The 144,179-nt window shown below is 41.7% G+C and overlaps 3 protein-coding genes across 13 annotated transcripts; 2 read left to right on the top strand and 1 right to left on the bottom strand.

The window, feature by feature from the left end:
- The first annotated feature begins 6,361 nt into the window (after window positions 1-6,361).
- ALK (ALK receptor tyrosine kinase) lies at window positions 6,362-81,869 on the top strand. Its single transcript, XM_058835742.1, has 25 exons — window positions 6,362-6,620; window positions 6,752-6,883; window positions 14,254-14,385; window positions 15,352-15,452; window positions 25,404-25,573; window positions 36,367-36,461; window positions 37,826-37,969; window positions 50,270-50,432; window positions 54,602-54,752; window positions 57,355-57,486; window positions 58,318-58,462; window positions 59,218-59,400; window positions 60,867-60,965; window positions 61,657-61,809; window positions 62,999-63,097; window positions 64,801-64,987; window positions 67,184-67,274; window positions 68,204-68,268; window positions 69,160-69,289; window positions 74,883-74,980; window positions 76,018-76,110; window positions 77,765-77,866; window positions 79,035-79,169; window positions 79,753-79,843; window positions 81,165-81,869. Exons 1-25 carry the CDS (start codon window positions 6,362-6,364, stop codon window positions 81,867-81,869), a joined length of 3,855 nt encoding a protein of 1,284 aa, XP_058691725.1.
- Window positions 81,870-88,573: 6,704 nt separating this feature from the next.
- Window positions 88,574-120,147, bottom strand: CLIP4 (CAP-Gly domain containing linker protein family member 4). 11 transcript variants are annotated; one of them, XM_058835476.1, is made up of 20 exons: window positions 120,042-120,113; window positions 118,669-118,705; window positions 117,806-117,872; window positions 116,445-116,506; window positions 116,228-116,342; window positions 115,692-115,838; window positions 113,023-113,162; window positions 112,080-112,173; window positions 111,079-111,240; window positions 107,837-107,955; window positions 105,368-105,604; window positions 101,977-102,112; window positions 101,131-101,271; window positions 98,447-98,530; window positions 95,595-95,735; window positions 95,049-95,177; window positions 92,706-92,829; window positions 91,856-91,920; window positions 91,125-91,197; window positions 88,574-90,478 (listed from the first exon to the last, which is right to left on the bottom strand). In XM_058835476.1, exons 6-20 carry the CDS (start codon window positions 115,822-115,824, stop codon window positions 90,157-90,159), a joined length of 2,100 nt encoding a protein of 699 aa, XP_058691459.1. In that variant the 5' UTR covers window positions 115,825-115,838; window positions 116,228-116,342; window positions 116,445-116,506; window positions 117,806-117,872; window positions 118,669-118,705; window positions 120,042-120,113; the 3' UTR covers window positions 88,574-90,156. The 11 variants fall into 11 exon arrangements, with proteins under 11 accessions (XP_058691459.1, XP_058691457.1, XP_058691461.1 ...); XM_058835474.1 differs by lacking the exon at window positions 117,806-117,872 and having other exon boundaries at window positions 120,042-120,146; XM_058835478.1 differs by lacking the exon at window positions 116,228-116,342 and having other exon boundaries at window positions 120,042-120,114.
- A 6,691-nt stretch (window positions 120,148-126,838) lies between these two features.
- PCARE (photoreceptor cilium actin regulator) lies at window positions 126,839-134,784 on the top strand. The gene is made up of 2 exons (XM_058836936.1): window positions 126,839-130,572; window positions 134,655-134,784. Exons 1-2 carry the CDS (start codon window positions 126,839-126,841, stop codon window positions 134,782-134,784), a joined length of 3,864 nt encoding a protein of 1,287 aa, XP_058692919.1.
- The last annotated feature ends 9,395 nt before the right edge of the window (window positions 134,785-144,179 follow it).

Here is a 144,179-nt window from a genome sequence, read left to right on the forward strand (position 1 = left end):
GTCTCAGGAACAATGAAGACCCTCAGCCAACTTTCCTAATTGAAAATTGAGAAAGTGTGAAATCCATCTAACTTTCTCTTTCCACATTCTTATTTCATTACAGTTTTTTAAGGAAGCTATTTTTCTCTGTAAATTCAGGGAAGATGCAACACACCAGCACTATTGTTGGGAAGTCATTCAGTAAAAAGGTAGGAAAAGCAAATAGACCTGGTCAAAAACATTTCTAAGAGAACACAGAGGGCCTGGATAGTCTGAATGCTGCACAACTCTGGAGAGGGTTCTTGGTACTGAAATGTGGCAGTAAGCAAGTGCCAGCTCCTCAGGTGTGCTGAGAGCGCTCTTCTGTGTAAGCAATCCTGCTGGCATTAGGCAGTGCTGAAGGAGCAGATGTTTAAAATTTGTATACTAAACACAGCATCCCTACTCTGAAGCAGCAGAGAGGGAAAGCACATTAGAACTGAGCTGGCTGAATAATTGGCATGAGTGCCTTCCAAACCATAAGTTCCCTCTTACTCTTGAGTTTCCTGCCCAACATTTTATTTTTGTCCTAATTCAAGTGTTTTCAAATTTCTGGGGTTTATGACAGTATTACTCATGTGTTAGAACCTCTAAAGTCAGCTTTCTAACCTAGAATTTTTTTAATCTTTTGTTCTGCAAGAATTTTGGGCATTTTTATTTTCCGGTTAGATACATTTTGAAATGTTGACATTGTCTTTGAGATGAAAATTCTGTCTCTACATTGCTCTAATGAGCAAGTTTTCTCTTCTTGTTGTAGCTCACTGTGGGAATGCTGCACCCTTAGAGTGCAGGGCAAGGGAAGTTATTTGCTGCCCTCTGTCCTGCCTTCATCAAAGGTGTGTTCATTTTATAATGTAAATTATTCAAGCTGCACTGTGAAGACAGAGTAAATAATTTCCTTACAGGTTTTTTTATGCCTGTTATCATAGCATCTTAGTTCCAACAAATGTTAATGAAATGAACATCACAGAGCTCTTGTGATGAGTTTATTCCCATTTATGTTTAGGAAGTGAAGTCAGAAGATAAAAGGCAGTTTATGTAACTGGAAAAATGGGTGAGCTTTCAGGCATTTGCTACAAACATGGGCTGTTTTTTCTGCCTGTAGCAGGCAGTCTAATAAAAAAGAGAACACTTCCTCCTACAAATGCAGCTTCACTTGCAACCTTAGGCAATGACAGTAACAGTAACAATGCTGTTACAAATATTAAAGTCAGAAATTATGAAGTGTTGACCAATTTTGACTGTCTGGTTAGAAACATGGAATCCAGCCTTTTCTTCAAAGCATTTTTTGAGGACAATGTGTTTTCCAAGTATTTTTCTCAGCTGCAACTACTCGGGTTCCTTGCTGATCTGGATACAGGTGTCCTGGGGTGGGTGGCTGGAAAATGAGAGCAGTGTAGCTTGCTGTGAAAGTTGTGATTTATGTGATCTGCCCTGTATCATGTGGAGTTCAATGGCCATTTGCTAAGCATGGCTTCACTCCCCTCAAATATGAACTCACCTTTCATTTCTTTCACTTTCTTTCCTCCTTTATTTCATACCTCCCAAGCTCTCTAATGGCGAAAGTGTGGGTTTTAGTGACTTATATCAATAGCAAATTTACTTTGTCTTGGAATATGGCTATCCTCAGCACAAAGTGAGCCAGCAGCATTTAAATGTCTGTACTGCTGGAGGACTGGAGATAAAGAGTGAGGAAATACGGAGCCATCAGAAATGGCAAGTCATGGAAAAATCAATAATCAGAAACTCCCCCAAATTCTCACTATTCTTTTATAGCTAGACAGCAGATTTTCTGTTTTCACACAACCTTTCACTCCCCCATGCTGTTTTTGTAAATATCTGAGTCAAAGCTTTGGACTCAAGCCAAAGGAGGGGCAGATGAAACTGAGAAGTTAATTACAAATACTTGTGACACATCATCAACAAGTTTGGGCAATCCCAGATTTGTAGTGACATTTAGTGGAGGGATAGTAAGCTGCAGCACTAACCCATTGGAAAATGGTTTTTAAGATATATAATCTAATAGTAGGAAACTTTCTCTGTTTTGAGAGGTAACGCATATGGTTTGATAAACATGGTGGACTTCCATGGGTAGGTATTTTTTGCTACTATTACTGTGTAAAAATGTTCACTCGCGGTGAGACTTCTCCAGGGTCAAGCCGTTCAAGTATAAGCAATTTATTATAAGAGTAGGAAGAGGGGAGACCTGTGTCTGCCACCAGCCTCGGCGTTCACTTGGTCAGGGGGAGGGGAGAGAGAGCGTGGAAAGCAGGGAGGAGAGGTTGGAAAAGGGGAGGGAGGGCGTAAGAGAGCGAGGCTCTTGTTACAATCCATTATATGCTTTCCTATAGTGAATATTTTAATTCTTAGTAACCAATCACCATGAGACACACCCACTAAAAAATTTACATGCAGCCTATGCGCTTCCCTATATTAACATACAGTGTTGCATTTTAGACTCTACAAAGCTTTACAAGTTCTTTCCTTGCTTCTTTACCTTTGGACTTTCTATCAGCAGAAGGACATTGTTTTGTCAGCAGGGATTCTCCTTTAACTGGCTAGGCTATTGTTCTTTGGTCGTATAGTAACCAGTACTCTGTATCTTATGACTCAAAGCAGGCTTTCATTTCTATCTCGATTCTAGGCCTCATGCCTTCAGAATCTTTAATTAAACAATCATATTCACAAGGTTTCCCTGTTTCATCCTCCCCAACATGCTACATATATGCAATTAAAAATGGACATTTTTCACACTATGGGCATATAGGGTCTTGCCTTGAGAACCACTGAAATAAACTCAGCTCTGTACAGTGTCCTCAAGGACAGCCCAGAGAGAAGCTGCTTGCTGGTAAAATGTGACAAGGCTGTACATTTATCCCAGATCTTTGGAATTTTTGCAGAGTACAAATGAGATAATTTTTAAATAGCAACCAAGAGCTGTCTTATTAAACTCTTCTGTTTTAATATGTGCTCAGCAGGAGTGCTTCACCTGACTGTGTTTGTCCCAAAAGCTTTTGGTAGAATTAAAAATTATGGTCTAAGAAGTTGAATGTAGCATGTGAAGGTATAATTATGTTCAGCTTCGTTAAACCCTGCATGATAATTAGCAGTGTAGCCAGCTTGCCAGTTAAGAGATATTTTTGTAGATGCCTCCAAGAATTTCTTCCATCCCACCTGACCAAGTGTGGTAGCAGGAAGGTGAAGTTTCCCATCTTGCAGTGCTCAAACACCACGATCTTTCTGGCCAGGTTCCTCAGAGACAGACTTGCCAGAGCTTCCCAGCACACTGTGATTTTTCTGCTGGTCAGGGGACAGGGAACAAGTGAAGAGGAAACCCAAGTCAGAGAAAATCTGTTGAGAATTGAAATACATCCCCTTGGGTCCCACAGTGCGAGCAGTAAGTTGCTGATCCTGCATAAGCTAAGCCACATGATTTTCCTCTTTCCATCCTGATATATAGAAACCAGGTCCAAAAGCATGGGCTGTAAAGATCCCAGGCTGTCATTTGTGTCCAGGGTCTGGTAGTGGATTTGAACACTGCCAGGACTGGATTGTGTTGAGAAGCAGAACCTGTGAGGTACCAAGTCAGCACTAGTTCCCCAAGGAGTTGTTTCTACCTTCAATTTAGAGCCTGAAATGCCATTTATTTAATGCTCCTGTTTAAATAATGATTTATAAGCCTCCAAGCCAACCGTGGTACAGCTTAATTACTGCTGTAATTTATGGATGCCACTGGCTACATAAACACTGCTGTAAATATAAAGGATGTCTCCCACAAATTTCACTCTGATACTTATTTGATACCATTCATTTTCCTTTCCTAACGTATTTTCTGTGTGTGAGTTGAGGCCACTTCACTCAGCAATCCAGGTCATTCTGGTTCACTTTGCCAGGAGTAATTGAGTCTGGGAACTGAAAAGATCAAACGTCTGTTTTTCTTGCAAAGTATTTTAATTAAAATTTGAGTTTCCTTGAGCTTGGATGCAAACATCTGCATTAAGTGGCCCATTAAAAGGATTATTTGTATTTGGGCTTTTTTTGGTTATCTGTTTGTTTTACTAGTTAATCATCTTCTTTCTCCAATTCATTTTGCCTTTGTGCTCACAGTAAGCAAGCAAACAAGATGGGAATAAATCATGCACTGTAACAGAGCCCAGCCATTCCCCAGGCTGCAGCTTTGCTATTTGTGTTCTCTAACCTATACAAGGAGCACGTATATATTGCTCTAATGCAAATCTGAGCTAATTCAAGCCCCGTCTCCAAAGAGATGAATGAGCATGCAAATCTGCTGCTTTGTTTTGGAGAAATAGCTCCTGGAATTGCCTGATTCCCAGTTGCAACTGACATATTTCAAATACTACAGTCAGCTGGCTTCAGGAGATTTGTGCCCCTAGGCTGCAACAAAAAACACCTGGGAAGACAAGTAGGTTCTCTTGAATGCCTTGGTTCCATTATAATTAGTGTTAATGCAGTTGTGTGCTTGGAAAAGTGAGTGCCTTTAAAAAGTTATAATGAATTGAGTAAACAGAGCAACCCCATTGCCTACAATAACCACTCCTCTGAATCTCTGTGTATCTCTGCAGCTGCTGAAGTAAAACACGGACATTGCTGAAAAGATCACAGATAAACTGAGTGGGACATGAAAGCTGGTGCTGAACACAGGGCTCAAAACCATCTGTGGGATAATTCAGAGAAACAAGAGTACTTCTGAATTTCAGTAGAACTTCAGGATCTCTTAAGAGTGTCATGATGTTGCTAACTCATGGAAGTGCTCTGGGACTATATCTCCTAACTTTTCTTCAGGTGGTACTTTCAACAACACGGCGCTGTTCAGGCTAATTGCACACCCCTAGGAGAAGGGATCACCTACTGAGTTACTGGAGTCCCTTCTTACAGCTTTGTAGTGCCAATTTGCACACTGACCTGAGCCCCAAGTGTCTGGTTTGTGCCACGTGAAGAGCTTTTCACCTCACATAGGGAAGGCTCTCAGCGCTGTTTCTGAGGGTTCATTTTCTGTAGGAAGTTTAGCAAAGCCAAGAGAGATACCATCTCACTGCCTAAACTCCCTCACCAAGGAGCCCACAGAAAATGTCAGCAGCCAGCTCCAAGTTACTTGGTATATTTTTCCTTCAAAGCTTCTTTTCTGTAGTCATGTCTTGACCTGGACTGGAATACAAGAGTGTTGTGCAGCCTATATGTGGCAAGCCAGAATTGCTTTAAGGAAGAGAAAAAAATCGACCTGACAATAACACAGAGCACCCTTTTCAGGATTTGTCATCCTTTATTAATAAAGTTTGGCATGTATTCCCCCCACTCCTGAATGATTTGCACCATAAAATAAGCTGGAAGAGAAATAGTGGTTGTTTTCCTACATGCTTCATTAATTTTTAGTTTTGGCAGGCAATATAAATAAAAATATCAAGTGCACATCTAATTGAATCGCCAGTGATTTCCAACTCCCTGTAGTACCAGAGAACATGATGTAGCTGCACTGTTTAGTGAGCATGGATGACTTAGGCAAACAATGGCTCTCTCTGCCCAGAGGCTTTGGTTTAATCTGGAACATTTACCCATTTAATATGAGACAGGGCAGTTATTGCTGCAATGGGGAATTCGCAGCACAGATCTCTTTGTTCTTCCAGGCTTGTCTTCCAGCAGTGACTGGAAGCAGGTCTTGGCAGATTCAGGAAGGTGTCCTGAACTGCAGGGGACTGCATCCACACTCAGATTTTTGTGGAAGGAGCTCTGGCACTTTTGAAGCTTAGACTCCCCCATACACACTGACTTCAGGATATTACTAAACTAATTGCCTCCTTCAGGCATCTAATCTAGAGCATGGGCCTCTTTAAAAAAAAAAAAAAAAAAATTAAAAAAAGATGGCCTTGTCCTCAGTATCATCACAAAGGACTTGGGATGAGAGAACTCCTACAGTAACGAAAATTATACCTGTTAGGCTACTTGATATCTGACTTCTCAGCTGTCAAGGGAATCAAGTGCCTCCAGAAAAGGATGGTTCTTAGGCAAAATTACTCAGGATCATTTCTGAGTGGATGATACTGACCTCTAATTGTAATGTTTGGTGACCCCATTTCATAATAGATATCTCTTTTGCACATTGCTGCATGTCTTTTGCTGCTTAGCACAGATAAAATGAACTGGTGACTTCTATCTCTTGGTAGTCTGCTGCGGGCTCCCTGACTCAAGGGGGTGCAGGATGCAGCAGCAGGAGTAGGCATGGAAGAGAAAGAAAATTACAAGTAGAGATTGAACTGTTTTCTCTCCTGGAGAAAATATGACAACACAATGCACCCAAAGCAAAGGTAATGCATGTTGCCAGGAGAGCATGATGAAAGCTTATGCTCTTGCTAGGTCCTGTAGCCATGTTACTCCTGAGTTAGACAGAGACTATATTAGCCTTCACACGCAATTAAAAACCTGTGTTCTTGAGAAGTACCACAGCAGGCTGCAGGATTTAAGCCCTCCAGAGGTCAAGGCTGCCTTCCATATTATAGCACCAGAAAGGCCTGGAGAACTGAAATTCTGTATTAGGTGGACCATTAGACATTTGACAAAATTAAATAAGTCAGAAAAACAACTACCAAGTAAGTATTGAATTGAGATTTTACAAGGTGTTCATCCCTTCAGTGTTATGCAGGATGCTATGACCTGTTGGTTGAAAGGAAGGCAGTTTGGTTATCTGAAGTGTTTTTGTTGTTTTTTTCTTATTCTCTAGGATCTGCTTCTCTCTCAAAGATGGCTCTGGAGGGTTCCTTCAGCTGCTGGAATGGAACAGTGATCAGGCTGGGGCAGGCGTGTGACTTCATCCAGGACTGCGCTGAGGGAGAAGATGAGGGAGATATGTGCAGTGAGTAAATCCTAACCCCCAGGCTGTACCGTCCTTTTCCACAAGAATTGATTGGTTTGACTTTAATGTCTGAGACTTTAGCACTAACAGACTCATTTGGTGCTATCAAAAGATCTGTGTCCCCCAAAACAGATGCTGTTTCTCTGGGTGTCTGCCTGGAGTGCACCATTTGATATTTCTGGGCTCACCTCCATAAGTTCTGCAGCAGCTTCTTAACATGCTCTCCGTGCTTCATCACTTTCAGTGTCCTGATCAAAAATGCAAAGGAAGTATAGCCTGAATAGCTAGATGCCTTACAGAATTATGAAATGTGCAGTTGGCTAGAGCCTTTAATCAAAATGCAGTACAGCATGTGGCAGAGGGGGAGAGGAAAGAGAAAACTTCTAAGATGAAAAATGAGTAGAGCCAGTAGCTTGTCTTTGACCAACTCCTGTGTCTTTATAATTCCTCTGGTTTTCTACCCTCTCTTCAGGAGTCAATAGTCCAATAACATACAGCAGAAGATAGATAGCAGCCTGAGTTTTCTAAGAACTTGTTGTGCCTGAGTACTTTCAAAAATGTGCTGTGGAACTCAGATACCTTAGGACCTTCCTTTAACTATCCTGAGGGTGCCTTATCACTTTTTCTGTACCTCTGTAAATTCTGCCTCCAGCATCCTTGTATCTGCCAGCCTACAAATAGGTAGGAGTAGTGGGTTGTCAGCTGTATGGCTGTCTACAGGGCAAACATATCAAGAAAAATAAATATTGAGAGTTCATTATTCAAAGTGTTTGTGCCACAGCTGATATAGCCTGTGGGCTGTTACAATAGAATTGTGTTGATGTGATATGTAAAAAACATGTTTGCTGTTTCTAGCAAGAACTTAACACAAGTAGTGATATATAACTTCTAGCAGATTTCACTTCTTTTTTTGCTAATGAAGAAATAAAATACAGACTTTATTGGTGTGGAGAACATTGGTTTGACCTGGGATCATCTAGGAAACTAGTTAAAAGCTTGAAATTACATGCTTCTCCATCATTTTAGACATTGTTACAATTTGAAATTATATTCTTTAATGACACACTCAGTGGACATTAAATTCACAGGAACAATGTCAGCACTGTGGACTTGCAGCTTCTTAGAACCAATAATGCTTCATATTAGTAACATTAAAACCTTATTTCCATCTAAGACCTTTAAAATAGAACTCTAAAACCTCATAATGGCATTTCTATTGTGTTCTACTCTATAATTAAATAAGGTTGAATGCATTTTCATTTCATTGGAAGTAGAGAAACATTATTTACCCTCAACTGTATGTTCAGACACACTCTGGTGCCTGTGTGCCATAAATGGCTCTGCCCTGTGGGAGTAATCCTGTCTGTGCCAGGGGAAGAGCAGAGTTCACAAGGTGGAGCTGTACTGATGATGGATGCAAACTAAATACCACCATGGGATGGGGCAGGCCTAGAGGAACACGCTTGCCTGTTATTTTCAGATATTGGGTGCACTTGTGGCAGGTTTGTTTTTCATATTCATGTGTCAGGAGGGTGGCTCTGCTTTTGCCCCTTGCTGCCACCCTGTACCCCGTGGCGAGCCCAGTGGAAAAGCAGCCAATGCCTCTCTGGCATATGTTACCCACAAGTCTTGGTTCGGTTGTCTTTTCTCCCTCCATTCATCTGTAGCTGTTTTCACAAGGCAATATGGCACTTGCAGCTGTGCTGGCAAAGGAATGTACTGAGAATGTAAGTGAGAAAATGTAAAAAACAGAAAATATTTAGCCAGCTGTTTAGCAGAGCATGACTCCCAGCTTAAGGAGACCAAATGGCTTGCATTCACCCATAGGTACTGGAAATGAGAGTTCTTACTTCCAGCCAAAAGGTCCAAAAATCACTGTCTTCCACTCAAGTAAAAAAGTATGGCTTGCCTGAGCAAGAGCCCAGGCTGTGGATATTCCTGCTTATCCACCTACAAGCCTGCTCAGTTCTATGGCAGATCCTTCTGCTTTTGCTTCTTTACAGTGCTGAATATTATTGGCATAAGGTTTCTTACACAAAACAGAGAAGTGATCTAATGTTTGAGGTGTCACATATATCTGCATGGCAGCCTAACACAAAACATATGTCATCTTTCAGCATTTTAGTTGTCATTTTACTCCTGAGCAACATGGATATTTTCATCTGCTTTGTGCAAGTGTGGTAAAAAGTGATTCAGATTTATCAACCAGAGAAAAGGGTTTCCCAAATGGTTCTGCTTACACAAAAGAGCTGTCAGAAAAAGATGAGCTATGCTCAAAACTGAGGCGAGAGATTTTAAAAATGCCATTATCAAAGGCTTCTCTCTTTGAGCTTCAAGGAGGTGTTGGAGTTTTTTGCCTTTCACAGTCTTTTAGCTTTACAAGTACTAATTGGTTTTTTTATTATTTAAATTTTTTTCCCTAATAATTTTAATTTTGTTCCTATCTCAGCTGGAAAAGATCTCTCTACAGCCTGCTGTTTGCTAACACCTCTTATTAATGGCCAATGAAACGTCATGGTGCTTGTTCTGCTTTGCAACCAATTAGTCTGTGTAGGAATTGTAAAATCAGAGAGGGATGACCCCCAGAGAAAAGCATGTTGCTGTTTGAGTCATAATCAGATTTTCTTGCAGGAGTAAAAGACAGCTTCAAAGAGGCAGATGCGGGATGAGATGCGAACTGCGCGTGTGTGTTGACCTGGGATCAGACATACGGATTCACCAGCCTGATGGAAGTGCCACACTAGAAATTACTTTGCAGAGCACACATTCAGACACACGTTAATACTTCAGATAGCACTGGTGGTGTGGCTCTGCTAGTAAATTCATGCCTTTCCAGGTACAGGAACTACACGTGCCAGCCACCATGGCAGGCTTTGGCTCTTGGTTTCTGCTGAGTTCATAAATTGAAAGACAGATTCCTCTATAAAAGTACTTTTTAAGATGGTGTAATAGCTAGAGCTGGGTGCCTCCAAAGAGGGACCTTGAACAAAGAGTTGATTATACTCAAACAATCTAAACTTCCCAGCCTTCATGCAACTGTTTGAACCAGTTGTCCCCTATATGAAGCTCTGGGAACTCTTCCCATTCTTCATTGTGTACCTTGCTTGCCTCTAGGTAGGATGTTTCTTATTTCTAAGGTTGCAGCTTCTGTTAATGAATTCCTTATCTTCTGTCTTGAACCAGCTCTAGGGTTTTCTCATATTTGACTGAGTGGAAAGTTCAGCGTATCTGGTGAAAGTTCACAGCTTGTGCCTTAGGCATCAGCAAACTTATCTATTAATACTAAGCAGCAAATTCTATATAAGTAGTTTACCAAATCACTCAACCTATGGATGGAACTTAATGCAGAAAACCCCAACATACTTTCTCTTATTGTAGTAATCACATGTTACATACTTTCTGTGGTACAAGACAGACCTGAAAACTCAAATTATTTACTAACACAGATGGGCAAGGCTCTGTTTTACAGAAAGGTTGAATTTGTTTTAGCAGTTTTGTACTTCTCTTTTTAGTTAACAGTATCTGGGATTTTGGTTCAATAATCTTTCATTGCAGGGCAGCAAGTCAGGGCAAAAGTTAAAACTTTACTGAAAAGGAATACATATAATTCTGGCTAGTCCAAAACTATTACACTTTCTGTGACAAATTCACAAAAAACAATTCATCCTTGGGAAATATTGGTTTATCAGACCAAGCATGCTAGGTAAATAATGGATATATTTTAAAAATATAACATTTTAAATAATGGAGGTGACAGTAGTATATTTATTATTTAGCAACCCAGAAATTATAGGATTCACTTAGGACACAAGTAAACCAGGACTGTTTGTTCTGTGAATTTGAACCCATATTTTCTATTCCCATAAGGATCTTCCAAGCTTGTGGTCTGGAGTTCTGGTCTAGTTCAGGAGAAAATGGTTAACCAAGTCTTTCGTGAGGTTGCACTTCCATATTATATTAATTTTAGCTGGAACAGGAAGTAATGCCCTCTTTATCTTTCAAATAAATCTCATAATCACTGTGTTATAGGGTAATTTGCACTCTGCTTCATTGAATATTTAAGGATGTTAAACACCTTAGCAGGTGAGATTAGAAAGACAAGAGTCTGATTCCTGAAAGGAGGGGCTCAGGCTGTGCTACGTGGCTGGAGGACTGCAGGCACACATCAGTCAAAAGGCAGCTAGAATAGGAACCTATAAAGTTTCATTTTCTGATAACACAGACGAGTGGCCAAAACAGCATTGATAATCAGTTCTATAGGGCCCAGCTGGCTTTCCAGGCAAAAATGTGTGAAGAAATTGTGGGATTCATTTTTATCCAGATACAGCCCAGCAGAGTCTTCCTGCAAGCAAAATGATGAAGCAGCAAACTGTTGCCACGCCATGCTACGCTCTTAAGGTTCCTGTCTTGCATACACTAATCCTTCTCCTTCTTTCTTTATCAAAAGCTGTACTTACAGAAACAAATTCTAACCTCTGGCAGTTTTGAGCTCAGCAAAGCCATCTGCCATTAAAGGATAACTCTGCTGACTATTGAAAAGTATTTTCTCTTTTTATGCTTCATTTCTGGTAGAATTTGGCTGGCCAGTTTTGCTAGCATAGAAGCAATCATTGAAAAAAACTCATGTTTAAGATTCATGTGATTCTTTAAATTGAGTAGCTGAAGTGTTTGGCTTCTGAGATTTCCTCTTAAACTTGATAAAGGTCCATACATACAGAGTAGTCTTTAATGCTTTTGTTCTTTATAATACCAGTTTGGAATTTCACCCAGAAGTTTAAACTGTTGTATCTGGCTGATTTACACCTAGTTTGGAAGCAAGAGATGACTCCATCTGCTTCATAAATTGTTTCAGTTACTAATTCTCTTGCTATTAATGGATGAAAAAACTGAGTTAAAGAAAAAAAAACTTACCTAGGTTTTTCTTGAAAGGTATTTAATTCTGAAGGCTTGAAAATATTTGGTTAAGAACTAGTTTAACATCTGGCAGCTTTTCCCTTCTTCCTTACCCACATAAAAGAACATTTACATTCCCATTTACATTACTCTTACATTCTCAGAGTGCTTCAGTTTTACTGGACTACTCTCTTACCCATCTTTTACGAGTTGTATCTTAATCTTACCAAGGCCTAAATCTTCTGAGGTTCCTGTCACTGGTATTAATATCCAAAAGGGCAGGCTTCAGTAGAAGTAACCCCTGCCCCCTCATTTCCTTGATTTTCCTATAAAGTCAGACCAGCTTCCCCTCATCAGTGCAGTGTCTGTGCTAATGTGAGTTTCAGTCACAAACACATGAAATGGAGAAGAGCAGGTTGGAGAGAAGTGGTAGCCAAAGAGGTCTCTGTGGAGTACCAACACATGGAATCACAGGTGCTGTACATATTCAAGGTAAGAAAGAGCAGCAAAGAAAATGCATCCAGGGCATGAGACATCTGAAAACTCATAAAACATTAATTTGGGAAAAGGGAATGAAATATTCTGTGAAAGTAATAGCTTCTTATTTATGCCTTTACTTGTTCATCGACAGTGAGCTTTTCCTGGCCTTCAGGCAGGGATTGCTACTTAGATGACTCCTCCTGCTGCTCTGGCTTGTTTACATCATCCTAGATAGCAAATGGCCATGACATGAATTCAGTTGGACACCAAGCCAAGCTGTTTCAGTGGGAATTCAGGGCATGTTATAATTTGTCATTTTCTTTGTATCCCAGCCTCAGGCTGCACAATGAAACATAATCAAGTTCTGCAGAGGGGTGAAACACAGGGAAGTAACTCTCTGAGTAACAGCTTCACATTTAAAGATCAGGCTGAATGAATTTAGAGATTTTTAAAAGGGAAAACTTGAAAAAGCTCTAACTTCAGTACGGGTTTTGATTTTTTCATTATAGGTTTAGAAATGCTTGCACAAAATATCACTAAAATGTGGCTCTTGCCTCAATGTCAGGTTCCAGGTCCAAAACTAGCCCTACTAAAAAGCTAGAGATAGAGGATTTTTTTCCTTTCCCTCTGACAAGTGAGTTGTGATTCAGGGTCCCAGAAAATCAAATGTTTGTGGTCTAGATGCTGCAGTTGTGTTCCATGGTTGTTTTCTCTGGGTACACCAAGGACCACATGCCTGTGCCAATGACAGTCAATTGCCTTTTGAGGTGTGTGAGTCAAAGAAGGGGCCCTGTGAGCAGGTATTTTATTGATCTGCAATCTCAGCCAGGGTACTTAAACGTTTTGAATGATCTGGAGCTTGAATAGTGGTGCCTCATTGCCTGACAGACACTTTATAGATATATAATTTCAGGGGGGAAAGAAATTAATAATCACAACAAAATATATGTTCAAGAGCATCCTCTTCTCATAGACGAGCTAATGGAATTACTTGTATCACTTGACCAGAAGATTCTCTTGCTTTAGAAGTTTGTGGTCTATCCTACTGTGTGTAAGTGAAGAAATTTTTATTCTGATTTTATCAAGCAGCTAAAAGTAAAAATAAAATAAAAAACCTGGATATGTGTTTGCACATGAAATTTCATTTTTATCTTACAATTTTAAACAGATTTCATGTATCATCCTCCTCTCTTGGAGTAAAAGGAACAATACTTTGCACCCTTTGTAAGAAGAACTTGCAGTTGTAGGTAGAGCAGTAAATGGAAGGCATGAGATTGCCTTCTTTGAATGAGACTACTATTGCTTTAAAACTGGCAAATTTCAAAGTAAAAAGCTAATGGAGCTCTATTGTTTGGAGCTGGAAACTGAAATCCTGAGCTAGTGACAGAATGAGCAGGCTTCAAAGCCTCAAAGGATGGATTGAAATAAACTATCCTCTTTTCAGCCATTCATCTCATGGAAGAAACTCACAGGTGAAAAAACTGAGGCACAAAAGGATTCAATGCTTTACCTGAGGCCACATCAGTGTTCACAGAGAGATCACATTGCTGAGCTGGGCTGAGTAGAAACCCAGACTTTAAGGCAGAGAATCTTGTAGGGAATTTTTCCCTCTCCAAGATTTCCCTCTGTGGGGCTGCAGAAGCAGTGCTTAGGAAAGTCATCTCCGAGATGTAACCTTGAGCGAGCTGACACTTGCAGAGCTGGGAGCCCAGGTATCTAGGAGACCCATGGTGTGTAGTGAGATGTGTCCTCTCACTCAGGTTTGTCAAAGTGGGTGGGGAGTCACTTAGCCACAGTCTGGGGGTTGTTTCCCCCTGCTCCTCCCTCCCCCTGGTCAGGCACGAACACGATTCTACACGAAAGCCTGAGGAGCTGGGAGTACCCACATGCCCCAGGAAAACCTGGCTGAAATAGTCACTGCAGCTCCTGTGTGAGGCCAGGAGCTGCCTCCTCAGCTCACCTAGCTTCTTCTGTCTGTGTGTCTTTCCCTCTTGCAGGAAAGCTTCCCTCTGGCTTTTACTGTTCCTTTGAAGAAGGGGATTGTGGCTGGATGCCAGGCTCCTCTGCATCCCATCCTTCTCCATGGCGGATTGGCAGCCCGGAACACAACCGTTTCCCTTCCATAGAAGGTGTGTGAGAGTAAACAGTAAGTGTAGAGCATAAACAACAGAGTGCAAAAATGATGCACACGTGGTGAGGAGAGGGAATGAAACACGAGGCAAGTTTTCCTGTGTACTTACATATTCAACCTCCAGTGAAACAAATCCCAAGTTTCTACTCTCAAATGCAATTTTTCCACTCTAAGTGCTTTGAGCAATAGACTGTCCTGCTCCCTTTCTGTCTTGAGGGTACAAAGTGGTACCTCAGTCTCCACCACTGACACCTGATACAGATCTTGACCCCTTCTAAAAAAATTCATACCAAATGTTCATCTGCCTGACCCTCTACCATACTGATCTGTTTTCAGCTTTCTGATTTTCTTATTTACTTTCTCCGTTTCTCTGTACTGCTGCTTTTTTCCCCTGCTCACATCCTAATTTTTCTTCTCTTTGCTTCATGATCCCTTGAGTTGCACTTTTATGTACAACTACTATGTACTTGGTTCTCCTACCTAAATGCTAGTAATTTCTAATCCTTCTCATACAAACAGTTGAAGTTGGTTTTTTTCAGTTCTCTTTTGAGAGAAAACCCACTACTGCCCTTGTTCCTCCTGTTTACAACAAATTATTCAAGAAGCAAAGAGTTATAGCTGTACTTTTGTTTGCATTTGGTCAAGATAAATTATTTTCTTCCAAGTTACTTTTTGTTCATAAAAGATACACTTTATTACTTGCCCCTGCAAGGAGGATAGATTTGAAATCGTGGAGCAACAGAAGATAGTAGTGGGGTAAGGTACACAGATTCCCTAAGTGTGCTTACTGAGTATGCTTGTTAGGTAGGTGAAGCTGCATCCCTAAAAGATGGAAAAAGGCTTCTGCTCCCTGGAGTTCTGCCATGGTAGGAGCCAGCTAACATAGGCTTGGGGCAGGTTTCACAAATCCTGAAACGCAAAGGTGAGTGCTGCAGTTTGACCTTCTTCCTTCTCTTTCATCCAGGTTGTGCACTCCTCCTTAACACCAGCAAGGCACCAGCAGTAGCAAAGACTGTCATGACCAGCATGGCATTTCCAGCTCCTTTGAGGAACTCTCCCTGTGAGGCAAGTCATAACGTTTTCTTTTCTTGTGCAATTTACAGAGCTTTTTCTGTGTGCTTGACTCAGGTTTTCAAATATAGGTAGTAGGTCAGTAGCAAGGCAACCACTACCTCTGATTTTATTTTCTTTAAAATATGCCTATTTATGCCCACTGTGCAGGGGAAAGATATGGTTATCTGTTGGAATGCCACAAAATGTGCTTTGAAAAACCTATCATATCCTGTCCTCATTGCATCACATGATGTGTTACAATCTTCATAATTAGATGTGCATTCTGTAAGAGAAGGGCAGCCAGCCTTACATAAACACAGAGAGGAGGAATCTTACTGTGTGAACAAGCATTATATTTGCAACATTCAAGACAGAACAGGCTTCAGGTCTGCCCCTGAGCCATTCAGAAAAGGCAGTGCATGCTTTCTCTAGCACAGCTGGGATTTGGGCTGGCAGCTCTTCACGCTGCTGCACTTCAAACCTACCAGTCCTCGTGTAGGCCTCCTTCATAGGAGTGCTGAAGTTAGCAGCAGCAGAGAGAAATTAATCCAGCATGGAGCCAGGTTCATATTCAAGGAGAAAAACTATTGATAGTCATAAGACATCACCTTAAGCAAGTGCATCAAGGCTTGCCAGACAACCTTGCTCATGGTTCTCATTTCTGAGTCAGTTGTATTTAACCCTTAAAGTGCACCTTCAGAATGGTGACCTGTCTGCATCTTCTTATTCTGTATCTTCACAGACTGTAGAATTGTTGGTAAGATTTATTTCTAACTTATGGCTTTGAACCACACCTAGTGAGTTAAAGCATTTCACATCTTCATGGTCACTCAGAAATATCACATTAGCTTCTGGATCCTGAAGCAGAGGGATTTAGGAAAACTGATACTAACAAAGTGCAGCTGTTTGTTGGTTGAGCACTGAACAGACTAAAGAATCTGTTCCAGTGATCTTAAAATGCAGAAAGAACAAGAGGGGATGTGCTGGAAAGTTCTCAGGAATGAAACTACACAGAAGAAGGTGTTTGTTTTCCTTAAAGTTTGGTTTGTTTCACTTCTGTTGGATATCTCTGTTCATACAGCAAAGCGCCTCTGGTTTTGCTCTCTTGATATATTCATGTTCTCTCTCTTTGAAATATATTCTACCTTGTTTTTCCTCCCATCTGTGACAAAGGCGTATGCAGGTTCTGAATATTTTAAGACCTTGCTCTGCCATGGACCAGCAAGAGCGAGTGTTTTTCATAATCCACCTGACACAGGAATCACAGTGAATGATTTCCCAATATCTGTGTATTTTTTTCTTGTGTATACAACACTGCAAATAATTAAACTTGCCTTCGGGGGAGAGGCTGCCGTGTATTTCATCTGCTCACATGCCATCCCACCTCCGTCACTCCCCTTGGCACTTAAAAGGCATCCGGACGCATCCAGCGTTGCAGCTGTCGGTAATAAAGAGTGAAGGGGTTTTGGCAAGGGTTTTGTCTCTTGCCTTTTCATATAGTGTAAAAGCTTCTCTTCTCAGTGGGTCCCTGGTGGCTTCAAATTCTATTTTACTGGAACAATCTGTCTGTGCATGGAATAATTTAATTCCACTTCTCAAAACAACAGAAGAGGAGAAAGGAGATATGCCTCCCTATGCACTTATTTTTCCAACAGGTGCCAACAAACTTCCTAATAGTGAAATTATAGTCAGAAAAGAGGTTGTGAAAATACTATAATTCTGTCCTGTATTTATTCACCTTCAACCACTTCTTGATTGAACTGGCTCAAGTTCAGGCACTAAAAGATGAGTTTTCTTTTACCTGTCACTGCTGACAGCTTTACCTGGCATGTCGCAACTGGGACAGATTCTCTGGCAGCTGAAATCCCACAGAAAATACTCAAAATTCATGTTGCAAAGGAATCTCAGAAAGTGTGTGTGTGAATTAGACCCATTTATTCTTCCACCATCAGATCCAGCCATAAATCTGCCCTTCCACTTGTATTTGATCCAGCTCTTATGATCCTTTAGATATCTTCTTGCTCTCCTGAGAGCAACAAGGAGGTCAGCAAACATCCTCAGTTTGATCAGATTAACTCCCCTTTCTTCTCCCCTGCTACCTGGAAGATCTGGGGCACCTGCTGTTCAACCAAGATATTATTTTTTCTGCTTATCCCCTAATTTTCTTTTATCCAGTCATGTTAGACCAATCACACCCACCACAGCAGGAGCTGATACCCTGCTTTTTAGCCTGAGGTGTTCATAGGAATTAATTACTTCAGCCTCAGCATGAGGAATATTACCTGACACAGTGCTGTCTACCAGGCTGGAGGATTCTGGGGGTTGGCCAGGATGTCCATGAAACCAGGATGCAAAGCTGATAAGGAAACAGCCAAGCAGTCCACAATGGGTGCTAGCCACAATGAGTTTCTAATGCTTTAAGCTTGTTTTTCCTTCCTGAGCCTGCCTGTTTAATCTTTCACTGTGGCAGACTGGAAAAGGAGGTGACTGACCAGCCTGGTCCAAAACCTTCTCTGCTGGGGTTCTGGGAAGCTGTTTGCAGTGGTGTTGGTGTTAGCACTTGGAGACACCACAGCATGGATGAGCTTGGCACATGAGCTGTCACTGAGCGTGGGACTGGTGTGACACTCATCTCTGTGCTCGCTGCAGCCTGAGCTCAGTCACCAGGAGCTTGCAGGGCTGCCCTTTCCATGCCCTGTGGGAGGCTCCTTGTTAACTCAGGAAAGGAAACATCAGCCTCACCTACTCTGCACTGCCCCACATGCATCAAAAGATGGGAAAAAGATAAAAATGCACACAGGAGATACTGTAATAAACACAGCCTGTACTTTCCCACACTTTTGGGATTGGCCCTAATGTGCCTTGCACTTTGTGTACAGCTTTGTATTGCACTTCACTCCTATTTGTTTTGAGCAGCCTTACATTTTCGTTTTCTTTGTACTTCAGTGTTTTTGGCAGGTCAGAGTAGTCCGTTTGTGATGCTGCCCTTTATTCTTGGTTCAGTTAGTTTTTCTTTTTTCTTTTGTTGTTTTATTAAATCTTGGCTGGAGTATCCTGGCTTCAAAGAATCTCTCTTGTTTGCAGCCCAGACAGCCTTTGTTATCTTTTTCATGTTGCACTTTCAGTAGAGCCCTTTGCTTATTGACCCCTTTAAGTCTGTGTTTAAAACCCACACTTTATTGAAGAGGGAAGCTGTGGTACTTCTACTAAATCTTGGGTGAGTGCAGGAAGTGGTTCACATAGTCCGTGAAGTGATGCTCCATTACCCTGAAGTAGCCAGAGAGGGGAGATGCAACAAAAAGCTCAGGAAATGCTTCTGGAACCAAACAGTCACAATAATCAAGAGTGAAAACCTTTTAACCCACACGTAAAAGTTCACTGGAAGTAAAGCAGATGTAATTGAGCATAGGAATGCACATGAAGTACAAAGAATTAAGCCAAACAGTGGCCTGATTTAAAGGCAGAGTTTTTAGAGCTTGAGCAGTAAAGCACAGCTTTACTTTCCCTTCTGTCACACCGAGATTCCCCTCCTCTAAGTGGGAATCTGTTGGCATGTGCAAGGCTGACAGGCAAAGAGGAGCATGGGATGGATAGGCATTTCCTCATTTTGAAGAAGAAATCCATATGCATGTCATTAGAAGCTGTACTGGTGTTTGGGAACCTAGGAAACCACATTGCAATTAAATCCAAGGGAAGTGCTGTCATCTCAGACACCACCATGGCAAAACTAATTGCTTTACCACAGTTGATAGCCCCTAGGTGGGCACAGTTTCCAAACTATCATGGTTACCTTCTTCTCAGTACTTCACAAAGAAGTCAGAGAGCTGACAGAAGTGTTGCAGGTGCCCAGGGATTACTCACCTTTGTGTGAAAGCTGGAGACTCAGTTTTGATCCCCCTGTCTAGGCAAAGCAATCCCATCTCCCTCAGTCCAGCATTATTGCTGTACAGGTGCAATCACATGTGCTGATTGGCTTTTCCTTCCTTTTTTTAGAGATGTTTCCTGATGTCTGCATCCTCAGGCCTTGGAGGATGTTGTGGTACCTGTAGGTCATAAGAAACATGCATGTTTGTGGGTTTCATGTCCCATCAAGACATCCAAGAGGCTGGTACAGTTGTACCTGCCTGGGCTGTAGTCTTGCATCTATCCTGCAAGATTTCATTTTGTGGTGGGTTGTTACTACTCCTTCTGCTTGGAATTCACTCCAGAAACATGAGCAGTCTGGAGAACGATTTTTAGAAGGGCTGTGCTTTGCTGAGCTCAAGGGAATCTGTGACAGAATCTCAGTGCCATGCCTGATAAGTGAAAGCCGAGCACGCAGCTCTGGTGTGGGCTGTCATAGAGAAGGAGAGTAACTGCAGAGCTGCTGTTGCCTGCATGGGGGTGAATTTGAAATTAGCCTTAAATGTTATTGCATGCATCTCCACAAAGTAAGGTGGCTCTGCAAGAGGGACTGCTTTGTGATTAGGAGCCAGATTAATTCATTTTCCTGGTAGGCCCTAGGTCAAACTTTTTAAAGGGTATAGTTGTACCGGGAAACAATAAAAACAGATTCTCATGATAGTAAATGTGTTTTGTGCTTTTGGCTGTGTTTAAAATAATGAAAATATTTTTCTGATGCTATTTTGACATTTCAACTAGCTGTTTGTTGAAAGCCACCATTATGTTATGTAAGTTAGTACTAAACTGGGCCAAATTTCTTTAACACCTGAAATTACTTTTTGAATGTAAATGTCCTCTTTCTTGAAAATAAATATAACGTTGATGTAGAACAGTACAGTTGAAGTTTGCATTCTCAGTCAGGTTTACAGATATAAAGATGTTTTCATCCTCTCTGTTTATTAATTCAGTTCTCTTTTCTATGCAGAAGTGCTGCATATTTTCAAGGCATGTAAGTCAATAATATAAATCATTCCTTGAGTGCCTTCTGAGCCCCATGCTTACACCTGCATTGTGTCTCCTTTTCTCCTCTACTCCTTGAGCTTTAAATAACTTAGAAGCATACATGGTAATAACATTGACACTGAAAATTTACGAGCATGAAAAATGCAACACAGATATGCCTCTAGCTCAGCCTTTCATGTGCTTTATTTGACAGAATATTCTTAGCATACTTTTTTATTTTAAACTGTTGTTTTTAAAATTTGTACAGCTTATTCACTGTCATGTGTCTTCTCTTGCTCCCTTTCCCAACTGGCTTGTGTCACAGGATCAGAGGATCTATAGCATCTGAAATCTCTTGAATGCTGGTCATTCCACAGTACTCTGACATCAGAATTCTGAACACTTTCTCTTTTGTTGTTGCTTTTATTTTTCTCTTTGTCCATTTTCTGAAATAAAGAAATAATGTGAGAATAAATAGTGGGAGAATCTGTTCATATAAACATGAGCCTGCCTAGGTATTTTGAAGCTACATAATCAGATCAGTTAATTATAATTCTATAATTTACAAAAGGTTTTTGCTTATACACCTGAGTCCTCATCTAAAGCAGAAGTATCTGCAGACTACAAGAGAGCCTGATCATGCATTGTTGTAGATCTGGCCAAAAACCAGAAACAAGACCTTTTGATCCTCTTTATTATTCATAAGAGTCCAAGTCTGAATTGCTGAACACTACTAATAGATGTCTTTGCTTGTACTGTTGTGTGCAACCATTTCTCATTTCTAGTAAAAAAAATATCATCAGTGTGATAAACTTCACATGTCAAAGGTAGCTCATATTCATGTACAAAGCTTACTGAGACTTGGCAAAAGTGTCTGCAGCTATTGCCTAATTTTTTGCAAATCATATTCCAGCTTGCAGCTTCAGTTTCTCGTCAATAATGAGATGTTTTCCAAGCTTCTTTAATACCTGAGTTACATTTACTGGGTCAGCACATTCACCGCTGAAAACAATTTCTACTGTTTCCCTTCCAGTGAAGACGACCCAAGGAAACAGTAACATTTTTCAGGAGACTAAATGTCTGCATTTCAAGAATCCACTGTTCCTTGTCAGGCAAATTTTGGGGCATCATGGAGGGAAGGAGCAAGGACTTGGGGGCATCACAACTAAGTAATGTGCTGTCTGAGAAGATGAAAACCAGTGTTCTAGAGTTGAGGTGTTGCTGGCCAAGAGAGCCACCAGTGGGATCCAGCTACTGCAGTTCCTTGGGAGCAAAATGCCTGTAGATTCTTCTCTGTCTTCTTAAAAATACTTTACTCCAAGCCCTGTTTGAAGTATGTTTTTATTTTCCAGTTTCTTTTTCACTTGTGTTAAAGACAGCCAACTATCTATTCCTGCCAGGTAGGACCATAATGCTAATAGTCAGCATCATTGCCATGCAGAAAGGGAGGAAAAAGAAACAGCAGCTCTCCAGGGTGTCACTGCAGAATGTTTTATTTATGCTGTTGCAAGTGTGTGTCATTGGTCCTCGGTCAGGCATCTCGGAGATAGTTTATGCTGGAATGTTTCTAGCCATTAAAGTAGATTCAGAGGTGTCAGCAAGTTCAGAAGGTTCTTGGTATTTTATTTCTCTTTTTTTGCAAAAGGAAGTAAAATGGAGGTTTCAGTTCTCAAGTGGTGGTGAAGTTATGCGGCTTGTGCTGGAAAATCTACCTTCCTTGTTTTTCTTCACCTGACAAGCCCTGTTGATATTGATAAGAATTAGTTTTTGGGTTTTTTTTTTCTTTCTGGGATGAATTGAGTCTCCTGTTTGCCAGTTCAGTAACTCCACCAACTCAGAGGCTAAGGGGCTGCTCAGAAGGCATCCTTCCAGATGGTGCTTGCAGTACAGTGTATGTAGCCATCCGACCTGAGTTTTGCCTCAATATGCTGTGTATTTACCATGGGCTCACGCTCCTGTTAATTTTCCCCAGATCAGTTTAGACCATTTCATTTACTGAGTCAGTTGGTTTGCATATGAACAGCTGATCACCAGCTCTGGTGGGTTCTAAAGCCAGAAAGCAAGGTGCCATTGAGCCACTGCCTACCTTCTATGCTTAATTAATTTCTCAGTGATGTTTCTAGCTTCTGAATATTTTACTGCTAGTTTAACACAGAGGGAGATGTTTGATGCATAATGTTGGGGTATTCCACCAACAGCCCAGCTTTAGATTTTTCCAAATGTGCCACTGCTCTGCTTGCAGGGCGCACTGTGTGTGTAGTGCCATCTGCCATCATTGATGCTGTATTCAACCGAATGAATGCCAGCCCCATTCAGAAGTCTTTACTATGGTATCCAGCTCATCATCTGCTCTGGTTCACTTCAGCAGGTGTGAAAAGACCTGGACTGCCCTGCTGTGAGGATTAGAAACCATGGAAATCACAGCCAAAAATGCCCATTTGGACACAGTGCCAGTCGATTCACTCAGAGCCAGTTCATTAGAGTTTGCATATTGCACTTTGCCAATGAGCTGATCTCCCACATCTATTGCCAGCTACTTCTTTCCTTCAAACAGCTGACATGTGTGCAAAGGCATTCATTCCAATTCATCAGTTGCTTCAGCTTTTGCTCTAGTGTTACGTTAACAGCTATCAAAGGCTTGTTCTTCCCTCACTTCTGACCATGTAGATGTTGCCTCTTACTTTCTGGCAGGTCTCCAGAAGAGACAGAAGTCTCAAAGCCTCTGCCTACTGGGAGCTTTACCTCTCAAATTTTAAACTATCAAAATGGCACAGTGAAGTTGTTCCAACTCACCTGTATTAAAAAATGTCACGTAGTGGGTTGCACAGGGAGTTGGCACTTGAGTCCTAAAAGTGGACATGTGGACTCTCAGTAAGAGGTGTTGCTTTCCCTGGTATAGGTGGAAGGTTCTAAATGTCTACTGGCATTCCAAATTTATTTGAACAAATAGTTTAGTCCTGATCAGTTTTCTCTCCAGGGAAATTTCTTTATTGTGTCTGAAAGGTATAAATTTTGACCTAAGTTCACACAAGAAAAGGCCTCACTTTTGTAGGCATTTGAAAATATAGAATTCTTTCAACAATTCTTTCAATTCCAACAAGTTCTTTCATCTTGATTGTCACGTGTTAGGAGTAACCATGCAGACACCAAGTTTGAAAGCATTAGCCTCCTACACCATGAACATTTGTCAGCAGCCTCTCTCACCAGTGCTGGTTCTGGTTGCTGGGTATGAGCTCAGCCCTCCTCAGCTGCCATCATGTTGTGAATCTGAAATAGTTCCTGGCCATCCTGCTCAACTGCTTTTTCTCTATAGTGTCTGGGAGGTGAAAATCCTCACACTTGCTGCTGTGATTTCTGCTTTCTGACTGTGGAAATAGCCATGGGACTCCATGAATCCTTTCCTGGAACTGGGGTAGGAGTGAGCTGGAAATTAGGCTTGACCAGTGTCCAGGCTTGACCAGTGTCCAGACTTGACCAGCTTGTCCCCAGAAGTGCTGTGGGCACCTGTGATGGTTTGCTGAACCACTCAAAATCCTACACATCAATTTTGGATGTATGGCCAAAGTAATGTAACAAAATGGTTTCAAAAACACAAACTGGCATATCTGTTTGTAAATTTATCCTTGGGTTATACAGTACAATTGATTCCAGGCAAATCCAGTAATTTTTGGACTGGAGAGAGAGAAGACCCCCATCTAGATTATTCAGTCTCTGTCAGTTTTGCAGTACAAAGTCACTTTGTTTGTAACTTTGGAGACAGGCAGATGAGCTGTAGTGTTTACCCAAATTCAGTACTGATAATTAATACAATGGATATCCAGAATTTTGTTCCACCCACTCCAAAATTGTGATCATAAACTAGGAATAATAGCAACACTTCTGTCATTTTGATGCCCACATTTGATTTGGCTGCCAGAACAAACTTACACCATGACATAGGAACAGCAAGCAAAATTTATCTGTTTTGTTTTATGCTGAGAAATGGATATGGATGTTCTGTGCTATCAAAGCAAGGAAGTAATGTTATCAGGTGTTCCTTTGTAAAATACAAACTTAATTCTGAGCCTCCTGACTTTGGTGGTGGCTTTGAAGTGCTAAAAAATAGAGTGCTTTATTTAATATGTATGGATACTAGACACTGTGCTGAACACTTTCTTGTGTCCAAAACATCCATCGTTAATGTAGCTTTAATAAACTCATTCCTTCAGCATTCTCATCTCTCTTGGTTATTGAGATGAAACCCAGCTCCTGAATACAATATATGTGGTATTTTACTTATGCTCTGTATCAACAAAGGCTAGCTCCTCATCTTTTTCCTAAGAAAATAAGACTATATTCATATAGTATGGATTGTGAAACTAGCCTAATGTGGAAGGAATTGTTTTTCTTTTTATACAGTGAGAGAAAGTCATAAAATGAGAAAACTACATGAAATAATTTTACATACAGGGATAAATGCATAGAAATGGATTCAATTACATTATCATAACAAAAATGTTAGAAAAATCGTTCCCTGCAGTATTTTAATTAATAAAAACCCCACCAAATTATTACTGAGCTTTGATTGAAAAATCTGTAGAAACTTGGACGGAAAGTAAAAACTGATTTTTGTAAAGAGTATCTGGGGGATGAGGATGTGATTACTAGTGATGCCTGCTTATTGCAATCTTCTCCCTGTGTTTTTTGCTGCTACTGCTGCTGGAATATAAAAGTTTATTACTGAATAAGTTGTTAGTCTTTACATGAATCTCTTAGGTGGCATCTTAGGGGAGTGTAGTCTTTGTAGTGCTCAAAACAGAGGTACAATCTTATCCCTGTAAAATTAGCCACATATGTGAAAGCTAAAACAGACTGTTTAGACTAAAAAAAAAAAAAAGCCAGTCATTTCAATGTTTAATAGCATATACTAAGTATTACAGGCTTCCATATCTGTGGAGTTTCCTATAGGGATGACATGAGTTTAAGTATGGGAGAATCACCTTTTTTGTAATTGGAAAGCGAGGAAAGAAGAATTGATAACTTTGTTCACTTTTGAATAATGTTTGTGATGCTTAATCTCATATGTTCTATTTCTTCTAGCTACGAATGTCATGGCTCATCCATGGTGTCTTGCTGGGAAATGTATCCCTGATGCTGGTCGAGAACAAGACAGGAAAGGAGCAGAGCTGGATGTTCTGGCATTCAGAGAACAGCGAAGGTTTGGGAATATGGCAGTGGATGATCTTACCTCTCCCAGAGATACTGGATAGGTATGAGTGTCCTCATTCTCCTGCATGATGATCAATCCTGTCAGCACTAGCTACCTGGCAATGAATATGGCCAGCATTGCTCCTGGAAGCTGTTCCCTCGGGTAGAAGTCCTCTGTGAGGCATCTTCTGTTAGAAGCAGGCAATGAGAATAATTGAGTATTTTGGGAAAAGCACAGAGTTTTGCAATTCCCAAGTCTGAGTTTTGGTTCAAAAACTGATTCCATGGGTAGTCTACAGCAAGGTGCTTAAACTTGTGTCTCCATTTCAATGACTGGGAACCACTCTCTTTGCATGCTGTTCTATGTTGTATGTTTGGTGCTCTCTCATGGTTTGTGAGAGTTGGATGATGAAGCTCCATAGATATTTTTTCTGGGTATCAAAGCCCCTGGTGTTCAATGTGTCTAGTTCTGAGGGTGAAGAGGTGGGAAAAGAGCCTGCTGCAAAATCAGGCAGGGATCCATCTTTGTGTTAGCTGTAGCAGAAGCTCACCTTGATAAAGGGCTGTGCCAATCATGGCTCTGTTCTGGCTTGAGACATAGAAGGTTTATCTGGTAGCATATGCTTATTTAGAGTGTTGTTTTAGCTGTTTCTTGCCAGTGATCTTTAAAGGAATACTCTTGTTCATTGTTTACTTTTAACGTGTGATGTTTCTAGAGAAGGCACAGATATACTTCACCTCCTGCTGCCCTGGCCCTTAGGCTGCAAGATCTGCATCTACCATCTGTGTCGTGTACCACTGGTGTCCCTTGTCTTTTTGGAAACCTGTGCCCTAGAACTAATGGATTTCATTAAGGGGTAGTTTGTCTTCTAAGAACTTTGAACAAACATTATATGAATATGTCTTTTATCTTCCTGGCACTTGGGGATGCGTGTAGGCTGCAAATACAAGGACATTGCCAATGCTTTGGTCCTGAATGTATAATTAATATGAGTGCGTCAAAGGTTTAAAAAATGCCAGCATTAAGCTTATTGTGCAGTCACTGGTGAAGCACCATTTGTAAAAATACCTGGTTGCTTCATTCCCTTCAGCTGTGTTTCCTTTGAAGAATGGTATATTTTGCCATTATTATTTATGTGATTTATTTCCTAATGTTGCCAGGGGAATGTTTTGTACCTGAATTATTCTGTACCCTTGTACTATTGCTTTCCTTTAAATTCTCTCTGGTTGCAGAGTCAGGCAGAGAACACTTTGATCTTAGGAGTCAGGCTAGCAGTGGTTCATGAGAAATCATGGATTCAGCTGATAACACGGTGCTGACTATTATGTATAAGGTGCTGACACGCTTACTTCCCCATTGCCTACAGAGAAAGACAGATGGGTTCCCTGAAGGAATGGAGTTTGTTGTAGGTTAAGACATAAGCATGGAAAACTTTGAAGTTTTGGTGTTTCTTGAAAAGTTTTTGTCCTTATTTATTCACAGAAACTGTGCTACGTTAATGAATTTTTTTTCTAAGATTGATTTAGTTGAAACCAGTCCTTCCTGGGAAGAAAGGCTTCTTTCCTGGGAAGAAAGATCATATTTCCAAGTCTCTCTCCTGTAAGACTTGAAAATACTGCGAGCATCTTTCTTACCATCTCAAAACCTGTTTTTTAGGAAATATGAACTGCTGTACAGATTAGGAAGGAATTCTATGGAAGTATACACCAAAATGGTACTGGTGAGACTCCAGTATATAAATGGAGATAAATGACAATTTTATTTAACTGTAAGAAGTAGTTAATTGATGTGAACACACTGCTGGTGTTGCTGAAAGCTTGCTGTGTCTTTTTCTAATTGGTTCCTGTGTCAGAAGCTGTGAGGGTCTGTGTTAGAAACACAATATTGCAGATATTCCCACAGGAGCAGCTGAAAGTTTCAATCACCTTACAGAAGTAAAGCTCTCGAGTAAAGCACACCAGTGTACCAGTTTCGTACAAAATTAAAGCACATTCCATTGTGACTGGGAAACTGAACGGAAAGTGTTATTAATAACAAGATAATATGTTCTAAAACTGCTCAAAAGCATGCTTGTTTAAAAGCTGCTTAGCCATAATTTCCATGTTTGGCTTACAGCACTTCAAAGAATCATTAGGAAGACTTCCAAGAAATTAGATCAGCTCTATCTTTAGAAACAGACATTTCTTAAATGTTTGATATGCCTCAGGCTGTTGGGAGAAATTATACTTTGGCAGAAAATCACAGCTAGAACATTTCAGGTGAATTGGCAATAACAGAAAAGAGGGAGGAGTAAGACAAAGAAGTTAAATTGTGACTGAGGGACAGTAGATTTCTAGCTCTGTGTTAGCCCGGGCAACTTTGGACACATGCAAGCACAATTTCACCCTGTGTGAGGTCTTACCTCTTCTGCATGGACTTGGAAGAAGCTGAAGTAGTGCTGGCACTTTACATCTTTCTGAAGTTATCCACCCGTTTTTGCTCTGGAAGATGTTAGCAGAACAATCCTGAGAGGTCACCTCTTGTGTCGATAACAGAGTTGTAACTCAGTTACAAATGCTCAGGATCCTTGTGCATGGGGGAGGAAGGGCCAAGAGCCTGGTCAAGGATGTGTCATTAAAGAAGACAGCTGTGGGCAAGAGCTCCTTAAGCTGTTGGAGGAACAGGTTGTGCCTACCAGAGGCAAAAGGCAGCAGAGGCACTGCATTTTAAGTTGCCAGTGAGATGTACTCAACATGGATGAACAATCCTTGCTGTGATTTGTTATCCCCTGTAGAGCCACTTGCCCCTTTCTAAAGGATTCATTATCTGCAAATCAAATAATCTGCACAGATTAGTGAAAGATAGAGAAATGGTTAATTTTACTTACTGGGATTTACACATTAGTGCAATACTGCAACATTTGGATTGAGAGTGGAATAGAGAACCATCTTATTGTAAGATTGTTTTACTTGATGGAAAATTTGTTTTCCAGTGAAAAGTGATAAGCCTGTCAAGGGCTGTTCATTTTTAACTTCACAGAAATGCAAGTAGGAAACAGTCTTGAAAACTATATTGTAGTTGATAGTTTAAGCTTGCTTTTTTTATATATTTTCTTTTAGTTAGTACATGTGAATTTAAATTTTAGTAATGATAATGTTGTGTGAATGTGACAGCAAGAGCAAACAGAAGCCTGATGTAATTGAAGATGAGTGATTTGTGTAGCTAATAATTAGACATTGTGTTAGTTAAACAGTGTGGTCAAGGTACAGCACATAGATAAAATACAATCACATGTAACTAAGTGATTCTCTGGAGCTTGCTATAGGCTGATGTTCATTATCACCAACACTTAGCAACTGTTTGCTACGCAGTGTGAGAGGTGGAAAAGGATTAACTCTAATAAGCTGAAGCCTGACTGGAAAATTAATGCTTTAAAAAACAAATTCTAAATCTCAATTTTTGCTCCCTTGATGGAGCTGAGGTCAGCCATGTAGAGCAGCAAGTAGACTAAAAGTTCTCTGGGTCCCTCTACCACCTGGCTGCAGTTGCCTGGAATTGGATTCCATGTGAGCCAGACCAGCCCAGCTGTGATCTTTTGAGGCCTATATTCTCTACTAACCCTTTCCTTTTCATTAAAAATATTTCATTTTAACCTCAGTAAGGGGAAAAATGGCTAATATTAATAGTAACCTGTCCCACCTCAGTGCAGTCTCATGACAGAAGAAGACTGTAGAAATATAAAAGGAATTTAAATGTGTTTACTGGTTAGAAAGGTTTCTTTGGTTTCCTTTCTTCTTAAATTTTTTTGGCATTACAACATCTAAATTTTTAGCCAGTCTTTATTAGTAGTGGCCAGATGGAGGAAGGAATAGGAGGAGTTTACTTGAGGTCCCTAGAAATTAAATTTTCAGTCATTAATAGCAGTACCATTTGCCTTGTCACTGGTAGCAAGGCCGGGCCATGTCCTTCTAGCAGGGAAGCATGTTCAGAAAGTGAAAAACCAATTTTCTTTTGGTCCCATAGTGCTTAGAGGGCTTCAAAATTATTTTCTTGTTGGTGACCTTCTCCTGAGCACTGACTGAGAATTTTATTATGTTGGAAGGGATCAGTGAGGTGACTTACCTGGAAGGCTGGGTAAGGATGGGAGCTTGCTGAGGAAGAAAGCAGAAATACCTACAGACAGCAGTTACCTCAGAGGGTGATATTCTGTTGCAAGAAGTCAGAATTCAAGTCCCAACAACTGCACTTTCTATTTTGTTTTAACTGGCTTCATTACCTATTCCAATTTTTCTGATTTGCTGGATTTTTACAAACTACACTGGCTCTCATTAGATTTTAGTTTCCACATCCATGTGGGATTCCCTTTTGGTCCGTGGGAGTGAGATTGTCTGTTCTGTCTGGCTCCCTCAGCAGCTCCGGTCTCAGAGGCAGCCACAGCACCTGGGGACCCTCTCACTCACAGCAGCAGTAAAAAGAAGTCTCATTTCATACCCCTGTATCTCCACCAGCTGTGGCTAAACACTCTTCTTCTGCAGGAATTTTTCCTGCATTGATCTGTCTTTCCCTCTCACTCTTTTCAGAATTTATTTATAAGTTTCTGAGCGTCGGGTTTCCCATTTGGAAAGAGAAGGAAAAGGAAGGTTCTTGGCAATATTTTTAACCCAGGGGCCTGTTTATCTCATGTTATTCCTAAATTTTCTTCCCTTTCTCTAAGAAGAAACGGGGACCCTAGCTAGTCATATGTCTGCCTACACATTATATATATATATATATATATATATATATATATATATAATGTGTATATATATATATAATGTGTATATATATATATATGTATATTGAGCATATACATTAATTGCTCACATCTGCCCCCAGATCTCTTCAGTCTGTCTTGCATCCACCCAACAAGCCTAGGCTGTGTTGCCCTGAGGTGGCCACACATTATTTTGTTAAAAGCAGTGAGACCTTAACAACCAGATCACTGCTCTTCTGCTCTCTAGCATTAATTATGCCTGTCTGTGACTGTCCTCCTTCTGAAAGAATTATTCTGAAAATGTTGTTCTGTGCATCTGAAAAGAGGGTTTTGGTGACAGAGTGTGCAGAGTGCCTGTGACAGATTTTGTACATGCATGGTTGTCCTTAACAACACCTTTGAATCTTAATCTTTATTACTAGCTATTAAGTAACTTCCTGCATGGTAATTCTGCCTCTGTAACTGAGTTTGGTTAACATGCTTATATTTCTCCAAATAATCTAATTTCATCTAAATGTGTCTTTTATCCCAAATAGTAAGTATTCCTTTGTGAAGTGAGCTAACAATGCATCATTTGTAACAGAGAAGTTAATGGGAAACCAAATGTAATAAGGGTTAGTGACCTGAAATTTCTCCATTCTGTGACTACCTCTGTCTCAAGCAGGTTCAGCCATAATTATTTTAGCTAGGTAGAGAGAGAAATCAGTTCCATCAGAGGCAAAACATTACCAGTTATGAAATGAGATCTGTACGTACAGACATGCTGTGTTCATGTCACTGCATGGGGGATTGAGTACAGAGGAGATTAACGTTCAATCTTGGTTAATAATCCCTGTCTTTTATGATAAAAAGAAAAAAAATAATTATTATGAGCCTTTCTAAAATAATGGCATGAAGGCAGCTGCCTGAGTCTGGATAATGAAAACCTGAACTGTCTGTATGAGCCAGGGACAATATTTAGGTGAAATTCAGAGTAGTTACTGAAGGGAGGGAGCTGAAGCATTTCCACAAAATCAGCTTGGAGAGGTTTTCAATGCAGTAAGAATGGGTTTTTTATTTCCCTTTCATCAGGAAAAGATAAAATACGTGCAAAACCTGACATTTCTGTGCAATGAATATCTAGGGATAGGTGATGTGAGCAAAAGAGTTTGTCCTCATGGAGGCTATACCAACATAACTATAAATATATTTTCACACTTTTAGTTCTGCATTTCCCTCTCTAACAAGCCCCAAATATTTTGGGGGAGAACCAGCCTTCTGTTAGAATCAAGAAAAAGAAAAGTAATCAAACAGAAAGAAGCTGAACAGAAAACCCAGGGTGATGAGACAAAGCTTAAACACTGACCACACTGAAATAAAACCCAAGATTCAAAAAATATGAGGAATGGGAAGGTTACAGACTAGAAGCTTGATGTCCTGTTTTGGTCAGATTTAACTGAGTCAAAATATGCTTTCAAAGAACTGTACATCTGGATTGATATTTCACACATGGCGCCAAAGATACAAACTAAAAAATTTCATTTTGTGCCGTTTATTATTTGTGACTGAAATATTTGAGCAGTGGTCACCTTTGAGCAGTTTTTGAATTTATGTAAAATTTGTATCCTTCAAACAGAGGAGCTGATATTCCCCAGAGAGGAGATTGAAACAAGGAGGGGAGGGTGTCCCCGTGGTACAGCATTTCCTATTTGCCTCAAACAGAATTTCTTTTTAAAAGGCCTTTGTATGTTTGCTTTTGCAGCTCAGCTAACACTCAGCTCTACAGGATGTAACTTGTACTTCCCAATTGTCATACATCTAAGGAATCCTCTTTCTAGCTGTGCTCCAGGTTGAGTAGGGCAAAAGGATGCAGTTAAGAAGTAATTTCCACCAGTCCTCAAGTCATAATTTTTCTAATATCCAGGTCATTAAAGTGTTTCATGGTTGCCATACCTTCATTCCTATGAAGAAATCTAGCTTAAAAACACACATTTATCTGATGAGGATCTGGCTTCCATGTGAAGAAGTTGCTGGGATTTATTAAGCAACAAAGTCATGACCAACTTGCCAGCAGTAATTTGGCTGCTCCTGTAAAATTGCCTTCAGGAATATTCTTTCCTAACCATTCACTGCAGCGTCAGTGTCTGCAGTGGGTGTGTGTGCATGGCTGTGGACCAGTATCTGTGCTGAGGCCAGTGGAGATAGTGGGTGTGCAGTCAGCATCACCCCTCTTTAATCTGTGCACAAACACCAGTGAGGCATTGTCACCTCCAGCATTGTTCTGAGTCACTGCAGTAACATCTGCAGTAGCATTGCTGCTTCATTATCAGCTCCCACCAAAGTCAGAGGGAGTTATTTCATTATTTCATTGATTTCAGGGATCAAACAGAAAGGGAAGAAAGAAAAAAAAAAAAAAAAAAAAGAGAGGGAGCAAGGGAATGAGTTTGTCTGTGGAGTTTTTTCCATCTCACTGATGTGTGACATTTCCATCTTGAGTTTTGATTAAATTTTCCTTAATTAGCCCATTAAGCTAAAGCCACCAAAGCTAATGATTGAAGTGTTGGTTAACTGATGATCTTGTTTCAATGGAATTTGAAAGACATCATATTTCTAAATTAATAGTGGCATTAAACTAGAGAAGATAAAATGATGAACTATTTGTTGCAGAAATGCGGGTCTCAAGAGAAGGTTTGTACTGAAACTGCTTTCGTGTTAGCAAAAAATAAGATTAATAGGCAGCCAAAGCAGCACTGATGGTCCTAATACTGTTTATCATTCACAGATTTTTTTTGTATTTTGGAGGCATTTCTGTCATTCTTTTTCATCCCTGGTGAACTTGTGAAAATTTCTCAAGAGTTCTGGTCCCAGTGGTCCAGCAAGTGAAATCAGCAAGGCTGTCTCTTAACTTGAACTATAAATAAAAAGCAACCTATTGTGTTCTGATATGGGCATGTTACACAGCACTCCCTTCAACAACAGAAATACTGGTTTGTATCATGCCTTCAAGGCCTTAGGAGCTGAACATTTGATAATTCTCATAAGAACAACCCTTTATTGACTGAAGAGGCATGACATGAAAAGTGCATCAAAGCATAACACCTTGGGGCATGAACCTTAGGTTCTGCCAAGGAAATTGCCTGAAGATATTTTTAGAAGTTCTTCATTGCCTAGAGGCAGAAAGAAGGTGCATCGTAGTCCTTGCAAAAGTATCTGTCTCTTATGCTGCCTGAGATAAAGTCTGCAGTACTGGAGGGAAAAGCTGACAGAGTGGAATTGCTTATTTGTCTTTGTAATTAATTTTGCAGCCTCAGTTTAACACCTTACAAACATAAATTCACATCAAAGAGTCCCTGTCTCCAAGTGGCATTTAGTGTGCATCCTGAGGAAATAGACTGAGGCTCAAATGCACCAGACCTGGTCCCTTCAATGCATCACCAGTGGTCAGTGTGTGCAGGGCACTGATTTGCTAAGGTTCCACCCTACCTCTTCCTGGGCATTTCAGCAGCACACAACAGGGAAGGAGAAGCTTCTGCTGAGTCAGTGTTTTACAGCCTGAGGTAGATGGTCGTTCTCCATAATATAGCAGAATGTGATCTCTGGTGCCTTAGGACCTGTTTCACACACAGTTCAATCATCTCTGCTGCTGGCACTGTGACTTGCAGCAGAAAGATCAGAGCCCACTGTGTCTGTCCAACAGCTTTTCTTTAAGTCATGTATGGCATGTCTCAAACTGAACAGCTTATGTTTATGCTAGAATTTGTAATTCTACTTGAAGTGTTGTGGGATGTCAGCTGTAGAGCAAATGAGGGAAGGAGACGGGGAGGGCAGAATTCAGTCAGAAGCCAGTTTAATATGCAAGGATTTTATGTTCCCTTCTGTTCTCCTCCTGGACATACCCACAAGGGCTTTCAGATATCCCAACTAAAAACTGTGAGACTGCTGTCAGCATCTGACTGCCCTTTTTACGGATTTGGGAAGGCTAAAAATATGCTTTTGTGATATTCAGACTTGTATGGTTGGTGCTGCCACCTTTTGAGGTGATAAAGGTGGATCATTTAGCAAGGAAAATTGTGTCTTGCAATTTGGAGTTTCCTTTGATGCTAGGGATGCTCTTTCTTCACCATATCCACTATTATTTGTGTCAGTCACCTGCTCTTTCATGGCAACTGCTCATGTCTTTAGAACATAAAAAGTCAGTTTTGGAGAAGTCTCCAAGTATGTACAATATATATCTCCAAGGAATGAGAAATTTCAGTGTTGGAACATGGCTTTTTTTACCAGAAATAAAGGAGGAGGAACATAGTAACTATATAAATCTTTTCTGTAGTGAGTGGGTTGTGGTCTGTTATAAACCCTTTGCACCTTTGGGAGGCTGACAGGAGTTTATTTCTGTTATGAGGTTTTTGCTTTGGTTGTGTCAGCTTTTCTGACACTGTCCTCAGCTGTAGCTTAGCAAGAACACCAGTTGCAGAAGATCATGACACTCCAATCTACATATCCTCAAAGTCACAAATATCCCTGGGGCCTGTTTTAGCTTTTGTCAGACCTCGCTGTCCCCTCTGGAAAGCTGCCCTGTGCTTGAGATCAGCATGGAAGGTGGTTACATTTGCTGACAGAGTCAGGAGGCTCAGTCAAAATCCACACTGAAAACACAGGAATATGCTGTCCCACAGCAAATATGAACATGACCATGGCAACTTCACTGAAATTTTGGTTTTGAGGTTGGCTTGCTGGTAAAGGAGAGGTAGTATTTAAAAGCAGTAGGAATCACCAAGACTAATGTAAGAATGCTAACATACACAAAGCTGAGAAAAAATATTTTACACCCAGTGACATGCAGGAAGGACTAGAGTCTGTGAGAAGAAGAAAATTCTGCAGGTGTTTAGATCCTTGCTGTAAGGAAGAGACAGCATTTCTAAAGCCTTTCGAAATAAATAGTGCTGCTCCTCAAAAATAACTTGTTCTGTCATCATTTTCTTGTCTAAACTGAAACACCTGCAAGAATCCACACTCTGTCTGAACATTTATCTCTAAAAGAGCAGGAAGCACCAGCAATAGATCTACATTAAAGAGACCCACAAATGGTTTAACTTCTGCTGGCGTAAAACATCAAGCTACAACAGAGAATTAGGTTTAAATAATATTTTGTATTCACTTGCAGCTTGTTCTACATCATGTGATAGTTTCATGTTTTTATAGTCTTGATGCAACCTCTGAGCATTGTATCTGACTGCTGAGCTATGGTTGGCTGCTTTCAGAAATTGTTCTCTTTCCTAAGCAGAGTATTATGATTTTATGTGGCAGATATGCATTGAGAGAACATGAACTTGCTAAGCTAAGAGGAAACCTAAATCCATGAGTACACAAAATCAACGCATGGTCAATATACTGTCAGATTTGAAGTATTTCATTGTGGGTAATTTTTGCTCTTCCTGTTGACTTTTAATATCACTGAGGGTGAATTTACAGGGATCTTTCTTCTGGAAAGGTAAGAGTGGCATAACTTCCTGGCAAAAGACAGCTTTCCTTAAATCAGGAAGTGATTTAAGGCAAACCTTCTTAGTTTCTATAAGGAGATAATAAGTTCTGCTCTTCCTGTGGACTACCCAGTGTCAGTTCCTCTATTTTGTGAATGCCAGGGCTGTTAGATATCCTTTGCTTCCTACAGAGTGCATCAACACCAAATACTTTCTAAAATGGTTCCAGCCTTTGATTGCTAGTTCCTTCTAGGAGTTCCAAATTCAGGAGCCCTGCGTACTTCTTAACACTTTAGGGTGTAAATAGCTTGGGAAAATAAAATCACTTAGAGGTCTGTTTGTTTGGTTGGGGTTTTTTTTGTGCCAGAATCAAGGGGACTTTTATGACAACACACATGCACACTCTTCTGCTTCCTTCAGGCTATTTGTTTGGAGGGAAGAGGGGCAATATTCTCTTATTCTGTCCACCTATATTACTGTACAGCTTCCCTCTCCCCTCCTCAGATCATCTTTCCTTGTTAGGAGTGACGATACTTTCTCTATCAATTTAATATTTTTATATGTGCAAAGTTTTTCTCCACCATTCAAAAACTGTTTTAATTGTGAAGAGCTCTGAATTTCATGTTCTTTAGCAAAACTTAATCCCATTTTTTCTAATTTGTGCAGGTTTTGGTTTCAAATCACCGCATCATGGGAAGAAGGTTCTGATGCCATTATTGCTTTTGACAATGTCTCCCTTAGTCTGGACTGTTATTTAACAAGTAAGTTTCCCTTTTTGTGTAAGCAACTTGTCTTTTATTTGCCATTTAATTGAAATTTGGAAACTGTGGGGAATGGGCTGGGTATCATCATCTTCAAAAGACTCTTTAAAGGTAAAGGTCTGTGTCAGAAATGACTGTGCTTAGGCAGAGGACGCCATTCAGGTGCACCCCTTACTGGTGGAGCCGAGCGGGGAATGGGTTCCCAGTTTGGCACGAGTGGGTAGTGAGACACAGGGTGTGGGAGATCAGCTTCCAGCTGAGGCAGAACCATCACCTATCCAGCCAGGCTGATGCAGAAGCCAGTCTGTGATTACAGATTTCCACATGACCTGGTTTGCTGTGTGACAGTTATCAAAATGAATGACAGTTGGACACTGGCTAGGCAAAGACAGGCATCCTGTGATTGACACTAACTTTGCAATAACATTGGGCACAATAGTCCAGTTAAATTAGAACAAGGTTATTTTATTTAGACTGACATGTATTTAAGTCTGAATCAGAAACTAGGATCTTCACACTCTACTGCTCTGGGGAAAAATTTGGATTCTGATCCTGGCTTTGTGACTGACTGGCCTCTAGAACATGCCCAGTCTATACCTCTGATGCCACATGTAGATTTTTATTAAACGTTTGTGTCTGACTCATCTTTCATAATCTCATGCATAGTGAATTGCTTAATTTGTAAATGTGTTCAATGATCTGTCACTCTGTACCTCAGACCAACAACTTACATGAGGGCTGGAGAATTGCTGCTCTGAACAAATTAAACTTCTGCCTTGGGCTGAGCACCAGAACTTAAGTGTGTCCTTTCTTCTCCTATGCTTGAAGCTGTGACCTCTGTAGCCCTGCTCAGACTGAAAACCTCCAAACCACTTCTGCAGTCAGAATGTTTCATCTGCTCTGTGTTAGATTAATTTGCATTGCCTGGGGCATGAGTCTCTCATAATGAGTATTATACATTAATACCTCTTGATTTCTGTGCATAAGTACAATATACCTCAAGTTCCAGTATTCAAAGAGACCTTAAAATTAGGATAGAATTAAAGAAAATTCCTCATACTTTTACTGGCTAAAAAAATTTCCTAATAGTTGGTAAAGATTGTATTCTGTATTTCTGCTTTGTGTCTTCATTCACTTAATGTTTTGCCTACCCCTTATTCCTGTTTATTTTCCTTTTGTCTCAGTTCTGTGCCAACAATGGAAAGTAAATCTGCCCATTTCTTTTAATAATGTTATATCCTGTGACTGCAGGCTCTTACTCTCAGCGCAGAAGTCTGCAGCCCTTATTTTAGCTTCAGTTTTGGATTACATACTGACTCAGTCCCCCTCAGCCATAAACCAATCTGTGATTTCTTGTTTTCTAGTCAGTGGAGAGAAGACACCTCGAGGTACCGCTCCAGACTCAAGCAATTTGCTCATCAGTAGAGGTGGCCAGAAGAAGTTTGGATGGGAACAAAAGCTCTTGGGAAATCTCCAGCTCAGCAGTGCCCCCTTTTCTGATCCAGCAGGTAACTGTCAAGTCTGAGAAGCATCATCAGATAGGAGAGACATCCAACTAGCATAGATATCATTTAGATGTGGCTGAATGCAATTTTTTCCCCAAAGCCATTGTTTAGAGCTTTTCCCCAAGTCCCTTACAAATAAAACAAAACATGCCTTAGAAAGTAATTACCTTTGGCTGCTAGCTGTAACCTGGATTTAACTGTAACAGACTGCAAGCTGGTGGAAGAACCAGAGGGGGCTGCTTGAAGTAAAATGTGGATTTAAACTGTAAGATAAGTGTGTTTGGTGTCATTTGCAGGAATCAAAGTGAAGTGTCCAAATTGACTGAGTTTAGCATTTGTTACCTGAACACCCAATTCTAGTTAACACAGACTTGGTTTGAACTAATAGAGCCTCACTTTTTTCAGTAAATATTCATTGTCCATTTGAAACAGTACAGCATTGGACTTATGAAATGTCAGTGTCATGGTTTTAAACCAGTAACTAACAAAAAAATTGCTTATTTCTTGCCGTGAGATATGGATTAGAACAAGAGCAAAACAGGCACAAAACTTAAAAGGAATAAAGAAAGTTTATTAACAAACTACAATAATAAGAACACCAGAATAAACTTCCAGAAAAACCTTTTCATCTCTTACTACCCACCATTCCTTTGTGCACATGACAACAGAGACAAAAACTTTAGAACTTTGATGGTTTAAACCTAATTCCTTCTACAGCCTTTTCACCAGTCTTTGTAGAGAAACAGAAGTTTCTTTCTGTTAATTTATGGAGTTTCTCACAAGAAAACTATTTTTGTTATCGTTTTCCTTTTCCCTGATATCAGCTGCCCAGAGCTGCTGTTATCAGAGCCCACTCCTCCCATTCCACATCACTCTGAGGTGTGTTATGGGCCATGAGTCTAGGGATGGCATTTTTAAGGATGAGTTATTCAAAAGCAAGTCTTCTTCATCTGTTTCTGTGAGCTTCACCAGAAAACAGTTTTTCTCATTGCCCCCCAAGACTTCCAATTTTCGCTTTACTGTTTCCAGCACTTCACTATATCACAATCACTCTACTTTTTACTCAAATTTTACACTTTGAACACTCTATTCCTCCCCATACTCCGTCATGAATTAAAGGAGTTCTTTTCAGGACTTTATTGTCCATCTCCATAGTTTTAACAGAAAAATATTTCATCTTAATTAAAGCATCTTCTTAATTCTCTACCTTTCCTGAAGTTTCTTTTCTTTCTTGTTACTGGTAGTTTATAAAGTCTCTTTTCATGTTGATCACTCTCCTTTTCTCTCTCTGGATAAAAAGATTAATCTGCAAGTCTCGTCTGGGTAATGAAAGAGTTAAAATCTTGCCCAGGTTTTTGTAGATAGTTCTGTGGCCTCAGCCGGAGCAGGAGCTGGAGCTGTCTGCGATGGAAAGTTCCCCATGGCTGCTCTGGAGAGAGTAGTTGCTGTTTTGGCCCGCTGCAGGTCCAGAGTTTTTTCTCCTTCTTTACTCAGCAGTCCCCAGTGAACTCTGTCACTGCAGCCGAGCCAGGGACCGGCCCGGCCTGGCCAGAGCCCGGGACAAGCCCCCCGCAGGCCCCATCTCCCGGCCGGGAGACACAGCAGGCCCAGCCCAGCCCTCGCCCGGGCCGCATGGCCGGGCAGAGAGCGAGAGGCTGGAGCTCTGTTACCTTTCACAGCCAAGAAACAAAGAGAACTTAAGTGCCCTGACTTTACATCTTAAGGTAGGGTTCACAAGTTCATCTCCCTTTCCAATGGCTAAAATTGCTGTCAATCTCCAGTAATGACCAATAATTGGTCAGGAGAAGAGACTCCTTTCAGTCCCCAGCAACTTTAACTTCCTTAAAGGTAAAGTAACCCCATGACAGTCAGTCTTGTATGTTCATGTTACTTTATTCTCCCCTACCCTTCAGCTCCTCTTTCCAACCGAACTGTAATGGTGTGGTCCAGACAGATGCCAGAGTTCCCTTCCCTGCCTTCACCCTCCCATTGCTGTCTCCCAAATATTTCCCTCTTTCCTCTCCCAGGCTTTCCCACATATTCACAGTATCTAGTTTGGGCCTTAAAGGTGCATTTCTGTTTGATTCTGCTTCCTTCCCTCCTCCTTGCCAGCCTCTCTTCCTGAACTGGTTCAAGCAGCCACAACCTCCAGCCTACCTGGGGCAGCAGGGCTGACCATGGAAGTGAGGGGTAGCTACAGGAGAGACAAGCTCTTGCTACAGCTGCAAACCTCAGCACTGTGTGCAGCTGTTTCTCCTCACTTGGGGCCAGCTACTTACCTGCCAATTTGAAATACCATCCCTCTTAAGTTAGAGAGCAGGGTTGATATATGCCCCCTTTGCTCTGTCAGTAAGCCTAGGGATTTGTTCCTGCTGCCTCCTTCTCTCCCACTCTTCTGCCCAAGATGAGTTCTTTTGCATCTGTTCTTTTCTAGGCTGTATTTCACTTTGCTGCCTGCAGTGTTCTGTTGAGGTGCATGAACTAATGGTGTTAGGTCTGATGCTGACAGCAGTCTGGGCAGTGTGGCCAAAAAACCCTACACAACCTTCAGTCTCCCTGAAAAGCTGGATCCATGAGCCCACTCCGTGCTGCCACAGCAGGGCAGCTGCTGCTGCCTGAGCACTCCTGGGAGGGGAGCTCTGGCAGCAGAGGCTGAAGGGACAGCCTGCAGGGTCAGCTGAGTTGCCATCACATGGAGTTTACTGCTATTTTATGTCCTGAGCTTCACATCGAAAGAAAAGTGCAGAAGCACTGTCAGGAGCCTTGAGGGAGCGAGACAGAGGCAATGAGCCTGTGTGAGAGGATGCTGGGCTGGGTGAGGCTGCACTTCAGCGATAAAGGTTGTGTTTAGCTCTATTACAGATGTTGTGTGTGAGCTTGGGCTGTCACAAAGGTATAATTTACAAAAGTGTCTTTATATGTTCTCTTTGAAGATGCTTTGAAGTCCTCCCTTCAATATCTGTATCTCTGTTTCCTGCCTGTAAGCAGAGTTGTCTTTTAAGTGCTCTCAGTATTGCCCTTGGGTCAACGAGCTCATGGTAGGATCCGTAGGCAGGTGTAGATTATGGATTTCTGCCTGACTTTCTGTAGGTGGTGATGTAGTTTCCCAAGGCAGCTGTACATTTCCTTCCAGGGTACCTACTGTTTTAGCAACAGAAAAAAACGTTCCATTTTAGATGCAAAGTTAATGTAAAGCATGCGTGGGCTAGAAATCCTGACTGCAAATTTTTTTGAGAATTTTGTTATTTTCTACTCCTCACTAGACCTGACACCATCTAGCTCTTCTGCTCCCTGTCTTATCTGAGGAATTCAATTTAAAGAAAGGCTTGGATAGTAGAAATAAAGGGAATCAGATTGCATGAGGGTAGAAGAGAAGGTCACTGAGGTACTTTGAGCAATTAAAATAATTTGTGATGACCTTGGGGTGAAAATTCAAGGCAATTCCAATCTGAAACAGCTTGCCTGTTTTCTGGGTTGTATCCTTGGTCTTGTTCATATGCTGTCTAAAATTGTCTCTAGCCCTTGGGGTTTGAAATTACTCCTACAGCAATTTTCTCTGCTTGTGCCCTCAGAGTAGACAGGGCAGAAACAGAGAAGCTGAGTGGCAGCTTCTTGCAGTGAAAGTCATTGCATTTCTGAGGGTCTCTGCAGCACCAAATCCCCTTTTTCCTTTGTGCTGCTGAGCCCCTGCTTGCTGTCAGGAAACACTGCAGATGCTTGTTTGGTCCCTGGGCTATGCGTTTTACCCGGCTTTAATCTTGTTTCTTTCTGCATCCCGTAATGCATTTAAGAAACCTCAGGCTGAGTCTGTCAAGGCCTTTCCTTTGATGGGCACATATTTACTGTTGTGTGAGTGAACCAACAGCATCAGCACCACCCTGAAGTCCCAAAGACTGCACTGACCAACATGAGCTCAGCTAAAAGTAATTACAGTTAATAGGATCTTTGACTTGTGTGATGGATCACATACTATAATATTTCCTTTTTAAGAAATCTTACTAAAACTAAGAGCTGTGTTCCTAAAGCTGATAAGACAACAGGATAATAAAATGCCCTCTCTAAGTCCCCAGGCCAACTCAGCCTTCGCAGCAGGAGCTAGTCTGCAAGACAGGTAGCACTTTGTTTACACAACATTAAATCCAAGGAAGCTCAGTTGTTTTCAAGGGCATGGGCCCTCCACTTGCTCCTTTGTATCTGAGCACAACCTCTTGTACACACCTGCTATTTTTGCTTGTGCTTGGAAATCCATTTTCAGCAGAAGTTGGCACCACCAGCCCCCCTGTCCTCTCTGTTCTCAGGCCCTGTACCTACCGACTTGCTTCTTCAGGCTTGCCGCTGTTGGTCATGGCTCAGAGCACCTCCAGGTCATGCACATTTGAGTCATGAGATTCAAAACACACAATACAGCCACACTATCAAATATCCTAAAGCTTCTAGAAATGTGTTACCCATTGTAGTGTCACACCTGGGATAATGAACATGCTGGGTAGAATAAGACCTGAAGTGTCTACAACTGATGTGGTGCTGTTACTCTCTCAAATTTCGTGATGACCAGCACAGAAAAATTCCTGTGGTTTTCAAATCATACAGTTGCTTGCAGTGCAAGGTGGCCATTAGATAGATGTTCACAGGGCACTGCAAATGCTTTCCTTTTCAATTAACTAATGATGTGTTATTTGCTGGAATACCAGCTACTTGCTGAAAGGTTGCAGGTGAAACTTGATTCTAGAAGCAGCCTGGAGAAACAATTGTAACAAGGTCTGCATATGCCAGAACATTGAAACAGCTTTAATGGAATCAGGATTTTTCATTGAGATGGTTAAATGTGTACAAAAAGCTGAGTGCTGTTTATTCTGTTGTAAACCCAGGCTTACTTTGGCTTTGGTTTTAAATTGGTTAGGTATTAGTTTGAGTAAAACTGAAAGCTTCTCAAGCCATACTATCATTCAACTACCAATTAAAAAGTCAATTTATATCAAACCAATGCAATTTCCTTTTATACACAAGGCTAGAATATGGGAAATTCAGGCATATAAAGATACAGTGAGCAATAATGAGGAACTCGAGGTAAACAAATTACTATCACAGAAGCTGAAGGAGACAAAATAGGATTCTCAGTAGGCGAAAAGAGATAACAAGACACAGAGCAATCAAGCTTTAATTAAAGATTTCTGGTGCTTCTGAATAGGCTTTAAATACCATGAGGATAGCCTCTCTTTTGATGTTTCAGCTTCTCTTCTGTCCCACTGACAACTTATTTGTGTCAGGGCACACAGTACAAAAATGGTGCGTTGTGCAATGTGCAAAAACTTTAACCCTTTTTCCCCTCAAATCTTGCATTGTTTTGTCCCTTCTGCTCTGCATATCCACCAGCCATTGTGCAGCCCTGGTTTCTTGCATGGAAACTGCCATCAAATCATTTTCTCACCCAGACTGAGTTCCTGCTTTCCTCCAGTCTCTTCCCTACAGCATTTAGTGGTTGCACAGATTTTGTGTTTTCCATCAGGGAGAGTCCTGTTTTGAGTACTTCCACAGCTGTTTCTCGGAAGATCTCTCAGTCACATTAGTTAATCAGATGAAGGAGCTGAAAGGGACAGTGGAGAAAGTATTAAGTAAAAGAAAATTACATTTGGTTGTTCTTTGTGTGCAATTATACTAACTGAACTGTTGGTATAATGCAATAAAGGTATCTGCAGAATTGTATTTTTGTATTATGCACCAATTAACACAGTGAATAACAGCCCAATGCCCTCCCCCACAAGAAAAGTAACATTCTGAACAGTGATGGGGATGTTCGGACACAACAGTGGGATCTCACAATATGTAGGTATGAATTTCTTTATTGCAGTGTTTACACTTGCTTTCTCTGTAGGATTGAAAACAGCAACTGTGCAATACTGAAAATCAGCATGCAACCAGATAAAACCTAGCAAAGTTGAATTGGCATAATTGCTCTCTAGAGTTAATCATGCACTTGAAATAAACAGAGCAATTCACAGGTTTCAGACCTACATTTCAAAGCTGCTCACTCTTAAGAATAGGGGTTTAAATTGTACAAAAACTGCTGTAAACCTCAGAAAATGTTTTTAAATAATTTTCCCACCTCCATCCAACTTGGTCTTTGTTATCTAGCATGCGTTTCTACCATCCTTTGTAATTATGAACAAAAAGAAATTCCAAAAAGTTGGTAGCATGTATCACTTTGCACCCTTTATGGAAGATCCTTTGTGAAACATAAAAGGCAAAAGAAATTAGTTTTCTTCATGCTGCTTTGTTAGTGCCTGGTTTCAGAGTGTGGGAAGAAACAAGATGTTGTCATTGCTGTCCAAAGTCAGTAGTGCTCTCACCCTCTTACACTGACTACAATTTCTTACAAGAATGCCCAATAGTGTTCCCTATTTATAAACACTTAAGAAAAATCTAAAGCATGAGTCAAGCTTTTGAGTATTTCTTTGAAATGTTACTCAGGATGGATCTGGCATTCATTTGTCATCACTGTAGATGCTCTTCCTGTTGAACTGAAAGACATCCAAGACTTTCACTGCTGCCCTCATTTAGAAAATAAAGACAGAAATAATAACTCCAGAAAGAGTGGAAAAGCCAATCTCTCTTGGTCTAGCCATACCTCAGTAACTGGTTCTCATATTGCTGGCAAGACTCACTAATTTCTATGATCATTTTATATCCCCTTAATACCATTTTGTAGACACACTTAACAGGTATGGGACTGTGATTGTCAGCACAACCTAGTTTTGCCATTTACCCTCATCTTTCAACCCTCTGCCCCATTAATCTCTGGAAATTTCAATCCTGGGAAAGGTAATAATCTCCAATTACTGCTCACAGAACACTGTTAAACTGCAGAACCCAAAGCAAAATTGAAATCCTTACCTCACTGATCATGTTTCTTATATATGCTTGTAGTGTATTTTGCCTACAGGCTTCCAGCATGGACCAGCCCTGGAATTATTGGTAATTCGTAACTGAGATTGCTCATGCACTGGGTGAAATCTACAGCTCTCCACATAACCCATGGTGCCAGTGGCAGCCAGATGTTAGTCAGGATTATGGTGGGAAGTTTTCTGTAAGCCTCTGATTTCCCATATTGGCCAAATATTGCCAGGCAAGGGAAGCTTATGGAAGTTTTTACAAACAGGTGAAGCAAACATTCCACTTGTTCATGGCATCAAGTTTGGTGACATCTGCCTGAGAGGAAGAGGTAAAATGAACTCTCTGAGGAAGAATTAACTACATCCAAAAGTTTAGCCACTGGAGTTCGTATGGCCCTGAGACATGAGAATTTGTAGCCCTTATTAATGTGGATTTTTACTCTATTGGAAGTAGGAATAGCCTTTTGGTCTGAATAGAGGGTGTCACAGCAAATTACACAAACTGTCTACATACTGTTTGAAAGCACTGATGCATTTCAGTGACATGTTACTCTAGGTTCCAAAATAAGCCAAGTACCATGGTGCTTGGTTGGCAATTTGCTCAAATCACTGAAGTTTTGGTTGGCAATGAGCTTAAACTAGGTTCAAACCAGCTTGATTTGACAAATGCCAGTTAATACATTTAGGCCCTTGAGGCATAGCCAAAATGCCTCTTGTCTGTTTTGTGGCATGGAGTTTGTGTGTTGTACATGTGCCAATGAAATTGCTTTCTGTGTTAGAAGTACAAATGTGCCTTAGGCTTTGCTCCATGGTTTTCTCTTCGGTGTTGCTGGTTGTTATTTGCAACAGTGCCTGCAGCAGCAGTGCCTCAGGCTGCAAGTAGTATCAGAGCTTCAAACAAATTAGTCATTTTAAGTCTTGTGGGGTTTTGTTCATTTTGTTTTCCAAGAGCACAACATCACTCCCCTTTGGCTGTGGCTGAAATCCAGCACCTTGATTGCTGTGCATTTCATGTATCTAGACAAACTGTGTGAAACCTAGAATTTCTGCTGTGCAAAAGGATGAGCGACTGTGTGTGTAAATATATCAGTCAGTGAATTCATCATGGAAAGAAAAGTTATGAGGGAAGAATTTTTTTTTTCAATTGTTTTAATAGAGCCAAAAAGACTTTTTTTGCAAAATGCTGTTTCTGGGACCTTGCCAATGTATTGGGGAGCTTGCCAGGGAGCAGGAGAGCAAGTGAGTGGGTGAGTAGGCAGAAACTTAATGTTTCCTCTGCCATGTTTCTTTTAAAGGGAGGATTTTATCAAATTGAACTGATATAAATTATTCACTGAAATGTAGCATCCCAACCTGAATCTCACTGTGATCTCCACCTTTCCCCCCCCCACCTCAAACAGAGATTTCCATTTTTTGAACCTGGGTAGCATCTTGCAGCTACCAATGGTAGAATATATAGGGACCCCACATTAAACTACCTGTTGTTTTTTGTCATGGGAATGCTCAGCTGTTTCTGGCCACTGGGTACATGTATCCTGTGTGAAGCTGGGCAGAATTCCACAATCTGCTAATTTTTGGGGGAGGCTTAGCCTGGAGAGTCCTGCTGCTCTTCCCCCGGTGTGTGAGATGCTGGCAGTGTTATCCTGCCACACACTGCAGAAGGAAGGAGGGATGTGCTGTGCACTATGCAACAGACCACAGTTATTCACAGATGGAAAAAATCTATGCTTCTCACCAAGCTACTTAAGGATTTTCGATTCAGTGCTGCTGCTTTAGTCTTTGGAGATCAAAATAATGTTTCAAACTGAATTACTGTAAACTGCTGTGGCATGCAGCAACCTGTAGAAATGCTCTCTCCAAGCTCATAAGACATGCTGCAGTCATTTCTAGAATCAAGAGAAAATCAATACTTTAAAGAGAGTGAAATCTTACTTTTAAAAAAGCAGTGGTGAGTTAAGGCAGGCAGTACTCTGTTTTGCTACTGGGTGAGTGGTTTCAGATCTTGGGCTGCTGTTACATCTGCACACTGAGGGTTGGTTTTGTGAAACGTGTAAGGGGGGAAGTGTGGGGGTTTTAGTCTGTATCCAGAATTGTAACTAAGATCCAGCTGTCCTAATTATCTTGAAATGAGGGGCAACTTCTCCCTGTGTCATATTATATCCCATTTAATATAGTGACAAAGACAAAAAATTCAGATGAAAAAACTGTTCCATGTTGGACTGGCTTCCAGTATTTATAAACAGGAGTAGGGCTTTTTGCACATCAGAGCAGCAATGACAAATGAGGAGATTGTGCAACACCTGGCTGTAGGTTTTATTAAAATCCCTGCTGGTTTAAATCAGGTGCAGTCTTTCCATGGACTTCACTTGGGCCAGACTTCCTCCTGCAATGTTTTGGGCAAAGATCCCTACCCAGTTCTGCTAGTTCTGAAACACATGTTTTCCTGTTCTTGTCTACCATCTACTGAATAAAGCAAATAGATATTCTTGCTAGCACTGGCTGCAGCAGCTGCAGAACCTGGGAGGCTTTACAGACAATCTTGTGTACACCACCATCCATTACAGCAGGACTACTTTAAAAATCCAAGATACCACCTCCTGTACTCAGTCATCTCCAGGTTCCTTACATTGCACTCCCTGGCATAACATACCTGTGGTTTTTAATTCCCCATCCTGTCAAGCTCTGAAAAACCAGATTATAAAATCTTAGTGCAGATTGACTAATCTCAAATTGCCAGCAGTGTTTGCCTTTACTCTGAAACTACCTCTGCACTGGAAGTGAGCCCTCTCTAGTCTGCCCTAAAGGCAGAAAATACAAAAGCCACTCTGGTTGCTTCAGTTCAGAGTCTGAAGGCATAAGGTCTACAGCAGAAGGCCAATCTCCTGTTCCACCAGGGCTTTCGATGAACCAGAGGGACATTTCTAAGCATTTTGGAATAAGACGTAGTTCACTGATCCCCAGTCCCTAGAACCCAGTGGGAGCCAAGGGCAGCCAATTTCAGGTCCAGCTGTGCTGTGTATTACATGTGGAATCATCTGGAGATAAGTTTGCCAAGGTCAGGTTGGCAGATATCTAAGGAACGAGTTTTATTTCAGGGAGCTAAATCAGAAATGTGAAGCTTAACCATAGCAGCTGTCTGCACATGCTGTGGTCTGTCCTAGGTTTATCACTTCCAGTTTCCCATTTTGATTCTCTCATGTTTTGGGCTTATTGTACCCTTGAAGGTCACCTGCATCTACCTTTGGGAACATGTTTGATATTTCACTGGAGACATACAAGTGGCTTTGTACTGTTCCACTTACCTGCCTGCTTTACTAAACATATGTTTCAGTGCAGGTGGCGAAGCCCACTGGGGTATTGCAGTGTTAAATCACTGTGATAGCTGACAGAATGAGTCTCTCATCTTCCAGTTAGTGTGAGATTTTCCTTTGGGTTTGGGGTGGGTTTTGCAAGGATAAACAAGTAACTTCTGGTGCCAGACTGTTCAAAGCTACTGAAGCATTTTGCTTTACTAACTTCTAGACCTTTCTTCCTGAGGCACATTTACCCTCTTACCTGTTGTTTTGGGGGCTTTTGGAGGGTACATCAAAAGCAAAGGAGGAGAGGGAAATTCTTCCATTTGCTGTCTAATAATTTTAAGATTTCATACTGCCACCCACTGCAGAAGGATTGGAGAAATAAGTGAAATTAGTATGCAAATGAAACAAGTAACAGTGACAAAATCTGTAGAGGACCCTTGCAGGGGATTTTTGAGGAGGGGTGGTGTAGATTTTTCAATAAGGATTATTTTCTCAGCAGTACTTAGATTGGGAAGTTTTCTTACAGTGTGGTAGTTTTGCACAACGCTGTATTACCCACGTTTTTCAGAAATACCAGTCACTTTATTTCTTAAAGTTCTGTCAAATTCTTTGATCCATTTCATTCACTGAACTTTTTTTGTAAGAAGGAATTTAGCTCATCTTCAGGATTGGTTTGTGAAAAGGTAATTCAGACATTTTTTCTGGCAAAGCTAATGTATTTTCTCATATTTCTGGAGGGTGAACCTCTCCAGTTATAGTAATGGTAGAACTTTTGGCCTTGCTCATCCAGGCACATGCAGACCATCTCTTCTAGACCACATCAGTTTAGACAATAGCTCTGAATTCCAAGAAGCAGGTCAAGCTAATCATAGAACATCCTAAGTTGGAGGGGATCTGCAAGGATCATTGAGGCCTGGACATTGAGCCCAATTAATGCCCTGTCTGATTTAATTAGTATCACCACTGAGGAATCTGCATGCGTGGCATTGCTTTTGTGGAAGCTGGTGGAGAAATGGTGCCCTTAGAGAGGGCCATATGGAAGGCTAACTGGACCAACATAATTTGTAGAAAACACTTCAGATGTATTCCAAATCTTTTATCTTTAATGGCAGTAGAACTACCTAATGGAGTTTATTAGATTGTGTATATTAGATTATTAATAAGTATGTTTGATAAATCATGTCATGTTCACAAAAAATGCTTTGTCCACTTATTTACCATCTAAATCTTAGTTTTGATTATGTATTAAGTATTTCCTGATATACTAGAAAATAGGACAAGGTGGGGTTTACAAAAGCATTGTGGTCTTGGGACTGCAGTCCCCTAAAATGAATCTTTAAGGAAAAGGACATAATTGTCACGGTATTCAAATTTTTGTCATGTATCCAAATTCAAATTTTAAAAATAAGACTTTTTTGAGATACAAATTAGCAAAGTCTTTTTCTAGAAATCTGTTTGTACTGGATTAGTTCTTCCAATTGATGGAAATGGCTGTAATAGGGAGGCACTGATTTACACCCACAGATGGGGCCTAGGAAATGCAGAGCTGGATGCTTGTTTTACAGTCAGGCGGTTTGCTTTCTGGAGCTTAATTTGAGTCTCCTATGAGCAAATAATTATTCAAAATGCAATTAATCTATTGTTATGTTTTAATCACTGTGATGGTGTTTTATTTACAGGTTTTTATCTAATTAACAGCTACTTTCCAATTTAAAATAAATTCAATAACCAAATGTCTCTAGAAACTGAAAGGGCTAAAATGCACCAGCCTTGAGATTATGAATGAACTCTTAACAGCCCTGAGAGCAGATCTTGAAAATGGGAGGACTCTTGGATTTTTCTCTACTCTGTGCTATTTGCCTTTTTGAGCACTAGGAAAAGTAGAAGTATGTTTATTTACTGTGACAGATTTCTGGAGATGTTGATGAAAAACTGTGAAATACTGAGACAACCAGAACTATAAGACTTTTAAAATAATTCCGTGGGTATTTGTTTGGGTAAAAACCTCAGGGCCAGGTTCTGCTCTTGGTCCAAGAAGCAGAGCAGCTGAAGAGCAGAAGAACTACTTGGTCTTTGGATGTTGGGGTCATGATTGGCCTGTGTCCTCCTTTCAGATCAGTGGTTGTTCACAACCTGTGGTGCCAGTGGACCCTATGGCCCCACACAGAGCCAGTGCAATGACGCCTACAGGAACTCCAAGCTCAGAGTGGTGGTGGGAGCTGAAGGGATTCTCCAAGGCATTCAGATCTGGAGAGTACCAGCAACCAACACATACAGGTAAGGGAGCTGTCTCTGACGGTCGTGATGTATCTGTGTTCGAAACTACCCAAGCTGCAGATACACGCTAGGCATCTTTGAGGTGTTACATTCAGAAGTTTGGCCACATCTACTGGGGTTTTACTTATCACTGAGCCTGTGATTTCCAGCCTCTCCCTTCTCAGATTTATTCCCTGGAAGATGTGACTTTTTTGGCAAAAGAGAAGAAACTTTCTGAGGCAGGCAGATCTTTAGCCTAATGGTTACAGGTTGGGAGAGCTCTATCAGTAGTTGAAAATGCATTTTCACCTCCCCAGACCAAGAGGAATACATTTCCCATTTGTCATTCATTGAGCCCTGGGAACAGAATGAGTTTTTCCCACCCTTCACTTGATGTGGAAAGCACAATCATGTGTCAGCATTTTTTACAGGACAGCTTGCATCAACCTCTGCTCAGCATCTTCACTTTTTTGAATCTAGACACAGCAAGTTGAGCTTGCAAGCCTGGCTTACCACAGTAGAATTGATTTTGGAAGCCAGCCACCCAAATGGTAGGCTCTGTGATACTGAAGGTTCTAACACTTAAATTCCCCTTGGAGTTATTTTCAAAGAGAGATGATCAGATATGGTTCAATGCTACTTAATCAGATTTTTACCAATCATTTTTTCTTTTTCCTCTTGCTGGGGAAAGAAGTACAATCAAAGCGTAGTTCACTGTATCTGAATGGTAACATGAAGCCATTACATGCATCATTTTGTAAGCAGAACTGTCAGTTTGAACCAGTGACTGTCTAGTGGTGGTTTTTTATGAAGCATTCCATATTGAAAGCAATGATGGTATCTTGGATTTCGAAGCAAAATATTCCATTAAAGGCTTTGAACAAATTTCAGTTACAATTCTCTGATCCCATCTTTTTTTTTTTCCTTTATATTGAAAAAGAATGTTAATGTTGAGGCTAGATGTCAGTCTCTAATAGAGGTCTAGGGCAAAGCAGTTTTGAGAAACTGGCTTGGCTAGGCACAAGTTCTGCCTGAGTGCCTATTCCTACAAGGATTGATGGTAATGCAAAAAGCATTAATGATATTTTACCCAGCTATCAACAAGGAGTTGCCTGAGGTGAATAGAATTTTTCAGAACCAGCATCCAGTAAATATGGTTATAAAGTACAGCCCAAAAATGAACAGGCAAAACAGCCCAAAAGCTTACAGCACTGTCATTTCTTTAGTATCAGAGTCCAAGAAGAGCCAGAATTCTTGTGCAGCTGTAGGCTGATTTTTTTTGCTGCTCAGTAAAAACCCTGGGCCCTGCAGGGATGACCTGTCTATTTAAGTCCTATAAATGACCTAGCAGACTTCTAGGTTCTGTATAGATAATAGATGTATAATGTTGTGCATAACATACATATAAAGGGATGACATTCTTTTCTGCACCTCTTAAGGCTATAGTAGAAAATTCACAGCCTGGGGAAAGCAGGAGGCAATTGTGGGCTTAAATTAACTTGACATCTTCCTGATTCTGGTCTGCTGAAGGGGCAGCAGAGTCCGCCAGCATAGCATAGCCCTAGGAAAATGTCAAGTTACAATATCAATTCCAGGGCTTCCTAGAGTCTGGACTTACTGCCTGTGTTTAGCTCTGCCCTGCAGTCCTGCTGCAGTGTGGGTCCTGTAAGTTTTCCTGATGGGCACTGCTGAAACACCTGACCAGGGAGAAAACCCTTCTGCTGGCTGCTGGGCTCTCGAGAAAGCTGTTGCTCTGCCATATCAGTGTGTTTTACACCGTGTAATGTACACTCCTGGTAATTGCTCAAGAAGGATATCGATTTTCTGAACGTGAGGCAGAATATGCATTACTAAAATACAGACAGCTCAATTTTGCACAAAACTCTGCCAGCACAAACCAACCACACCCAGAAAACCTCATCACCTGTGAAGGTGTGAGTAGTACCCACATTTGAAAACTGGTTCACTCCCATGGGACTTCACATTGTGTAACAATGAAGTTAAACATTATAAAAGAATATTTTTTTGTTTCAGATTTCCTTCTAAGCATTCAGAAGGTCTGGTCATCTAGGTCTTATGACCAAGTATGAGAGAAGTGGATTGTAATAAATTACACATTACTATCCTTTATCTGACTTCTCTCCATTTTTAAAAGAAGAGGTTTAGGTCCATTTTGCTGAGTGCCCCATTTGTGGTCGCTTCCACTGTCCTCTCTTCTCTAAGGTCCCATCATGTACGGTGGCACAAGAACACAGCCCAGTGGTGCTCAAAAAAATGTCATTCTGAGTCAGCCAGCCTAGGCACAGCATTTTCTTATGCTCTCAAGACTAGCTCCAGTGTTTCCCATAACCTGGATGTTGGGTTGCGTGTTTTTCTCCAACCCTGGTTTGCGCAGCCTAGTTTGCACTCTGCACATCCTGACCCTGCCTGAAGGTGTGGGTTTCTTTTTAAGATCCCACAGGTGTCATAGTAACAGAAAAGAAGGAAGGCAGTGGAAGGTACTCTGTGTTCTTGCTCAGGATGGGCTAAACCTTTCTTCAGGGCCAATACGGTTAAAAGGCTTCCTTCTTTCTGTAAAGGAAAGGTGTTCCTAAAGATTCTCCTAAAGTTTGAAGTCAAGATAAGTGTTTAAATAGTGACACCCATTTTGAATAGGGAATCACTGTCACCTGAATATACTGGGTTTTATTTGTCTTCAGCCTTTGAATGAGGCCAGACTGGGTTTCCTGAACTTTCTGACATCACTGCTTGTATGCAAAATCTGTTCTTACACAGAAAAGTATGGCCCCTACTGGCAGCCAATTAGCCCTGCCAGCTTGCTGTGCCTGGTAGTGGACCTCATTAGCCATTGCAAAATTCTACAGCAAATCAACTCAGTCTTCAGATTCATGCAGCATCTGTTCTGGGTGGCTCAGTGCTGTGTCCATCACTTTTTCTGCTGGCTCTGGTACAGCCTAACTGAGGACTGATTGCTTTGGTTATCAGCTGTGGCATGAACATAATCATGTCACATTGCCAGGATCTAATATGCTTTATGAGACACTGCCTGTTTGCAGGCAGGACTGTGCTGGGCAGATAGCAGCCAGGTGCTGGAGGAAAGGAGATGTTAAAGCAGAGCACCTAAGCTGTGCCTGGCAGGAAGCAGTTTTTGAGTTCTGAGTTCTGTAGTCTCTGGTTACACACTCCAGGTGGAATTTTACTCTCACAGAAACAGATGGAAAGCTACTAATGTCAGTGGAGAATTACCTGCTTATTTCAGGTCTAAAATGAGCTGCTGCACTGTCATTCACCTGCTCAGAAAGTTGAGTAACTCTGTGGTTTTTTGCAGCACAAGTGTGTGTTTTATCATGAGCTCTAAAAAGTGCTTTGAAATCCTTTGCTGGAAGCTGCTTTGAGTATGTCCATTGTTAGAAAGGGAGAGGGAGGAGCTGAGAAATACAGTGTTACAGCCACATCTTTGGGTACACTGGCAACAGTAAGCACCTCTCAATCTTGACTGTTTGAAATAAAAATCCCAGAGCCTTAACTGAGACTGCAGCAGCCTGTGTGTAACCTGCCCACTCCTGGCTGGAGACAGTGAGATGTTCCTGACCACCATGAGTTTGGCCAGGGGGCTTTTGCCTTCCTTGTTTACTGCAGGTAGTGTCACCTCCATCTACTTTTCTTTCTGTATTCCTCTGGTCCTGGGAATAAGAGAGCTGTTTTCCATCTGGTCCATACTACTACGACCAGTTATGCTGTCTGCTTTCTCAAATCTCCCTCTGTCAACCTCATGCTTAATGTTCTCTTTAGCCATATGTCCCGTTTTTACCAGTTCTCCTGTTTCTGTTCCTTCTCTTCCTTGCTGCAAACTTCTCAAAGATGTGCCTTCTGGGAAACAAGATGTGTTTCATATATTAAAGCTGGAAACTCTAAGGACTTGCTCACTCTGTTCTCAGCAGTGTTTGCCCAATAATCAATGTGAAAGAATCTGTTTAGTAGCTACCCAAGCTCACAGATTCAAACAGAGCAGAAAAAACATTCTTCAGGCTTTGGGTTTAGATTTATTTAGAATGTCAGGTCTTCAGAGCTTATCTTTGTGACACCATGCTCAGATGTGCACAATGCTCAGTGCTCAGAAGTGGTTTGTACTTCCTCCCACCTGCCTGGGACAACTCAGGTGGCAGCCTCTTGTTTTCTTTTTTCTGCAGCATCTCAGGCTATGGGGCTGCAGGTGGGAAAGGAGGGAAGAACACCATGGTGCGATCCCACGGAGTGTCTGTGCTGGGAATTTTTGATCTCCAGAAGGATGATACACTGTATATCCTGGTGGGACAGCAAGGAGAAGATGCTTGTCCTAGTGTAAGTGATTGCATTTCTTTTTTGCCTTCATCCCTTCTAGCAATCCATTGAGTTCTGTCTTTTCACACAGAAGAACATTGTCCTCAAGGGGTGTGGGGCTATAGAAGTCAAGGAATAGGTACAGTTTTACTGGGTGAGCATGAGAACATGAAGCACCATGTCCCTGTGCTTGCTCCTTTTCAACGTGTTGGCCCCATTGATAATGCATAACAGGTTCCTGACTGATCTGAATATCTCAGAGCACCTCTGTTGGGGTGAGGAGACAAAAGACAACCCTGCCTTCCATTCCCCTGGAGATCAGTCTTCAAGGCTGACTTTGCAGGATTTTGCCCTTGTTCCACTATTGAGGCCAGCCCTGCCATTGTCACAGACTCTGCACCTCTCAAGATACCCATGTTCACAGGGCTTGCTTGGTTATTCTCCATATGGGAATAGGAAAGACAAACCAATCATTGTTGGGTCAGTCCTGATTTTTATGTTACTAACAAACCTTTGCTGCAAATGACAGAAAGATGGGCACTATTTGCATGCATTTAATAAACAGTAGTTTATTAATAGTTTAGTATTCTTTGGAGGAGGATGTGGGAATAGAAAACTCTCATGGAGCAAACTAAGCATTATCTGATGAAATTTCACCTATAGGTTTGAGCTGGACATTTAAATGATGTGCATTTCTCAGCTGATAATGGCTGGCATCCAAGAGATGAAAGCTTACCAGTCTGTTAGAGCAGAAAAAGGTTGAAGGATATAGACAAGTAAGAGAGGGGTTCTCAAGGCTGGCTGCTGAAGTAAATAATGTTAAAACTAGAATTACACATATCTACAAACAAACCATTAATACCAAGCCTTTTTGAAATGAGAAATGGCCTAACTCAAACGTCCATCCAACGTCTTTAACTAGGACATTCCAGCTGAGGGTAATATATGGACTCATTAAATTGCAGGCCACTGTAATCTTAGTGAGAATTTATTGAGTGCTAATGTAATTCTTTCATTGAGGCAAAGAGATTGCATTGACTCGTAGAGGGGACTTTTACTAGATTGGATTGTAATCAGTTATGTCTTTGCCATGAAGGATTATATTTTTTTGTAATCTAGTGGTTCCTTTGGGTCATTGACTTTGTCATTTTATTAATCATTCCCACCCAACTCCAAATCAATTAAGGAGAGGGGAAAAAACAGGGAAAGGAGGACTGTAAGTTCTTTAGGCAAGTCTGCACACACAAAATGAATGCCACTCATTCACTGGCAGAACTGAGAAGATACTTTGTGGTCAGCAGAATAATTTGGAATTTGAGCATGCTTTTATCAGGTTCTTCTTCCAAAAGAAAATACATACATGAAAGTAGAAGGAAGCAGATAGTCAGTCTTACTATAACAAACATTTGTGCATTTTCCCCTAAATGTGTTGGTTTAGTAAGTTCAGTGTGCATTATGTGTGCAATGTAACAAGATAGTGTTACTGAGACAAAGCCCGAAAAGTAAAATAAATTAGAAGCAAAGTTTGCAACTTGAAAACGCTCACAGCAAGGTCCTGCTTGTCACACACTTTAGTGCTCCAGTTTTAAACCAAAACAAGAGTTAGATCATTGTCGCCCTGAAAACTCAGCTTTTGAGCTTGCTAACATAGTTTTCTAAGGACTTTCCCAGGACAGTAACTGTAAACATAGATATGTGTACATTCCTTCTGTTACACGTCTTGTGATGGGCATCTCTCATGGCCAGTGCAGTGAGAAAGTGTTATCCTGACCATCCAATCCCTGGCCATGGTAAGAAGCCTATAAATCCTGGGAGGAAAAATAAACTCTGCTCCTTCTTTCACCACACCTCGACCTGTGTCCGCGTGATCTATTCATCTTCAGCGGTAACACAGGTCATAGTCCTGAAGTAGGTATAAATGGTGGTTAAATGTTGTGATTTAAATCAGTTAGTGAATTCAGGGATTTGCCTAATACAGAAAGTTCACCATGTTTGGTGATAATTGATGGAAGGAAAAAATGCTAAGTAGCAAATATGGAGGATTTTTAGTGAGGTACTTTTACTAACATCAGGTGAATATTGCAATCATAGGTGGGATTGCTGCTGTTTTGGTAGGCACTGGTAGTTGCAGTAAAATTGCTACTAAAATCAACAGCACATTGGCTGCTTGGCCCCAACCAAAGAGGGACTGGAAATGAAGTAATAAAACTTGGGTTCTCTCTGTCTCTGCATTTGGCTGTCATGTGACATTGGACAAGACACATCCTTACCAAGTTACTCCCTTCCTCCACTTGTGAAATACAGACTGTTAATGCTGGGAGATATTTACAACAAATTCTGCTACATTTTGTACATTAGAAGTTTATGGAGCTGTTTTATGTGATAATAGGTATCAGCACTGAGCTTGCTTCAAAATAATCCAGTTAAAAATGGCAACAAATTGTTCTGGTAAAGGTTGAAGCAAAAAGCCAGATTCTTCTAGAAGAGCATTCACTTGATTCTGGTCATGTAGTTTCACTGGAGGATAATTTGCTTTGGGATGGTGAAGGGTTCATGAGGCCTCCATGTGTACAAGAGAATGGAGGTTTCTTACCTGACTTCAGACCTGGTCTTCTGTTTGCAGACTAATGATGTTATCCAGAAAGTCTGCATTGGAGAGAACAACGTGATCGAAGAAGAGATTCGTGTAAACAGAAGTGTCAATGAATGGGCAGGAGGAGGTGGAGGCGGGGGTGGTGCCACTTACATATTTAAGGTAAGATACACCTTCAGCATCAACACATCCTGCCACCTGCCTCTGAAAAGTCCTTTATACACCTCAGGGAGAGGGTCCACAGAGTGACCTCCAGGTATCCCTAATTTCCACTTGAGAAATGTAGGGATCTGGGTTTGCCCTTCACACTTCTTTGAACTGCTGTGCAATATAGCCACACTTGCTTCAGTGCCTTGGAGTATCCCTTGCAAACATAATGGGTTGAAGTGGGTTGGTTTCGTTTCAATAAAAACTGAGATGTTGAAGCATAGTTCTACAGCAAAGGGCAAATTCTGCAGGACTGACTTCAACTCTGTCACTGTAGAATGTGAGACTTCAGCTATACATTTGGCCTGACAAGGAAAGTTGAGAATAGCCAGTATGTTTTTGCCAGTATGTTGGCAGTGCTGTAGCTATGGACCACTGATGTTTCCTGTCCTGTGCTAGCTGGGACAGTACTCATTCCAAACACTGGTTTCAGGCAGTCCTTTGCCAGAGGAGACACTGTGCTGAGCAGTGCTTCTTAGCATTCATTTGATAAGAGTCATCACATGGGACATTACAGGCTTTCTAAGAGCCAACACCATGGTAGATACAATTCATAGAGCTACTGACACTGCTGTTTCCTGTAGCAGAACTTTGTAGGACTATTCTTGATTTTTCTATTCATTAATTTTCTGGGTGTGGGTGCATAAATAATGCAATGAGAGTGTGCAGTGCTGAGCAGCCCTAGATGCCTGCTTGGTGCAACCTGCAGTAACTATCATGTGGCTGAACTTCCATTTATACGTCTGACTCAGTTTGAACATTGCCTTTATTTCTGAATTTGTTAAGATGGAGAACGGAGAACCAGTCCCCTTGATAATTGCAGCAGGGGGTGGTGGCAGGGCCTACAGGGCCAAAACGGACACATTTCATCCAGAAAGACTGGAGAATGATTCCTCTATTCCAGGGTTGAATGGAAATTCAGGAGCTGCAGGTAAGGAAATTTTATTCCTTTTAAGAAAACCTTTGTGAATATGTGGTACTCCCAGATTCCTCCTCCTCACAAGAAGGTGAGGCAAAACTCATGAAAATACAGTTCAGGGGGAACAGAGGATTATAACAGATGGAAATAGAAGCTACTCACAGTGCTAGATACTTGGCATAAATAAGGGTGTCAGAGATGATATAGCCATAGCAATGGCAACATTCTCCCAAAATAATGCAGTACCTCTCATTTGATGTGGGAGTTTGCAGTGCCAATGTAGCTGTCCTGCTCCCTGCACTGTTTTGTGCCATGTGGATGTACCCAGAGTTTCTCTGTCTTATGCAGAAAGAGCATAATTGCACCATGTCTAGAAGTCTCTGTGAAGAGACCTTGGACTGAGCAACCAGCAGAGCTGAAAGTGAGTCACAAGTGTTGTGTGGAGAGCAGGAGCGGGATATGTTTTTACACCCCTTCCAATAAATTTGGTTTGTTCTACTTTAGAACCGACATTGTTTTTTTCCAAAAGTGTTTTAGTCAAAGAGAAGGGGAAGGCTCTGTAAACCAGAAAGGACTGGTTGGAGGGTAGGTAGGGATATATTTTTACATTTACTATAGAAAATGCCCGTCCTTGTATGGTAGGTGAAAAGAGGTGCAGATGATGACTTTCAGCTGAGGTGTTTTGAATGGATGCTTGTGCTGCAGATCCCTGCAGTGTTTTTTACACAAAAAGTAAACCCTGGCCGTGCCTTTTCTCTCACCTGCAGGTGGTGGAGGTGGCTGGAATGATAACACTTCCTTCCTGTGGTCAGGAAAATCCTTGCTGGAAGGTGCTACTGGAGGAAGATCCTGCCCCCAGGCCATGAAGAAGTGGGGGTGGGAGACAAGAGGGGGTTTCGGAGGGGGTGGAGGGGGGTGCTCCTCAGGTGGAGGAGGCGGAGGATATATAGGTAAAGTGGCTTCGTGTTCAAGGTGTCCCTTCCCCTCCTTTAGTGCTAATGATCAGCAAAATGCTGATGATAACTTTCCTGTAGCTAGCATATTTGACTGTTATGTACTAGTATGTCTGTGTGTTGCTTTTTTAGCCCTAGATGAACTGATGGCAGTTAGTCTTTGAGCAAAGAGCCAGATGCCAGTCCTTCAGCTGCAACCCTGGCTTTGCGCTCTGCAAAATGTGACATTAAGATCCTGCTGTGATTCCTGAGCCTTTCATGTTGGGGTGACAGTGCTGGAGAAGGAGGAGCCACAGCTATGTGCTCCTGTTGCCAGCACTTGTGTCTGGAGGACTTTGGTCCTGGAGACTGGCAGCCAGGCTTTATGCCGGGGGAAAGACACAGCTTCTCCCCTGCCCTGCTGTGGGAGGGCCTTGGTCCTGCACAGGTGGTCTCTGGGGGCAGAGGCTCAGGCTGCCAGCCAGCACCCCTCTTAATATGACTTCAGACAACAAGGAGCTAATTTCATGTGCCTCTGTGTCTCAGGGCAGCTGTCAGATGGCATTATGTTGATTACAACTGGTGTGGGCCAGATTCAAGATCTCTACTAACCCATAGTCTCCTGGGCCACGTAGTTTCTGCAGCCATCTGCACTGTGGTGGACTCTTTAACCCCTGGTTCTCCACAGCTTAAATTAAGTAAAAAGTAGACTAGAAATCTTGAGAGGAAGTAATGAGTTTAAATTATTAAGTGCATGTTTTGTACCAATGTTCCTGTGTAATGCTTCTTTTTCCAACAGAATTATTCACATGACATTTTTTTTATTTCACTGAAGACAATTAAAGGGAAAAAGCTATTTTTGGGTGGGGTGAGGGAATCATTGCATGCTTGAAGTACAAAATATATGGCCTAAATTTTGTTTCTAATATTTCTTATGTATTGCCCATACTTTGCTTCTGGTATGTTCTATATGCTCAGGCACAAAAGAGCAATTCATAAATTCCTTCAATTCCCACTTCTGGTGGATCACCCTGCTTCAAGGGTGCAAAGGAGAGGAAGGATATCAGATTATTCATTCCCTCTGCTGATACAGTACATACCTTGATCAGCAAGGGTACTAACTTAGCCCTGGAGTACTGGTGCTTTCCAGTCCCTTGGCTACATTAATTTTAAGAAGGGCTAGTATGTTTCACAGCATCCAAATGGTCAAAGATGAACTTTGTACCTTAGTTTGCAACAGTCTACCTAAACAGAGCTAATTAATTTATTGTCACAAGCTTCTGTTATTAAATTGATGTACTATAGTCCAGTAGTTCATGCCACAACTTGCTAAATATTCCCTGTATATTCAATGCTTTGATTTTTCTCTTTTTTCATTCAGATGCCTCCCTAAATGTGCTGAATTCATGCATGTTGCCATATTTATCTGTGTTTTATTGTTTTATGAGCCTCAATCTGTTAAGGTAACTTCTGGTTTGACATAGGTGGCAATGCTGCAGTGGACAATGACCCAGAGATGGATGGGGAGGATGGTGTGTCCTTTATTAATCCAATTGGTACTTTATACACTCCAGCACTTAAAGGTATTCATATTGGTCAGAAGTCTTCTCATGGGCTTATTTCATTTTAAAAAGAGTAGGACCCCTTACAAGCTTTTGGAGTACAGCTCAGTGTCATGAACATGAGGAGGCAGAAACTATATAAAGTACAGTATATAAAGTACAACAGAGGATAGACAGAAGTAGCAGCAAAAAAACAGGGAGAGGAAGCATCAGGCCTATTAAGAAACACTCCCAGCAGTACAGTCTACCAGCCTACAGAATCATTTTGGACAAGGAAAGTGATAACAGAACCTCACAGCTCAGATACTTTAGGAAAGAAACAGACAAAACACCTGACTATTCACTAACAAGCAAGTTCCTTAGAGCATCCCTTGGTAAAATATCCAGGTGCTGCCCAGCAGTGTGTGGGAGTGATAAATACTGCCACTCCAACCTGTGTTTTCCCAGAAGTCAGTGTCTTTAATATGTTTCCAATGTGTCCAGAAAACCACAAAAAATCTGCTTGTTAAAAAAAATGTTTGCTTTAGAACAGCCAGAAGCATTTTCAAACACAGATGCACTCTAGCCTGGTGGATTCAGACAGAAAGTTTTGAAGATATTGCAGTGATTGATCTTGGAGGGCATAAAGGCTGGGAAAGAAAAGGGTGAGCCCAAGGAAATTTTAATAATGGTCTTTACAGTGATTAACTCAGCTTCTTCATCCACTCCCTAGTGACAGAGGGGCATGGAGAGGTGGAAATTAGGCTGCACCTTAACTGCAGTCACTGTGAGATGGACGAGTGCCATGTTGATCTTGAGACTCAAAAAGTCATTTGCTTTTGTGAGCCAGGCACAGAGTTGGCAGAGGATGGTGTGTCTTGCACAGGTAAGTAGGTGTGTGGAGTACTGTTAACATGTGGAATAGAAAATGCATGGCCAAAAGCTGTAGTTTGGACTGTAAGATGTCCTGAAAGTGTACCCTAATCTTTCTTAAACCTGGCTGCAGTTGAATGTTGCCTTCTTTCCTGCTGGTGTATGCTGCAGGGCCATTTTGCCAGGATATAGCCTCATCAACCCTGAGGACTGGGGCACTGAGCAGCAGTGCTGCTTTGCTCTACAGTATGTGTTTGGCATGCTGAGCGGGTCTGAGCAGAGTCAGGTTTTGTACCTGCTTGTGCTGGTGTTCAAAGTCTGCTCTGAAATCCTGAAAGTTTGCTTGCTGAAAGGATTTTCCAGCTGAACTTATATTCCAGCCCCGTACTCTAAAGAAAAAAAAAAAGAAAAAAGTGCAAGGCGAAGAAAAATATGATTCTTGTGGATTTGGACATTTAAGGTAAAACTTCAGAAACCATGAGAAATTCTGTGCAAAATTTCTCTGAGAAAGACCAAATACAGTGCCTGTACTTGCCTTTCTTTCAAAACCAGGTGCTCAGAGCTCCATTACTAGGTTTGCTTCATACTCTCGTGTAGCAGTGAGAGCAGGTCACCCCAGGGGTGTGGGATCCTGCTTTCAGCTTTGTCACTGGCATGGGAAAATTGTTGTGTTTTTACCATTCCTGCCTGTAAGATGGGTAAAAAGTATGGTCATTTTGTCAAGGTGAAGTAAACCTTAATAGCATGATCCCACATGAGGATGCAGCTTCACTACACTGTTATCAGGTTTTTCTGCCTGAATTACATGCATTTAGGAGATGATATATTTCAGTCCTCCTGCTTTTGGTGTGATTTGGCATTGACAGCAGCACTTTAACCCTGACAATGTAATGTTCTTTCCACCACCCCCCAACTTCCTGCCCCTCTTTGTTATGGTCTTGTTTTCACACACAGGGAATTCACATGTTAATTCATTGATAATGAATAATCTGTTTTAGTGGCTCTATATTAATTGAGGAAAGTGAAACAATGAGGTATGAGGAGTCACAGATCCTGAGAACTGGTCGTGCCAGAGGTTGCTCCTACACTACAGGAGCAGCAGATTAGTAACTGGAAAGAAGAGCAGAAAAAAATTTGATTGCAAAAAAGTGGCTCCTGGAAGATAATTTCAAACATGTAATTCCTTCTCCTTTCTGTTGCAGCTGAGCCAGTGGTTCGTCTCCCTTTCTCCTTGGTCTTGTCTGTAGTGACTTCAGCGTTGGTGGCTGCTTTAATTTTGGCTTTTTCAGGAATCATGATAGGTGAGTGTTTCTCTGCAAAAGATATTTTCATATGAGGGCTGGATCTGAGCCAGGGATAATTGGGCCCTGAGAGGCAAAAGGATTCAGGTTTTCAGCTACTGCTGTATTTAATGACACCTTCCCACACACAACTTCAGATTTCTGTAGTTGTTTCTAACCATGATGACCAATTCAAGGAGGCTTCGGTTGCTGACTCCATCTCAAAAGAGACATTGTTTGTGTTCTACTGTGAAGCTGCCAGAACACAGCTGCTTCTGGTTTTGTGAGATCTGGTGCTGTTAAATGCCTAAAAGCTTCTTTATTTGTGTGCCCATGTACAGATTTCACCTCTTAATATATGACATTTAAGCTTAAACTCTCACATAGGTTCCCCTTTCACAAACTGCTGCTTAGTAGGATGTGGGTATTCTTGGCATTTTTATTTGAAATTCTGAAAGGTATTTTTCATCTTTTCATGTTCTTATTTTAAACAATTGCTCATCTGCTTTTGGTGCAAGAAGAATAGATTTGAATCAATGAAGAGCAGTCAGGGATTCAAACTATGATTTTGCCACCTTTCTTTGTCCACACTGTTTATGGTCTGGGGGAGGAGAGGGATGAACCTAGAGCAGGAAATTAGATTTGCCCAGCTATTTCAGTTTTAAGAATTTCAGGAGTTATCAGTTGCACACACATGGTCCTACATCTATGATGTCTGTCCTGACAGTGCCTTTTTACAATGACTAAATACTTCTCAGGAGTGGAAGAGTAATCCTCTTTCCATCCAACAAGCCTATCATTTCCATCTCAGGAAAGGGCAACGATTTAAAAAATCAAAGCAAAGGCAATGAGGAGGAAAATGGAGGACAGAAAGGATTTGTGGATAGGTCATTACATCCATCTGCCTTTGCAAGTGCATGTTTACCCCTTAAATTTTTCCCCTGAGCAACATCTGCTGGAGAAGATGCAATAACTATTACTGTCACAGTCTTTGGGCTCAATCCAGCTCCCACAGAAATCAATAGTGATTTAACCTGCTCATGATTGTCATCTTCTTTTGGAAAAAATCCTGCAATATCAGTTACTATTTCAAGGAATATCCTCAGGATGTCTTCTTTCAAGGTGTGGTTTTTAATGGCGTTGCAGAGGTATCAGTGAAGCATGCAAGGAATATAACACACCATAAACTGACTTCAAATGTAGTCCTACTCGATTGTTTAGAAACAGTGGAAGTTTTAGAAAATTAGCTAATTTTTATGTACAATGTGTTATTCTGAGGAAACTGCGTAGGCTATCCATTTTGAACAATATGATGCAATAATTCATTTCAGACATTAGTCTCTTCTGTGTGAAGAAAGTTGGTTATGACCCAGCTTCCTCAAATCTCAAACTGGACTTGTATTTGGAAGGTCTGGTAAAACTAAATAGAACAAAACAAAATCATCAGAACTGTGAACTCTGAGATCTCCAGGTGAAATTCATTTTACTTTTTCCAGACGGTCCATGAGCAAGCCTATTTCTTCATAAGATGTGTAAATCAAAGGTTCCTGGGTATCTTCAGATCCAATTTTCCATCTGTAATTTTTTGACATACAGAAATATGCCAGTGTCACTGGCTGGTTTGATTCCCTGAAGCCTGGCCACACCATGGCAAACCCCAGTGAGAAGTGCCAAAATCCCAAATCCAGTCTCTGTCTGTGGTTAACTGTGTTCTCCGTGTTTAGTGTATCGCCGCAAGCACCAGGAGCTGCAAGCCATGCAGATGGAGCTGCAGAGCCCAGAATACAAACTGAGCAAGCTGCGTACCTCCACCATCATGACAGACTACAACCCCAACTACTGCTTTGCAGGAAAGACCACATCCATTAGTGACCTTAAAGAGGTGCCTCGAAAAAACATCTCCCTCATCCGGTAAATTCATCCTTGCCTTCCCCATCAGCGTTCACATTGTACACCCACACATCCTGGCTCTCCTGGAATAGTGAACGCACAGCTTTGTGCAGGCACACGCAAATTCTTGTGTACTTTGAGGTTCATACCCCTTTTCATAAAATGTAAAGCTGCAGTAATTAGGCTCTTGTGGAGGGGACTAGATTTTGGCATTTTTGGCAAGTTTCAACCTTGACCTTCTAGAGGTGCCGTGTTCATCTCCTGGGATTGTCAGGAGAACTGAATAGCATCACCAGTAATTCAGTGACATCTTTTACAGGCTATGCAGTGAATGGCCCATGGCCATAAACTGATGAAATTCTGGGATGACTGAAGCTTGTAGGAGGCTCTTTTATATCTTTGATGGGATCTTTGGTAAAGACAATGACATCCTTAAGTGCAATAGCAAGGAAAGCAATGGATTTGAAAATGCCAGACAGTAGTAAAAAGACATGGATATAAAGCCAGCAAGATAATCACTTCTACATGAGAACTTCTGGAAAGCTTAAAAGTGTCTCCTAAGAAAAACTTGAAAATTCAGAGTTCTTGCACACTTTGCTCTACTGCAGGATACTTGTGAATGTGACGGTACCCTGGCACCATGCAGTGTTACACAAAAAAAAAAAGTGGAAGCAGGAGTCCTTGGAAAACCAGGGCTTAAGGTGCTGAAAAAAAATTATGCTCAGAGCAGTCTAAGCAGTCTGCAATGTTTTGCTGTCTCTTATCTCGTTCCCCCTCACCTGCACATCTTGCTGGACTGCACCTGGGGGTTTCCAGTGTACCCTGTGCTGCTGCTTCCTTTGTCACTTGGACTTTGAAAGGAGTTTTGAAGTGTGGAAAGCAGATAGCAGAGGATACAGCTGGGAATTGGCAAGGGGAGGGAAAGGGGACATTTTGGAAGGATGTGAGTTATGAGCTATAAAGCTCTGGTTTATCCCATCAGTTTGTAATAGGTTGGTCAGGCAGAGCCAAGAATGGTGTCTCAAGCTAACGCCTAACAAAATCTTATTACACAAAGTGGTTGAGTCACAGGCAACACGAGTACTCACTGTGGTTTCACTGCCCAGGCTGGTTCTATCCTGACAAAACTACAGACAGAACTTATGTAACAGCAGAGCAGATTGTTCTTCCTTGTTCATATGGATGGGAGGACAACAGCCCATGCAAAAGCAGTCCACTCATGCAGCAAAGAACAGAATCAATGCAGCTCTCAGCCCAAACCTGGCTCTAACAGGAGAGTGCATGCTGTAGCAGAGAGAGCCTTTTCTCCAGACTGAGATGCAGGAATGCCTCTTAGAGGCTGGAAATACTACTGCCCAATGTGCAGCCCATGCAGGGTTAAGAGGGACTCAGGACTTGGGGTGTAGCTTCATCCTCTGCCACATTTCACCATGTGATTATGACAGGCCACTGATGTGAAATAGCTATTGTTGTACTAGCTGACTTAACATTAAGAGAGCGAGGACTTAATATACAGGTATGCAAAATCTGTATCACAAAAACATGGGACCAGATCTATTGTATGATTACTCTTATTCCTTTCTCTTTTTCTTGTAATCTTATTAAAAATAAAACTGTAAGTTTCATAATATGATCACTGCCAGAAACAATTCTCAGCACAAATTCTTAGAGCTGAGTGCTTTACAAAGCACTGTCATCACCATTTACTGGCTAAGGTACTTGCCCAGAATCACACAATAAATCAGGAAAAGTTATTTGGTGTAGAATTCAGTTCTTTTGAGAATCATTGTGCCTCCTAGTTTCTTGCTCAATGTTTTGTTTAATGGTGATGCAGAAATATCAGGGGAACTGTTAATGTGTTTAGGGTGTGTAAACACCAAGACTAAAGTCCTTTCTTTATTGGTCTGTTTTGGAGCACCCACCACTGAGCACTGATACCAAAGCCATAGATGAGTGCTCTCTGTTACGTGCTGCAATGCCAGAAGCTCGATTTCACTGGGGAATGTTCACTTCCATGGATTTCTTTCCCTTCCAATTAAATAAAATGTAGGTCCATGAAAGATCTCACCAAGGTCTGGTTCCCTGCATATTGTCCATATCCAGTTCTTCCTGTTACACTGACATGAAAATTGTGAGCCCGTTCTGTGAGCTGTGTCCTCAGTGTTATAATGTGTGTTCTCTGTAGTAAAACCTTCTTGTCTTCTCTGGTCTGTCCAGGGGTTTGGGCCACGGAGCCTTTGGTGAGGTATATGAAGGTCAGGTGACAGGGATCCCCAGCGACCCCACTCCCTTGCAGGTGGCTGTGAAAGTAAGTGACAGTGTATGAGTTATCATGATGGTTTCATGCACCTTTCACAAGAGTCCCAATGCATCATAACAATGAAGATGAGTGAAGCGTTGCTATAAGTCCTGAAGGACATGGCTAGAAATGTTGCTGCTGTGTTGCAACACTTTAATCCATCACAGCAATGGTACAGCTTGTAGCATACGGCTATGTGAGACTACTAAAAGAGGGCTGTGAATAGTAAACGGGCAAAGATTTCCCATAGAGCCACAGAGGACTGCAGGACTGAGCTAAATCCATCCTCTGTCCATCCTCTCCATCCACCTGGCTGGTAATCTGTCCAAAGCCTTGTGAGTCAGAGGCCGAAAGTCTTCACAGGGCCAAAAGCTGCTGGCACATACATCAAAGACCCTGCAAGTAGGAGATGGCTGGTTTTCCAGGGATATCACCACTCCCTTACAGGATGGATATGCAATGGGTGTGAAGCTAAATCCTAAGAGACCCTGGTAGAGTTCTCCAGGCCTTCAGCAGTCTAGCTGGCTTGTTTTCTGTTAGAGATTACATGGCAGCACAGTTCTGCTGCTGGTTATAGATCCCAGTCTTGCTGGAAGGTAGGATCATTGAACTGTGGAGAACTCAGGAAGAGGATCTCATTCCTCATCCTCTGTACAGCAGAGTCCCATATGTTGAACACTTTTCTGTGCACTCTGGGCTATTTCCTTTGCTGGGAGGAGAATGACAGTGGCATTGGTGGGCCAATCAGAACAGGAACAGGAGTTCTGATATTTGCCTCTCCACAGGCTTCACAGTCTAGTTTAGCAATGCTCTAATGGCTGTCTTAGAGTGAGGTTTCTTTTGAGAAAGAAGGATTGCTGCAGACATTGTTAGTGCCAGGTGTTCTAATCTGTAAACTGAAGTATCTTCTCCTTGTCAACCTGTTCTTTCTTTTCCAGACATTACCAGAAGTGTGTTCAGAGCAAGATGAGCTCGACTTCCTCATGGAAGCTCTCATTATTAGGTGTGTATGAATCATATGATCCCCACTTGTGTAGGCTTGAAAAGCCCAACAAAATAAAGAAAAAAGGGCTCTTCATAGGTGATGTCCTCTCAGCAAATCTATACAGTAGTTTTAGCACAAAGAGAATAGGAATTACCATCCTTTTCTGTTCCTATTACAAATGAAGAGGCACCAAATGAGTAAAGGCTAAATTTTCAAAAGGATCCACATCAGTTTTCGTTACCCAATGTGAGAAACTTAAAGCCCAGAAGTTAGAATGGATAATAAGTTTTTTTTTATTTCTCCTAGAGAGGAGAACATACCTTAGGAATTTGGATTTGACTAGTCAAAACAAACAGATGGCATTGACTTTTTCCTGCTATCATGTCATGTTTCAGTGTCTGAATCCCAGAATCCATGGAACTACCTTCCCATCATAGTTGAGAGGCAGGGAAATAAGGAAGTATTACAGACTAAACCTCAGGAAACATCCCCCACAAGTAGATCCCCGTGCCAGTGTGTTACTTAAAACAACATTGCCCTAGCCCATCTTCTGCCTCTTGGATGGGAAAATTAAGAACAGACTTTTCTCTGTTATCATGTTCTGTTTCCTCTGCCCCACAAGTCTTGCCATAACCCAAAAAGAATGTAGAAAATAGGGAGAGGAAAAGCAGCCAAAAGCCACTGATTCCCCACCTCTGTCTCTGCACTATCCAAACAGACACAGAGTGCAAGGATGCTTTAGTTTTATCCAGTTGCCTTACCTTTGAGATTTGTTATTTCCTGGGGAGGGAAAAAAAACAACAACAACAACAACATATCCTGCAGCAAAAAGGTTTGAATGTATTCTGCTACTGTGCTTTTTGGGTCAAAGTTAAGTTACTTCACAACTGGGTGTCCCTGTCTCCACAGCAAGTTCAACCACCAGAACATCGTGCGCTGTATCGGGGTGAGCTTGCAGGCCCTGCCCCGCTTCATCCTGCTGGAGCTCATGGCTGGAGGAGACCTGAAATCCTTCCTGAGGGAGACACGGCCTAGACCAGTAAGGAAAGAGTAAATTCTATTTTATTTAGAGAGCTGCTGCCACAAGGCAAACACTTAGCTATAAAAGAGATGATCTATGTGGATTCTATTTCCCAGTATTTTAGATTCTCACAAAATTTCTCTTGCTGTAAGACCACTGTGGAGGCAGGAGGCAGGAGGATAGGAAACACATGCTGCTGGAGTATCCCTGGACTTAGCTAGATAACATTGCAGATACTACCTAAAGAAAGAACAAAAGCAAAGTCTAAAAAAATGTTAAACTCAACTCTTACCTTCCTCTCACCAGCTGGGGGCAGGCTGGGGAAAAACATTGAGCTAGGAATATTAAAAAAAAAAATCCATTATTTAAACTGCTGATCAGATGCATTTCTGTGGATATCTGTCAGTTCAAATTTGGCACAGGCAAGGAGACAATCCGGCCTGGAGCTGTCGGCTTAATAGAAAATATCTTTAGTCCAGAGTTTTAAAGATTTTCCCCACTGAAATCAGCATCAATAGGAAGAGACAGTCAGCTAGAAATGTGGAAGAAACAAATTATGACTTCTAGAGAGAATTCAGTATTGTGGAAGAATAAAGTTTTCTCGGAGTCCCTGGGTCAGAAAGTCACACAGATATTGCTGAAGTTTAAGACCAGGACCCAGTTTCATACTTTGTCTCTAAGTTCGACAGAGGACAAAATGCTGCATTTTATCACTACAAGAGAGACACAAATTCGCTTTAACAGGTATCAGTAAGATTCTTCCTTGAGGGGTCTGGAAACAGATCAACTTTTTTATTTTTCCATGCAGCGTGCTTTTCAGACATATAAAATGGTCTGTGAGACTCAGAAGCACAGCAGTCTTGAATAGGTTGCAATAAACTGGCTCCTTCCTGGATAAGGAAGCTAAACACCCAGAAAGGAAAGTCTGAAATCTGAGCAAGCAGACTTCATAAATACAGGTTGTTTTTCTGAAGCACCTAGAGATGCTCCTATGAATGGGCTGAACTTGGTGCATGGTAGGTGCATGGGGAAATTCATGTTCTGCAGCGTGGTCTCCACTCTCACCCAGGGCACAGACAAGATCTGCTGCCAGGTAAGTGCTTTGTTCAAAACTGCCAGTCCAGGCTGTGCAAGGTGTGAAGGGGCAGGTGAAGCATGATGGGGTTTGGCTGCTTAAATTAGAGAAGCCAGCTCAGTGATGGTACAGATCTTGTGAGGAACTACCAAGAACACTGGTCCTGCACAGCAGGAATTTTTTACCTGCTTGTAGAAGAAACAGCCATTAATCTTGACAGCATGAAGTTGTAGGAGCCTTCTGATCTGAGGAGTTTTTATCTGTTTGGCCCTACCTCAGTCATGAGTTCTTCCTTTCCATGCCTTCTGTTCCTGACAGCAGTTGCTCTGTGCAACCCCTGTGAAAGCCCATGTCAGAAGGGGCTGATGATTCACTCCATTACTTCCTTAGTATTTCTCTTCTGCCCTCACAGTTGCCCCTTCTAGTCCTCTTCTTTGCTTGTCTTTCCTGAACTGTTTGAGGTTACCTGAGACCGACCATAACAACAGCCGTGCACGAGGCCTGTTCCCGTCAGCTTGAATATTCTCCCTGGATTCTGCATTTAACTTGTTCCCAGGAAAGAAACAGACCTCAGATTGATGCGTCTGTTTTCTGCTTTGTCCCATGTCTTCCACACTTTGGAAAGGCTGAGAGTTTCAAATGCAGATGGCTAGCTGCAAGCTGGAACCGATTCAGAAAAGCAGTTTTCATTCCCTCTTTACCAGCTGGGTGAACGTGGACAGCCTGACTCTGTGCAGACACAGATCCACACAATTGTGCTCCATTCTAATACCTTCTTTCCCCTTGCCTTGCCCTGCTTCTGCAGCCATCCCATGTGGTGTCTGCCTGGCAAGAATGACAGGGTAATTCATTATCTGGCTGCTGGGGCAGCTTCTGAGGGGCCAATGGCACCTGTGAGTGCTGAGAAATCAGCTTATGCTGGCTCACAAACTACAAGGCAAGGAGACTGTGACTGATGGGAAGTGAGATGTGTGCAGGGCACTGTGCTCTGTGAAGTATGGGATCCCACCCTGGAAGTGGATTTACCTCTGTACATAAGGCTCAGTGGTAGTGGATGTATCTTTGCACTGATCCTAATGAACCCTGAGCTGCTTTGTTGCTCCTATTGCTCATTCAGGGAAGACAGGCAGAAGGTAGGCATAGCAGGCTGGATGTCTAGCTTTTCAGGGCTGTTAAAGGAAGAAAAAGACAAGGGACAGTGCAGAGTAAAGAGGCTTTGATGAGCTTTGCTTCCAAAAGGAATTAATTGAACACACAAGCCCTATCTGACTGACTGGGTGGCAGAGGTGCGCTTCTCACTCTGCAGTAAGCACCATATGAATTACTGCCTTTCCCCTTATTTTCTTTCCACCTTTGTACTTTTCAACTAATTTCTTCTACTACCTGGTCTTTCCCACCTACTTTTTCTTTCAGCCCAATCACAAAAAAGAGATTTACATATTCAATGTCTACCTTCATGCCCCAGTTGCTCTTTGCACTGCCTTGCCAGTAACAAACATCAAATTCATTTGCTAGTTTTGGATAGACTTAACAGAGGTGTGAAAGGCATTAACTTGGCACTAATTCCAAGGCTTATGGAAAAAGAAAGCACCATGCTGGAGAGATCACCAGTTGCCACTGGCCAGCTGTGACCTGTGTGGCTTGGAACAAAACACATGCAGCATGCTGCTGTGCACTTGGACATTGGAAAGCAGGAAAGGGAGCAGAGGGAATGGTGAAGGAGAAGGTGAAGGGGGGACTTAAGGCATTGCAAGGGACATGAAATGGAAAGCTAAAGAAACTGCAGGAGGTATCAGAACACGGGATCCAACTTAATGAGAGATGGAGATGCTGTCAGCACTGTTGTTCATCTGTGTTCTTCATGTAAAAAATGAAGTTTCAGTTCAGCCAACACGTAATGATTTTTCTGGACTCTAAGCAAGAATGATCATATATCCATCCAACATCACTGATACAGTACCAGTGATTCTAGTGGAATATGTCGATTTATGCCAGCTAGGTCGACTCCATAAGGTTCAGACTCATAATTCCCCATGAGTCCATGGCTGACAGCCCTGAAGGCTTTCTCTGTTCCATTTCTAATAGAGTTTCACATCTATTACAGGATTACCTCTTCCCCCTCATCTGCAGAGAGGCAACCTGGTACATTCAGAGATACCTGAAATCGGAGCCTTAGCTCAGTGTGAACATTGCAGAATTGTCCATTTTGGGAGGTTCAGTTCTCATCTTTCTCACACACAGCACAGCAATCAAAGCCCAGCTCTGGGAGAGAAATCGTATACAGATAAATGATTCCCCTCCTTTGTGCTGTGCAGCCTGTTGCACAGAGCAGTGATTACACTGAACAATACACAGAATTTCATTCACCTTTAGCAAGATGCAGCCTCACCTGGGAGGTGTCACACCAGTGCTTCCAGCATGCCCACTGCCCTGAGCAGCAGAGCATTGCAGCTGGCATCATCCATTCATCTGGGGAGCAAAAGCTGTAAAGCGAATCCTTTGGTGTGTCTCAAGGCTGCCCCCTTGCAAAATGAATCCCAAACCTCCATTTTTCAAACAAATTACATGGCTAAATTGTCCTTGGCTGGGCAGTCACATCTGTTTTAGGATTGTATTTAGCCAAATAAAAGGTGGAAGGAATTCATCCAAGGAGGGAAAGGAAAGAAAAGAAAAAAAAAAAAAAGAAAAGGCAAAAGAGAAAAAAGCTGTACAGTTCAAATCAGCTTGTGGCTTCAACCTACTGACTGTTTTGCAGTATAGCTTGAGTCAGAAATCGATTGTAGAGTAAAGAATTGGGCTTTTTACTCAGTTTTCTTTCACTTCAGGTTTCTGACCCTGGCTTGAAAGAGCAGGGAATGGGTAGATTGAGATATTAATTTCCCCTTGGTTATGCCCTGCAAGGGAAAAAGAAGACATGCATTCTTTCTTACTGTAGCCATCTTGTTTAGGTGGTGAGTCACTAACTCACAGAGGTAAAAGAGATTATTCCCCCTTCCCCACAAAATGGCAGGGAAAGAACTGCTTTATGTTTGCAGAAAATAGTTATTCTGTAAAGAGGAAAGTATGTAAGGGGTGATGGAGTCCAGTGTTTTAAAAAATCGGTGAAGTATTTATACGCAACGAACTATATTGTGTAAATAATAAAATATGGGCAGGTGGAACAAGATCACATTTTGGTTTGTGGCCCTGCATTGAACAAAACAGGCTTTGTTCACACAGAGATGCACCATTTTTCAATTATTTTATTAGTCAATTATTGAGGCCAGATTTTTTTTTTTCCTAATATCTTCAGAGGACATTAAATTGTTTTTTGAGGTTTTTTTATGTTTGGGTTTGGAGGGTTTTGTTGTTGTTTGTTTGTTTGTTAGTTTATTGTATTTTAGTTTTATCAGCCTATGTCCACTGTTTAGCTACTGGCTCCTGCATAGCCTGGACTTGTTTCCAGTCCCAGTTTGCAGTGGTTTAGATCAGGGATGGCCAGAACAGCATTGCATCCATCTGGAGACACGTTTCATTACAACAGATGGGTTGGAGAGCCAGCAGTCCCTGTCACTGGAGAAGCTATGCTGATTTGTGCACCAGTGTGAGACACCCAAGGGCAGCTGTGACCTTTGGGGACTTTGGCTGATTGGTTGGTGTCCTAAGAGAGCACTAAGGAGTGTGATGAGCTTGTGTGATCCAGTAACTAAGGCTGATAAACATTTAGCTATGAAATGGTTGTCATGGCATGAGCAGTCACTGCCACCCAGTTGTTTCTCATCACTCCACTGGCAGCAGCACTTTCCTGCTCTCCCATAGGACTGGCCACAGGGATCGCTGAATCTCACCACAGGAATCACTGATTCACACCTCAGGCATCACTGATTCACACCTCGGGGCAGCAGCTGATGGTTTGGCTTCAGGGGCTGAGAAGTGCCAGTGCAAATCCTGTCCTTTCCACTAAAGCATCTGGCTCCTCCTGGCAAGGGCTGTGGACTCCATCAGAGGGACAGGAACAAGGAGTTGGCAGCCTTAGTCTTCCACAGCCATTGGCTACACAAAACTGTGCCAGTGCTCTAAGGGGCAAGATAAAACCTACACAGATGTGGAGGAGGGAAAGAGCAAATGTGACTCATGCCATTATACAAAATGTCATTCCCGTGGTTCAAGGTGACTTTAGAGAGGAGCTGGCAATAATACAAAGAAACTCAGTGAAGAACAGTTCGGGATACAGAGTTCAAAAATCGTGCTGAAAATTCAGAAGAATCTGCCATGAGAACTGGGGGAAATTCTTATGGGGACATCCCAATGGAGCTGGAAAGTCAGATCCAGCTGATTCTCTCTGTACTGATTCTGTCTCTGGGATCTGTATAACGTTGTGTCTGCACATCCTTTCACAGCTCGTGGGAATAAACTCTCTCTTGTGCGTTTCCCTAATCCCTTTGTGTGGTAACATCAGAAGCACATCACTTGCTGGAGAGCTCCCAGCGCTGTATCAGCAATGACTCTCACCATGTTTCTGCTTTTAACCCATGTGTGTCCCTTGTCTTTTGGCAGAATCAGCCCTCCTCCCTTTCCATGCTGGACTTGCTGCACGTGGCCCGTGACATTGCTTGTGGGTGTCAGTACCTGGAGGAGAACCACTTCATCCACAGGTGGGTGAGCACAGCCTGGGCAGGGCTTGCAGACAGACCAGCAGGGGCTCGTAATGCCCTGCACTGTTTATGTCCTGCTGCACTCTAGTGGCTGGATACCTTTCAACAAGGTAGACAAAATCAGGGTCAGAGAAACAATAGCAGAGCTGCTATAAATCAGGCTGACAAAGTTCTGTAGTTTTGCCAAAGATCCTGAGCCCTGTCTCAGTAGCCTGTTTGGCTACTCTGCAAATGGACAACATCTTGTGACAGAAGTCTTTAAAGCTCTCCCTGTCATGAATTTTATTTAGTGCCTGTCTGCTCATTTTGGAAGCCTTTTCTTCTTCCTCTCAAAGAACACCTGTACAAGCCCAGCCACAAGGGCAACATCAGGTGATCATTGCTCCTGCAAAAACAGGGCGTTTGGCAAGCATCTAAAATCTGCCTGCTGAGTAGAGATGGGTAGAGAGGCGACAGATTGCAGTTCTAAGTCACCCACAAGTTGTGCCATTGTGTTACTCAGACCTCAAGGTTTACTCCAGCCCAGCAGAAGTGGAGCTTGGAGTTTTACCTGCATACACAGATTCAAGCCCACAGCTTCAGAGTATTCAGAGTAACACCTGCAAGTTGTTGTTCTACCTGTCTCTGGCAGTACAACAGCCTTCTGACAACAAGCACAGTAGGAACAGATCAGTGGATCATTCCCCCAGACAGCTTGATGTTGGGACTAGCTGAAATCAGCTCCTCTTGCACTCCTTGGAGACATAAAAATAGCTCCTGGAGTGAAGGGAGGATTACAGGAGGCCTACTCTTTCAACTAGAAATGTTATGTGAAGTTTAAAGAGAAAATGTTAAACAATGAAACTGTTCCTGCTGTGAGGATAGATTGGAATTGGGGACATTGCAGTTATCCATAAACACTGACTTTTCTGGCTGTTCTAGGTTCTCTGCAGCTCAGGAAAGTAGGTACTACTTTTTGTTTTCTTCTTGACTTCCAAAACTGTCAAATGATTAAGTGGTTCTTCTCTTTCTGTTTCTTTTCTTCCCTTTCCTCTTAGGGATATTGCTGCCAGAAACTGCCTCCTTACCTGTCGAGGGCCTGGGAGAGTGGCTAAGATTGGAGACTTTGGAATGGCCCGGGATATATACAGGTAGCAGAGCCAAGTCCTGGGTACCTGCAAGTGAGAGGTCACTGAAATGAGGGAGGAGCAGTGTTTGTGCAGGCTCTTGTGCTGCTCTGTGTAACCTTGGTGAGGTGAGAGTGGAGAGGTCCCATCCTGGTGAATCCCAGCTGATGCCTTCCTCGTGTTTGCCTTAAACTGTCCTGGAGATTTTTCCCACTCCTGACAGTTTTCTCCTGGTATCAGTCTAATGGTCATGGAAGGTGTTTTTCCTCCCTCTTAGACCCTGTCCTCAGTTTCTATTCCTTACCTTCTCCACATTGAATGGCATTGATGTGCCCTTTTGTTTTGTGATCCCAAATCATTCTGAGTTTAATCTCTCTCCTTGACGCTACCCCTGCACCTTTGGTTCGGTGGCATCAGTAAATCTCCTCAATTTACTGCAGCTAAAGGAGGAAGGTGCAGAAGAAAGTCAGGAAAATGTAATCAGCCAAACTGGAATTCAGCCAGGACATGGGGTTAAATACCTCTGCTCTTTGCAAGAAGTGCCAAAAAATCTTTAATGACCATAAGCAGTCAGGGCTGCAGTTTGATGTCTCATATTCCATAGAGCACCTCTAGAAGTGCAGCTCCATACCCTGCTGTGCTGAGGAATTGATTTGCCCTGAACTGGAAGAAGGAATGCCTTGTGCTCAGCCACCCGCACAGTTTATTCCAGTGCCTTGCCTTCTTTTTTTCCTGCTTGGGGATTCTCCTGTGCAATTACTAAGCCAGGCTTGGATCTGCTTAGCTTGAGTTCTGACAGTATCACAGCCTGAGGTGATGCAAACAGAGTGCTACCTTCATAAACCCAAGTGTATCAGAGCTTCTTGGGCTTTTTTCCTCCACAAAGAGCCCCCATGCTGCCCCACTGTCAGATGGGGCTCTGCTGGGACAAAGTAGCATCTGTCACCCTCACACAATCAGCAGAACCGACTGCCAAGATGAACACTTTGGTGCTGAGCTTTCAAAGGGGCCTTTGAAGCCTGCATGCATTTCTTGGTCCAGGAACCTCCTTTGGATGCTCAGGCTGTGCAGTTATGATCAGTGATACCAGCTTGCATGAACAGCCCCCTGCAACTGCCAGGATGGGATTTGGGGCTTGCAGGTTTTATTTTAAATGACAGTGACTTTAAAGGACTCTTGTAACTCCTGTCTCAGGAACATTTTTGTGCTACTGTCCCAACTGTAATAACCTGGCATCCTCCTCAACAAGCTCCTACAAAGGGGTTTGGATTTTACTTCGGTGCTTTAGACTGGGTATGTATAGCATAGGTTTAGTTTATTCTTGCTGGGCATGCCCAAGATGACCGATCATGTGTGAGATGAGATCTTACTGTGGTTGAAAAGGGCAGGAGGAGGCTTTGCCAGCAGCAGTTACTCTGTTTGTAATTCCCCAGGAGGATGAGGATAACTGGTTTACCAGATCAGGCCTGAAGTGATGTAGATTAAACTGCACTTGCATGGTTTGCTCTTTTCCACTACTTTTATGAGAAAAAACAGGTCATTTCAGCACTTAGATTGTTCCATCTAAATTAGTCTCTCCTCTGGCTCATAATTTTAATATTTGTAATTACAAGAATGCCATATTAATGGAATTTTCTGAATTCTTGGCTGACTCTTTTGTTTTGTTTATTCTTTGCAGAGCCAGCTACTATCGTAAGGGTGGGTGTGCAATGTTGCCTGTCAAATGGATGCCTCCTGAGGCTTTCATGGAAGGGATATTTACATCAAAAACAGACACATGGTGCGCTTCCTTTCCTCCACTGTCCAGTCTGTCTGTGTTGTAACCTCTTTTGTAAACTGTGAATGCTTTGTAAAAATCACACGTTCTTGTTCACTACTGCCATACCAAAAAGATAAGCTGGGTCTTTCAGAGCCAGCAGAGTTTGAGACAAGGGAGCAGAAAGGTCAGACCTGTGCAGAGGTGGGTGCTGCAGGGCAGGTGAGCAGGCAGGGAAGGGAGATCAAAGCAGATGCAGGTGCTGCTCCAGGGAGGAAAGCATTAGTCCCACACTGAGGAAAGCAGCATGGGAGGCTACAGGCATGATCCATCCTATCAGTCAGGGAGAAGGGTGTCGTATATTGTGGGGTTTGCCTTTCTCCTGGCCTACAGCAGCACTTGGAGCTCCAGAGTGGCCAGAGGTGGGGAAGTGAGCAGGAGGCAAGAGCTCAGGGAGCGTGTGGAGGAGGAAGGGGCTGGTGGCCAGGATACAGCCCTGCCAGAGGGACCAGGTCCACACACTTGTACAGCTGAGCTGTGCCTATCTCAGCACCAGGCAGAGGAGCTTCCCATCGCTGCACATCTCTTCCATTATTTTAACCAATGAGCTCGTGGTTTCCGAGCCATTGACCAGGTGAATGTTTTGGAGGGATAGTCCCAGCAGGTCCTGTCCCAGCCACTGTCCCTAGGGCTTTGTAGGCCACAGCACTCAGGCCCAGGGCTGTGTTTGCTAGGGACTGTTTTTATTGTACTCTGATTCACAGGTGGGGCCTGTGGGCCTCAGAGCATCAGTGGGGATTCACCAGTGTGATATTTCATGCAGGGTAGCTATTCCAGAGGAAAAGTTTGTCATAGCTCCTGTCTCCAGCAGTGGTCAGTCTCAGAAAAGGAAACTTTTGTTACCTCCAGCTTAGCAGTGCTGAGTACAAGGGCAAAGCAGCCATATTTACCTGCCTATATCATAGGCTTCACTCACCTAACAGTCAGCTACTGGTATTTGTTACAAGTTTTAAAGTTCACTGTTACAACTGTGCAGCTTATTTATGTCTGAATCCTACATCAGGATTTCCACCTGCTGCCTGATCAAAGGTTGCAAAGAGCAATGCTGATGGTATTGAACCTAAGAGCATTGCCCACAACTGATGGTCATTCCAGTATCCCTCACTTCATTTTCCTTTGCTTCTGTACTCAGGTCCTTCGGTGTATTACTGTGGGAGATATTCTCTTTGGGATATATGCCCTACCCCAGCAAAAGCAACCAGGAGGTTCTGGAGTTTGTCACCAATGGAGGAAGGATGGATCCACCTAAAAACTGCCCTGGCCCTGTGTATGAGATTTATAATTTTCATATATTCATGCAACTAAGTTTCTGTTTCAAATGCTTTTTCTCTACTCAAAAGTCAATGACTTTTAAGATTGACCTAATCATGGCTAATTTGCTTTATTAAGCTTTAGTGCCAGTGATTTCTCTACTATTTAATTTTTCTGTTGTTTTGGAGGGTAATTCAGGGCCCATTTGAGAAGTCCTGGCCACTGCTTTTTTGGTAAAAGCGACACAATATTTCTCTATCTTAGGTTAGCTGTGAAACTTCAATGCATCAGACTGTTCACAGGCAGGGAAAACTGGGCTCCTTTATCTTGTAGCCCTGCCTACCTTTAGTATACTGTCCAAGGGATTTCAGGTGGATGAGTAATTTCTCTGAAAGACTGTAGATTTCACCCCACTGGTGGTCACATTCCGGTGGCTACCAGTGCATCAGTTGCCTAACTCCAGGGAAGGCAGAGAACTCTTATTTGTTAGAAGCAAGAATGGTGATGAATGTCTGTCTATGATTCCTAAGCTGCCATGACTAACTGTCACATCCCATGGGATCTGCCGTTCATGAATGCCTCCTGTTCTGCCCTTCCAGCTACCGCATTATGACCCAGTGTTGGCAGCACCAGCCTGAAGACCGGCCAAACTTTGCCATAATCCTGGAGAGGATTGAGTACTGCACTCAGGTATCGGTGTTCATTCACCTCGAATGGGGGGGGGTGGAGAGGATTCTTCTTGAGGAGCTGTCTAGACAAGCCAGGACAAGAGATGAGGAGGCAGCACTGCAATACTGCAGTCAGCAGTCCAGGGAGACTGGTGTCAGCCTGGGACCCTGGCTGGGATATTGACCTCATCAGGTGCTTGACCCTTCTTGTCTTTTGCTGCTGAAAGGCACAGGCTGACAAAGGCATGCACAGCTTTACAAAGAGCACACCTTCTGCTTATAGAGGCATAGATTCCAACAAGCAAAAGAGCAAAGACAGGCCAGCACCTGCACTGCTTTCACATTCCTCATCCCAGCCACTCGAGCCCTTAAAGCATAGTCAGCACTGAACAGAAATGGCCCCAGCTCAGAGCACCCTTTGCAGGTGGTTTCAGCAGCTGTTGGCATTTTTTTTTAATCTGACAGTGCTGGAGAAGGCAGGTAGAGATGGCTAGGCTAAAGGAGTGGGGACTCTTAGGCTGGGCAACAGGGAAAAGATGGGGCTGGATTTCCAGGCCAAAATCTGATTTACTTATTTTTTTACCACCACTTTAGCTTGTGAGGAATAGAGCAGTTTGGAAAATGTTCTCCTACCTGCATCAGCGCAGGCTCCTTATATGATGTCACTGTTGTTCACGTCAGTCGGTTTGCTTCCCCTTGCTGTTTGGGAAGCTTGATCTGTTTTTTGTGTGTGATTGGATCTTGGGATTGGGAGGCATTTTTTTCTGCTATCTGTAGCTTGCCATGCCATATAGCAATAAGTAAAGGTTGCCAGGATCACCACATTTTTCTCTCAGTTTAATTTTCAAAACTGCTTAACTAGCTCAGAGCTGAAGTCCCTATGGATTCGGGCTTCAAGGGTCTGACAGTATTGTCTTCACCTTGCATTCCCATTCCTTGTTGTGTGGAGGCAATAGCAATACTTACATGGCTCCAACTTTCTCAATATTATCTGAGAGTGTTATGAACTCTGAGAGGATATAGATTCAAAAAAACATTCCCACAGGAAATTTTGCTGGACATAAAAAATGCTTTTCATTGGTTTCGTGCCTCCGCTGTTCTATGGTGAGTTTAAGGGTTACTTTCTTTTAAAGAGTCGGATTTTAAGGATATCCTGTTGCTTCTCGCACCTAACTGTACTTTGTCTGCATCCCCTCCTCATGGAATGTGAGCTCTGGGTGGTGGGATGTGTTGAGATCATAGCATGACAGCTGCTAGATGTGTCATTCAATGTCTGGTGGCTGCAGACTTTGAGCAATTCCCATTGTTCCCTTTGATCTTTGATTGTTTTCCTTTGATCCCAGGATCCCGATGTCATCAACACGGCCTTGCCGGTAGAATACGGCCCATCGGCTGAGGAGGAGGAGAAGGTGGCGATGCGCCCTGACGATCCAGAAGGAATTCCTCCTCTCTTGGTCTCAACACACCAAGACAGAAAGGATGATAAGCAAACCCTGCCATCTCCACCACCCCTGCCGTCAGCCATCGCTGCTGGAAAATCTCTAGGGAAAATGGGAGCCTTGGAACAGCCAGTGCCAGGGAAGGTGCAGTCAGCCACAGGGGGAGGACACATCAACATGGCCTATGCCCAGTCCAATCCCCCTTCCGAGCTTCACAAAAGCCGGGGCTCCAGAAACAAGCCCACCAACCTCTGGAATCCTACCTACGGTTCCTGGTTTGCAGAGAAGCAGGCCAGCAAAAACAGTTCTCTGCTGGAGAAGGAGAGGCCCGAGAGGGAGAATTTGGGACAGGAAGGAAACTGTACTGTGGGGCCCAACATTGTGACTGGCAGGCTGCCAGGCTCCTCCCTGCTCTTAGAGCCATCTTCCCTAACTGCAAGTGTTAAAGAAGTGCCTCTCTTTAGGCTCCGCCACTTCCCCTGTGGGAATGTCAACTATGGATACCAACAGCAGGGCTTACCCTTGGAAAACTCCACACCACCTTGCGCTAGCAGTTACGAGGACCCTGTCCTTAGAAGCAAGAGCCACATAACCCAGCAGGGGCCCTGAGAGCCCTCCACCCTCTCTTGACTTTTCCCCCCCTGTGGCCCCTGAGCCTTGAAGAGATGTCCTGTTACCCAACACACCACGAGCAAGGCATCTGACAGCATCACCTCCTATTTTGTGTAAACTTGCTCCAAAAGTGCCACCCTTGACGCTGTAATTTCTACTAAACCAAGAGGCTTCAAACCACCGGAGCCCCAGTAGAGTCAAAGGAACAAGGGGGAGGGAGGATGCAGGGAACTGTTGTTAACTGCAAGGCCCAGCTGCTGTTGCATCAACTCATCCGCATGGTTGTCGTCATGCCCTTCCTGTGAGCTTTTCCCAGTTGTGCGTCCTCTGCTTCCGTGTCAAGCCGCGGCTCACTGCCATGAGTGTTTTTCATGTCTGGGCTTTTCCGTGCCAAACTTGTCGTTGCTGTGGAAGACTTGGAGGTCTCCTGCTGCTGGCAGAGCTTGTAGTGGGTTTGGGAAGAGCGTCCTCTATCCAAACCAATAAAAAAAGATACGACAGCACTGAATGGTGACGCGATGGCACGTTCTCAAGTCTTGTTCCAGCTACAGTCCAGTCTTCGAAAGTCCTTGAATGCACAGTGTTGTGGGGGTGCTGGCAGGGCAATGGAAAAACCCTGGTCACACTGCATCACTTGAAGGGGAGAGGAGAGGAGGCAGAGGATGGGGTGTAGATGCTATGAGGCATTATGGGGGTGGGCATTGTTTGGCTGGGGTTTTCTTTGGTTTGTTTTTGTTTTCCTATGCTTAAGCACCAGAACCGAGTAAAACCCTTTAAAATTCCTTCTGTCCTACAAAAGTAGGAATGCCCTTCATCAGGAACATGTGAGTGTCAAGTGGAATCAAGGTGAAGCTTTAAAGGACCATGGTCATGAGAGAGACTTTCACCATGCTCTGAAAATGGACAGCCATCTGCATACACTGAAGGTTTGAAATAGCCTTTGACATACCCTGTACGAACAACACCATAAAGGCAGAAGACTACATCGTGCCACTGTCTGGAAGCCAGATACTGTGTGTATTGAAGGGTTTAGAGCCCTTTTTCCTTCGACAAAATACATGTATGATAGTGGTTTAAGGACAAAAACTCCATTGACTCACTTTGTACACCCCGTGCATGAAAAATATTCCAGTTAAGTGTATTGTCAAAACATAGATGTAGGAAATAATTCATGTGTAAAGATGTGCATTAGTAACTTCAGCTTAGGGTTGGGAGGAGCTGTTTTAGCATGAACACTATCCAAAAAAGGGGTGCTTATTTCCATAGAAATGGGAGTACTGGAGCATCAGCAAAGGAGTGGCAAGGTGTTCTTCAGTCTGAGACTCTTCGTGTCAGTGACGTGACCCAGAGTCTGGCCCTGGATCCAAACATTGAGGTAAGCTTCATGTCTTCATAAGGGAACAAACCAGAGTCCCTGTATATCCTAAACTTTGGGATGGGCAGACTGAAATTGGAGAATTTGGCTTGGGCCACCCCCCTTGTAAAAAACACATTGCAAGGGGTGCACTAGTGTGCTCTCTTAATCTGCCTTTCTGATGTCTCTGATACACAGAATTAAATCTTTTTTTTAGACCAAAGCCAAAAGCAGATGTGGTGACTGGTTAATGGGCTGTGCTCATGTCTTGGGAGTCTTGGTTCCAGGGCTGCTCTGAATTTCATGTTTGTCTGCTAGAGATCCATCCCAGTGCTGCTACATGGGTTAGGGGAGATACTACAAGGGTTATACTTACAGGCTTCTTAGGTTCTGCTAAGAGGGAATTTGTCATCTCCAAGGTTATTAGGCTCACATCTCTTGCTGTGAAATAGCCACTGGGGAGGGATTCTCTCTAGCTTAGGACTGTGTTAGTGTCACACCAGTGTCTCTCTCTCTAGCTCAGTAAACTCAGTGGGGTTGTTTCTCGAGTCTCAGGAAAGCTGATTAATTCAGGAGGCAAGCACTATCTGAACAATTTATTACACTAGTACATTATTCACATATAATGTATGTGAATAATGTACTAGTAGCATTTTCATTTAAGTATTCCAGCTTTCTCATTTTCAGAAGAGCTGAACCTCCTCGTTCTTTTCTTTGGCTTTTCTTTGCAAGCCAACAAAAAACACTGAGTTTTTGCTGCCTTACAAAGTTACTAAGGGCAGAAACTGACCTGTTTACTGATGAGTGTTTTCAAAAGAATGCACAAGAACAAAAAGTTGCTAAGTTAATGATCTTTGACTAGCTGAAATTTTTAATTCTTGGATCTGGGACAGCAGCTTCAATGCTGCACAAATGCAGATAAGCTGCCAGGTTATGATGTTAAAGGTGGCATTTCTAAAGAAACTTAAAAAGCACAAGCAACAAGAGAGGATTTCAAGTCTGTAGGTGTGAAAGGCAGGCTCTCCCAGCCATGGTGAGTGTGGTTGCTGCTCTGGGCTTGTGCTGTGCAGTTATTTGATCATAGAATTTCTACTGAAATACTCTTACAGAATGGGAGTTGTAAAAATTGAAAGAACTAAACACTTTCCTTCTTCTTACCTAAGGAATATGTCAAGAGAGAATTCTGATTGGGGAAATAGTGAATTACTACTGAAATTCTCCAGTCTGCTGTGCACTGAGACAGCAGTATTCTCCAGTACAGTGCACTGAGACAAATACTGTTCAGCACTGGCAGCTGCTTTTAAGTGAGCTTCCTTCCAGTGTCTCCAGTGCAAAATGCTTTGTTGTGGGTTCTTTAATGGTTTTGATTTTCTTGGTTGATTGGAGTTTTGGGGTTTGTTTGTATTATTGGGCTGTTTTTTTAATCCCTCTCTCTTAACTCTTGGAATTCAGCAATCCAGTTTGGGTTTATTTTTAATGTTAAAACCGTAGCATTTCTGACTCTTCCACAGCAAGCATTTAGTTTGGTACCCCTGTGTGCTGTCCAAGCACTGCACCCCAGATTGCAAAACCTGTTCTGTAAATATTGGTGCTAATCAAATCTTCTCTCTTAGAAACAAGAACTGGAGCATTTGCCTGTCCTCTTTCTTAGAAAACAAATACTACCATTAAGTGCTTGGACCAAAGGGTGCTCTGTTTCTTGTGTTCAGGCTGCAGTTGCCATGAGCATGAACCAGAAATTTTAATTTCTGTGTCTAGGACAATTCACCTGTTCAGTACTCAGAGCTGCAGGGACCAGAAGGGATTTAAGTCACTGTGGGCTCACCAGACCAAAACACTCCGTAAATCCCAAATTCCTCTATCCTCCCTCCGTGCTAGGAGAAAAACAAATTCAAGTTATTTTAACCCTCTTACCCATTTTTGTCTATGACTTATTTTTTAAATTATAGTTTATTGACACACTGTCTATTTTTAAGGAACTTGTTTTAAGACCATTAATATTTTGTGTTGGTAATAATGAAGTTCTCACTTATGTCTTCCTCCTTCTGCAGTGGAAAAGCAGGAAGCAGTATGACCTACAGGATGTAAAGCACAGCTGGGAAAAACCCTGTGCTACCCCTCTTATGCTCTGAAAATGGCTTATTTCCATCTGGATGTTACCTGGTTTCCTATAGAAGATAAGTAGGTTTCTGATTCCGTGAGCTGCTGGAGGTAAACTAGGTTGGGATGCCTGTCTCGACCTTTCCAGTTGTCCCATCATCTTCCCTTTGTGCCACTGAACCTTGTTTCTCCACCATGTGCCTGGGAATGAAGCAAGGGCAGGAGCGAGGGTGGTTCTGCTCCCCCGAGGCGCAGTGAGGGAGCAGGGTGGGAGAGGGGCTTGGCCACAGCCAGAGGAGGTGCAGGGACCGTGGGTGGGAAGCCCCAGGGCTGTGATAATTTGGCCAAGTCAGTCTCAGCGGTGTTGGACCGTGGGTGCTCCGGTTCCCCTGCACTGGCTCGGTGGGAGCAGCCCCAGGAGGGCACAGGAGGGCTGGAACAGGGAATGACAGGTGCCACTTTGCACATCTGCTCCTGGTACTGCACCTGGCTTCTGGGCCATGAGAACCTTGACAAGGGAATAGCATAAAACAGCCTTCCACAGCAGCAAAGACATCACCATTTGTCTGTCCCAGAGTTAAACCCATCACAGGGAAACGTCCCAAGTGTCCACATCTGGCTTCTTTTAGTACCAAGCTTCATTAGAGGAGTGTCTGTCTCATGTACAGCCATTTATGCAACATTGTTTATAAAGGAAGGGCCTGTGCACTTCAGGGATACTATGAAGAAAAATACTAATATATGGTCATTGAGTATTTTGTATTGAATAGTGTATTTGTATTGTAAACAAGTGTAGTGAACCACAAGGCATGAAGACAAATAAAGTGACAGTAGCTGGATTTCTCCGTGTTGGGCTGTGCAATGATTGGATCAACGTCAGAGGGAGGTCTCTGGACATCCATTTTTATTTGGCAAAATTGCAGAGGTATTAAAGTGATGAACACCCTAAGGAGCACGTTTGGTGGTACCCCAAGCCACCTTTTGGGCTCGCAGCAGCTGTTCCAGACTTCACATTGCAGATGCTACGCACCAAGTTTTTTTATGGGGGAAGGTGCCCTTCCCTCCATCACAAGGAAGGCTGGCTTTTACCCACAGCAAACTGGCCAGTATGAGAAGAGAACAAAGGATATGGCTGAAGATAGCATTTGGGTGTTTTCCTAAATGTATATATCTAAGCCTTTAGTCTGGACTGAGGGTAGGTCTACCTATAAGCTGTATTTTAATACATTTTCAATATTGAAAATGACAGTATTGAATCTTGTGACAGTTCTAGAATGAGGTAGCTCCTACCCTGAAATACTCACTTTTTATCCTGTCCCATACCACTCCTATGGCCCAGGTAGCTGCATTCTCAAGAAATCCTCCTTGAAATTATAAACTTGAATCCTCCTTGAATTATAAACTTTCTCCTTCACGTGCTCATTCTACTGCAGGATAGTGTTGTGGTTTGGTTAACAAGACTTTTCCAGTAGGCACCTCTCCCCTCCCTCCTTTGTTTTCTTCCCTGCCTTAACTCAAGAAGGAGCTCTCCTATGCTCTTCCAGGAACAGGGCTGGTCAGCAGCCAGCCACCACAGCCTGGTTTGGATCTGGCACTGGCTGGAAATCTCTGCTCTAATTCCCCTTTCTTCCAGAGCCGTCTGTCTGCAGCCAGGCAGGGAAAAGGATGCAGCTGGGTACTCTGCTATGTGGCTTTCATGGAGTTTCAGTTTCCACCTGGTCCTTGTCAAGGCTTCTGCAAACTCTGACAAAGCCATGACAGAAATGCTGGATTTGCCACCTCTCACAGGTAACAGAGTTAACTTGGCAGATCTTGCAGATCTGCAGAGCCAGCCTTGGATCCTTGTGCCTCAAATGTTGCTGACCAGCAGCTCTCTGAAAGCACAAGCTCCCTGCCTGGAAAACCATTACTGTCACCATCTGCAACACAGTCACTGAATCCAGCTGAGCTGAACTCCCTAGAAATTAATTCCCCATCCTCAGACACCTCAAGAAAATTCTCATCCTCCTGTTACATACACCTGTGGTCTCTCCAGCCAGTGTTCAAGAAAATTTGAAAGATTTAATTGCAGAGTCCTGAGGAAGGACATTTTCTGTATTGGGACCTGACATACTGTGGGACAAGGACTGGCCTCTGAGCCTGCACAGAGAGCACAGACTTGCTGAGGACCATCTGTTTATTTATTTATAAGCTACAGATAATGTTTTATTTATGTAGTTTATTGAGACTTTGAGGATCATTTGGCTTTTTTTCTAACCAGTCAGGGGCTGTGATAGTACAGTCCTCTGCACAGCACCTAATTTCAAACTTCACTGCCACTCATTTTCAGAATTTATTTTATGACACGGCGTCCTCCTTCAAGAGTTGGAGTAAAGGATTATGGCAACTTACCTTGGGTTTAGGGAAGGACAAATCCCTTCCCAACATCATCTTGAAGAGAGCCATCAGTAATCCTTTCTGGAATGGACTGATTTACTTCTTATTTTTAAGCATAAATTTACAGTGCTTGCTTCCTGGCAGAAGATGCCGAGAGCTACCAAAATAGTCCCAAGCTGATAACAGTGAGACTTGCTCCTCTAACCTACAGTGCACAAACCAATTACAGTAGCCAGAGCTTCCAGGAGAGATGTGCTGCTGGCTGACGCTGAAATGGAAGGCAGAGCACAATACACCAGTGCCAGATGGTATCTGTGCCCTCTCCTGCACCCATCGGGCAGCTTCAGTGAGGCCCAGGCCAAGACCCTGCTTCCAGCTAAAATGTGTGGAGCTAGAGAGCTGTGGAAGGAGCAGCCTGACACCCCTGCAGGAAAAACAAGCTCATGCTGAATCGTCTGTGCAAGACAGACCATATAGAAGTGGTTTGACTCTTAACGAGCTGCCCCAGCTCACTGCCTCACCCACACTCTTCTTCCCATACCCACCTCCAGGAGAGCTCCAGCTACCCCTCAGATAAAGCAGTTCCACCCATTCCATTTGGTTAGGCAGGACAAAAGAGCATTCCTGATAATGAGTGTCTCCTCACAGAAACTCCACTGCCCACCCGGGAGCAGCAGGCTGTGACAGAATGTGCAAAGGCTTTGTTTGGAACTGGCAGCTCTGTGCTGAACAGCCAGGAGAGAGAAAAGCTTCTGGTTCACAGTTGGCAGCTGCTGTTCCAGGCTGAACCCCTGCACTTCATTTGTACAGAAGAAGTAAGAGCTGTCCCTCTGTACATTCTGTAAGAACACACAGAAAATTCTTTTTGCTGTACTATTTAACAGGGTTTCATTTTATTAATACCAGCAGGAAACAGATATTAGACAAACTAAAGTTCAGTACGGCACTGAATATCTGCATCTCTAAATGTAAAGCATTACTTTTTTACATTCAAAATTTACAGCTTTTATATTAAATTAAAAATTCCCGTTAGTTAGAATACAATAGGCATTATTTTAAATACAGGTCAGGAAAAATAGCTACAGCAACATTTAAAAGAAGGTTACAGCAGCAGGATTCTGTCTAAAAATAGGATATTACTATTTAAAGTGTCACTTGTTCAAGTAGGCAAGAGCAAGCAAATCATTTAAGAGTAAAATGACTGTTCTGGAACACAAACCCATCCAGTTAAGATAATGTCTACATATGCTGAGCAATTAAAATACATTCTATGTTTAAAACATGGACAAAAGATGAGCTGTTCTAAAAGACTGATACACAAATGATGTCACATAAGGCCCATTACAATGCTGTACCCAAAATTGTCCTTAATTCACTGTAAGATCTCACAAAAAATTTATACTGGAAACTGTTCCAAAGCAAACAAAAAGAAACATGTATCACAAACCATGGCAACAGCTTGCTTGAAAACCCTGTATCTGTTCCATACCATTGGCAGAAATTACCTTGCTGTATTTATACAGACTTAGTATTTATGATAAGGGTATTATGTATTCCACTCTGGGTTTATTTACATTTTACAGCAGTGACACTCATTGCCTGCAGCACCCCAAACAAAAAAAAAAAACAATCTCTAAAAATGAGGGAAAGCTCTCCAGGAGAGTGCAAAGTGCATTATTTTAAAGAGTGCATCTTGTATGTGGCTCCTTCTACAAATGCAGAGCAAAAAGTGCTTGTTACTGTACAGATTGACATGCAGCATATTTGTGCTTTGTAAAGGCTTTTTATTTAATTGCTGCTCTTCACTAGGAGAGGGGCAAATCTTTGCATTTATCAGCCCTTTTACATTACGGACAGGAGAAGAGGAGGGGGGAAAGAAGAGAGATCCAAATGATAAAATGCAAAAATACTCCACAATTGTTTGAGAAAGGGGAGGGGGTTTGGCTTTTTTTTTTTCTTCCTTCTCATTGCTAGCTGCTGGTATTGGAATTGACAAAGTGCCCAGGAACCAGGTAATGTCACCCATCAACCACCTCCATGGGCAATGCACAAGCATTTCCAGTTCATTGCTACATGGAGAAAACCCCTCCATGAACCACACAGAAACTTTAGAGAACGCTGCAGACACTCTGCTCTCCAACTGGAACAGTTTTCAAACGATGCAGCATCTTAATTCAAAATGCTTTAATAACCTTCCAGGCAAGGGTCATTAAGGTAAGATAAACTCAACAGTGGTTTTACTTCTTAACATGACTGAACTCTTTTTTTATCTCTCTTTTTTATATATATATATTTATATAAAATATATATATATTATATACATACACATACATATATACTTATATACGTAAAACACAAATGCAGATTTAAAGATTCCAAAATAAGTTTGCCTTCTAGGCAGGGTTGTTTTGTGCTTGAAGAGACTCCTTCCCCACTCTGTGAGCACAGTGTGGCTCAGCAAATATCATCCACCAGCTTTGCCCCGTTGATCCCACGGTAGGTGACCCTGCTGGGTCGCACCAGGACGCCGTGGTTCAGCTTGCAGGTGAAGTAGCGCTTTTCCCCCACGGAGCCGTCGTTCTTCCCCTTGGCGCTGCGGAGCTCCAGCCCCAGCCAGATCCCTGGGGCAAAGTCTGTGGGGCCGATGTACCTGATGGTGCCCATTTCATTGGAGCTGGTCAGGAGAACCTGGGAGCCCTCGTGCAGCTTCACGGGCCCCTCAGAGGGAGCCGTAGTGCTGCTGCTCCAGCTGCGCCGCAACACAGAGCTCTTGGATCTAGGCAGAAAAGAAAGGCAACGAAAACAGCCTTGTCTTTTTTTGTTGTTACAAAACATCCAGGGCAAATCTGTAATTCAAGGAAGTGCATGGAGGAAAAAACACACTCTCAAATCCCTTTTTAGAAAAACTGGGTTCGATCTGGTGTCACTAACAAACCATGAAGTAACAGTAACAGGCTGCTACACTCAGCACTCTGAAGTATTGGAAAAGCAATTTCCTTCCCCAGTGCTAGGATCTACAGTATTTACAGCAGGTGATAGTATTGGTAAATTAAGCCATACAAAACATTTTATTTGGGGCTTAAAACAGTTTAACCAAAACAACTTTTAACATACAAGTGTCAGTCAGAATCACCAGAACAAAGTGAAGTCCTTTACAAAAACCTCTGAACTTCACCCAGCTGCGTGAAAATACAAGAATTTGGAGAATATGCAGTGATGAATGATTGGAAAACAACTTCAATGCCAACCTGAATTCTAGGACTGTAGTCCTGGAAGCCCATGGAAAAACAGTGTGCTACTGGTCCATTTTGGAATGAAAAAAATGAACATGCAAAGGTCTAGACTTCCTATAAGCAAGAAGGGTTTTTTTTGAGCAAGCTAACAGCCAGCTCACCTAAACATTTGAAACGCTTAACACTCACCTAACAAAGGCATTTCTTCTGTTTATCTCCTTTTGTGAAGATGCAGAAGTAGTGCTTAGACTGCGTCTAAAACCTGAGTGGAAAGATTAATAAGCTGTGTAGGACTCCTTAAGAAAAAAAAACCCTTATGAACACATACTCTTTGTGTTTTCTTTTATACTGCTTCCACTACATTTGCTGCACATTTCCCTCTAATTTGGAAATTAAACAATGAAACTCCTCATGAACATATATGCCTATACTATGTTTGGCTTTTCAGAGGGAAGAGAAATCAAATTAAACAAACCAAACAAGCATAATTTGAAGGTTATTTCACAAAAAGCTTCAGTAGAGGAAAAGAAAACCAACAACTTCAAGTACGTCACACAGGCTCTAGTAATTTCACAGGGATGTCCCTCTACTGATCCCTTCATCAATCTCAATTTGTAATAAGGAGCAGGTTCCATTTCCCTTTCTCTCCTATTAGACTGCAATATTAGCTACAAGGGATGACTGCCAACATTCGTATTTGACATAATTCTTTCTGCCACTAGAGTGTTAAGAACAATATAGTACTCCACACTTCCTTCTGCAGGCTACATTTTTAGGAAAGGAACAGCCAGACTATTGGCTGGCATTTGGGGTCCCTGAAAATCTCTTGTGCTTTTGGAGAAGCTGGCTTTGTGCAGATGGTTCTGGCTGCAGAGCGGAGCCTGCAAGGGCTGCCTCGCCCAAATTCCTCACACTCCTACCTGGAAAAGTGTGAGTTACTTTACTCCATGAAGTCTCTGTGAGAGAATCCAGAGAACCTGTTAGTCTGAAAAACAAGAACACAATAAAGAGGTCATTTCAACTCAACTCTGAACAAACCTACTGGCTTCTTGTCAAATATTGATGAGGTTTTGATTCTTTTCTTCTCCATCTGCCCCCCAAGAGACACCAGCATTCCTGCTGCACTCAGGCTGCTGTGTAAGAAGTGCCTGGAGCAAGTCTGAGTTACTTGCCTCTCACTCATTGAGATAGCAGGTATGATTCTGAGGAAAGTTCCTAACAGTTTGCCTGAGCTGGCTTATTCAGAGAAATAAAAGCAAGAACATGTCTGTCAGAGTAACTACAAACAAATATAGGAGGAAAGAGCACAGAACTCCTTGGATGCTCTTCCTGGAACCTAAGGAAAAGACTATAAGCAAGTGGTGACTACAAAGCATGCTTTGGATCCTCTGTGCAGTTAGCTGGGACAAAAAGAGAATTTCCACTCATGTCCAAGGACAATTTCTTTTTATAACTGAATTTAGCACCACACATCAGAACTGGGTTATGAAAGTAAGGTTTAATGAACACAGACTATCAGAGGTCCTGTAATAAAAATACTTCAGGTAGGTGCAAGAGAAACAGGGGGAGATGCATTTCCAGTTTTACACCCTGCTTTCAAATAGCTGATCTAACACCACCAGGTTTTTAATGGAGGTTACAAACTTCCATTTGAAGTTTGAAGAAGAAAATATTTGCAGCTTCTGTATCTGTTCAAAATTTTGTTTCACACTAGAAATGTATTAAGAAATCATTTGGCAACCCAAACATGGCAAGAACTTCAGTGGTCACCTCTGTACACGAGATGGGGGTGCAAATATGCCGTATCTGGGAAGGCAACTGAAGTACTGCACTCCTCCCACAGAGCCATCATTCTTCCCGTGGGGCTTGTCCAATTCAATTCCACACCAGAACCCTGCATTGCAAAACAGTAAAATCAGGGCATTTTGAACAAAATATTACAGGTTTTTCTTCATCTAGACCACTGGCACAGGTGCCATTCACCCACATCAAGGAAAAGTTTCTAGTCAGAAAATACGCTAATAGTAAATATGAATATTATAAAATAGCTATCTATGAAATTATGCGGAAATTACACCCTAATAATTCTAATTATCTCAGCATTTTTATATGCTTTCAATAAAATTATTTTAATTAATACAAAAAAGGTAAAACATCTGAGAAATGTATTTGTGTGTGTGTATATATACACTAAAGTCAAATAGAATGTTACTGAGTATAACTGGCTGTTGGACAACAAGGAGATAGCAAAGAACAGCGCTGCTGTTTCACATTTCCCTATTCAGTCCTCTGACCACATGGTTTATGCCTCATCTGAGATCATCAACAGTAAAATTAAAATTTTGATATTAATTCATTCTTTCTCTCCATCTAGCAAGTGATAATTAATACAAATTGCAAGGCCGGTCGTGTGGTATCAAGAGAAGGGTGCAAGAATTGGAACTGGCCATCAATTAATCTTGTACAGAACACTGAATAGGCAGCAAGATATTAATGAGCTTGATCATTCATAACCTGTGATAAATGAGAGCTAATTACATAAAGGTGCTAAATTTCATACTCCATTAGTAGTCCTTATGCTATCCATCCCCAGAAGATTCAGAATTTAATTCAAGTCACTTGGTACTAAGGCACTGAATAAAACTGTAATTCTAATTATCAGCTCAAGAAACTCAAGAATGACAGCTTATGAATTAGAAGGGCTCCATATATCAGAAGTTCTCCCCTTCCCATTTTTAGAATTAAACAAAGATCTGCATTGCAGCAAAAGGAACAAACCTTGGATAACTTCCAGAGCTTTGATACACATTAGAACTGAAATACTTAAACTTGCATCTGTTACATTTTCTATAAACTACTGGGTTAGCAATTGGTGATGATTTGTCATCTTTCCATCTTCACTTCTTACAATAGCATGTTTTCCTCCAAAAAATTATGTTCCTGATTTAAAGCAGAGAGGGAGAAGACTTAACACTGTCAAACAGTTTCCTGATTTCACAGCTGTCAGTGTATGTGGGAAACAGTCCTTTTCTCACTGATCACTTTTTCAGCAACAACACAAAGAGTGATGACATTGAAGTGTCCCTTAGGTAACTGCAGTACCTGAGCAAGGGCTGCCTACAGTACAGCTGGGGAACAGGGCAGGGATGAAACAAGTACAGAGCTTGTACCATGGCCTTGCAGCCTGATGGGGTTTTTTAAATGCTGATGCCACCCAGTGTCACCACAGAGTACTGCCAATCACCTACCAATAACACAGCCCTCACCCAGACCAGTGCTCACACCAACACTTGCCAACTGCTTCTGCATCACTCTTGCAGTAAGATTACAGATTGAGCCATAGAGCAGATAAATTTGGTTACAATACAGGATTCAGAAATTAATTTCCACAATGTAGAACAACTGGCTGCCTTTGACAGCACTTGCTTTCATTGCAAAGAGCTTTCTAGCAAGGGGACTGGAGAAGCTGAAAGGGACAAGGATGAGAAACAGTGGTAGGCGTTGGGGCTTTCTGAGGTATTTGTAACTTTATTGATCTTGTGATCTAAAGGTTTGTTAGTTAAAATTTTAATGTTCACAATTACCCTCTTAAAGATGCCAATAAGTCAAGAAATTAGACTGGTACATGACATAAGAGTGCCACTATTGCAAGAGATAAGCTGTGTCAAAAAGCCTTAATACAGAAAGTAAAGAGTAAATACATGTGATCTCAGACTACATACCCCTCTGAAGACTAAACTGAGGATTTTCAGAAAACATTAAGAAGTTGGACTCTATGATCCTTGTGGGTCCCTTCTAACTCAGAATATTCTGTGATTCTGTAACACTTACACCAAAGTAACTCGCCTACTTAAATCATGATAGTAGACAAGTAAAAGTCACATTTTAAACCATTATTTTTTCCTTATAGTTGTATTAAAGTAAAAAATATTCAAAGAAACATAAGGGGGGGGGGAGGGAGAGAGAGAGAAAAAGAAAGAAGTTGGAAAACAAACCAATTCAAATTTAAAATTCTTTTGGAAGGAGTGAGGGAAAAGATGGATTTCCATTCATGTGCTCACATGTAAGCTACTCCACACTGATTTGACAACATACACAGAGTATTGCACATACCTGGTGCAAATTTTGTTGTCCCACAAAATCTAACAGTGCCTGTTCTCTGTCCCACCACCAGTACTCTGTCTCCAACCTGGATTTCTCCCTCAAGAGCATTTTTCCTCGTGGTTGGGGAACTATACAGCCCTGGTCAAGAGAATAACGAGATCTGAAATCAGTGAGATTAAATCTTTAAGAAAGTTATCAAAAGCAAGCCAACTGATTAGTGAACAGAGTATTTATCTCTAACACAGCCTACCTTCAACACATGGCAACACAAATTTTGCTTAGACAAAAATGTGCTTTGTGCCAGCATAAAAACTGGACTAGAGCCTTTTCTCTGCTCTGAAAAGGTACAGTGACCAACTATAAAAACACTTTACATCTTGAAGATGTTACAAAAATCTCAAAGTTGCCATACTTAGTTTGAGAAAGACATTTGTGAAGTAGTTTAACCATAAACCTATCTCAGATTCTGAAACAACACAAGTAGTTCTACAGCAGTACTTAATGCAGCAGTGAACTCCCCCCTGTGAAAATACACCCCAATACAACAGACCATACCAGCACTAATCTTAGATGAGGCAGAAGACACTCTAGTCAGGGCCTTTTTACTGCTGCTCGTTGAGTTCCTCTTCTTGGAGTAATTCCGTTTGCCTTCCAAGGAGGTAGTAGAAGAGGAAGAGCTGCTGTATCCAGGAAAACCTGAAGACATGAATGAAAGTTGTCCTTCAGGGATTATATTTCAGAAAATGACAAGATTAAGCAGAAAGGAAAGCTTTTGTAATGTGGAAGTTAACTGCTTTCCATGGAGGGCAAAATACTAAGTAAAAAACCAGAGTTAGAACTTGTTATGCAGTGTCTGCACAAACACCTGTCAGGAATGACACAGGTTCACATGACCCTGCCTTGGGAATATGGTGATAGCTGTGTGCTAGAAGACATCTCCAAAAGCCCATCTTTATTATTCTATCAAAGTTCATCTAAACAGTCCCAAGCATATTTATTAAAATACATAAGCTTTAGTAATAAGAGATCATGCCACCAGCCTTTCAGCATCCAACCTACTAAAGATTTGATGAAAAGTGGAAGGAAGGTGATATCATTTGAGTGAATAATTGCCTGGATTAAAGCCTACTATATTCTATTACATACTGTATTAATATTAAAATCCGTACTATAAAACAAGAATGGGAAATAAATCACTTTTATCTCCATTTGCAAACCCTAAAGTCTAAACTGATCAATCAGACTTATGTTTATCTTTCGTGCTTCTTTTTCAAGGCTCTTCCTCTTCTTCCCTTTCTTAACCCCTTCTGCCCAAAATGGGGCAGGGTACAGCAAGACACATCTACGCCTCAGCTTATCAATGTGAAAAATTAAGACATTATTGCTTATCAAACTTTCCAGACTTTTGAGAAGCTTAACCCATTAGTTTTCACAAACAGCTTGATATCAACACAGGGTTAGTTTGTTCAATGTAATTTAATTATCCAATTTTGCAAAACAGTGAAGAACTGAGGAAAGGCAAAGGCAGTGGTTCCAAACAAAAACTAAGGACAGAAATCTGAAGAGATACGCACTGCAGCTACACTACAATGAAGAAAATGCAAATTACTGACTAAATAGTGACTAAACAGGCTAACTTCAACTCCACGTCCAATGTATAAACACACATGTGCATTTGCAAACACATGCTACAAATCCTTATTTAGAAGCCAGTCCAGGGATGGATTCACTGGAGGACACATCACCATTTTCACAGGGATGCAACAAAAACTGCTCCAACTAAACCTGTCATCAAGATACTTCATTTTGTGGGAAATCACAGGGTAGGAGAAGGAAAAGCAGAAAGGACTTCAGCAGGCCATATAATTGATTCCTTTTCCTTCAGGCAAAACAATTATTTGTTATAACACTCCTGACAGGTGAGTATTTGGCCTGTTCTTCAAAACCTCAGACCAGAAAGATCTCAAGACCTCCTCAGCAGTGTATTTCACCACATAATTATCTCTAGGGCTTTTTCCCCCAAACATATCACCATCGGCTTAGATCAAGGATTTTTGCTCTCACTACACATGCAAAGTGGGTTATACTATCCCTTGTCTTGCAAAGCTTCCAGTTTCATGCCTTTCATCTTCTATTTAATCAAACAATCACAAATTTCAGGTCTCTATTCCTAAGTCACGTTTTAAAAGTCCAGTTGTTGTCTTTTCTGAATTCCCTCTGAATTCACAACTGTTCACTCACAGAAGATATAAAAAAATGCTTTCCTTCACACACCTGCTGGAGCAAATCCAAAGGAAGCCATGAAGATGTTTAGAGAGATGGAGCACCTCTTCTATATAGAAAGGCTGAGAGATTTGGGGTTGGTCAGCCCCAAAGAAGCCCCATTGGGGCCTTTCAGTGCCTGAGGGGGGGCCTCCAAGAAAGATGGACAGACTTTTCATGAGTGGAAACAGTGACAGGACAAGGGGTAGAGGCTTCAGACTGACATAAAAGAGGCCTAGATCAGATATTAGGAAGAAATTCTTTACTGTCAGGGTGGGAGACACTGGAACAGGTTACCCAGAGAAGCTGTGTATGCTCTTCGATGATCTTTAACATCCCTTCCAAGACAAACTATTCTGTGATTCTGTGACTTAAAGAAGGCATATTCAAATTCACACTTGAAATTATTCCAAAGAAACACTGCTTTTACCAACACTTAAAGTATGATTTTATGGCCAAAACCTCAAGGAGACAAAACTTTTAGAGTTTGTTCAAGACAGCTGAAAGTCAAGTCCCTCTGTGTTTCAAGTGCAGCAAAGTACTGCTGTGGTAGAAGTTGTTATCCAATTGTGAAACGAGGTAATTGCAGAGAATGATTCACATGCAAAAGACACCCTTTAAAAGCTATTTTCATTTTTTATATACGAAGCCTGTTATTGTGAGTCTACCATGATACAATGCCAAGACTGTTAAGCACTTTTGGATGGTAACACTTTATTACAGAAGCATGAACATACAGACAGAGGAGAGAAAAAAAATGCCAACAGAATGTTACAATCTAGGCAGCAACAATACCAGGCAAAAAGTCTCCCTCCGAAACCTCAGCTGGTAGTTCTGCAGTTCCTCTGCAGATCATTTACTAAGAGGCAGTTTTAAGGGCTTTTCTATGTTCTTGCCCAAGTATTCAGACAGAAGTGGTTACCAAACCAACACAGAACACCAGGCAAACATCCACACAAGTTACTTTGCTCCTGGAAAATTAAATACCTACAGCCTGCTTGGGACTTGAATTAAACAAGCATGACAACTATTTCTATAGTGTAGATACAGGGCTTTTACAGAGGTAGGGCAGCAATAATACTTCCTCTACCATACACAGAATTTTTCTTAAGATGTTAAAAAAAAATTCTAAATTATTTCATTACCATCTTTTGCAGATACAGTTTTTCCCCTGTTAGCAGTCAGAAAGCTGTTTTCAGAAGCACTGTCTCTTTTTGCCATATTTAGGCCTATAAAAAGAACATATACAATTAAACATACACATCCTAACAAGTAACAGTAATTTTACAGGCAAGTCATGTACAAAAAAAATTTGACATATTTGCGGATTGCTGGATGCAAGGAAAAATGGATAAAACTGTACAATTCCTTTGACACTCGATAAACGGACAAAATGAGAACTGCAGAATTGTTTTGATGAATAAGCACAGATATTAAACCCCTTAACATACTAAACCAGTCCAAACTATCTTGCCAAACAATAAACAAATGGTCTATAAAATACTATTTTTATATTGAAGGAGTTTTATTTAAATCTTTCAAACATTCATATATATAACATCCACTTTAACAGGTCCACTATTATTCACCAGTATTAATTTCACAATTTCTGCTTTAAAGATTACACATCCATGTTTTGAAAGAGATTTGATCTCAGATCTTCATTCATACTACAAATAATGAAGTAAGCATGCCAATATGATTTTTAAGAACCTGTCAGAGCAGCAAGGTTGAGATGTGTGTAGGAACTTGTACTCTCACCCAAGTTACAATTTGCAAAGAGTCATTTTGCATTTCTGACAGTTTCCTACCCTAACTCAATGAAGAACAAGCTCATCTATGATATATCCTCTCCCTGCCATGAAAGAAAAATCACATCTTTTTTATTTAACTACATCTCTCAGCGTAATTCAGCCACAGGGACTGAACTAGTTTGCGAGTGCAGTGTATTTCCCAAGATTTTATGGCTTAGCCATTAAGGCATCAGATCAAAAAACTAGCGGTTTGTGACTTATAACACATTTCTTAATTTTATCTCAGTAATCCTTTTCCTACAAACTTGAAAAAGATCTTTTCTCATCAATCTGACAGATTACTCAAATCCAGTAGAACCAAATAGAATTTCAAAATCCCTATACAATATTATATTTTACTTTTCAGTTTATAACCTTATCTATAAGAAGCATATTAATTTTTCTTGAATCATTACAAACCAATGTACTGCAGGGAAGAAGTTCGAAGGAAAGACACATGATCTGGTGATGCACATAAACACAGCAAACCAAAGTTCTGCCTCTGCAGCTTTGTCCTTCCCCAACTCCAGCCAGCCATTCAGCCAGGCTGATTAATTCCATTAATTCCAATGAAATTCTGTGCAAGGACTCCCTGCACACAGCAGCTTCCAATGGATGTATGCTTTCCTGGGTAGATGATGCTTAACTCACTCTGATTTCTACTTTAAAGCAAGGTATCAAAAGTTTAGATTTTACAAAGACACAACTGCACCTTTGGGACAGAAAAGGTGGACTATGACTAAACTGTCACAGACAGCTTCATTCCAGACAAAGGTAAAGTCCCTCCTATTATAGTTTAATGGGTTACAAACAGTTCACAGCAAAGTGAATCAAACACTTAAAATATTGAACAGAAGTCAACTTGGATCTGCTCCTGAGCAATATTCCTAACAAACTGCTTATCCCAAGAAGCTTTTTATGCAAGATGCCCATTTATAAATAGCTTGAATCTTGTGCTAATTGTAAATACAGACACTTGAAACTTACTCCCCCCTCAATCTAGGCAGAGAAAAGTTATATAAGTCATCCATAAAGCTGTCAATATGCATCTTTTCCTGGCACCAGCTTGCTGCATGGTTTCTACACCCTGCATATTACAGGTAAAGTGTGCAGTGGGTTTAGGGTGCTTGGGGAAATTCGATGAGAATGTGGGTTCTCTTCCATCTCTTAAGCTGTGCTGCCTTAGTGAGTCACCAAAACAGGGCTCAAAAAGCAGAAGAAATGCCAATGAAATATTTAATGACATTATTACAAAGGCAGCCAAACACAGGGGGGCTGATTATGCATGGTCAGCACTGCACACAGCAGGGAAGAGCCTGTTCTCCAATCAGCTTGGAACCTGAACAGTTAGAAAACATGGATCATTCCCTCCATAGGGAGGGAACTTACACAGAAGGATTAAGTAATTCGACCAAATTACTAAGAAACTAAACCAGAGACAGAGACTGAGCCCTTAACTCCAATCTGTAGACTGAGGCCTTATTATAAGGACAAACTTTCTCGTCTAATTTGGCATTTGTTTTACTCAGATAATTTAATTAGCAGATAAAACACAATGAGTTAAATAGTTCCTTTATCACGTTGCCAGAAAATAAATCTCTTCAATTTCTAGGCATACAGGTGTATAGATAATTTACTAGATTTTCATTCCTTGCAAATTCTCCAGGAACATCTTAGTAAATGGAACCTCATTGAGTTAAGACACTTAACTGTATCACAGCCAATTAGAAATTACTTTAATGGCTCAAGAATAAATGTTGCGGTGAGAGGTTTTCTTTCTAGAGAATGTAAAGAGTATAAATTGTCACAGTACATCAAATCACCATAATCACTCCACAGCTACACACAACATCCTTCCAGTACCACTTCCAGTGGCCAGTGAACTTCCAACCATGACAACGTGGAGTTAATAAATACCTTACCACCTCATACCAGGTTATGAATTAGTTCCAAACAAGTATTTTAATACCAAGATTTACTAATCCTTGAACATTAGTATCTCTCCATCCTGTGTCAACATGCAAGAAAATACTCACCAGAATTTACTTTGGAAGTTACGTGTGTCACATCTACTTTCTTGGATTTGACCAAAGGTGAAGACCGCACGGAAGAGCTTCGTAGGGAGCTTTTCTTGTGATCAGAAGCCTTGCTTATTTTGGAAAGAGGTGCAAAGATACCTGGAGAGAAAATCACATGTGCCAACAAAGAACCATGGATAATGGTAAAGTAGTAAAACTTTGCAGCTACTGTCTCTCACATCAATTAATTCAGGGGTTTTTTTTTAGCTGTCATAACTTCCTATGCTGAGAAAGCACTTGCAGGGTAGGAAGGACAAGCTCAAGTGGACAGTGAAAATAAAATCCTTTTCAAGCAACTTGGACAGAGTAAGGTGGAAACACTCAATTAGAATTATCAATCAGAATCCCCTTTTTGTCCTAACAGTAACGCTCAGTCTCCCCCACTACAAAAACACAACACCTTTGTATGTCCTGTGTGGCCATGGCACCTCAATTAAAATACCTCAAGCTCTAAGTTAGAAGACAACTACAAGCACAAATATTTTACCAAGGAAGACAAAGCAGGTAAAGAAACATGGCTATTATTGTTACAGTACAAACAAGTAGTTTCAACAGTATAGGTGAAAAACCAGGAAATCTCAGTTTCAAGGAAATTTTGACTGGTTGGCTGTTTCAGTCATTTTGCAAATAGTTGCAGTCAAAACTTGAGGACCAGCTAAAGAGCCAATAAATCAAACAAAGCGCTACAAATAAAAGCAACAGAATCTGCTACCTGTTTTTATCCTCCCAAATGGTTCATATTTACCAGTACTCTTCAAAATTTGGGGGTTTAAAAATTGAAGGAAAAAGAAATAAAGGCTATACCACGTTTTGGTGCACACTTGAAGTACTGGACTTTTCCAACACTTCCATTGTTCTTTCCTTCTGGTTCATCCAGTTCTACACCAGCCCACTGGCCACTGGCAAATTCTGTTGTGCCACAAAATCTTAAGGTACCAACCTAAGAGAAAAAGCATCAAATGGGTTTGTTAAACAAGTATTGTTCATGAGAAAATAGTATCAGTTATGAAACAGATAGCAAGTCATCTCCAAGCTTTTCATCAAAAAAATGCAAACATCATTTCCCTCACTTATTCACATTCCTACCTTTCACTACATCCCTCAATACATTTTCCAAAAGATCTTAGTCCTTCTGTGTGTATTTTGCATTAAACAGCAGCCATGGTTATGACAGATGTCACAACAGACATGAATTAGACAGTAAGAGCCACTGTAAACACAGCTCTAGGTCATGGTACAGGAGCATATGCCCAATGAAAGGTTTTACTTTCACTGTTTATACAACAAGAATTCCAGAATCAGGGCTAGGTATCTTCCTGGAGGTTCTGTGGAAATATTTGATTAAATAAATCTGTGTGCACATAAATACATACATAATACAAGTATGTGTGTATATATGCAACTGGCAAAGGTTGAAGGGCAAACTTCAGAGCATAATTAATTTTTTCTTTGGAAAAGACTGGTAGGTCTTCTATTCCCTCCTTATGATTAAACAAAATTTTAAAAGCCAGCAAATGTTTTAAACATTTGCTGTTGCTTCAATATATACTATAAACTCTTAACAGATAAGCATATGAAGACTACCAAGACAGACCAGTCTTGCTGGTGGACCTCATTCTCCGCAAATATACATTATAAACGCACACACTTCAACCAAACAGGGGAGGAATAACTACAAGAGATGCATTTAACATTGATTTAAATTCCTTTTCATATTTGATTTTTAAATTAGTTTTAGTAATAAAAACCTTTGATTTTTCAGTTGCTCCATTTTCCTCATCTCATGTGACCTTAATATTAGTCCATTTTATACTATGACTCCACTGTTTAATCCAACCCTCAGAGAATAAACAGATAGAAACAATTTTTTTTTTTACTATAAAACCTTCCAGCTACTCTTTCCTAATGTCTGCAAAGAAATAAACACAACCCAGAGCCTCTTCTCTCATGCTGAAGATCTCCTTTAAACTTGATTGTTATAGTTATAGTGTGTTATTGTTATAGTGTGACAGGTATGTCACACTAATCTAGACTGAGACCTGTTAGCTACCGACACAGGGATCAAATTCAGCCAGGGGAAGTTTGGCCAAGCAGCCCCAGAGATTCCTACAATTTCTCCACTTACTTTCCAGGCACCAGCTAAGGACACTTACTGAGCAGAGAGAAGAGATGAGCCAGCATCCTAAAACAAAGGTTGGATATTGAAAAACTGTGGCTCTAATCTTGCCCTAGGACCTGTGCAAGCAACGAGCAGGGGACGTCCCTCACATGAGACAGAGCAGGAGCAGTTTTCTCCCTGCTGCTGGTGTCCCTGCACTCTCATTTCATCAGATGTGATCTAAATGGACACTCAGTCTAGCAGAGCAGGAGCTGGTGGAGCTGTGGGGCCCCAAATCACGTACACATAAACACCTGCTTACACAGCTTCTTCCCCTGTAAGACAAGTGGAATGACAGCAGTAGGAGTCAAGAGAGGAATCCATTCTCCCTCTGGCATCTGCTGTGCTTGGCTTTCAAGTTTCATTAAAGCAAACATATTAAGAGACTGCAGAAGCGGGAAAGACAACAGGAACCCATAAATATAGCTCCAAAAAATGCTGCTGTTCCAAGCGCCCTCATCCCAGCTTCCATATTCCAGAATGAGAACGGATCCAGGAGAAGGTTAAAAACAGGACACCATTTCCATCATCCTGTCACTTTTGCTCCACCCTGCGGGAATTTAGGAGTATCGAGGGGGAGGGGAAGGCAGGGCTGAGAACAACTTCTCCATTCAGGCAAATGGAGAAAAGGGGTGGGAAGCAATGTGGGAGTAATGCACAACAGCTCCTCGCACACAAAGGATGGAAGGGAGGAAAGCTGTCGTGGAAATGGAAGTTCAAAAAGAACAAGCACATTCCTTCTTCCCACCTGCTCTAGAACAGATTTGGCTCCCTTAAAGAAAAACAAGCTAGCAGCAAAGCCCTGCTGGCCTTTGGCAGTACAAAAACAGCTTTCAGCAACTTAAAAGACACTGCAACAGCATAATCAATTAGAAGACTAAAAGTAACCAAACCCAGGCAGCTCTATCCACACACAGTGAGCACGTTACAGCATGAACCATTCTGTGGACCTTACTTAGAGGAAAGATACACAAGAACACCAATTTCATCACTTTCTTGCTCTAAAGCTTCCATTAACTTGCACTTACATTATCTCCCCTTGCTGCCACTGTGATTTCTGATAAAGAAACTTCTGTCTTTAAAGAATAAGTGGCTTTCTGTACATACTTCAGTTAAAATGCTTTCTGCATAGCTAGTGATTCCTTTGCTTTCCCTGACCCAATTTCAAGAATACACCAAATTAAAATACACAATGGAAGCTGCTTCACACTCTTGCTGGAGATCACTTTAGAACATTTCAGTTGTGACAGTTACAAATCTGAAGTTATATTAGGAAAGCTATTAAAGCAAAAGCTATTCAAATATAAAATTTTGCTCACAAATGCTTTCAATATTTACCAGGAAAAAAGAACTTCTTTAAAAGAGTTCTAGCACTTAGATCCCTTGCCATCAGAGCAAATAAAAAGTCTGAATACCAAATGCAATATTAATGTTACAGTTTTCAAATATATTTTTAGAAAGGTGGCTATCATGGTAGCTTTTAAAAAGCTATTCACATTTGAGCTGGGCCTCTATTAGCTACATCCTTATACTTCCACAGAACCATGTAACAACCTTGTTGGCACAGCACTGCTTCAAAGATTTTAGCTGCATTGCACCAGTGAAATTGGGTTACTCTAGGCTAAGCAGAACTGAAGGGTTTTTTCCCTGCCTTCTGGAAACTATCAGGAGTACTTCACAAATGCACACTCCTAACAAAGCTGGGCAACTCACAAATTGGTGAGTTTTACCATCACTTTGATGTGACACCCAAAACGTTAATAAAAGCTGAGCCATGCTGATGTACCATAGGAGACTGTTAAAAATCATTTAAAGACACAAAATGCAGCCTATGCCTGTCAAAACTGCTTTTCATAATAATGACTTTATCACACAACTCTTCAGCTCATTACTTTCCATAACCAGTTCCTTGCTGCCATCCAGATATCACACCTTCCAGAAAGCATTTCAAACCCCCAAATTGAGGTATGTCTCAAAAGTGGTAAATGAATGGACTCTGCAGGAATTATGAGAGTAGTACCAGGTTAGTGGCCATACCTTCTGTCCTGCAATAACAACACGATCTCCCAGCTTCAGGCCAAGTGATAAAAGCATGGCCCTGCCAGTGACGTGGTCGTAGGTTGGAATCATGGCTTTGGAAATGTCACACGCGAGAGGCACTGCATCCAGCAGGATCTGCTTGATTTCCTTTGCACTGGCTGCTGCATCTGCCATTTCCAGTGGCATATCTACAGGATCAGGAACCACATCTGCTGGAATCTGCCCTTTGTCATTCTGTAGAAACATAACATAGCACAGGATTTAATCTTCTTACAAGATAAATCTGATCAGGTGAAACCACAGCGTTTTATGAAGTGTTTAATCCTCTTTATTAGGTATTTTTCCTAGAATATAAACAACTATGAAAAAATCCACATTTTCAAGTAAGGACACCAAAATATCCTTCAATAGATCACCCAGCATGACAACATCTCATTTTAGAAACCAACAAGTAGCCAATGTTTTCAAATTTAAGAACATTATTAGGACTCAGAACACCTGAAACAAAACACTTGTATCTGTGTACCTGAACACAGAGTTAGGAAAGCAAGGCAGACTTCTGTTCTGTAATGCCAATACCAAAATGCCAGCTCCTCCCAAAGAATCTATCTTTACCCAGCATATAGCTTGCTCCTTGGTGATGCTTACTCCAAATGTAAGAGATTAATTTAATTAATGTATGTTGCATATATAGAATATGCAAATGTGATGGCTCACATGAGTACCTGAATAAATCTGTTCAGATTTATTTAGACACAGACCATCCTACAAGAGATGAATTAAAGACAGAGTCCTTTCCAAACAAGCCCCCTTCCCAAAGATCCGTGACTGTGATTCCTACACGACAGGACAAGTTGTTGGAGTACCAGCTCCTCTGGAGTTAACCTCAACTCCAGGCCAGTTGCTCAGACAGCAGGTACTGCCAGGCTGCTCCAGGGACAGTCCTGTCTACACTCTTTAGCAAAGCCATTGGCGTGGAGCTTTGGCTGGCTGCCCATTTTCACAATGTTTGCAGAAAAATTATCATCTCAGTCTTCCAAATTTCTTCTTAACTGAGCCCCTGGACTCAGACATTACCAGAAGGAATGATGCAGAGTACAACTGTATTTGTTTCAGTCCCTTCAAAACAAACTAGAAGTTCACTGTTTCCTGAGCCTGCTCTCAATCCATCTCAAAGCTAGAAAATATAATCCTTACTCAGAATTTACACTGCTATTCCCAAATAATCAAACTACACACTGTCTCTAGTCAAAACTTTATTGCAGGTTTGAGCAATTCAACACCCACCATTCCTTAAAAATCTCCAATTACTCTGTAGGTAAAAATCACACTACCTTAAAAATAGGATATAGCAGGGTTAAAGTTGAGTGGGGAGTTTGAGTTTGTAGTCATGACATTAGAGATTATTTTGGTCACATCAGTCCCACAATTCAGCCCACCAGGTGCCCTGCAAACCTCTGTGCCAACATAAAGCAGGGGCAGAGCAGTGGCAAGAAGGCAAAGTGGAAGCTCAGGGGAAGCCCAGGATTTCTCTTCTCAAGGACACAGCCCCCTCTGCCAGCTCAGAATGCTTATGCAACTACAAAGCAGCGTTCCCTGTGACAACAGGCTCCTAAACATACAGCTGACAGAGAACTTGAGACACATACATGCACACTGAATAAAGAGACAAAGAAGAAACACACCATTTTTTAAGAGATCTAGATTGAATATCATGAACTACATGGAAAATAATGTTTCAGAAGATTTCACACCAACAGTGCTACATAAAATAATGACTTTTGAGTACCCTTAAAACAACTATGATTTCTCATTTAAAATAACCCTCCACATTTGAAAATGGAGAACTGAGATACTGGTTTTGCTAAAATAAGAAAACCTTCCAAGCCCTCCCCCCAAAAAAAACAAACCAAAAAAACCTCCCACAAAACAACAAATACAAAATCAAACAGAAAACACAGTCAAAACCCCATATAGTGGCTAGACACATATAGCAACACTTTGCACTATAACCTATGCTTATTATTAGGTTACTAAGCAGAGCAGGTGATGTTTATGCATTCTCAGTTACTCGTGCTAACACCAGGCTCAATGTTAAGCACAACACTGTGTTTCTGGAGGGCAAGGACTACACTCCTCCATTTCTGAAAAGATCCCCCACTGCCATGGGTCTCAGCTGTTGCAAGACACCCAGGAGCATTAATAAATGAAAGCTTAAACAACAGACAACAAACCTCTTGAAAGTTATTTGAACTAATGAACTAGACTATGACACAAAAACACAAACTTCAACACACAAGTAAGACAAAGCACACAGAATCATCCACTATGAGTTGCAAGTATCTTTTTCTGAGGTACTCTCACTCCACATAGCACACTTTTAGCTAATCAAAATCCTGGACAGACTGTTCAGTTTTTCCAGGTACTTTTTTCACCTTCTGGTGAATCTACAACCTAACTCCTTACCCTAAAGGCAGGATTTGCTCCATGTTCCAGTAAACACTTGACAGCTCCTGTGCATAGGTTAAATGCAGCAATATGCAAAGCTGTTCCAAAATCAAAATCACTACAGGTGGCATCCACATCTGCAATTAAACATCACATGTGAGGTATGCAAGTCTCTTACATGAACATTTTCCCCTACAGATTCCTTGCGAGGACATTCATTTTTATAGTTTATGTTAGCATTTACACAGACAGACCATTATTTATGTACCAAATGCATATGAGAAGTAATTCTACATAGAATATCAACCTTATTTGCATCTGCTTATTCATACCACGAACCAACCTGGAAGATGAGCATGTATTTTCACTCATTTTTTTAATACTGATGGCTTAACTGCAAAATTGCTGCTACTGTGCCAAGATTAACAAGTGAGTAACTTCAGGTTTGCAAGTAAATGAATGTTTTAATGTTTCAGAAACATTTATATTTTATTGCTTCTAGGCGTCAAACATTAAAATGAGATGCATCTTCAAACAGTTGTTTTCCTTTGTGAGCATGCAGTAGGGCAAGGGAAAACTGATTATGCATCTGCTTTACATTGATTTAATTACTAATGGACAAGAATGAAGTAAGAGCTGGTGATTGTTATCATTTCTTTGTTTTCAAGGAATTGCACTCTGAAGGGTCTCACACTGGCAGTTTGGAAAATGGAGCACTGCATTTGACTGGAAGAGATTTAGCACAATATCTATTTCTATCAGTTGTTCCCAATATATCTTTCAATCTGCTATGAAGTTATTACTGCTCTAGAAGATTGGAGTTTAAATATCTGTTTAGTCTGAGGCTCCTCTCTTAAATTATATAAGAGAGATGTCATTTTGAGTCAATTAGATATAGGACTGTTAATTAAAAATGCCAGTTGATTTAATATACAAACCAAAAGACCACAAGTAGTAGCAATCACATTCCAATTTGAAATACCAGGGAGGAACATAAAACTTTCCACCTCAGGGCTGAAGAGTCTCCTCATAATTTCCAGTGTCAGTCTCCATCCCAAAAAACACTAGCCCTTCTCACAATGCCATAAACAAAGTATATCCCAACTTCATCAACATCCTTATATAGTTACACTAAATGAACAAGTGAAGCATCAATATATATACAGACGACACAGAGTTATATATGTCTGTATAGACATGCTGAGTTCATACATACTAATAAAATTGCCTCAATTTTATAAATACCAAAGGTAACAAATTTGCAATCAGAATTTAACAGTTTTGCAACTGCACTGATCAAACAAAAACGTGAAAAAAGACTGCATTCACATGCCTCAGTCATAATGAGAGCTATGTATGCAGATGTACCCTTTATATACCAAAGGTCAGAAGACATTACCAGTTTAAAACCAGCTAGAAGCTGAGGAGCTGTATACAGCCACTGAAACTTCCATGGAATACAGCCAAACATCTTCTGCACACACAGGAGCCAATTTGCAGAAATACTGGTCAGTAGCATCAGCTACTGAGCCAGAAACAGTTGCATGTATTCCTATTTTGAAAAACAAAACGTGTGGTTCGTTTTTTTTTGAGTTAGACTGTGTGACTTCCTCAGACTTGCAAATTTCATACTTCGATTTTTTGAACAGTTCTCTTGTGGGCAGAGCAGAGGTGACAGAAAAAAAGACAAATAGAAAATGTTACCTGGTGACTACCCCCAAACTATCTAGAAAAAAATAATATACAAGTTTTGTATTTAAAAACCTCTAAAAGTCCAAGATCAAACTAGCTCTCTCCTGTAACAACTGAGAAGTAAATCTGTATGAAGAAGTGAACTACAAAGTGTTATAAAGAAAGTAGTTTAGCAGTAAATCGAAAGGAAACCCCTGTGCTTCACAATGGGTATCTCAGAGCCAGCATACCACTGTCTTGAAAAGTTATTTATATATTAACAACCATTTTTTCTCCAGTTCACTTATGGATCCATCCAAAGCATGTTCACCTTCTATGTATGTTCTTCCTTCTCTGCAAACTCCCGAATGAAGTATGAAGCTTAAATTATTTTATTAATTCAGACTATCCATTTTCCATATCACAGGGCAAATAATTTTATCTATTTCCTGAGGTAAAAAACATCAGCTGCTTATCCAAGAATTGCCAACTGCCGAGACATTTAACCAGAGCAGTTTCCTTGGAAATCTGAGCAAAATCCCAACTCTTCTGTAGGAACTGCACAGGAGGAGAACACCAAATGCAAATCAGGTCTGAAAGGAGACCTAAAAACTGCTGATGCAAATTATGGACGCCAGGCTATTGAAATGTGATGTGGACTTAACTACTGTACTGTGATTTTGTCTTTTGTTACCAACCCACACTCGTCACCTCCCAAGCAAGTCACACCAGTAACAGCACTGCCTAACAATTACCTGCACGGAGATTCAAGATGTGGTAAGCAAGCCCTGGGTACTCCAAAAACCTAACAGCTTTTCAAACTGTTAAGACAGAGTCCCTAGGTTAAAAATCCTTTCGCAAATTGGGGCAATCAGAAGGATGCTCAGTCAAACAAATTCACATTTGTACAATTTTAGTGATAAAGATGCTTACTGGTTTTGCTGTCCTGACCAAATTAGAAACAAACAGTTCTGGTTTAACACCATTTCTGTATTTGCATTAGTATATGTAGGGCTCCAATTACCAATCCTTCACAGTATCATTGCAAAAGGTGTTACCTATTTACACCAAACACTAAAGTCAAATTGTTCCTTAAACCTTCTACACAGCTGAGAAATGGGGAAAAAGAGCATGTCAAAATTGCCAGTCACAGGTTTGCCACATGAAATTGCCAAATCTCCACTATTCCTTTAACCTTCTCCCCACATTTCAAATATTCTTCTCAAAGTTTAAGCAACCTTAAACACCACAAGATTTTACTAGAATAGTTGTACCTTTGGTTTTCTAAAAACATTCTTTTAGTTCTCAATAATTTAAGATTAACCTGTTTGCTTTCCAGTCTATTTGAAACTTCTATTCCCTTGTACAATAGAAATACAAAGCTTAAATTTAAAAACCAGCAATAGAAGCAGTACAGTAAACCACTAAAAATAGGTTAAGAGAAAAATGAACCAATGAGGCTGAATAGAAGAATACAGAATTATTTATGTATCATGGATAAGTGAACACCACACTTACAGACCACTATATATCAGCTTAGAATGTACAAAATACGGACAATTATATGAAACAAAGGTCACAATGCTTACCTTTTGGCTTTGCATTTTTCAAAATAACACTGATCAGTTCTGGAACATCAAAGTACGCAGCATAATGCAAGGCATTCATATTTGTCCAGCGGCTGCGTAAGCTGCTGTCAGCACCCAAATCAATAAGCTGTGTTGCAAATTTTACAGCAGTTTCAACATCACCTGCAGGGTAATTTTTGTAAAGCATGCATTAGTGATTTTTTTTTTGACCTGAAAAAACACACATGTCTATGTGTAATACAAAATGTACATTAGGCCATTCAAGCTCACAACAGAACTATAACTATGCCTTTCTTTTTAGGATTAGGACACAAAAATCTTTGCCCTTTATGATAAAGAGCTGAGATCTCTAGTATATAATAACACCATCTGTTTTTCACTAATATAAGTACTGGGTCAGCCATCAAATCCAGGAGTTTTAGTATCTGATAGAGAAAAAGAATTGCACGTCACAATGCTGAAGTTTATGTTAAAAGATCTGCCAACACCAGGGAAGACGACCTATGCCAGACTTCTCTCAGGTCAAAAAAGAAGTAACAATATAGAAAAGTCAATAGGGGTGTTCAAACAGAGTTAAATGTGTTCTCATTTCCAGTATTTATGACCATAATAATGCAAATGACGTCTATTGTTCTCTTCTGACATGAACAGGGTGAAAGAAATAAAACAAAGAGAACAGCCAGTCACCTAAATGTTCTGCTGTAAGAAAACTACACCAAAAACGACAGCAAACTTGCAGCTTGCACCAGTCTGAAACTGCCTTTGCTACATGAAGTATCTGTTTAAGCTGGCACTACTGTCTCTAATACCTATAACTACTAACTCTTGCTCCCCATGGCTATTGCTGTAGTTCTGCTTTTTCCTTGCTCATGGCCACTAGAAGAAAGAAAACCAAACACGAAAAAAAAATCTACTGCAAGGAAAAATTTTTTAACAGTCAGTAGCATAAGCTTATGTGAGTCAATCAGGTTTTTACATCTCTGACATTTTTTTTTACTCACCAATGCCATGAGCTCCTGATTTGCAAGTATAATGCAGGAGGGTCATATCAGTCAGTCCATCTCTGTCATTCACATTGCAACCCCTTTTAATGATCTGACAGGCAAGTGGAAAACAAGTACATTTTAGCTCTGGCATATCTCTGACATCACTGCTATTTCCTAAATTATTTCAGATATATTGACTCCTGGATTCATTGCAATGGCTAGTAACAAAGAAGCCTGCCAGAAAAAACTCTAATTGCAAAATGGAGCAACATACACAAATGTAATAAACAGCATCATAATGAACCCTCATTATTTACAGATTAAAAAAATTCTTTATATTGCTCCTTCTAACATATACTTAACATGCTAAACAGTTTAGCAGTTAACTGCATAGGAAGGTGATTTATGAAGCTCTTCCCTTGTTCTTTGATCTCTCAACAATTACCCACCCCACTCCCACACATCTCCCAAAAGAAGCCCTCAGTTATAATATGGTAGGGTTTATCTTCACTACACTTCCCCACATGTCCAGAAAACCTGTAATCCAGAAGAAAAATAAGAAAGTAGGATGGAAATACTAGAAACATATTTTGTGCCTAGGAAAGATTGCCCTTAAGGTCAAGCTTCAACAGTAACTTCATATATTGGGAGTTTGGGATTACTGCTAAGTAGAAAACTGAAACACCAAGGTGAAGGGTCTCACTCAACACAATTGTCTTGACAGAAACGTTGTTTATACCGTCTCTGCAAATGTACTGAATTTTATCCATCATCTTTCTTTTTCCAAATAAAAACTGACAACATGTAGAATACAAGGTATGAGCAGTCGCTACCTGTTAAGAGGCAGAAACTGTATCTGCATTTATGATTAATTCTGCTTCTGAATTAAATGGTTTTATTCACTATCAAGACAGTATTTAACATTGAGAGCACTCAAGGATCTTCATTTGTATCTCACCTCATTCCCAATAATATCAATATTTTGCTGAACCTGTGGAACCCACTGCCTTAAGATAGCAAACAATTCAGAAACTGATGTTTTGGGGTCGAAGAGTATTTCTTGGCATGCTGCATCATTGGGATCGAAGAAGGAAAACTCTGTTTAAAGAAAAAGAATCCTTATGTAAAATCTTGACATTTAACACTCATCTAGTTTTTCAAATTCAGAGGCAAAGAAAAGCAGAGAGAAAATGTCTTCCTTCTTCTTCTTCTTCCTCCATCACAATTTACATAGAACATACTAAAATATAAACATACACACTCTAATCAGGAAGACATTCTGTGACCTCTGCTATTTTCAGTGTTTTATGAATGCATCAATCCCAGCCGGTGGCAGCTGCAGGAAACAAACACCTTCAAAAATTAAGGCACCAAACCAAGACCAGGAAAAAAAAAAAATAAGACACTTTTAAGGATTTTAAGCCTCATGTTCTTTCAGGCAACCCAAACTGTAAGTATATAACACACACCTTATTATAAAAGTATACATCACATTACTCACAGGTGTATGTGTATGTTATACACATCCTCCATTTTAAATCTGCGGAATTTCTTACAACTCTGGAAAATTATATGAAAGAATCTTGATAGCAATGGCTATGAGGAGAGGGAATGGAAGCAGAGTCCACTGCCATCAGCAAATGAATCATGGCATACACTTAACTTTTACCCCTGCTGCAGCTATCAGGGAGTTGCCTTTTAAACAGGTTTTGGATACATGCACAACTCAGCTCACATCCCTCACAGATTCACCACTCTCAGACAGGACAGACAGGTTCAGCAACAAATACCATCAGCCATGGGTGTGTGACATGGCATAAACCACCCCTGGGTGAATCATCCCAACCTTTCCCCAAAACCAGCATACCTGACCTCTAGATTGGATTAACAGATAAAAGCACACAGAGAGTTTGCTTCCTGGTTATTTAGAGTTCCTCAAACTGCATCGCCCTGATCCAATAAGAATGGAAAAGGAGGACAACTCCACTGACATTTAACATGAATTTTTATTTGCACCTAGAATATAAAAAAAACCCCAAATCCTTTATCTCCCAGCACTACATGAAGCGCGCTTCCTCCCTACATCCCATGCATCAACACATCTACTGATTTACCCACCAATATTTACCTTCCACATAAACCACAGCTGAGCTACAGCTGAAAGCTATGAAGTAAACAGACAACTAGGCTACAAGATTAATGACCCTGCACGAAATTCACAGTTCTTACTCTGCCAGGAAGATTTCTAGCCACAAACCAGATCCAAATTATCTATCAGAAATCAACTTTTACAATCAGCATGGTAGGAAAAAAATGTGAGACTGTATCAAGTATTACTAACAACCACCCTAAGTGCTTAACAGGTGATCAGCTATAGTCTTTGCAAACCAAAGCAAGGCTACAGAAAATCTGCTGAAGCAGTGAATCCCATGAAGGGATGGAAATGGTATGTAGATACTTTAAAATATTATGTTCTCCCCCTCTATTTCCCAAGTATTAATTACAGTGCTCAACTGCATTGAGGAAAAATAAATGCACTGAATGTAAAGACTGAGAATCTCTCTCTGTAATGGTTTAACTTCCTTCACCCAGTTCAGCAATGTTAGTGTTACATAGCAATCTCCTATAAAAGGATTTTTTTTATTAAATGAGTAGGCAGAAACCAGGTAGAACAGACAGCAGTGAAATCATAGAGTTATTAGAAGATACCACAACAAAACAATATTTAAAGAAGGCAAATTGAAACTTTATCTAATGGATAAGAAAGCAGAATGGAATAAATCATGGCAGTACTTAGAGTAGACTAGGAGACATAAGTGATGAGAACAGGGCTAAACCATGCTAGGACACATGTTCATGTACTGAAATATATCATATGGAACACTTACACTCCCAACCTGAGCTAACTTATAAAATGGGTCTCAAGAATACTGAGTCTGTCAAAGACAGAACATTGCATATATTTATATTTTTTTTTCCTGAATGCAGCTGATTGCTCTGATCAATGCATGGGAAACACAGGTGGAGGGATTAAATTCAAAGGCATCGTAATTGTAGCTATCAGTAAAGCTCCTTACCTATGGTGACATTTTGACACATTACATACTGTTAGAAATTTTATTATAATTTATACGTGTGAAGACACTGAAGACAAACATTATTCTGACAGCTATCACTGATACTTGGTATAATTTTCTACTGCTCACTTTATGGTCCTTACTACTACAAAAATGTACACTTCCAATGGAAACATCCTCTTCTAGTACATCATTTACGTAAGAAAAAGTGTAACTCAGTATGTTTTAAATGTGGTGTAGATTAACTTCCCTTACTTACTCCAATTTTACATCTTAACACAATATCCAATTCTACATTGAGATGTGAAAGAACTACAAATATGACCACACACGCACATTACTATATAAAGGAAAAGATATAATTTATAGTGTATGCAATAAGAAAAATGCAAAAAGCATGGGTCTTCATCTTTCACTTAACAGAGAATCCATTTAATAAGAAAGCTTTTTCTGCAAAGAAATAATTAAGAGTTGACAGCTTTTCTTAAAATTTATTATTCAAATTTATTTTCTGCTGATCACAAATTCATTTTCTGTTTGAAGTACATACCACAGTCTGAAGGCATTGGTGCTGCAGCAACTGAAAAAGTAACAGACGTTTCAGAGTTTGGGAATAAGAATTGTTCTCTTTCAATGAGGGAGCCTCCTTCAAAGGAAGATTCTGGGAGATCCTCTATGGTCATCTTCTAGAAAGTTACTTTAGGAGGACAAAAATCAATAAATAACCTCATTGGAAAAACTTTGGATTGGTTCTATCATAGTAAGGTATAACATGCAATGAGACTAAAATCTTAAATCTGTAAACAACCTATTACTGCCATTACATTCTTACAAACTAATAAATTAACCAAGCTCATATAGGTTATTAATGGTTATTAATGGTTATCATGGTGTCAAGATTAGCCAGCTTCTAGTTTGGACTTCTACCACTAAACCTGCACATAACTAATGGAAAACATCATATTTCTTCCCAATTTCCCACTTGAGCAGTAAAGAAAATATTAATTCTCTAATTAGCAAACACACACTGAGGATAAATGGATTAGTGTGTTTCACAGCTTTATGAAAATGTAAAGCATCAAGTACCTGCCCTCATACTCTGCACGCACATTCCCTCCCTTCACCATGAGCAAGAACATGCTGCCAGCTACTGCTGCCTCCTCTTTTTAAATTCTCAGCTCTTTCATCTTCCCACACACAGCTGCAGACAATTCATCACCAAGTGATTCACTCCTGGACTCACGATTCCATATCAGCTCCTTTCCCAGCTCTTCTCCTCGATGTTTTAAAATAGCACACTTACCACAGCGTTGTAACCTTCACCCTCGTGTTGTTTCCAGCCAACTTCCCTGGCCTTACAACAATCTAGGAGAGAGAACCAAGACTAAATGGTTGTAGAGTTACAGTGACAAAATTCAACAACAAGCCCAAGTTACATCCTAGTTATGGTTGACAGGTTAAGATCAGAGGACAGATGGCTACCACTTGTAAGACATTTTATCAGGCAAATTCATTAACAAATAAAAAAAAATCATTTTTCTTACAAGAAACAGACATGATTGCACCATCAGAGGCTACATCTCTGTTGAAAAATTGAAATCCTGCATCTTGAATGATCATTATTAAACACTTGGGGTAAAAGCAACATTTTTACTAAACAACCTGCATTTTTATTCTGGAGATTACTATACAGTGCTCTTTTCTCAGGAATTTGTTTAGCCAGCCTGCTTGACAGAAAGAAGCTATGAAGCTTCAAGGAATGTTTGTTTTTATTACATTTAATTTATACCCAAGTAAGTATGAAAAACTAAAAAAAAAAAACTTATTTTGGGTTTTGTATCTAACCCACAACAAGCTATATGCATAGATTCAGTCTGGTATTTCCCCAGATAAATCTGTCACAGTACTTGGGACCTCACAATCTACATGCTAATATAAAAGGCATTTTAGCAGTGCATTACAGATGCTAATCCTGAAGTAAATAAATTAAAGCCTCCTTTTCCTGCCCATCATACACAGTTCACCTTGTGCTCAAGTTGGAAATAAAAATCCATGTGAAAAATGCTCATTTTTCTCCCAACTAGTTCATTTCCTTAGTCTTATACAGCTGTACAAACTCCTGTTCTGGCATGAAGATCAAGGAGGAGGCCACTGGAAGGACAGGACTATTTTTTCCCCACAGCATTATCAAATTGCATTGGCTTACGTGTTCTTTCATTCAGCAAGGCCAAAAATATCTCTAATTATTTCAATTAATATTTTCTTTCAGTCAGGAAAAGTTAAGAGTTTACATTTCAATGGCTTAATAGCTGTCATAAAGATGACAACAACAGCTTTCTTGTGTGACAGACTAGAAAGTCCCTTAAGCTGCAAATACCTAATTAAATTGCTTTTGAAGTGCAACAGTGAAATAAATCTGCTACCATCTGATATTTCTTTAGAGGCTATGGCAAAATAAAACAAAGCTTTGTAAGACACATGAATTCACAAGTTTCTCACAGGCAGCACCTCAAAGCTCTCATTACATGCACAAAGGAGTATATGAGTAAAGAAGACATATTAGCTGAGCCTCTTAAGCTAGAAAAAGACACAAAAGAAATTAAAAGCTTTTTGCACAGCCCTATGCTGAGGGAACAGAGGAAACACAGTGAAAAGTAGCCAGACCTGATTGAGCAGATGGCAGCAGGAAAAGGTGAGCTTTTGTGAAGTAGGACAACGTAAGCTGTTGGAACTTGAAATCAACAGAGACATTTCAAAATTAATACAAGAAAGAGTGTTTATGGCACAGAGAAAAGCAGACAAAACACAACACAACCTGTGCAAGTAGCCAGGGCATCTTTTATTCTGCAGGACCAGAGACAAGAACACCATCTGAACTCTGCCAAAGCAAAACAGGCAGGGAAACAACCCATGCTGTCAGGTAGGTGGCACAAGGACCCAAAGGCTACAATGCAGATGCTGACCCAACTCCATAAAGAATGAATTTATATGTCCACAGGAGTGCCAACACCTCCAGTGGAAGTGTGCACATCCTCACAGTGCAGGGTTGTCACCTGGCTCTAGAAATGTAGCACATGACACGGCACTTGAACCACGCAATGTCAAGACAACACGTTCTGAACCCACTGCCACCTCCAGAGGCTGCCAGCTCAGGTGAAAAAGCTTCCCAGCTAGCTAACACCACACACATACACCACCCCTGGAAAGGCAAAGGCTGAAAAGTATTTCAAAGGACGTAAAAAGGCATCCCCACACCATCCTCATAATGACTTCTGTTGTACGCAAAACCAAAACTGCCTGAGGTATTAACAATACCCAACACATACTTTCCACCAAGATTCATCTGGAAAGTCCTGGTGCAGTGGAATGGGAGGGCTTCCAAAAGAGCAGTAACTTCCCTGTATTAGTAAAAGAGCTTAAGAGCAGGAACTATTAGAGAAATTACATGAAAGAAAAGAGAATTTTTCTGTTCACAGCATAAACAACCACGGAGCACAGTTTAGCACAGCAGAGACTATCATACTTACTATTTGCCAGCCATACGTTCTTCCAACTGAATTATATCTGAAAACGAAAACACAGAATTATCAGGGAAAAAAAGTCAAAGACTCATCAGATGCACACACCCTTGCATCTGATTCAGCTGACAAAACTGAACAGCAACTACAGATTTCTTGATATCCACACATTACACAGGAATGCATGGTAGCTCTGCATATACACATAAAAAAAGTTCCATAATAGAGGACACAACTTTTTCATGTACTTTAGTTTGTAACTTGTGTTAAAGCACAAAGCATTTCTGCAAGTGCTGTAAGAACTCGCAAATGCTAAAGCACTTCAAGCCACAACACACAGTTGCTCTCGGCTTTGATAGCTGAACCTGCCACAAATGTGATGCTATTTTTGACAACTATGTATAATGGACTCCTTATCACGTAATTAGATTTGCTCAAGAAAAATTAAGTTCAGAGAACAAGTTTCTTGCATATACACCGCCTGCCCACCCGAGAACATACAGCACGAGTGGTAGACATGCTATACACATGTAGGTAAACCCATAATTTGGATGGTGTGCAGGGCCCTCTTTCAACATGGCAGTGTTTTCACAGATTCACTGAATTGTCAGGGTTGGAAGGGACCTCTGGAAATCATCCAGTCCAATCCCTGCCAAGGCAGGGTCACCTGCAGCAGGTGACACAGGAACATGTCCAGGTGGGGTTTGAATGTCTCCAGGGATGGAGAGTCCTTAACTTCCCTGGGCAGCTGTGCCAGTGCTCTGCCACCTTCAATGTAAAGAAATTCTTCCTCATGCTGAGGTGGAACTTCTTGTGTTTTAGTTTACAGACACTGCTCCTCGTCCTGACACTGGGCACCACTGAAAAGAGTCTGGCATCATCCCCTTGGCACTCTGAGATATTTACGTGCATTAATGAGACCCCGTCTGTCTTCTCTTCTCCGGACTACAAAGGCCCAGCTCCCACAGTCTCTCCTCATAAGAAAGATGCTCCATACCCGCACCTTCGTGACCTCCACCGGCCAGGCGCTTTGACAAGCTGTAAGTTCCAGGGAGCTCAGGTCCGCACTCTCCAGGCAGATTCTCCCTGGCCATTCCCCAGCTCTGCTCTCTCTCACGGGGAGAGAGCAGAGCGGACCCTCCCAGAGCCGCGGTGACACCGCCCGGGCCGCGCCCGTCCCCCCGGCCCGTGTGCCGCAGCCGGGCGGGGGGGGCCAGGCCGGCCGCGGCCCGCCCGCTGCGCCGGTCCCTGCGCCGCCACGGCGGCCCCCACTACGTGCCGACGGAGGATGGAGAGCGCCGGGAGAGCGCCGGGAAGCGCCGGGAGAGCGCCGGGAAGCGCCGGGAGAGCCCCGGGAAGCGCCAGCCCTACCCCAGCCCTACCTGCTCTCGGCCGAGCGCAGCGCCCGCCGCCCGGGCCTCCCGCGCCAGCCCGCAGCCCAGAGAGCCCAGCGAGGCTCAGGCCCCGCCCATCGCGGCTAAACCACGCCCCTTCCTACGCCTCCGGCCAATGGGCGGGCTCCGCCCCGCAGGCCACGCCCCCCGCGGCGGGAAGGGGCGCGGGCCGCGCGCACCTGAGGGATGCGGGGATGGGAGCGGCGATGGGAGCGGGCGCACAGCCTGGCACGGTTCGGCACTCGGTTCGGCACTCGGTTCGGCACTCGGTTCGGCACTCGGTTCGGCACTCGGTTCGGCACTCGGTTCAGTACTCGGTTCGGCACTCGGTTCGGCACTCGGGACTCCTGGTTGTCTCAGTAGCCAGGTGGAGGAACGAAAGGAGCAGCTCCCAATAAGGGTTTTCAAGGGGTGCTCGTCCCATGGTGTAAAATCTAATGAGGAGCTAAATCCAAAGATTGGTGCTCTCCGGGAAACGCCTGCGCTAGTAAACCCAGCTTCGTATTTGAGCCCAGGCTGCACGAAGGGAATTTGACCTGGATAAAACCTCAGCCAAGTCCAGCTCTATTTTTATGCTCTACGTGGGTCACTATTAAATAAACATAACTGGTGTTTACAGTCAGGCTTTTGGTGTTGTTTTTCCAGTGATGATATTAAAAGGGATGGGGGCAGGACAAATAATAGTAATGGTAAGTAGAAATTCCCTCAAGTGAAGCGCTGGAAAGGTCAAGAGTTGCAAATTCTCTCAGCTCCCAGAGATTCCAAAACTGAAAGAAGGAGAGCATTGAATTGCAGTTGTGAAAGTAAACGTGATAACAGATGGCTACGAAAAAGGAAATTCTTCCACTTCTTAGAATGTTCCATACCTTGGAAAAGACAAAGAAAAAATGTTCCAGGAAAATGCAGACCACTACTTTGATCTCAAAGCTGCTTAGGTTCAAACTCTGTAAAAAGTCAATCATGAAAGCAAGATTAAGTGTGAGTTTTGTACTGGCAGTCGATGTTTGCCTTTTTTGAGATGCTTGGTGCTCTGAGGAAAGGAAATGTTTTACTGCTGATGCTGAATAACAGACTGGTATAGAGCCTGGAATGGAGTTATTAGTAGTTCTGGAGAAGACTAGAATTTAGGGGAACTTCAATGAAGACAAAGCACAAGCACAGGGGGAAACGGTGTTAAGTAGTGTTAAATGCAAAGTCCTGAGCTGAGGGAGGCTACCAATGACATCCTGGGATATTATCCTTGGAACTAGTCTTTGTTTCATATTTTCCTTTAATTTAAAAAAAAAAAAAAAAAAACAGCAAACCAATGAGATAAAAAAAAGCAAAAAGGAATGAATTGCTGTTAGAAAGGAATAAATTGGTATAAGAGTGAGGTATGGGATCATTGTATGGAAGTGACTGAGGAACCAAACAGTGCAAGACAGCTACACAAGGAGCATCATTACCGAAATGAAGCAATGGCACAAAAATCAAACACTTATCTTAGGATGTGTAAATGGAGAGTTGTGGCAGGGAAGTGAAGTGTTCGTGCCAGCAGGTCTGGCCATCGCCTTGAGGGATCACATGTCGGTGTGAGCTGCCTTCTTCAGCGAGCAGCAATTAATCCAGTGTGTCTAGAGAGTTTGTCAGCACAGCCAAGGAAAAGAGCAGTCTCTTTTAGGAGGTAACCAGAGCATGGCTTGTTTGATGCAGCAGAATGAAAGTGGAGACAAAGGATATAGTTGCCATCTGCCATTAATCACAGAAAATGGGGTGTGAATTCAAAGGTGGAGTTGAATATGAGGACAAAACTGTGTGTGATTATTTTTTATGCTAGAAAATGAAAGCGAGGACCTAACGAAGCATCTTAGGTTCTAGAATGTCCTTCTGATCAGGCCAGCAATGGCAGAACCCCAAACATCTTAGCTCAAAGTGAGTCCTGAGTGCTGCAGCTGCAGAGGAGACTGGATGTCACTGCCGGACAAAACTCCTTGCCTGTCTGGACTTCCACCTCTGGACCCTGCAATGGAAATTTTCTAAGAATGTATATTTAAACCACTTTCTGTACCTTAGCACATTGTCTTTTTCTGTCAGTCCTACAAGCCAGGATGTGAGTTAAAACAAAAAGCCTGTTCAGCCTATCCTGTCTGACTCATTTGGTGGTGCCATGGGCAGCAAGGCTGCTGAGCACCTGGAGAACTCAAAACAATGGGCTGCACCAGCTCTGGCCACCTTGGGAGGAAGACGGGGAAACAATACTTGTGAACAACAAGCCTGTTTCAACTGAAATATTATTTCAGTTCTTGTTTCTCCTTTGGGCAGAAATAGAGCATTACTAACCCGTTCATCCCCACAGATTTACGTAGCAGAGGAAAGCAATCATTAAAATGGCTTAGGAAGACATTGCAGCTTCAAGTAGAGCCACTCTGGAGCAAGGCTTAGGGCAGCAGGGAGGCTCTAACAGTGAGTGTGCACACAAACTGTGGTTGGAGACACTCCCTGAGAGAAAGCCAGGAGGAGGAATCCCGTGTTTACCTCAGTTTTTAGGTAAGAGAGCTCATTGGGAAGTGGAAAAGGCGTAAGGCTAAATATCTGCACTCTTTTCTATAGCATCTTGGGATATTTCTCTGGAATACAAATTCATGGACCTCACTTCTAGATCCAAAATCAGTACTATTGCCTTCCATTAGAAAGTGCTGAAAGCCCTTGCCAGCCAGTTAAATTGCCAGTCCCTCACCTGAAAGGAACTCACCTTGAAATTGCTCCACAACCACAAACCTGCTTTCATCCTGTGAACTAATGTAACTGTTGCCAAGGCCAGTGGAGCCCTCTCCTTTTAATTTTCTAGATTTGCATAGCTCTGGAAATCTATGCTTAAAACTTAAAGCTGTTTCACACTGTTCTTTGTCCTAACTCTTGTCTTTTGGCAGTCACTGTCTTACCCACTGAACCCAGCAGTGAATGCATTGGTTGGGGCAGATACCAAGCACCTAAAATACTGATGGAATGCCTAGCAAAGAGAAACAGTGACTAACTGACCAGAACACACTTTCCAGAAATAACAGAGAAATGTAAATGTATCTCACAAAACTTCTGCTGACACTAGTCATACAATTTTTCTTGACCCCTTTGGGTCACCTGAGTGTACCAACAGCCCTGTGCAGACAAACCCCTCAAAATTATTGCCTTTATTCTTCTACTTGTATTTCTTCCTTCATCAATTCCTTTATAAAGTAATTTTGCTGGAGAGAGAAACCAGTTTTCTAGCTGTTTCCAACAACTTTTTTTCCTTTTCCTTCTGCTGTTTAAAAAATTCAGATGTTTTTGCAAAACAGTTTTTTGAAAGCATTGGGGTCACATTTATTGCCTCATGCAATCAGACTGAACCACTTTACTCAGAAGTTAGAATAATAATAATAAAAAAAAAAAAAAAACAATTCTGAGAAGTTTATCACTGGCCCAGAATCAAGATGAATTTTGTCTTACTTGCATCATCACCACAAGTAAAGGCTCTGTACAGACTCACTGATTCTATTCAATTATTTGCAACTATATTTCCTTCAAACCATGATATTTCTATTCTTTACCATTGTCAACAGGTCTCCACAGGGGAAACAAAATGAAGCTTCACATGTATCTCTGCTAGTGATTACAGAAAGGAGAGAACCTACTCTCTATCCCAAATTAGTGTCAGCTCTGCAGGAAAAGCTGGAAAAAAAAGAGACTATTTCTTATTTACTTAATGCTATCTAGGCCAACAATATGAACAGCTCCCTGGTCATGTTCAATTTGTTCACACAAAGGAAGAAACAGGGCATTTCTTTGAGAGTAAAATATCTCTTTAAAATTGTTGTTATCACTCAAGTTCTCCATAATTCCTCAGTGAGCTCTCTTCCACAAATACAAACCTTAGATTTTTAAGACTTGGCATAATCATTTATGTGCATTGCCTATTTTATCCTCTCTTTTGTTTTATGATCATGAGATAAAGTATTTTCCTTTTAATTTTTCATGACGTAAAGCATTGGGATTTTTCTGAAGTGCCTCAGAAGTACAAAGGAATATATACCTACTTGGTAATAAGAGTATTGGTAAGAAAAATACAGCTACATGAGTGTTTGGAAACAGGCACATCAAAGATATCACAGAAGCTAATAAAATAGTCGTGTTGCATATACATGCAGACAGCAATGAAAGCTAGGATAAAACGGAGTCCTTGTTAAAACACATTTTATATGAGTCTGGATCTAGTGATAAATAAATAATAAAATGTGTATTGGTTTACTATTAGTATTTAAAATAACGAATGACTGCATAATTCATAATCATGAACCAGGATTTTGTGTTTTTAACAGTACATTTATTTCCTGTAAGAGGTTAATGCGTGGTGTGAAAATAAGCAGAACAAAAATTTGAACAAAAGTAACATGACCGATCAGAGGCAAAGGAAAGAAAAAGAACTTCCTAAATATGATGACCAACTCACAGAGTTAATTGTTCAAATTCCCAGTGTGAACAATGTTGTTGGAGCTGCTTTTTGGAAAAAAGACACCAGAGATTTCATAGCACAAATATTTGGGAGGTACATAGAGATGTCTCTCAAGTCTGTAAGGAGAAGAGGGGTATCTATTTGCTCGTTCTCCTGCATTTTCCTAGACTAACTGAGGAGGGCTACAGCATCCTGACCATTAGCATCACCAGGATGAATCAGCTGCCTCAATCTGCTCCACTTCTCCACTTTGAACACCTCAGATACATGCCTGAAATGGAATACAAAAAGTGTTGGGACAGTTCTGTAGAAAACACATTGTGGTGAGACACAGAAGCAGCCAGAGCCTGAGCTAAATGACTGCCCAGAAGCAGAGTCGGAGGTTATTACCTGATGCTTCCCAGAAAAGCCTTGTGGGAAATTACTGTGTCATCATGTATATTAAGTATGTGTTCCTGAAAAATTATTTTGGAGAAAGCACATGGAGTTTGAAAAATCTTCCTGGGAATCACTGTAGTGCCTTCTTCCCTGTAAAACAAGGTAATTTTGCTGTCTCTGCTGAAAAGATAAAAAAATTTGAACAATAGGGCTACAGAGAATAACAACTTCCCACGCAGATTGCAGTCCAGCCCTGAGGAATCAATCATGTAAGAAGTTACTTAAAGTCTGAGAATGTTTCATAGGCTTGGCAGCATGTAAAGATTTTTGGGAATTGGGCAAGATACACATGACCACGCAGGTGGAAATTGCTAGAGAGGAGCTGTAGACTTCTAGTCAGCTTTGGAGCTGGCCACTGTTTTCTGGAACCCATGCAACACCAAGCAAGGGCCACTTTCAGTATAAAAGTTGTGTCTGGAAATTAAAAAACAAATCCATTTAGGCCAGTCTGAGTAGCGAAGAGGGAAGCTGGGGGTAGTTGCCATCCACATGACACCTTTCATAATAAATAAATACGTGGAAAAGACAAGTATCTTTTGCCTCATCCAATTCCTACTTTGGCTTTCTTAGTTTCTCTTTCAGAGTAGTATTATACCATCCCGACCTTAGAAGTGATTCAAACAACAGATTTTTATTTCCCTTCCCTTTTCTGTTTCAGATACTGGTCTATATTTTTTTACTATATTAGTTGGGGTTTTTTTTGTGGAGTTTTAGCCCATAAACCCTTGCATTTAAGAGAACTAAGCCATGAAAGGCAAATGAAAAAGAAATTAAGGTAAGCAAGTCACTTTTGTGAGTTCAGATTTTATCCCAAGATACTCAGACAAAGGAAAAAAATTAACTTTCATTTAACTTTTAATTTTAATTTGAAAATAAACATCCACTAGATGTTTTGATGTTGGATAAACATCCACTAAATGTTGGATCCACTAGATTCAGATGCTGTCTTAACAAGATATGCAAAAACTTATTTTACTGAATCACTTAATTCAAATACTGTTGTTGTGCAGTTAGGATTTTCAGGTTGGGAAACTACCTAGAAGGGAAAAAAATAATTTTCAAGAACGATCATCTGAGAGGAAAGAAAAAAAACCAAAATCTTTTTTGGAAGTCTTAGAAGGAAAAAGCTTGTCATGAGCAGCTTGTCACTTGCAAGTAGGGGAAAATTTTGAAGACTCTCAAGGCAGAAGTCTTAACGAGCATTTCTGGCCCATTTGATTTCCTGTCTTTTACTCTCCAGCGGGTACATCCATGGTCAAGGTCACCTTTCTCATAGTTAAGGAGTATCTAATGATGCTTACATGCCATGTTCAAATAGTCTCCCTCCAAAAAGGCTTCAAAATACAGCCTCTTCCGTTGGATCTCGCCATTCAATTGCATGTTATGTTTCTGCAACAAGGGAAAAAAGCAGGGACAGGTACCAAGTTCTTCTGCCCCCAACTACGCAGAAAAAAAATCTGCCTTTATAAATACAACACCGTTGCTGACTGGCTGGAGCCTGCTTACCCTAATGAGCTTAAAATCTTATTTGCAGAGGACATCTGTCACGGCAGAAATGAGGTACGCAAGTGATTTTAATCCATTAGCTCTAAATCCAGCCGAGCTCACTCTCACACTCCTTTTTTTGAATCAAAGAAGAAAACCCAAGTGGGAATGTACAATGGAACAGGGAACAACTCCAACAGCAGATCCTATGCAATAAGCATGTGGGATTTTAAGACGAACAGCAAAGGAAACTGACAACAAAACTGGGATCATGCTGGAAATCTCCTGAGAAACAGGCCAGTCTGCAGCTCAGGATGACACAGTGAGTTTGATTTTTACTTGTGTTTTCCCTAGTTCTTCTGGATTTTTGATCAAAAATAAAGACGAAGAAAAGATGGGCTGCACACCTTCTCACAGTGAGACTGCTAGTACTGCTGCAAGAAGTGGTCTTAAGGCTTTGAATAAACCCAAAAGTGTTTTGCCTATTGATTCAAGAGATAAAGGAATCCCTCTGCTGGTTAAAGGTTCATCTTGCTACGATATTGATGAATATGGGATTCATAGGAAGGACTACCTGGAAGAAGAGGAGGAGGATAGACTGTCAGAGCTGGACAAAAATGATAATTCGCAGTTATTTTCCAAGGCTCATTCAGATTCTCAGATTTCCAGGGAAGACAAGAAAATTGAGAGGACAGCCACAGATGCTGAAGCTGTTATGTCTGAACTGATTGAGTCTCAAAAGCACATCACCGAGTCCATAGAGATCAGAAAGCAAACCTCCTGCGAATCAGAAGCGTCAGCTTTCATCTGGGATGACAAGAATGAAAGCAATGCAAAGCAAATCCCAAAGAAGGGAAAGAAGAAGAAAACCCATAAGCTGGCAAAGCAAGGTCAGCCCAACAAAATTAAGGAAAAGTCCATTCTGGCCCTGTCTGAGACAGAGGAGAAGGTGGACTTCCCAGAACTGCTCGTCAAGGCTCACCAGAGTGCGTATGCCTACTTACATCCCAACCTCTCCAAGTATGAAACTATTCTGCACATGGCCAACCAGGCCACCCAAACTCAGCTCTTCCTACAGCAGATGATCAGCTTCCTTGTGCTTCGCTTTGATGAAATCAACCAGCTTTTGGAGGAAATTGCCAATGATGGGGAAAATCTTCTCAAAGATGTAGGTGGGAATCTGGCATGGCCAGCAGAAAAGGACAGTTTGAAGGAGCACCCTGATCTTCTGCAGCAGCTGCTGCAATACACAGTCAACAAAATGCAGGTGGTGAGTGGGATGCTGGCCTCCCTCACGTCCAACGCCCTGCAGGAGACGTGCAGCTACCTGCAGTCTGCTGCCAGCAACTTGGAAGGCAAACTGAAAGCAAAGCAAAGCTTCGATGAGCACCTGCTACGGACAGTAAAGCTGCTCGAAGCCTCAACTGTGGGACCCTCTAAGTCCCACGGTGATGACAGGACTCTCTGTTCTGAGGACAGTGGCATTGGTGTGGACAATGAATCCCTCAAAGAGTTCAGTGCTCTGGGCCAGCATGGAGGACATCCAAGTGACTCCTGTGCGCACGGACATCCATGCCGAAAGCATGCTGGAGCAGCGGAGCGTGTGAAAGGTGGGACAGCGTCAGTGGGCACAGCTGCATCTCATGGCTGTGCTCTTGAAAGGCGTTTTAAAGACGTGTTTCATTCGTCCATGCAAAGTAGGGAAGCGACTTCTTGTCAGCGTGGAGTAGCAGAAGGCACTTCTACCATGCCCCAGTATGCAAACTTGAGCAAAAGCCATTCCTACAACTCCTTGCAGTCTGATTCTACTCAGGAAGGTGAACATTTCAAAATCTGCGAATCAACGGATTTTCCTTCCGATGAGGATGAGGATGATGACGATGAAGAAGAGAGCACGCTGGGGGAGGATGATGACAGCACAAGTTTATCAGAAATGGGGAAGGATGCTCTGCCAAGGTCCCTGTCTTCACCTGCACTCACTGATAACATTCAAAGGCAGTCCATCAAAAGGACAGAGAATGTAGACACAGAAGAAATCATTTTGAAGATGAAAGATGCCATCAGTGAAAAAATCAAGTTTGTCCCAGCTAAATCCAGGCATAGAGAATGGATAGAGGATGAGAGTGGAAGAGCAGTCCTTGCAAAAAGGCCCAGTACGGCAACAGGCAGACAGAGAAGGTTTGGGAAGCAGCGACGCTCCAGGTCAGAGGAGTCCCTCAGAAGCCAGGCAGAGGACCCAACACTCCTAGAGCTTCAGAGGACTCAAAAGGAGCTCAGCAAAAGGCTGGAAATGTTGTATGGAAAGGATATAGCTAACAACCTGGAGCTTTGGAAATCAAGAATAGCACCTTCTTTGCAGGATGAGCAAATTACATCTAGGTCCTCCCGCAAGCTGAAGGCAGGCCTCTCAAAGAATTTCAGCATCTTGCCTAACCAGGATAAAGTCCCTTTGTTCACATCTGATCAAAATCCTGTCCTTCCACTGAATGACAAGAGGGTTAAGAAGCCTGTAAGAGCTACTGTGCCTACCCAGGAGACATCAGGAGGCAAAGAAAATGAGCCTCCTGGAGCACAAATGTGGAGTGGCAGCAGCTGTACTCCCCGGCAGTCTGTCAAAAAACTGATTGAAACCTTCAGTCCTACTGATGATCTTGCAAAAGCCACACCTTTAAGATCCTTAGGACCAATAAAGTGCATCCGAAAATTTGGACTTCCAGCCATGCCACCCACTGCTCCCTTTCAGAGAGGCCTGGCACCTTTAAATCTTAAGCATCGTATTTCACCAGTAGAAGACACAAACACCAATGATGTTTCTTCTAGCTTTCCAAATGCCTTTCTTCCTGCACCACCTGCAGAATTAAACAAGAAGGACACAAAGGAAGAGACTGATGAAGACACAGAGAACCTGCCACCACCACCACCTGAAATGTTAATGGACACTTCTTCTGAAAATTTATCCGAGCCTGAAGATACTGCAAGAATAGAAGGAAATTCTTCAGAAGATGCCAAAAAGACCACCAAACCAGAATTGCATGCTGCTAAGAGATCACAAGTTTCCCCAAAAATGAAAGCCTCCCTTCAGTCCATCGACTTACTGCCAAGCAAAAATATCAGCAGCCCCGGTGCTGTGACTAATAAAGGTCTAAGGAATACCAGGTCAGGGGATGAGAAACCTCACAGGTACTCTCTGGAGCTGAACCCTACCAGCGTGCGCATCCCTAGCCAGGAGGAGATATTAGCAACCCAGAGGAAAGAAGCTGCGGATTTATACAAGCAAACCCATAAAATTATTCCTCTTCGAAATCCCAGTGGGGTTTCAGACCCACACAGCAACAGCTCAGAGAGCAAGGGGCCCAACCCACCTGCACATTCAGTGCCATGTCAGAAGCACGGCTCTCCTGATCCGCTCCGGAGCAATGAAAAAGGCTCACTGTTTGCCAGGAGGGTCTCCCCAACAAGAACTCCTCCTTCTTCACCAACTGAGAAGCGGCTTTTCAGCCCCCCAGCACATCACAGACATTCTCTGCAGGCTTTTAGCAACACACAGCCAAGCTCACCTACCATGCAGAGAAAACCCAGTCCCCCCTCTAGCCCCAGGATGCCCAGCCCACCTTTGCAGAAGAAGCTGCCCTCTCCGCCACCACAGCGAAAACCACTCAGCCCTCCTGTGGGGCACAAGCAAAGCTCACCAGCAGCCCAGCGGCTGGTGGGCTCCCCCACTCCATTCCCCACCACCCCCTCCCCACCAGCCTCCCCATCTCGCTCCTACAAGGGACAAAGAGCTGGGCTGGATGCTGGGGAAGAGCACCAGCTCTCCTCCTCCAAGAGGGGCAGCAATGTCCGTTCCATATTTTGCCCGGCCACCTCTTCCTTATTCGAAGCTAGACCTCCAGTGGTACCCAGCAAATGCACTGCTGAGGTGACCAGCCAGCCTGAAGCTGCATCACATTCCCAAAAGAGCAGTCTGCTGTTCCGGCAGCCCGGAGACCGGACCAGGAAGCTGTCCCTGAGCACCACCAATCCTCAGCCGTTCGTCAGGAGAAGTTTCTCTGACCGCCGACCAGGGGTCCAGCCTCATCTTCCAGCTCCTCTCACAGCTGGTAGTGAACCCGCACTTAACCAAGCAAGGTAAGGAACTTCATGCCAGAAAAGCAGACCATGTTGGCTTTCTAAACTTCTGATGGGAATTTAATGTTGTTAGGAGGTTCCCCAGAAAAGTGCCCTGTTCATGTGCAGAAAAGATGGCTGGGTAAAGATAGCACTGTATGATCACTGTCAGTCCCTTCCAACTGAAATAATCTGTTCTATTTTCTTGCCTCAGATTTCAGTAGACTACCAGTCTGAACGAAAGGAAGAGTTAACTTTCCATGGCTTGCTCAAGCCTTACCCTTACACAAAAGCTGTGACAGGCACCCTGGGGAAAACTCAGTACTGGTTTCATGGCACAGAACTCCCCTTATTTCTGTGGGGACTAATGGCATCCACTTTCAATTCTTAAAAGCTTTGAAGTAGCCCTCAGGTTATAAACATAAATATTTATGAGAAGATAGTCTTGAGACTACAGGAGGGGTGTTGTTCTATTATCAGCTTCTAATTCAGTATAAATTGTTCATCTGAAAGCTGTGTGAGAATGTTTCAAGTCAGCTGCCAAGAATGAGAGACAGATAATATGTAGGCAAGGATCTGTGTGGCCATAATTATAGACTGGAATTTTGAGCTTCTTGTGCACACTTTCAGACCTAGGTGCTGATGTCAAGTCTGCTAGGTACATAGCCCAAGCCTAGTTTTCAAAGTGGAAAAGCATCCTATGGCTACTGGAGAGTCCTTGCTCTGAAAAAAAAATCGAAACATCAACACATGCCAGTTCCATGTTTGCAAAAAGTGGTGGCCTCTTATTAAAAAAATAGGCTTAGTTTTAAATTTTGTCTATCACCTAAGGAAAAAAAAAAACATAAAACCAGCCAGGAAATAGAAGTGAGTATTTGGGAATACTCAAAGATGTGTAACAGCCTGGAAGTACAGTGTTGTTATTCTAGTTTCTTAGCATCTTAGCATGTGTAAGTCAATTAAGCTTTAAGCTTCTCCGGTGACCTTTCCACACATGAGCAGTATTTATTTTTGCTCTTGCCCCAGAAGAGCTGCAGTCACACGACTCATTCCCATGAGGAGGGATAGGGATTGCAAGATCAAACCCAGCAGGATGAAATGGCACTCGTAGGTTCACAAGCACGCAGAGCATTGTGAGCACAGGAATTGTCATGGGCACTGAAGACAGATGTCCAGGCATTTCTAGCCCAAAGACAGAATAAGGACTGAGTATCCCATGCTGGCAGTAGAAGAACATGTTGAACAAAACATGTAAAAAACACTGGGAAAACAAAACCATTTTGCATTCCCAGTTCTAATATTGCATTGTAGTTTGACATTTGAATATTTCCTAAAATTTCTGTACAGTGTTGCTGGGTTTTCTGGTTTTTTATGTCCTGTGTGAAGTTAGCTTTGTCTACTATGGTGCCTTCCAGCAGAAATAAATGTTTTCAAAAGAGATTTTATGTAAAACCTTGCAAGACAAAAGCCCCAGCAGTTTTATAGATGCATTTTAAAATCAGTCTATTATAAATTACTAGCTAATTTATACTTCAGTGGGGTGTATTATCTTTCTATCATAGTCTGTCAGACTATAGTGAGTAATATAAAAAAAAATGTAAATAAAATCATCCCTTTCATGAAAAAAGTCATATATTCCAGCGTCATGATCTACAAGTATTTCGGAAGGACAAAATATATCCTGGCTCAAATTCAGCTTATCATTTATCCTAGTGAATATCAACAGGAGTACTAGTCAGTTATGCCAAATTTATATCAACATAAGCAAAAGGCAAATTTAGGCCATTAATTACCACACACACTGATTTAAGATGCAATACACAACTATGTGTTTTCTTACAGCCAAAATAAACTGCCTAGAGTATATTTTATGGACCTTGCACTGAATGGCCTAAAATGAACACCGCAGCCAATGTGCCGATGGGCAGAGAAGGACCATTCTAGGAATGAACACTTTTAGGGAAAAAGCTCTGAGAGCTCTTCACATCACTGCAGGTCCTCTCCTCCTGCTCAGGACTGGGATGGGTGACACAGCTGTGAGCACCACATCACCCTGTGCAGATGCTGAGCCCCGCACTTTTAGCAGGTGCCCTAATAGACAAAGCACCACACTCTGATCCACCTATCTCCCCCAACTTCATTAAACAGCCAGGACTTTCTTTGCTTTGTAACTCATCCAGCTGACAGAGGAAAATCTCCAAATGCCTAAACCTAAACCTCCTCATTCCAGCAATGTTTGCATCAGGTCTCAAATTCACAAGCCATTATCACACAGCTGTCAGTCTCCCTTCTTTCATTCTGTCCCTTGCTTTGCTGCTTCTTTCCAAATATAACAATGCATTTTCTTGGCCTGTGTGGTGTTTTCCTGTGTTATTTTTCTGTGTTATTAGCAGCTTCATTAGTAGAAGGGAGAGGACACCGAGTCAAACCTGAGGCACTATCTTTTATAGATAAAACATTCTGAAGACCAGTGAGTTATCCAGTTTCTCCCATGCTCACAAACTCAGGGATGTAAGAGATACATCCCCTCACTTTTCCCATACCAAATTAAAACATCCACTTGCTGAGAAGTGGGTTGCCAAAGATAATCTGGCAAAGCTTGTACAAGCAAAAAGAGGCAGCTGAGTTGCCTTTCCCACACATCCCCTTTTAACAGAAACACACACATAAAAGAGGCAACTTCCATCTTGTTTTGCACACTGGCATTGAAGGGCATTAAATATCAGCATTGGGCACAGATTCGTGTGTCACCTGCACACTCATTGCTCTCCTGGAAGGCAAAGCCCACTCTTTTTTCCAAGCATGTCTTCTGCCCATCCCACGTTGTAAGGAATATCAGGACTTAAAACATTAGTAGCCCTAACTAGGGCTGGAGCTGGAGCTTTTGCATTTAGTCTTAGGGTACCTGACAAGAACTTCAGTTCTCAAGTCAGTTCAGCTGGTTCCTATTTGAACAGCCCATGCTTGGATAGACTGAGATAACTTGGCTCGTTTCTAAGATTGGTCATTTGACAGCAATCAGCACTTTATGGCATTTCAGTAAGGCACAACATGTACAATTGGTCTGCTCATAGAAATTCTGTTAATCTGTAACACAGTTTCTGTGTACGCACCTTAACAAAATAGTATTTCATTGAGACTGTTCCTCTTCCAAGTGGTAGAGCAGAGAGAGAAGATAAAATGCTAGTGTCTTTAACATACTGTTCAATGAGCAGTTGAGAATGGATCAAAGCAAGTAGCCCAAATAAGCCCTCCTGCAACTGGGGGATATTTGAATCTGGATTAGTTTCATGACTGGACATGTATCACAAATCTCTTCATTTAGCAGTTCATATCATTAAAGTCCTAGCAGTTAAGAGTAGGAGCATAACACCTTGTCTGTAGTTGAAAGCTAATTCAGTTTAGCAGTTTTATATACTTGAAATACAGTAATGATTCCCAGATAGCTCTGAAATATTTCCCCATGTTGAGCTTAAACCACATGAATTAGCTGCAGCAACACAGGGCACACTTCACACACTTCAGCAGGAAGGCACAGGGCGTGAGATACCTATGACTAGATCCACTGCTATGATCAGTCTTGATACATAAAGCCCCTGTACCCCTAGGGAGTGCCAGAGCAACCTCAAGAACACCATTTACACTTTCTGTGTCTAAGTGCTCCTGTCACCAGAGTGAGAGTAGAAGATTTATAATGCCAGAATTCCCCTCCCACAGTTATGCTGGTGTGCTCAGAAATCACTGCTACCAGGCTAAGCAGATGCACATCAGAGGCAAGACCTTTCCTTTCCTTCAGCAGTCTGAAACAAGACTTTTCACTCAAATCTGCCCCTATCTGCAAGGAAACCCAGTCTCACACTGATCCTCTGTTAAATATACAAAATATTTTCTTCCCAAGAGAGGTCTAGGAGGGAAGAGTACAGTGCATTTAGCATGACAAGAGTAAAATGTGGATGGTGCACATAAGGAGCGTGTGTTCAGGAGGTGACAGGGAATGATGGGGTATCGTGCAGCATTTGTGCTTTGTGGGTTAACGTGGTCTAATCAGTGCTGTTTTAAAAAGTCACGATTCATTGGCCTCTTAAGCATCTTTCCTTCTGCAGCTTGGAGAAGAGCCTTAGAAAAGCAGGTGACTCTTGGAGCAGCTCTGGCGTTCCTGAAAACAAAGAGTCCAACAGATCTGCATCCCACCCCGAGCTCTACGTCGTGGGCCAGGGGCTGCAGAGGGACTGACAGCAGAAGCACCCCCAAAGACACAAGAAAGGCCAGAGGCCCTGGAGGGAGGAAACAGCCTTACCCAAGTCTCCAAAACACAGCTTCACCTTCTCTTGAAAGGAAACTATATGATGGCATTGCATCAAAAACCCCAAACTGGGCTCCACACTCTAATGAAATACCCGCTGGCTTCTTCTCCTTTCATTCCATGGTTTTGCTCAGAGACATGCATGGAGCAAAAGAAACACTTTATTGCTGGGTGAGTCTGAGGCAAATTTGGTTGATGAAGATGGGACCTATAGCCAAGTCCTTTTTTCCCCAGTTTAGACAAGAGTTAAAAAAGCTAACACAAATTATCATTATTTAGCTTGTTATTTATTCAGTAGGCATCACAGTCTATGTAAAAAGGGCTGCTGTGACTTTTCTAGGAGGGAGGTAAAACCCTGAACCAATTGAGTGTTACTGCAACTGAACATCCGTGGCTTCAGCAAAGCCACATTTTTACTAGGTGTTTATCAACATGCAGGGAGAGAATAGTGTCATACACAAGTTAAAGCAACCCCTTTTGAAGGAAAAAAATTAGGGATCTTACTCCCTCAAAAAAGCCTTTGATCTTCTAAATCACCTTTGATTACCAGATAATCTCATCACTTCTAGTTTCCAGGGTACAAGGCTTAATCCTGATTAGAGTAGTTTTGCAATAGCCCAACCAACAACATTATAAATCACAAGGCATCTAAGGACGCATTTGGAGGTTTTGTTTGGGTTTGTTTTTCTTTTTTTTTTTTTTTAAAGAAAAGAATACCACCATAGACAATCCTGTTCTCCCTGAAAAAAGTTTGGTTTGTTTTGTTTTGTTTTTTCTGATTTATGCAGTTTGAGGGTAAATAAAATAAAAACACAAGTTATTTACAGTGAATTAATCCTAAGCTTTTACAGCATTCACTGGAATAAGGTCTCAGAAATTACTGGATCTTCCTCACCTAACATATATCATCATGGTTAAGATGCAACTTTTAATTAATGTTGTTTAATTTCATTTGACATGTTTTTATCTACAACTTTAGTTCAGAATAAGATTTGTTAAAAAAAACAAAAATACAAGAAAAAAAGCCATTTGTATCATACTTTGTTAGGAATAGTTTAAATTTTTCCTACAGTTTTCATCAAGGTGATGTCTGGAGACTTCACCTTCACACAGCATTTTTACCCTTCCTGCCCACCTTCATGATGGGGGAACAGAGCTTCACCCTCTCCAGTACAAGGGTTACTCTCTGGATACTGAACTCCTGAGTTTTAGTCCTGTGCCTTAACCACAAGCATCTTTCACCAAGTACAGCACCATTTTGCACCAGAGGAAACCTTAATTATTACATTTAAAGTAGAGGTTTGAATATAGAGAAGCAGCTTGCAGTGAATAGATACTTTAGATGGTCAGGGATTTGTGAGCTTAAGGAGGCCAAGCAGCCATACCCATACAGACATCAACCAAACCCCTGTGTAATCATAAAGGCAGATGCACCATCCCCAGTCAAGCTGGAAAATCACCAGGGGATACAGCAAAACTCACCAGCAGTGAGCTGTAACTCTGCAAGTTAGTCCTCACCTTCATCAGAAATGCAATCCTCTCCCTCCTGGGTAAGAATACAAATGCATTTTTGCATGCATTTTGGGTTGTTTTTTTCTGCTGGCAGTAACCCCCCCGGAACAGAAGCAAACCAGAAACGTGACAGCAGGAAACTGGCACTTTGCATGCCTAAATGCAGCTTTGCAGAGGAAAAGAGAGCAGAGTGGGAGGACAGCTTCTCCTCAGCTACCACAATCAGTTCAACTCTTTCTGGCTTCATGCTGAAACTTCCCAGCACCCCTGATGTGGAATAAGAGAAAGTATTTCTTTACATCCCTCAAGCAGCAGATTCTGCTACAGCAGCACATGGGACAACACTTGAACAGTCAAGCTGGAAACCTCCTCCCACATGTGCTCTTTGGACACAGAGTCAGCCAACGCATGTTTGCCCAAAGCCAGGCTCCCTTGAAGATGTGCACATGAGCTGGCATCCTAGAACCTCATCCCTCCTGGCTCTGACTGAGGCTCTGGTCATCAGGAGGCTCCTTGCAAACACAGTCCCACCTAAAGACTGTAGCTGCTGAAGGATTATGATGCTGCCCAAAGGATGCTGCAGCAATCTGCTCATTCATTGTATGCAAGACACAGCTTTTGGGGGAGTCATCTGCCAGTTTGTAACATGAACTCATGATTACATGTCGTTAAGAAATTCTCTTTAGTCCAGTAATGTACAGGACTCTTGCAAAAAATATGTTTACCTTTGATTTGTATTGCAAGCATGAAATTGAGAGTAACTCCAGTATGCAGGAAATGATAGTTTGCCTCACCACTTTTTTTTAAAAAAATAATTTTTTAACAGGTTTTTTAGTCAACAGTTCAGTTTTTCACAAATACAACATTTCTGGAATACAGCTGTTTTATAAGACCAGGTTCAACTTTAACATTTATTTTTTACTGATGTAAATAAAACAGAGGTTTTATATACAATGTATGAGTTTGATCTCCCATATTCTGTATGCAACCAGTTTCAATCTTAGCCCAATGTTATACTATTGATGTATTCCTTAGTGCACTAACCAGTGCCCTGACCTATAAAAAGTCCATTTGCTTCCTCTTCCCCCACCCCAGAACACGCTTGTCTTGTTTTGTGTTTTATTGGTACATCAATTAACTTAAATTGCATTTCCATTCAGCAAATATGTCTTTTTTTTAGGCTATAAGATCCAGCCTGGGCACTGACAGACCAGAGCATAGGTCAGCTGTACTTCCACCTCTCCCCTGCCCTGATTTAAGCCTGAGCTACCTGGCAGACTTGTATGCAGTTCAGTTGAGTTGCTGTGTAAAATCACAGCTAACTCAGGGGGCAGTGGCTTGGTCCTAAGGGTAAAAATCGGACTGCACTCGCTGCAGTGGAGTCAGATTGCAGAGGGATTGAGCACAGAGTGAAGCAGGATCAGGTTTCCAGCCAGGGCTTCTTCATAGCTGTGAAAAGAGCAGTCAACAAACAGCTCTGTGCTGCACTTGATCTCTAGACCTTTAAAAAGTTGGCAGCTGCCCTTGTTTCCAATGACGCTGCTCAAATCTGAGACTCTTAAGGGGGTTGTCATTTCATTCCCTTGGCATCTGAGATAACTAGAACACTAAGGCACTATTCACACTCCAGTTTCTTTTTTCTGACTTCAAGAACTACCTCAGATAGCCTGGAGAAGAAAAGACTGAGGGGAGACCTCATTTTCTCATTTCTCACCCACAGCCTTTTTTGGATGAAAAATGAAAATGTTAATGTCAAAAGAAAACATATGCAGATAGAGACAGTAGATGCTCAGCAGGGCAAGGTGATCAAGGCCCAGGATCACATTATCCCTCTGATCCCATTTCCATTCATCTAACATATACCTGCCCTGCACCTAACCTGTTCTGCCACTTCAAGCACAAAATTACCTACAGTCCTCACAGCCCCTAGTTGTTCTCCTCTCAGTGACATTCTGATTTTCAAAATCTGGCCTCTTAACTCTCTTCCTTTATTCTTTTTCTTTACTAACATACAACTCTGTGATTGCATTAAGTAATAGTGTGAGAATTTCTGGAGTAGGACTGTATAGAACACACCCTTTATCAAGGTTATTTCAAAGGAAAAAGGGGTGATAAGTCTATCTTACTCCATATCTATTCCCTCCTGCTTTAGTAAAGATTTCCTCAAGGCACAGATTGATTGTACAGCAATTAAGGAGAAACTGAAAGCTTTCAATGCAACAGCCTGCCCTTCATTTATTAATACTACTGAACCAATGACTCCTTAGCATATGAGTGAACCCAAGTCAAAGCCTGAGGATGCTAACAAAGACCATCCTTCCCCAGAGCAGTAGCTATAAAGCTGTGAACAAAACTTTCCAGGCATTCCAGCAGACACACAGATGTGTGGCAAGGCAGAGATGATTCTGCAGTTAAAATCGAAACCAAAAAAATTTACTGGCTGCTTGGCTTTTAAGTGTGACTCTGCCAACCTTCTGAGACCATTGCAGCCTTACCCCTGTCATAATTAGTAGAAGTTTAATATCTCTAACATCCAAACTGGAAATCCAACCTGGCAGTACAATATAATGGCCTTAGTTTTGGAATGTTTTACTCCTCTTGGAAGCTCTGTGTCTCTTTGCTAGTAAATATAGTTAACATGGACAACCAGGGCACAAGGCAATGCATCTTTTGGATCTTTTTGAATAGTGAATGTTTCATCAATAACTAGATATCCATGCAGATCCTTTTACCTTTATATTTCAGGGAAAACACATACATATACATGCACATGTTAACTATTGTAAGTGACCTGGATTGCAAATAGGTTCTCATAGCATGATTTCTCATGTGGATAAGTCAGGAAACAGGGAGCATCAAGGACACCCTACTACCACTGTGCTCTTCAGTTGAGCATCTAGTTAGAAAGGACTCCTGGTAAGTAGTTACCTAATTATGAATCTTAAACAGATTTCATATTATTCCAAATAACATTTCAACAACAGCTTGAAACAGGGTGCAAAAAAAAAAAAAATACAAAACAAAAACCCTTTAAGGTACAAAAGGAAGAAAGAATGTAGAATATACATTGACAATTTTTTAAAACCCACAAGAAATGCTATGTTCTTTATGTTGAAAACTCAGTACTTCAGAACTATTTATCCCGCCAAGAGCTAACAGATGAAGAATGCATGCACTGCACCTCTGAGCTCTGCTACCCCAGGCAAGTATATGATGTCCTATTTCCAGCCCCACAGAGTTCCCTTGACAGCCAAATAACTGTATTAAGCTTTTCCACAGAAGAACAGCCACTGCAAACACCACAGCAAAGGACTGCAGCAGGCATTTAGATGCTTGGTGTATTCCCAGTTTTCCTGGACTGATGAGCAGCCCTGCAACCTGTCTTCCCCCAGCACAAAATGAAGATTGTTGTGACCTTTTCAAAGGCTATTTACAAAACAGTAAAAATAGAAAAGTAGTCATCAAATAAGCTTAATAGCTCTTAAAGCCTCTTAAATAAATTCTTAATAATTTTAAGAGTCCGTTAATAGGTTTAACTTAGACTCCTTGCAGCAAAAAGGAGACTAGGACCTGTGTGAGTTTCTCGACTCTTTGGATGATAATTCCCATGAGATTAACATACTCCATAAGTACAAAGCAACAGCTCTGGGGGTGGCTACTTCCCATTCACTCATTCGGGGATGAGAAGCCAATACTACAAAAAAGTAGGCAGAAAACTAGCACAGCAGCCAATGTATCCACTTATCCTAAGCTTCTTATCTCAGATTTTCTTTTCCTTCTAAACTTGCACAAAACTGAGCCAAGAGCCAAGCAATACCTAACTTTAGTTTTGTAAGCCAAGCACTTACCAGTACTCCGAAGCACCAGCAGGAGGACCATACATCATTCCCGTTTGTGGATGGATGCTCATGTTTGTGGTGTGCAAAAGCAATGACTTTGAGGAGGGACAAAAATGCCCCTATTCAAACAGTGGGTGTGCAAGGAGATGTGAAGTTTCACTGCCTTTTCTAGGATATTTTAGAAAGATCTGAGAGAATATTGCAAGAGGGAACAGGTCCCTCATTTTGTCTCCAGAGAAATCCCCGAAGGACACGTTCACTCTGCTGGTGATGGCAACCACATAAGCTCACAGACTAGTTTTCCCTGCAACTTTCCACCCTGCCTGGGCTTTACTAGGCCAGGACTAGACCCATAGCTAAGCAAACACACACAGTCATGTGACATAGAGTTTTTCCTTCAGAAAACCTACTTGACACATTTTCATGCATTTTCTTCTGTAACATCAGAAGCTGGCAACCATGAGGACTTTGTAGCTCAAAAGGTTCCAGTTTGCACTGGGCCCAGAAGTGTTTTTCCCTAAGGCAGAGCAAATTGAAATGTGACATTTAAAAGCTTCAAAAGACTATGAAAGGAATCAGCAAAATAATTTCTGGAAAGGCATCATTGTCAATGATCACGCAGCCCATCAAGAGCTGGAGCTGAATCCAGAATTGCTTGTTCCAGCTATGCAGGAATTCATTATGCTGGCAAGCACTGGTCCATGGTAACAAATACTCCCATATTCCTGGGCTGAATGGCACCCAGGCTGGAGTATAAATAGATTTGAGGAACTCTTGTCACCTGTTATTGGACCCACAGTCCACTCATCCTTCTGCAAACAAGTGCAAACAGCACTGTTGAACTGCTGTCCTGGGTAAATATACATAGAGATGACTTCCAAAGCTGTGGATCTTTTCTCATGTCCTCTTTTCACCTGTTAAAGTGTGATTGAAGCCAAGATCTAAGCCAGGTCTCTGGAAGATTGCAAAAGAGCAAAGCTCTGGGATTTGGGCACACTTCTCTTTCTTTGCTCAGAACTTTTTTGAGCACAGAATACATGTAGGATGTATTAGACCACACAGAACCTTTCGGGTCCATTGTCCCCCAAACATGTCAATAGGTGGTCCCATTGTAATGCAAAATAATAAAGAGCAGCACAAATGATGCAAAAAGAGAAAAGATGGCAAGAGAGAGACAGGCCCAGCAAGGAAAGGATATGGTGAGACGCTGACACATCAAGTGAGCTGCACTCTGATAACCTCTAGGCTAACAAGTCCTGGTCTCAAATTGTCTGCTTGGTTTATTTAAATTTATTTTATTTAATTTTTTTTAAATCATCAAAATAAAATGCATACAATTAAAAATATCTCATCAAAATTTAAAAGATACACTCAAAACACATTTGTTCAGAACTACATCTAAATATCAGAACATATGATCATCTGTAACTATGAAGCCTAACACATAAATCCTGTTCTTCAAATACTCTTCAAACATGTGGCAGGTTCTTGCTGAGCTTGGAGGAAAGAGAATTCTTCTGGATGGGAGGCAAGGACTTTGTGGGTCAGGGAACACAGAATGTGTGCAGGGAAAACACCATGGTAGACTAGCCAGTCAGGCCTGCAAAATGGAGACACAAAGTGTAACAGAGGCCACAATGCAAACCTAAAGCATCTGATGTGTGATAAATAAAATATATTACAGTGTTGGCTTTCACAAAGGTTGGAGTGAATGCAATATGCTTATGTAATGTTGACTTTTGTAAAAGAAATTTTACTAAAGCTTAGAGTTCTTTTAATCAGACTGTTGTGCTGTGATAGAGTTAACATTTAACCAATGAAAGAAGCAAGGCCTGTAGCAGATGACCACCAGGAGAATGACTGCACCTGCTCTGATGGGGAGAGACAGAGGAGGAACTATGTTAAAATGTTTGAATACATATGATCTTTTATGAATGTGTATTTGGTTAATGCAATACCCATCCAAAAAGGGTATAAAAGGGGTGTTGCTGTGATGACTGGTGTGCCTCTGGCTGCTCCTAAGCATTCAGGGCTGTTCTTTTTGCTCTATTGGCTTTGTCCCCTATTGTCTCTTATTAAATTTTCTTCAAATTTTAACTGAGGCATGGGCTTCGTTTCTCACATGAAGCTACATGGGACAGGTTTCCTGAAAATGTCTAAATAGCTGCACAGGGAAACATGCTCCTGCCTGCAGCCACTTGAGGCAGGCCAGGGGAAAGCCCTGCCCCACTTGCACAGAGCTACCACAGGAACAGCCTGGCCTCTGGGCTGGCCTGGGACAGCAGGGAGCCCAGAGCCCTGGGCTGTGCAGCCATGGCTCAGCTGCACATGCAGCCTCCTGCTCCTGGCCCTGCCCCACAGCTGAGCAGCCCTACAGCTACACGGGGCACTGGCAGCAGCACAGCTCATTGCAGGGGGCACATGCAGGGCAGAACTGTTCCCTGGGGATGAGCACAGGCTCTCTAGGCTGGCACAAGACCCTTCCTCCTGCCAGAGAGCGGCCCAGCCCCACCCCTCACCTGTGTGTGAGATTGAGCTGTGCTCAGCCTTCATCTTCCCCTCCCTGGCAGTGACCCTGGGGGCAGCGCTGCTCCGCTGCCTCTGCCGGGGCTCCTGGGCCAAGGCCCCCTGAGCCGGCCGGGAGCTGAGGCCTCCATGGTTCCACACACCATCCTCGCAGTCAGGCAGGGGAGGGAAGGTGCTGGCACATGAACAATGGCATGCCGTGTTAGAAGTAAAAGAAGCTCTGCACTCCTATTAGATGTCCCAAGTATTCAGGGAGCCTGTATCTGCAGGAACAGATAGCCATCTAAATGTTCCACTTTTGCTCTGCTTCATTGTTCCAGGAGTTTATTCTCTGCTTTGTTTGCTGCAGAGACACCAAAACCCAACAGAAACGTGACCTGACTCAAAACATTTCTGATCTTGGCAGTTCCTAACAATTCAAAATTTTCTTAATGGAAATAGCATAGGGCAGGTCATTCTGAAATACTCTCCAGCAGCTGTTGGAACTCAGAGAACTAATTCTTTACATGGCTTCACAGAGAATAAAATAATGTGGCAGCCAAGCAGTAAAAAAAAGAATACCTTTCTTAAATCAGGATTTTTATCCCCTCTAGAACAGTCAGGTCAATAATAAAAGAGTGACAGGTAAGGTTTAATGGTATAGCTCATTTCTAGTCCAGAATTTATCCAGCAAAAATGTTACCTAAATTACTAAGCAATACTTCTCCCTAGCTGCATTCAGTGTTCCAGCTGCATATCAGTAATAAAGAAATCATTCCAAAGGGGCCATGCCCAGGATTTGGCAGAACTAAGCCTGAGCCAAGGGTTCAGTGGCTCTTACCCCTTTTTTTGCATTAGCAAAATTATTCAATCTATTCAAAGAAGCTTTGCAGTCTGCATTAGATGCCCCCAGTATTCAGCAGCACCAGGGTCTCGCCATCAGCGCTTTGAATGCGGCTTTTGTACACACTCTGCCTCCCTCAGCCGAGCAGCATTCCTGGGCATCTGCACTGCCTCTGTGGGCCAACATCCTCCAGGCACAGCTGCAGGAACGAGATTGCAACAAGTCCTGGCTGAAGGAGTCTCCTGTCTGCTGCAGCCCTTCACCTGCAGCAGAATCACCTTGCGCTGCCATGGGGGGAGTAAAGGGGTGGAGGACTCTTGGCAGATGAGGGTCTCCTCCATGTGCTGCTGCTCGCTGGGCCTGAAACAGCTGCTGGTGCCTTCCCCCACAGCTGTATCAGGAGCCTGCCTGGAAAAGTAACACTGCCACTGCAAGTGACAGCCACCCATCCTGGCCGTGGCCCTGCCCACAGGGCGTCCTGCCTACCAAACTGCTCCAGTCAGGTGATGGTGGCCAACATCAAAATACGTTCAAACGATGCCTTTTCCACATTCTGACAAAATCATTGCCATACAGTGCACATGGTGGAGGCAGACTGCTCTTGGCAGAATGGGGGAAGCCCCAG

Source organism: Poecile atricapillus, chromosome 3, assembly GCF_030490865.1.
Source record: "Poecile atricapillus isolate bPoeAtr1 chromosome 3, bPoeAtr1.hap1, whole genome shotgun sequence".
Classification (NCBI taxonomy): domain Eukaryota; kingdom Metazoa; phylum Chordata; class Aves; order Passeriformes; family Paridae; genus Poecile; species Poecile atricapillus.

What these genes read in the sequence shown, in the direction of transcription:
- CLIP4 (XM_058835472.1), bottom strand. Translation starts at nt 115,824, where the DNA reads ATGACCATAGAGGATCTCCCAGAATCTTCCTTTGAAGGAGGCTCCCTC. An exon ending in CAAGTGTGCACCAAAACGTG is followed by an intron (nt 101,272 to 101,976) that starts GTATAGCCTTTA and finishes TTTTCTCTCCAG; the next exon opens with GTATCTTTGCACCTCTTTCC. An exon ending in AACTGTATCTGCAAAAGATG is followed by an intron (nt 95,736 to 98,446) that starts GTAATGAAATAA and finishes TCATGTCTTCAG; the next exon opens with GTTTTCCTGGATACAGCAGC.
- ALK (XM_058835742.1), top strand. Translation starts at nt 6,362, where the DNA reads ATGATGAAAGCTTATGCTCTTGCTAGGTCCTGTAGCCATGTTACTCCT. An exon ending in GAGAAGATGCTTGTCCTAGT is followed by an intron (nt 54,753 to 57,354) that starts GTAAGTGATTGC and finishes TTCTGTTTGCAG; the next exon opens with ACTAATGATGTTATCCAGAA. An exon ending in CCTTGCAGGTGGCTGTGAAA is followed by an intron (nt 67,275 to 68,203) that starts GTAAGTGACAGT and finishes TTTCTTTTCCAG; the next exon opens with ACATTACCAGAAGTGTGTTC.
- PCARE (XM_058836936.1), top strand. Translation starts at nt 126,839, where the DNA reads ATGGGCTGCACACCTTCTCACAGTGAGACTGCTAGTACTGCTGCAAGA. An exon ending in CCCGCACTTAACCAAGCAAG is followed by an intron (nt 130,573 to 134,654) that starts GTAAGGAACTTC and finishes TTCCTTCTGCAG; the next exon opens with CTTGGAGAAGAGCCTTAGAA.